The sequence below is a fragment of the Dipodomys spectabilis genome, unplaced genomic scaffold (assembly GCF_019054845.1).
Source record: "Dipodomys spectabilis isolate Male_0828 unplaced genomic scaffold, ASM1905484v1 ptg000346l, whole genome shotgun sequence".
Lineage (NCBI taxonomy): Eukaryota > Metazoa > Chordata > Mammalia > Rodentia > Heteromyidae > Dipodomys > Dipodomys spectabilis.
Window position 1 is genome coordinate 377,601 of NW_024871023.1, and position 144,179 is coordinate 521,779.

General features: G+C 37.0%; 1 pseudogene; it reads left to right on the forward strand.

Moving 5' to 3' along the window:
- Positions 1-39,078: 39,078 nt before the first annotated feature.
- LOC122095380 lies at positions 39,079-83,982 on the forward strand (annotated as a pseudogene).
- The last annotated feature ends 60,197 nt before the right edge of the window (positions 83,983-144,179 follow it).

Sequence of the window (144,179 nt, forward strand, 5' to 3'; positions counted from 1 at the left end):
ATTTACATTGATTTTATTGTCAGAGCTGTTGAGCCATTCTACATATGTCCTTTGGACACTCTCAATTCCTCATCAGTGAAATCTCTTTCTAAATATTTACCCTTCTTATCATGTGGTGGCTTTATTGTTTAGAAGATTTTTTTGGGAATCAACTTTTTGAATTTTCAGTATATTTAGATAAGAACATTTTCTGTTTCATAGCTAGTAAAGAACTACTCCCAGTCTTTTGGCTTTCTATTTACCAACTTTCCTATACCCTTGCCATGAAGAAGCCCTGCAGGTTCAAGCATTGCCATTTGTCTAACCTTTATTACTTGATGCATTTATGCATCTATATTAAGAAAGTTTCAAACTCTTCTAAGGAGGCCTAGTATTTCTCATTTTTCAGCATTTTTTATGCTTAAGTTTGAGCTAACCAAGTGGAGGCACCTATTTTTTTTCACTAGTGACACTTAAATTCAGGGTACCATTGTACATATCCAGTTTCAATCTAATAGAAGATTGAAATAGCTTAATAGCTATGTACATATAACCATACAAGATTAGGTTAAGCAAAATAAACTCCAAAATATGGAAACAAGAATCTATCATTGTTGGTATTTTTCTTAAAATACTATAAAAGAACAATTTCTCTTTTTCTTGTATTTATAACTTTATTTTCAGTAGGGTTTCTTCCTTGATGCAACTCTATTTTATTTTGGTAGCATGTTAATCTAAATAGGTCATGGAAGAGGAACAACAAAATTTTGAGAGAATGGACATAGAATTAACCAATGCTATAATATTCCTCACAGGGCAACATGTTGGAAATAGCATTTACAAGTGGGGCGAGGGAGATTTGGGGCAAAATAAGTGTGAGAAAAATGAGGGATATGGCAATAAATGACAAGAATACAATTCACTGCCTTACATACATAATAATCACCCTGTACATCACCTTGACAATAAGATTTCACTAAAAAGAAGGGTGTTGTTACGTGCACTTCTGTTAATTTTCTTAACTTTACACAAGGATATATATTAGTTTGTATTCCATGTACAGACATGTGTTGATAGTTTGGTTCTCTTTACGTTCCTACTGAAGTAGAAAAAGCACAGGTTTCTCTGAGTCTACAGACTCCAAACTATCCTTCACAAATTAATGCAGAATTCATTCCTGCTCTATATTTCTAGTGGAAAACAATAAATATTTCAAATTACACACTAGGTGCACAAATATGACCATAATCCGAAATACTCTGATTTCAACAACAATAATTATAAGCTAAATTCTCAAATGTTTAACTCCCTCATCTATCCCCAAATAATTCAACTCCACTGATTTAATAGAAATCCCTCCAACAATTTTTGACAAGGTGGATTTTCTCAAAATATGCGTCAAAGGGTATTCCATTTTGCATAAGGAATTTTATGGACGACTGCCAACTTAACTATAAATGTATTGGAGGGGGCATATATATGTATGGCAAGTTACAAAGAAGATGAAAATGAAAATAAAGAGCGAATATGGTTTCATGAAAGTGTCTTGTGTTTTACTCAACAGTCACAGTCCACTCTTCTTGGAACATTTTAGAAATATATTGTGAAATTACTAAAGATGCATATCCTCTTGCCCTATAAATATCACATTCTATGCACAAACCTCTCCTCTCTACACCAAATGCATTTTGTGCACCGAGTTTTTCCTTGCCATAGGTTTTGGAAACAACTCACAGTGTCCTTCAATAAGATTACACATGGAAATCATTGAGATGGATGAGGATCTTGTATAGTAAATCATATACTTCAGAAATATGGTTGAAAAATCCCGTCAAAATTTTCATGACCCTTCCATATGGTATAGATAATTGATTTAAGATTAGTATAAGGGATAATGTATCATTACACTTTTGTTAAATATTTATTGGACTCTACAATTATTACAATAAATCAAATAGAAGTTGATATTCACAGGAAACCAAGGACAGTGGAAAATTAAGTACAATTTGTTCTCTCTAGGGAAACATGTAGATTTGACTTGATAATTGAAATTTCCCTACTCCTACCTTACCAAATCTATGTGGAAACTGACATGATGTATTGAAATAAGGATTATGAACACCTGGGTTTAATTCTGGATTCAAGGAAAACACTGTACTCTAATAAACTTTGAAAGTTTGAATAGGTATTAGAAATCAAAATGAATTTATTTCGTTGATTGAGTTTTACAATGTATTTATAAATTTAAAATGTAGGTAAAGTAATGAGGAATTGTTTCAACTCATGTTTTGTTCACTGAATTATTCCTGCAAAATAATAAAAGAAAACAATATTATTTTCCTTTCTGTGAAAAAGACCCAAAGATATATTTCTATTCTGCCTATAAAGAACAAGGAAATTCACTAGAGAGAATTCACTGGAGAGAAATGCAAAACTAATAATAGCAGTTATAGTCAAAAAGTTTCATGCTTTTTTTCATTTTCACTTCCATTCAAACTTTGTCACTGTATACACAACTTCTCAAAATTACACTTGGACATTCTTTCCCAATACATTCAAAGTTCGTTGAACATTTGAAGTGTGACACTAGTCAATCTATTTCTTAAATGATTATGGTCCAGTTTTTCAAACCTTACTTTAAAGGTTTCATTCAGGCTCAATTATTTATTGGTGCAGGTTGTGAAATATCTCATGAAATATTTATGAATATGTTATTCATCCAGAAAAATTAGAAGGAATCCTTCAAAGGTCTTACAGGAAAGAAAATCTACGGTGGATATACTATATAACTTTATTGCAATGAACTTAATTCAACATGATAGTTTGATCTCCATTTCAATATTTGTGAAGGAATGCATTAAAAAAAGCACAACGAGTGATTATTTCATGAGATATATCCTACCAAGACTACATGCTTAACGTTAGGCAAGTAAAATATAAAGGGAAAGCATGCAAATACATTCAGGTACAATTACAAGAAATGTGACATCACTCAAATAAATAAACTCTTTTTACATTGTTATATGTGGACAAAACAAACACCATTGTGAAGTGACAATCACATTGTGAAGTGTTATCAGGTAAAAGAATACATAAATGTCACCTGTCAGTATGAACATGGAAATACTGGACTTTGACATGAACATGGAAACAATTGTCATTAACTTACATTAGCATTTCATTGTTAAGAATATTTTCTCAAATATGTATGATTTTGAGAATTCTATGCCAGAGGCACACCAACATTTGGAACACTTACCTGGGACTGAGCCCAAGGTAAGAGGCTTGGAACAATGACCCAATCCTCATTACCAAGGAAGAAATATTTTAAAAAATATTGGACAACCTGTGATTAAAGTTTATCATGATTGAGCAAAATCAAGTATTGAAGGCAGGCAAGTCTCCTGAGTTTTTAAATTCCAAAAATCATAGTAATGTGCCTTGCTTCACCTTATGTGTAGGGAAAAATTGTGACACTATTTCATTTTGTGCCCATACACCCACCCACATCCACACATAGAAACTCACACACACAGATTTGCATCTACAAATGTATAGGTACCAAAAATATCTGATTATAAACAGGAATTTTTTCACAGGTGTGTAATGACAAAGACAGGATTGGTTAAAACCTTAAGAGACATCAGCAAGTAACCTGGTTTCCTACATTGTCATAGAGTCTCTTACCAATTCATAAGTTACTAGTTTCATCCACTTTTAAAAGCCAAAATAATTATGCTTCCATAAGTAAGATATATTAGCATAAGGGAACAGGATTAGTATTACCATGTATTTACATTCAGTGTTCTAAAAACCGAGGAAGTTAGAGAAATATCACTACCCTTCAAACATTACTGAGTTTTAAAAAGAAAATGCAAGATGATCCTAATAGAGAGTGAATAAAATCTAAATAACCCTTATTTTGGTGAAAATAATTCAAAGATTCTGGCAATACCCACGAATATGAGATGTTATTGATAAATATTGCATTCCATTTCTGTATCTGGTTTTTGTTGGAGGTTTTCATTGGGCTTGAACTCTGGGCTTTGGTGCAAGCCCAGGGCTCTTCACATCAAGGCTAATGCTCTACCAATTGAGCAACAATTCCACTTCCAATTCTGAGGTGATGAATTAGTAATGAGAGGCTTCATAGAGGCTCCTGATGGGCTGTCATGAAACCTGATCCTCAGCTGTCAGCCGCCTACAGGTTTCTAAGTGACCTGTATCAGGCTTCTTTTCTCTGTTATCCGTATAGTGTTGATGGCATTTTTTTTGCTTGTTTGTTCCCTATTTTCATGCACACTGGAGTCCTATGATTTTTCTCAAGGATAATTCTCTATAATATTCCATTTTGAGGGGCTTTATTCCCTAAGTGAAGCTGAGAAAAATCTTTGACTTTATTGATTTGTAATGAGAGCCTTACGTGTAAAACATCTAGAGATGCTACTATTAACAGCATTGTCACCTGGCCAGACTGGTGTGGTTTTTTTTACCATAAAAGTCATTTCCCATGTCCTGTACATTTTCCTTTGCATGAAGAAGGATGCTAATCACCATAACCACAAGAATAAACATATCCTGTTGATTAAATACACAATTGATCTGTACATTTTGAAAACAGTATGTAATTTAGAATTCTCTATAATCTTCATGTATAAGAAAATTGTCACCCTTTGTAAAGATGAACTTTTCCAATAGTGTAAGTCTCCTCAGTCAGCACTTTCTTCGCTCTATAAACTGCCAAGTCATCCTTCAGACAACATTGTAATAGTTTTGACATACAGCTGACAATCGAATACAATTTCTCTAAAATGCTTACTACCTTTTCAGGTATAGAATACATGAGGCCCTGCCCTGATGATCAGCTTACATATAAACAATTTGATAGTAAGATGAATAACTATTTTTTCAGTAATGACCACAAAGAAAATACATGAAAACATCAATGTATCTAGAATCCATTGTCTCACTTACAAAAGGATGAAGGCCAATATTGGAAAGCAACACAAATCACAGTATTCAAAATGGAATAAATGGTTACAAAGAATAGCTGGCAAGCCCAATTACTGTTCATTTTTTCCTGTATTTGCTCCTTACCATGTCAGTAAGAGAGAATTCTTATTTTAACATTTCATAAATTCCAAATTACAATCAATTCTGGGACTATATAAGGACGAGTACATTCTAGTTATTACAATTCTTTAAGCAATCTCATAAATACTCCCACTCAAAGATACAATAACTTTTGAAGTAATATATTTATTTTGATTTTCTTATCTTCAAAATATTAAATGTTTTCATATTTTATAAAGCAATGTGAATTAGGAATCTATATATGTATATGTGGTTTAACATTCACTCCTAATTCTTTTATTTAATAAAGAGCTTCTTAATATAGATTTAGTTAATCAATTTCAGAATGAAGACATAGTACCTACCCACATGTGAATAGTGTAAGGTCCACTCCTGGATAGCGAGCAGACTCCTCCCTCCTCACAGACTCCATCCTCCTCGCAGCAAAGACTCCACCCAGTACCTGCGTTACCTAGGCAACTGGCACACCTGGAAGAGGTCACATCTGAATTTGATGTGGCCACACCTTTCTCCACCCATACCCTAGATAAGGCTTAGCCCAGGCCCAAATGCTCTCTCTTTGCTCTCTCTGCTCTTTTCTAGCTCTTTTCTCTCTCTTTCCTCTCTCTTTTCCCAGCTCTCTCTCTTTCCCAGGCCTTTCCCAGCCACGTGGAGTGCCAACCTTGCCTAGTCCCAGCAGATCTACTGAATAAACTTCACCCTTACCTGAATACCACGTGCGTGGTGCTGTTCTTACTCGGCTACCTCTTGTTAAAAAACCTAACAAATACCTTGATTAATTACCTCTTGAACATACTCCCATTCACAGTTTCAAAATTAAGATGAGTGAACCCTGAAACCATGAAAATGGGAACAAAAATATTTGTCTGACATATCACTGTTATCTACTCCTTCCTTGATTGAAATTGATTATAAGAGAATGAGAATATATAAATATATATGTATACATACATATATATATATATATGTATATATAAACACAGAACAAGAATGAGAAGAACATTCAGATAAGGTAATTCTGATTTGAAGTAGTTTGGTTGATACATTTTTTATTGGTCCCAGTGAAATCATACTTGAATTTTTTCATGAATCACAGGTTCACCAGATCATACAGCAATTCAAAACTTACATTCTAGTGAGGAAAATTTATGGGTTTGAATCAGAAAGTTTAATTATTTATCCTATTTCTTTACTATTTGACAGACAATAGTGTGTCATAGCAAAACAGCCCATGATTATACAACACGCATATGAATCCAGAACACCTTGTGCCTCATCATGTTCACTTGTATGAACAGACAAAAGGATTGCAGGATATACATCAACAATACTAGAGTCCTCAGTACCAATGCTGCATGTGCAGCACTGACAGACACAAAGACCCCAGGTTACACATTCACAGTGTCAGGTGCCCCTAGTACAGATGACACATATGCTGAACAGGCCAGCCCAAGCTGACAGACCCAAGGTCTCCAGAGTAAAATTCCCAGGTCTGTACTTCAAGTTGAAGGCTCAGAGTTTAAAGCCCAGGCCCTGACTTCAATCCTCAGACCCAGATTTCAAGGATCTGGGCCCCAGTGAAACTACCAGCCCATGAGTTCATGACCCAGGCTTTGAGTTCAAGGCCCAAGTTGTGAGTTTAGGTCCCAGGCCTAGTTTCAGGCCCAGCTATGCGTTCAAGTCCCAGGCAAAACAGTTCAATGTCCAAGCATCCCATTTGCGGCCTGGGTTTTGAATTCAAAGTCCAAGCCTTGAGTTCAAGTCACAGACCCAGCTTCAATGTCGATGTTCTCAATTCAAATGCCACACTGAGAGTTCATAGCTCAGTCTCTGAGTTTAATTCCCAGATTTTAAGTTCAACGTCCAGGCCAAAAGTTCAGTCTATGGGTTCAAGTCATAAGCTTTCAGTTAAATAGCCCAGCTAAGAGTTTATGGTCCAAGCCAGGAGTTCATATCCCAAGCCAGTGATTCAAGATGCAGGCCAGAAATTCAAATCCCAGGCCAAGAGTTCAAGTATCAGGCCATGAGTAAAAATCCCAGGCTGAGAATTCTACTAACAGGTGCTGAATCCAAGGCCCAGCCCTTGAGTTGAAGGTCCATGGCCACTGTTTAAATCACAGGTCATAAGTTCAGTGTCCAGGTCTTGAGTTTAATGCACAGGACATAAGTTCAAGTCCCAAGCCAGAGTCAAGGCCCAGGCTGTGAATTTAAGTCCTAGGACCCATGTTGAAGTCCTAGGTCCCCCCTTCCTCCTATAGTTCAACATTGTGGGATCAAGGCCCAAGCTGTGAGTTGAAGGCCAAGACTTTGAGTTCAAGACCCAGACCCAGAGTTTCAGGCCCAGTCTGTGAATGCAAGTTCCAAATCCCAATTCAAGGCTAAGTCACCCAGTTTGAGGCCTAGGTTACAAATTAAATATTACAGCATTGAATTCTAGGCCCAGGCCTAGAGATCAAGTTCAAGGCTTTCAGTTTAAGGATCAGACCAGGAGACTAAGGCCCACACCATGAGTTGAAGGCCCAGGCCCCAAACTGAAGTACCAGTATCCCCTTCTTGCTGAGTTCAAGGTCCAGGACCCCAGTTCAACAACAAGGACATAAAATCAAATCACAGACTGTCAGTTAAAAGCCCAGGCATTGAATTCATCACCCAGGTTGGGTGTTTAAGGCCCAGACCTAGAGTTTAAACACAGATTGTGAGGTAAAGGCCCAGATTGTCACTTCAAGACACAGGTTGTGAGTTCAAAGCCCAGGCCAAGAGTTTCAGCCCCAAATATGAGTTCTAGTCCTAGGACCCAAGTTCAAGGCTCAGGCACCCAGTTCAAGGCCTGGGTTTTAAGTTTATAGCCCAGATGCTTTCAAATCCCAGGATGCAAGTTCAAGTTCCATGGCAACATTTCAAGTACCACCCCATGATTTCAAGCCCCAGGCTGTCAGTTCAAGTCCCAGGCACTAAAGTTAAGGCTAGGCCATGAGGTCAAGTCCCAGGTCGCGTTCATGTCCCAGGCTTTGTTATCCCCTTCCACATGTTCAGATTGCACACTATTAGTTCAAGGCCTGAACAATGAGTATAAGGTCCAGTCAGGGCCTAGTTCAAGTCCCAGGTTGTGAGGTCAAGGCCCAGCAAGGGAGTTCCAGTCCCCAGCCTGAGTTCAACTACCAACCTCCAAGTTCAAGTTCCAGGACCAATTCATTTCCTAGGCTGTGTCAACATCCTTGGGCCCATGTTCTAATTACATACTGCAAGTTCAAGTACCCAACACTGAGTACAAGGTCCAAGTCCAAGTACTATTTTGTGAGTTGCAGGCCCAACAAGCAAGTTCCAGCCCCTACCATGTATTCAATTCCCCAGGTCCAAATTCAAATTCCAGGTCCCAAGTTCAAGGTCCAGGACACAAGTTAAATGACAGGGATGTGACTTTAAGTCCCATGCACCGAATGCAAGTCCCAGGCTGATAGTTCAAGACCCAAGTCCCGAGTTCATTGCTCATGATGCAAATTCAAGTCCCTGGCACTGGGTTCAAGATTAAGTCCCTGAGTTCAAGGACTAGGTCAGAATTTCAAGGCTCAGGCTTGGAATACCAGTCCCAGGTTCCAAATTCAGGGCTCAGGCCCTGAGTTCAAGGACCAGGTCCAAAGCTGAAGGCTCATGGCTTGAGTTAAAGTTCTAGGTGCTGAATTTAAGTATCATGCTGAAAGTTCTAGTCATTAGACCAAATTCAAATACATGCAGAAATTTGAATACCTAGGTCCCGACTGCAAAGCCTAGGCTGTGAATTCAAATCCCAAGTCTTGAATTCAAATCCTAGGCCCTGAGATCAAGACTTAGGGTAAAAGCAGGGGTTATACTGTGGGAGAGGGACATACAAAGCAACAAAGAGATAATCTTATAAATGCTTTAGAAACACATGCATGAAAGAAAAAAACATTGAAATACATATCTAAGGGTTCATTTTCCTGACATCACATTATCTGACCTTTTCCGCTTGACTCATACATATACTAGATATTGCAAATAAGGGAAACCATGGGACCTATGTTTCTTTGGGCCTGGCTTACTTCACTTAATATAATTTTTCCCAAGCCTTTCCATTTCCTAACAAATGGGGAAATGTCATTCTTTCTGATGGAGGCATAGAATTCCATTGTGTATATATACCACATTTTCTTGATCCATTCATCTACTGAGGGGCATCTAGGTTGGTTCCATATCTTAGCTATGGTAAATAATGCTGCAATAAACATAGTTGTGCTGGTAGCTTTAGTGTGGTCTTGTTTGTAAACATTTGGGTAAATGCCCAAAAGTGGGATTGCTGGGTCATAGGGGAGTTCTATGTGAAGTCTTTTGAGGAACCTCCATATTCCTTTCCAAAGTGGTTGTACAAGTTTACATTCCCACCAACAATGAAGTAAGGTTCCTTTCTGTCCACATCCCCTCCAGCATCTGTTGTTGTTAGAGTTCTTGATTTTTGCCGTTCTAACTGGAGTGAGGTGATATCTCAATGTTGTTTTGATTTGCATTTCTTTTATGGCTAGGGAGGTTGAACATTTCTTCATGTGTCTATTGGCCATCCTTCTTTCTTCTTTCAGAGAAGTTTCTCTTTAAGTCTTTCGCCCACTTATTTATTGGGCAGTTGTTTCTTTGATGATTTGTTGTTGGGGGGTTTAATTTTTTGAGTTCCAAGTATATTTTAGATATGAGACCCTTGTCTGTTGTATGGCTAGTAAAGATCTTCTCCCAATCCGTGGGCTTTCTATTGATCTTGCTAGCTATGTCATTTGCCCTGCAGAAGCTCTGCAACTTTATACAATCCCATTTGTCCAACCTTTCTTTGATTTGTTGTGTTTCCGGGTCTCTATTCAGAAAATTTGGGCCTGAGCCAAGGAGACCTAGGGTTTCTCCTATTCCATCCTGTAATGTTTTCAGTGTCTGCTTTGAGTTCAAGGTCTTTGATCCATTTGGAGTTGATTCTGGTGCAGGGTGATATATAAGGATCTAGCTTTAGCTTTCTACATGTAGTTAACCAATTTTGCCAGCACCATTTACTGAAGAGGCTGCCTTTCTTCCATTCTATTGTTTTAGCTTCCTTATCGAAGATTAGATGGCTATAGGTCTGTAGGTTCATTTCCGGGTTTTCAATCCAATCCATTCGTCCTGAGGTCTGTTCTTATGCCAATACCAAGCTGTTTTGATTACTATGGCTTTATAGTAGAGTTTGAAATTTGAATACCTAATATATTTTGATATGTTGCTTGGTTCAATAGAGTTTTTGACAAATCACATTCTTAAAATATTCAGCATGTCTTCTCTCTTTGAAGCTCCTTTTACAATATGAGTAACTACTGCAATCCAAAGCCTCACAGTGCATTAACGTATTTACTCAGTGATCATCTGTGATAGAATGGTTCTGTCAAAACTATGGCAGTAGTCTATTCTTGTCTAAAACTTTTCTTGAAAGTTCTAGTTCAAAATTCAATGGGCATTCCTGTGTTTGGGGCATACAAATCCATTTGAAATTTCTGTAAAATATAAAATTTTCTAAAGATTTATTTGGTGTTAAAAAGGAATTGGAGAATAGTATTCACTGGTAACAACACAATATTTATATATTTTCTGTGCAAAAGACCTTAATATACTTTCTGATATCAGGAAATACCTGGCATGTGTATTCACAGGGCTTGCTATAGATCCAAAATTCTGAAAATAGCAGTTGTCTGGGGCTGGGAAGTTGGCTCAGTGGTAGAGTGCTTGCCTTGCACGTATGAGGCTTTGGGTTCAATTGCTCAGCACCAAATAAACAGAAAAAGTCAGAAGTTGTTTTGTTGCTGAAGTGCTAGAGCACTAGTCTTGAGCTGAAGATTTGAAGGACAGTGCTCAGACCGAGTTATGGCCCCATAATCAAAAAAAAAAATCAAAAACCCTCTTGCACATCACAATGTGAAGCAATGTATATTCTGTGGTGAGAAACTAAGATGAATTGATTCAAGAATTACATCAACTTACAAAAAATTATGAAGTGACATGCTTAAAAAATATTCAATATAATTACAAAAGACATGCCATTCATAATTCTGCACTGTTTAAACAAGAATCACTTTGTTTCCCTTAAGAATTGTGCAATGTTTGTAAAGTAGTAACAATCACAGTATGTAGTGATAATAGGGAAAGCTATAGAATGATGTAGAATTAATTATATTTTCATAAATATGAGTGTCAAATGTGACTAGTGCAATTAACAGCACAATGTGAGGAATTTCTAAAGACTGATTGCTGTTTAAAATTAGTTTTCACATATCTGTATCTTCAGACCTGTACTGAAAGGGAACGTTTATATTTTTAAACCCTGTAAAAGTTAGAGAACTTAGTGGTTTTCCTAATTGAATGATAGAGTAGTTTAAGCAGGAAACATAAAAATGATTTATTTTAAATATTATTTCAAGGTGCCATTTTGTACATATTTATGCTTGGGTTAATTGTATTACAAGCATGGGAATATCTCTGCTTCCCTAAATAATCTAAGAAAAATTTTGTTGTCGCAACTGAGGAGGCATAAGTTGAAACAAGATTGCACCAGATCAAACCAAATACTTCAGAAATGTTCATAAGAGAAAATTACAGGAAGCAACTGACAAGAACATAGCAACTGTTGAGTATACACATATTAACACCGTTCGTCACAAAGAAGCAAATCAATACTTTGGGGAAAAAATGGAAAATATTCATTTGGCCACTATATTTCCACATATTCACTTAACACAAATTCTAGACTGTTATACTTCCCTGCTAAAAGAATTATAATTTGAGCTGACAATTATTTTCAAACTGAGGTTAAAATATTTGAATTAAAACATTAAACTCTTTTGCCTAAATTTATAATTGGGAAATCATATTTCCCTAGTAAACTGCCTTTGTGAATTTTCTCTTTAGGAAATTCAAAGAGAAAATGGAGAGTATTTCAGATTCAGCAGGTGGAGTACTGTCTCAAATTGACCAACTGTTAGAAGTTTGAATAAATTTTCTTTTTTTTACAGATTTTTTTAAATAATGAAAATACCTTACAGAGGGATTACAATTACATGGACAAGATAATGCATACATTTCTTATCAAGCATTGTTGCCTCCTACTTTGTTTCCCCTTCCCATCTCTTCCCACCATACCCTCCCCTGCTTCCCCCAGTGGATCTCCCCCCACCAGATCAAAATTGTAAAGTTCCTTTTTTGACATAACGACTTGTACTTCCCATTGTTGCAATGAGTTCACCTGTATCCCTTTTTAAACCATTTGTTTTTCCCTTCCCCTCCACAAATTTTACCAACATCAAATACAGTGAAAGCAGGGGTTATACCATGTGAGAGAGAATAAAAATCAACAAAGAAATGATCATATAAATATGTTAGAAACAATCTCATGACAGTAAAAAAAAAAAAAAAACATTTGAGTCCTTATCTTGGGGTTCATTTCCCTAACATCAATTTATCTGACCTTTTCTGCTTGACTCAGATATATACTAGTTAGTGCCTTTCAATTTCAGAATATGTTTGTTTTTATGGGCAAGTTGTGATTTTTGAAAGCAACAGATAGAAGGATCTGGCTTTTTAATCCATCTAGACAGCCTATGTCGTTTAATTGGAGAGTTAAGTCTATTTATATTGAGAGGTAGAACTGATAGATATTTGCTAGTTCCTGCAATGTAACACATTCTTGGGGGATGTGACAGCTGGGTTCTTCCTGTGGTTCTTTGATTCTCAGTTTGGATGTGGTTTCTTGGCCTTTATTATGTTCTTGTTGGTTTTCTATGTGTAGGACATCTTAAGTATCTTTTGTAGGGCTGGTTTGGTTTTGATATATTGTTTGAGTTTTTCTTTGCTATGGAAGGTTTTTTTTTCATTCCATTATAAAGGAGAGTTTAAGTGAGTACAGTATTCTTCGCTGACAGTTGTTTGCCTTTAGAGCATGCCATACATCATTCCAGGTTCTTCTTGCTTTTATTGACTCTCCTGAGAAATCTGAGGTTATTCTAATTGTTTCTCCTTTATAAATGATTGATCTTTTTCCTCGACAGCTCTAAGGATTCTTTGCTTTTGTCAGAATTGATCCTATGTGTATTATAATATATTGGTGGGAGGTCCTGGTGTCTGGTCTATTTAGGGTTCTAAAAGCTTCTTGTAGATGAATAGGCCTAAGTTTTTGCATATTGGTTAGTTCTCTGCAGGATCCTGTTAAATAAATTTCGTAGACCATTAACTACTGTCTCTAGGTACTCTTCTACACGAATTTTCCTTAGATTAGGCCTTCTGAAGTTGTTTTCGAAATATGGAATAGATCTATCATATTTGTTGGATTTGTCTTGTATAGTTGTATGTTCTTTCTCTGTGTTACCTACGATGTCTTCAATCCTAGAGATTGAAGATTGAAGTCTTGACCTGTTGTCAAGTCTTTCTATTTTGTGTTTTATTTCCTTTCCTTCTAATTGGTCTTCTTTGATGACTTCAAATTGTTAGTTGGAGCTTTGTTTTTGATCTTGAATGGACTTCATTACTTCCTTAATTTGGATTTCATAAATGTCTCCATTGATCTTTGACTATTTCATCCAGTTTGCACAATTCCTGTATTACTCTTTGATTGGCTTCCTCATGCTCATACAATTTCTGTCTTAATCTTTGACTATTCACTGCCTGCTCAGGCAATTCCTGTGTTAATCTTTGATTAGCTTCCTCAAGGTCAGGAGATTCCTGTATTATTGTCAGCCTCATTATGCTCATGAAATTACTGTGTTAATCTTTGGTTAGCCTTTTCTTGCTCCATCTCATGCTCAAACTGAGTCCTTTGCAGGCTTTCAATCTGATTATTCACAATGTTTTCCAATAGTGTTTCTAGAGCTTCTGGGCAATTATCCTCTGGATTTTTCATTAACCATTCTGTCACCAGATATCATGAGTGGGAGTTGAGACAACTGGACTTGCAATTTTTCTTGTGTTTCTCCAGCTTGTTCTGCCCATTTGTTATGAAAGTAACACCAATTTAGCTCTAGAACTATTTTAAGGCAAGCATAACCAGAGCCCTGTAGTTGTACAGATTGATTGATGTAGTAAAAAATGGCTACAGATACAATCTATTTCAATACATACAATCAAATTCAACATTAAACTACTATGGATTATTGGGCTAAGAACATCAAAGAAGAATTCAGCTGACCAGAAATTAATAGGTTTAAGAGAAGCTTGGGGAAAACAGGATTAGAGCAATATAAATAGAAACATAAATTTTAAATTTTAAAAAGAAAGAAATTTACTCTTCAGAAAGAGTTGAAGGACATACATGCTCTGATAGTGTATGCCTGGGAAATGGAAAAAGCATTAGACAGAAAAACATTACAACTAAACACACAGTTGAAAGATCTCTCACAAAAATACACTGAAGTGAGAAACAAGAAAGAAAACTAGTAAAGGAAAAGTCTTAACAGACTGTAGAGATACTCACCGGAACTATAATGCAGAAGTAGCATGTCCCAGTGCAAAATGTGAATGTGTAAGAAAACTCTCAATAGAAGCAGTGAGAAATTCAAGGAGGAGCTGAAAAGCAAAGGTGCTGTGAGACGGAGTAGCAGTTGGACAGCCAAAGGAACTCTCCTGTGATGCTGGAAGCAGACTTGCAAGTTAGGGAGGACTTTGAGAAGGAGATTGGGATCATGAAAGGTAGCTTTCATGAGAGAAAAGGAGAGGGATAAAGTGGGAGAAATCTCCAAGTTCCAGACTGAGGTTAAGAATATGAAGCAGGAGTTAAAGGAACTAGAGTCCCCTGATGTTCAGAGAAACCACTGAGCTGTTTATGTAGGTCATTAGACTACACTAAATCTAGAGGATAACATTGAAAGAAGCAAAAACAGTGGTAATAAGAGTATAAATGTGGAGACACATGTGTTGTCACAAATGTTAAATTCTAACAGAATTGCAATGTCATAATCTGACAAATTGGTCACAATGTCTGGCAGTGTGATATCACAATGGTCATGATGTCACAGTGGATTTCTGATGTCATACCTCAAATATGAGGTCCAGAACAGATTATGAGCTCACGACGATCCTAAGATATCACAATGGCAGTATATCAGAGATGTTTTGAGTACAGGACAGGTTTGTGAAGTCTCAGTGGGTTAGTGATGTCACAATGGAAATGTGATGTCAAAGGGACTGTGATGTCACATTATTTATGAGATCATAATGAATTTCACATAACATGCCACATTTGAAATAGAATGGAATTGTCGAATAGGCATTCACAATGTGTCTATGACCTCACAGTAATACTGTGAGGTCATAATTATATGATGTCATTGTATTTTTGTGATATCACAATGAGCTGATTTTTTCAAGACAATGTGATTTTACACTGGTGATGTCACAAGGGATTTGTCATGTTAGAATAGCATGTCATCTCAATTGTCTTTTGTTAAAAATGAGGATATGGATACATATGTAGATTTTCAAAGTTGCTAGGAGGTCATAATAGGATTGGGATGTCACAATGTGATCATGATGTCAGAACAGCAATGCAATTTCACAATGGTTTTGTGATGTCACAGTGATGATGAGGTTACAATGGGTTTGTAATGTCACTGCAATGACATTCTATTGCTGATAGTTTACAATGAGGATACAATTCCACTGAAAGAGCTTGAAATCCCAAAGGCCATGAATTTTCTAAAATATTATGAGGTAATAGTATGTTTGTGACAACACAATGGGACAGTAATATCACAGTGAAAATGTGATGTCCCAATATCATGACATCTTAATGTTTTAATTTTTTATTGTGATTAAGTACTTACATAAATTTCACACATTTCATGGTTAGTGATTCCTAAAATCCAAAAGAATTTTAAACTTCATGACAATTTGCATTGATATAATTATGGTTTATAAAGTTTGTGAATTCCATATTGGTTGATATGTACATTACTTTTCTTTTGCTCGGTTTTAGCTATTCCCTCTATCCCTCTCATTCCCTCACTCCTATTGCTGCCATTGAGTTGCTTAGTTCATTTTCATCAGAGTCCAGTGCAGCTTATAGGCCCTTCTGTTGTATGACTTTCCCAGGTTACCTCTGATTCGGTGTATTTCTTCTAGTTTCCCTCAGAAGTGCACATATATGCCATATATTTGGTCAGCAGAATTGGGACATTTTATAACGATGTAACAAGATGAGTGGAGGTCTTTTGTTCTCGAGACCTGTTTACTTTGTCATATCTCCTAACATTTTGTATTTTACATTCACATATCACATAACATTTGTCTCTTTACTCTTGGCTTACTTCCATCAATTTTTTCTAATTCTATGCATTTTCCTGCAAAATTCAATTATTTTCTCCTTTCTAATTACTATATAATATTCAATTGTATGCAAATGGAATAATTTTTGGGTCCACTCATCTGCACTGGGGCTTCTGGGGTTCTTTTTATATCTATTGTGAACTCCAGTGAATGTGGAGATCCATGTGTCCTTATATACTGGTTCCTATTGCTCAGGGTAGATTCGGAGTCTGGTATGGCTAGGTCATAGAGGAAGTCTATATTTAGCTTTCAGAGGTATCTCCATACTGTTTGAAAAGTGTTTGTATTAGTGACATCCCCAACAGCAGTGCAGTAGGGTTCCTCTTTCTCTGCTTCCACTCTAGCATTTGTCATTGGGTGAATTTAGGATGTGGACCATTCTGATTGGGTCAGGTGATATCTCAGGGTTGTTCTTATTTGCATTTCCTTTACAGCCAGGGATGATGAACATTTCCTCATATGTTTCTTTGCCATTTTTATCTCTTCTTCTGAGAAGACTGTCTTTAGTTCCCTTGGTCATTTAGTGATTGGTTTGTTAGTTTTTGGAAGGATTGTGTTCTTGAGTTCCCTGTATACTATTTCCCTGGATACTAGGCCATTGTCTGATATATCAGGGGTAATTTTTTCCCCCTATTAGTTGTCTATCTTTACATTTTTGTTTCTATGTCTTTAGCTGTGCAGAAACGTTTTTAATTTAAGGTAGTCCCATTTGTGGAATCTCTCTCCAAATTGTTTTGACCCTTGGACTCTGTTCAGGAAGTTCCTGCATGTGTCTATAATTTCGTGTCTCTCCTTATCTGTCCTGAAGTAGTTTCAGAATTTCACATTTGATGTTAAGGTCTTCAGTTCATTTTGAGTTGATGTAGAGTCCATTTTTAGTTTTCTGAATGTAGTCGCCAGGTTTTCCCAGCACCAGTACTTGAAGAAGTTATGGTTCTTCCACTGTATATCTTTGGTTTCTTTGTCTCATATCAGCTGACTGTAAGAATGTGGTTTTATCTCTGGATTTTCTAATCTATTCCAATGGACTTTGCGCCTGTTTTGTGCCAGTACCAAGTTGTTCTCTTTATTATTATGTCTATATAGTATAGTTTGAGTATCACATAATGATTTCTCCAGTGTTGTTGGGGTTTTTGCGTAGAATTGTTTGGCTATGAATTTTTGAACCATTTTCTCGAGTTTCATATAGTACATCATTGGGATTTTAATGGGAATTGCATTGAATTTGTATATTAATTTAGTAAGTATAGTCATTTTCCTCATATTAAATCTGCCTATCTAAGAACATGGAAGGTCTTTCCATTTCCTGAGGTCCTCTATGTTTTCTTTCTTTAAGTTTTTATAGTTTTCATTAAATACTTTTTTTTACAACTCTGGTTAGGTTAATTTCTAATATTTTTTTGAGGTTATTGCTTGATTTCCCTTTCTGTTTGTATGTTCTTAGAGTACAGAAAAGGCAACTGATCTTGTGGGTTAATCTTGTATCCTGCTATTTTGACGAAGTGGTTTACAAGTTCTAAAAGTTTGGGGCTGGAGATTTTAGGACCAATGAGGTATAATATCATGACCTTTGTAAAAAGGGATAATTTAAATTGTTTTTCTTTGCAGATCCCTTTAGTGTCTTTTTCTTGCATTACTGCTCTAAGGATTCCAGAACTGTAATAAAGAGAATAGGGGAGAGTGAGCATCCTTGCCTTCTTCCTGATTTTAGGAGAATTGTTTGTTGTTTTTACAATAAACACTAAGTATAATATTGGCTATTGGTCTGTCATATATAGATTTTATTGTTTTAAAAAATGTTTCTTCTATGCTTATATTCTCAAGATCTTTTAATATGAATGAATATCCAAAGTCTTTCCCATGTCAATGGAGATAATTATGTCGTTCTTGAGCTAGGATCTGTTGGTGTGATGGATTACGTTTATTGATTTATGTATGTTAAACCATACCATCATTTCTGGGATGAAGCCTACTTGATCGTAATGCATGATTGTTTTTATATGTTTCTGAATTCTGTTTGCTATTTTTTTGAGGTGCTTTGAATCTGTGTTCGTCAAGGAGATTTTTCTGTAGTTCTCTTTTTTGTTGGGTCTTTGACTGGTTTGGGGATGGATGTAAGTTTGGGATAGCTCCCTCTGTTTCTATTTTTCTGAAGAGTTTGAGGAGTGTGGGTATTAGTTCCTGTTTAAAGGTCTTGTCATATTCCTTTGGTCCTGGGCTTTTCCTTGTTGGAAGACTTCAGGTTGCTTCCTCTATCACATTGTAAGTTATTGGCTTATTTTAATTGATTTATTTCTTCTATGTTCAGTATGGGAAATTGTATTTCTGTAAAATTTCATCCATTCCTAATGTTTTCCTCCCCTTCTGAGTTTAGATTCTGGAAATAATCCTTTATAATTGAATGTTGGGTATTTGTTATACTTTTCCCCGTGGCATCTGTGATTTTATTGATTTTGATTTCCTTCTTCTTTTAATCTTGCCAGTGTTTTTTTCAGGTGAACAGCCTTTTGTTTTGCTAATTTTATTTATAGTTTTCTTGGTCTCTATTTCGCTAATTTTAGCTCTTATTTATGGTTATCTCACTCCATTTAGTAACTATAGGTTCAATTTGTTCATGCTGTGATAGAAGTTTTAGTTGCAACATGACATTATTTACTTGATCTGTCTACCTTTTCGATGTATGCACTGAGAGGAAGATTTTTCCCCTCAACTCTTCTTTTGCCATGTCCCACAGCTTTTTTTTTTTGTGATTAGTATTCATTTTCATTGAATTTAAGAAACTTTTACTTTCTTCTTTAATTTCTCCTGTTGCATGGGTGTTGCTCAGAAGCAAATGTTCAATTTCCATATATGTGATTAATTTCTATGGTTATTATTTATTATTTATTATTATTATTTATTAATTTCTATGTTATTGAGAACTAGCTTCATACTACTGTGCTCAGATAGATTACAGGGGAATATGTCCGTCCACGTTTACTTGCTTAAATCCTTTCCATGCACTATGGTATAGTCTATTTTGGAGAAAGTTCCATGGGCTGCTGAGAAGAATGTGTACTGGATTGTTGTAGGGTGGAAAACACGATTGATGCCAATGAATTCTGCTTGATATTTTGGCAGCATTGAATTCAGAGGCTTTTTTGCCAATCTTCTTGTTGGTAGATCTGTCCTTTGGTGAGAGTGGAGTGTTAATGTCTCCTAGCATTATTGTACTGTCATCTATTTTATTGTCTATATCTGAGAGAATTTACCAAACATAAGTGGGTGTATAAAGGCTTGGGGAGTATAAGTTGATAATGATACTATCCTCTTCTTGAATTGTTTCCTTTGTTTTTCTTTGTCTTTTTTATGTTGTTTCTCAGAGTACTGCATCTATTTTTGAATCCATCTCCTGTTTGAAAATCCTGTATTTCTTTAGATAATTCATTTCTTTGTTCTTCAAATTTCTGGTCTATATCTTCCTTAAATTCTTGAATCCCAATTGTCTCTAAATCTCTTGGGTGTAGTATTTGTCTTCAATTTCTGTTTTGCTTTCACTGGGGTTATTCTCTGGGTGGCTGTTGGTATTTGGGTTTGGCTTTCTATTTTGGCTATTGATGAATTTGTAATTTTTTGCTGTGAGTTTTTCATGAGGTTTCAGGGATTGTTGGAGCACAATCACAAACTCTGCTTTGGTCAACAGCTGGGTGACTTTGCTTGGTTCTTGGTTGGTTCCTAGACCAATTGAAGAAACTCACTATCGGCCTTGACTTTGCTAAGTCTTTACCTGGTCTCAGTTCTGTTGGAGAGAGGCCAACTTCCAGCTTTTAATCTGATGCACAAAGGACTCTCAGCTCTCTTCTGGAGATCACAGGCAGTTCCCATCTTCAACCAAGGACTAAGCAGCCTAGACTTCTCTTGCTCCCTCCTATGGGTGCTTTCGGTTCCAGTTGCTGGAGTCTGCTAGGAATTCCTGAGTGAAATCATGTGCTGGTACCCTGAGCTCTCCAATCCCCAGCCCATGATACATAGGTAAGGATCTGGTGGGATTTGTATTTCTGGTTCTTCCTCCCTGGATACGCAGGTCTTTTGCCATCACGGGCATGGCTCCCAGGGGCTATGGTTCAATAGTTTCCACTCTCTTCTGAGGCATTTATTTAGCTTCTTACTTCAGTCACGACTGGTGGGTTATACGGCTCAAGGATCTGTTCCGAAGGCCTGACCGTGGCTCCTGGTCCCCAGACTGCGACACGCTATTAGGGCTTAGGTGGGACTGTGATGCTAGATTTCCCACTTGGAGTATGCAGTTCGAATTTCTTCTGCTGACTGTTGTCGCCCACAGGTGCTGATCCTGGCTTGAGCCTTTAAGCTCCCTCCCTGGGGCATACATGATCAAGCCCCGTGGGCTGGTTGTACTACACAGGCTAATGGGAAGCTTGCATGTTTCCCAGTTTTAATAGGGCGTATAGTCCAGGTGGTAGGAGAGGGACCCAGGTAAAGCTTTGGGAGTTACCACAAGCACTGGTCTCCTTTGGGGGAAAGGCTGTCCCTGTGGAGTGCTCACATCCTAGAGCAGGTTGGGAACTCATCGGTAGTGCTGTGGCACATTTGTTTCTGTGTGCTGTAGGACACTGGTTGCTACTGTATTCTGAGTTCCATTGTGGTAATTGTGAACTGGACCGGATGGTGGTGGTGACTCAGGATCTGTTTTTCACACCATCTCTGCCTCTGTTTATGCTGTCCAGGTCAGCACCATAGGCTTGTTTTGAGATGGCATGGGACACTCTAGTTCTGGGTGTGGTGCGCTTTGGTGGGAAGGCAAGGTGATCTGCTGGCAAGGAGTGGGGTAGAGTCTTCATGTACGTTCTGGACTCCAAGATTTCTTTTTCTGCACTGTCTGGGTTAGCACTGGCATTTTGGGAACCTTCTGCACTGGTTTTCTGTGGATATATCCCTGTATTTCTGGGGTTTCCTCCCCACAGATATGGGCCCTGATGGCTTTGGTGGGAGGGTGCAGGGCTGCTCCTCTGATGTGTGTGGGAAGAGTCTTTGTGCAGGTTCCAAGCTCCAAGATTGTTCTGATTACAATCACCAGGTACAGCACAGACACCTTGGCTATCTGCTACACTGGCATTCTGCAGAAGACCCACTGTGGCTCTGGGGTCCCTGGCAACTCGGGACTGGACCATGCTAGAGAATGGCATGGACTTGTGTCACCAGCAAAGGGTGGGGGAAGATTCTGTCTCTGTGCTCTCTGGGTTAGCACTGGCACCGTGGGAGTCCTATGCACTGGCAATCTGTGGATGGACCCCTGTTTTTCAGAGTTTCCTCCCAATGGCTGTCATGCCAGTTGGCCTTAGTGGGATGGTGCAGAGCTGCTCTGCTGATGAGGGGTGTGGGAAGGGTCTTTGTTCAGGTTCTACACTCCAAGGATTCTCTGTTTATAATCACCGGGTCCAGCACCTTGGGAGTCCTGCTCTGACATTCTGCAGATGATCCACGGTGGCTTTGAGGTCTCTGGCAACCCCAGACTGGGCCAGGCCACAGATTGTCATAGTGTTGAGCCACCTTCTCTGGGTGGGGGAATGTCTTCATGCTTTTCTGTTCTGAAATATTATCCTTTTGTTGTTTACACCTCCTCTTTTTCTCTATGTGTTCATCATTTTGCTGTGGTTGGTCTTTTGTGGAAACAGTTGGAACTTGAACTCTATTTGTTTGGAGAGAGCTGTGGTGATTCACGACTGTTCTGTTGCCATCCGGGCCCTCCTTCCATAATAATATTTTGATGTCACAATTAGTTAGTGATGCAAAATTCGTCATGAGGTCACAATAGATTTGTGATGTTGCAATGGGTTTATGTCAAAAAGACATCCCAAATGTCAATTATCATTAACTCTAAATGAATATATGAGCTCACAAAGGGAATAGGATGTCTCCAAACACACATGTGATGATGTAGTTTGTGAAGTCCCAATGTGACACAATGGTCATGATGTCTGGAAGTGTGATGGCACAGGGGTCATGATGTCACAGTGGATTTCTGATATCACATGCCACACCTGAAATATTATGCGCTTGAAAAGATACTATGAGCTCACAAAATACCTAAGACATCATAATTACAGCATGCCGCAAAGTTATGAGAACAGGACAGGTTTATGATGTTACACTGTTATAGTGATATCACCATGGAAGTGTGAAGTCACAAATGGATTGTGATATCACAACAGTAATGATGTCACAATGGGTTTCTGATATCAACAAATATGACACATTTGAAGTAGAATGAAATCACACAATAGGTATTCTCCATGTATCTATGATATCACAATGACTATGTGATGTCATAATGTTATGGTGCCATTGCTGTTTTATGATGTCACAATAAGCTGGTGGTGTCATCGTGACAATGAGATGTCACAGTTGACATGAAGTCACATTGAGCGTGTGATGTTACAATGGCATGTGTGGTCACAGTTGTCATTAGTTCACAATGAGGATATGGATAGGGATTGTGATGTCACAAAGCCACAAAGGACTTGTGTTTTTTAAAAGGTGCTAAGAGGTCAGATGTTTGAGATGAGACGTGATCATGATGTCATAACAGCAATCTGATGTAACAAATAGTTTGTGATCTTACAGTAGTGTTGGGGATACAAAGCTTTTGGGATATCATTATGTTATTATGTCACAATGACATCTCCAATTGCAATTGCTACTATTTCACAATGAGGATATGAGTTCACAGAGGGAGCTTGAAGTCCCAAAGGCAATGGATTTCTTAAAATGTTTACTCATACTATGTTTGTGAAAATATGAGACAATGATATCACAATGGGAATTTTAAGTAACAATATCATGTGATAATAAAGTTTTAATGTCACAACTACTTCGTGATGCCATAATGGTGAAGAGGTCATAATAGGTTTGTGATGTCACAAGTTAGTGGTGTCACAATGACATGCTGAACATAAAAATCAGCAGCTCACAATGAGTATATGAGACTGTGATGTCTACAGAGAGGTGTTGTAACAAATGTAATGAAGTCATAACTGTTTTGTGATGTTACAAACCTGTGATACAATATCACAATGTGACACAATGGTCATTAAATCTGGCAGTGGGATGTCATAGATGTCATAATATCACAGTTCATTTATGATATCATATGTCATATCTGAAATATTTGGTCCAGAACAGATTATGAGCCCACAAAGGTCCTAAGATATCACAATGGCAGCATGCCACTAAAGTTATGAGGACAGGACAGGGTTGTCATGTCACAGTGGGTTTGTGATATCACAATGGCAATATAGTATCAGAAGGGGTTTGTGATGCCATGATGTTGTGTGGTCAGAAAAGGTTTTTGATATCAACTCATATGCCCTATGAGAAATACAATGAAAATACAGAATATGCATTCACGATGTTTGTTTGACTTCATAATGATTCTATGATGTTATAATGATATTATATTATTGTATGTGGGGATGTCACAATGAGCTGATGCTGTCATCATGACAATAGTATGCCACAGTATTCATGACATCACAAGTGTTTTTGATGTTACAAAGAATGTCTGATCTCAATTGCCATTAGTTCACCATGTCCAGATGAGTATAAAAGAGATTGTGATGTCACAAAGGCCATGCATTTTTTAAGGTGCTTAGAGATCCTAATAAGTTTTGAATGTCCCAATGTGATCATGATGTCATAAGGGCTATGTGATGTCAAATGGTTTTTTGATGTCACAGTGGTGATGAGATCACAATGGAGTATTGATGTCACAACAAATTTGCAATGTAACAACTACGTGTTCACTTTCAATTTTACTAGTTCACAATGAAGATGTGAGTTCTCAGAAGAAGCTCTCAGTCTCACAGTCCATGAATATTCTAAATTATAATGAGGTCATAATAGGTTTGTGAAAACACAATGGTACAGAGATATCACAATGTCATTATGATTTCAAAATATCACATCATAGTACAATTAGGTGGTGATGACATATTGGTGATAAGGTCAAAATATATTTCTGATGTCACATTCACTTGGGATTGGAAGCATGGCATTACTGATATGAAAGGTCATTAATTCACAATAAGTATATGAATTCACAAAGAGATCGAGATGTTTCCATGGACATGTGTAGTCACAAATGCAATGAATTCCTAACAATGTGCTAATGTCACAATGTGCCATAAGGTTCACAATGACTGGCAGTGTGATGTCACAATAGTCATATCACATGCCATATCTGATATATTACGAGGTCAGAAACAGATTATGAGCTCACAAATAGATATCACTATGGCAGCATATGAGAACATGATAGATTTGTGATGTCACTGTGAGTTAGTGATATTGCAATGTCGATGTGATTTAACAGAGTGATTGTAAGGTCACAATGATTGTGATGTCACATTGGTTTCTGATGTCAAGCCACATGCCAAATTTGATATAAAATGAAACTAATGCATAGGCATTTATAATGTGGGTATGACATCAAAATGAAAATGTGAAAACATAATGCTTTCAAGTCATTGTATTTTTGATGTCCCATGAATGGACTGTGATGTCTCCAAAGGCACATGTTGTCACAATGTGATGAAATCCTAATAGGTTTTTGATGTCAAAATATGACACAATAGTCATCAAGTCTAGCAGGGGCATGCCACAAGGATCTTGAAGTCAGTTGATTTCTGATATCACATGTTGTACCTGAAATATTTTGAGGTCAAAAACAAGTAATCATCTCACAAGGTGCATAAGATATCACAATGGCAGCATGTCACACAACTTATGAGGAGATGACAGGTTGGTGATGTCACAGTGAGTTAGTGATATCGCAATGTCAATGTGATGTCACAAAGGAATTGTTATGTCACAATGGTTATGCAGTCACCATGGGTTTTGGCTACAAACCTATAAGCCACATTTCAAATAGAATGAAATCATAGAATAGTAATTTATAATGTTTCTATGACATCCAAAAGACAAGGCGATGACTTAATGCTATGATGTCTTGAAATTTGGTTATGTCACAATGAACTGATGATGTTATATTAAAAATGTGATGACACAGTGGAGATGATGTCACAAAGTGTTGATTTTTTTCTATTTACTTTTTTATTGTGAAAATACTGTACACAGGGGTTACAATTACATGAACAAGGTAATGAATACATTACTTATCTAGCATTGTTACCTCCTCCTTTGTTTCCCCTTACATTCCATCTCCTACCCCCACCCCCCACCCTCACCACTACCACCAGTGGCCAAATTTGTAAAGTTCATTATTTGACATAACGATTTGTACATTTCATTGTGGTAATGGGTCCATCTGTATACCTATTTAAACAGTTTGGTTTTGCCCTCCCCCTCCATAAATTATACCAACATCAAATACAATGAAAGCAGGGGTTATAAAAGGAGGAGGGACATACAAAGCAACAAAGAAATCATCTTATAAATGTGTTAGAAACTATTTGATGTTAGTTTAATTTGTGGAGGGGAAGGGCAAAAACAAATGGTTTAAATAGGGATACTCGGACCCTTGCAACAATGAGATGTACAAGTCATTATGTTGAAAAACGAACTTCACAACATTGGCAGGGGATGGGGATTGGGGGGTTGGGAGAGGTGCAGAGGGGGAGGTGGGAAGAGAAAACAAAGGAAGAAGCAATCATGTAAGATTCTTGGAGTGTGTCTAGGGCTAGCTTGCCAGATTGTTTTTGGGAAGCCCTCCTGGAGGTCTTCTGGGGCTTCCTTGGGAAGCCATCTGGGACCTCCTTGGGAGGTCATCTGGTGCTTCCTTGAGAAGCCACCTTCTTTGGAGGTGATCTAGATTCTTTGAGAAGTCCTCTGGGACCGACTTGTAAGTTCATCTGAGACCACCTCTGTAGATCATTTGGGACATTTTCTGGAGTTCATATGGGGTCCCCTCATGGGGCCATCTCGGACCTCTTCCAGAGGTCATCTGGTGCTTCCTCCATAGGTCATCTGGGACCTCTTCAAGGGGTCATTTCAGGTCTCCTCAAGAGGCCACCAGGGACCTCCTTCACAGGTCATCTTGGGCCTCCTCAATAGGTTATCTGAAAACCTCTCCACAGGTCATCTGCAATCTCCTCAAATGGGCACCCTTGAGAGATTTGGGAAATATGGGCTAAGTGTCTGAGCTATTCATCTCTGTGTGTTTTCTATCTATGTCCTTCAACACCTCTGTTTGCTCCTTTATTCCAGGATGGGATAAAACTGTCCTCAAGTTCTAGTAAGTAAAAACTCTTTTTTCCTTGTGTTACAGGATCCCCCAGAGGAAGACCAACTGCTGTACTATATTAGCTATTCTGTGCCAGCAACACCTCTGATGTTAAGTCCTCCCCATAGCAGAAATCCTTCCTTTTATTAGCCTTAGATGCTACATGGTGGTACAGTACCCTTATTAACCTTGAGACAGGCACATAGGGGAGATGGTGGGTAGGCCCCTTTCTAATGTGTGTTCCCTTTATAACTAGTGACCTGTATAAGTAGAAACAACAAAATCTGCCCTTTTCTGGAAAACCCAAGTGGCTCATCTCTATATTATAAATATTATTTTTCATACATCAGTCCATCTACAATGATTGTCAGCAAATTTGTTTTGTTGGTCATGGGGCTTGAACTCTGGACTTTGGCGCTGTCCCAGCACTCTTCAGCTCATGGGTAGTGCTCTACTGCTTGAGGTACAATGCCACTTCTGTTTTTCTAGTGGTTTATTGGAGATATGAGTCTCAGTAACTTTCCTGCCTGGGCTGACTTTGAACCGTGATCCTCAGATCTCAGCCTCCTGAATAGCTAGGATTACAGATGTGAGCCATTATTGTGTGGCGATTCTCAGTAAATTTTACTGCTGCTTTTCATCTAGGAGGAAAGGAAGTGAATCAGGCATAATGCCTTGAAAGTGGTCCTTGAACCAACTGGTTCCTCCCATGATTACCCAGTCCATTTGGAGCAAGTATTTTTCTAGTCTTGCCCAAGTTGGGATGACAAAAACAATCAACATAAAAGGCACATACCAATTAACACCACACTCTGTTAGCAGGGATACACTGATCTAGTTCTAGAGGTTCCCTACTGTCATTTACAAATGATTTCTACTCTCATCACCAAGGGTTTCTTGATCCATGTCCTGCTGCTGCTTCCAAAACTCAAATCCCCTTCATAGTCTGTTCTTATAGGTTATCTCTTTTTATCAAACACACACTGGGTAACCTCTACCAACTCAGGTAACACCTTTCCCTGAAAATCTTTTCACTTTTGAATCTTTCTTCTAATTCTGGGGCTAAATGGGTAACGGAGGCTATAATTAGGACACTTCCAATTTCCTAGGCCTCAGGATATTTAGAAATATAACTCCTACAGGCCTCTACCAGCTAGCTGTTCAAGAAAAGCATTAGGGGACTCACTGAGGAGCTGTACAGTCTCACCTTATATTAGTGAATTGGCTTCCTAGGCACTGCCTATATCCTAACAGAATTTGGTGCTAATTGGGAAGCAGTTCCTTACCTCAATTGCTGTTTTAGTCCCAGTGTGGGTTAGTCAAAGCAAAGATTTACTCCAAGTTGACTAGGTCTTCAGTGGGGGAATCATTTGATCCAAGGACTGCCTTCAAGGCTCTGTCAGATTCTTTTACTTTCTTCCCAGGTAAAAAGCACCTGTAAAATTTGGTGACAATCATCCCAGGTGGGATGGTGTGTGAAAAATACTATCTCTAATAAGGAGATGATCACTGAGATTTTTCAGAAAAGGACACATTTTGTTATTTCCAGTTATACAGCTCACTAGTTGTAAAGGGAACATATATTAGAAATCTGGCCTGCCCACCATCTCCCCCATGCACCTGTCTCAAAGATAATAGGGGGACGGTACCACCTTGTAGCCCCTAAGGATGTTACAAGGAACCACCGCTGGTTTGGGAGTGTCTTAACATCAGAGGTGCTGATGGATTGATCAGAACTGGAGGGAGAGTACACCTGTTGGTCTTACTCTGGGGGATCCTGTAATAAAAGGGGAGAAGATTTTCCAGTAAGAGAAATTTAGGATATTGTTCTCCAATCCTGAAAAAAAAGGAATAAAAAAGAGGGTTGTACATAGGACACAGAACTATCAACAAACACACAGAAAAAGAGCTAGAAAACCTGTGTGGCCCCAATCTCTCAAAAATGACCTCTGGAGTTCCCAGATAGCCTCTGGAGGAGGAATGAGATGGCCTCTCGATGAGGCCTCTGCTGACCTCTCAATGAAGTCCCAGATGGCTTTATAAAGATGCCCCAAATGACCACCTGAGGAGTCCCAGATGGCCTCTTGAGGAAGGCCCAGAAGACCTCTGGAGGAGGTCCAGATGGCTGCTCAAGAAACCCCTGATGACCTCAGGAGAATATCCCAGATAGCTTCTCAAGAAGCCCCAGATAGCCTCTGGAGTAGCTACCAGATATCCAATTGAGGAACCCCCATATGACCTTTGCAGTAGGACCCAGATGAATGCAGAGAAAGGTCCCAGATGGCCTCTGGAGGAGGCCCCAAATGACCTCTGGAAGTGGCCCCAGATGGCCTCCTGAGGAGGTCTGACTTGACTTGTGGAAGTGGTCTCAATTGGCCTTTTATGCGAGCCCCAGATGACCTCTGGAGGAGGTCCTAGATGGCCTCTTGAGGTGGCCCCAGATGATCTCCAGAGTGGGTCTCACACAGCTTCCAAAGAAGGTCCAAAATGAACTCTCAAAAGTTCCCAGATGACTTCTCAAGGAGAACCAGATGGCCTCACAAGGAAGACCCAGATGACTTCCATAGTAGGTCCCAAATGTCTGAAAGAGGCCCAAGATGACCTCCAGAGAACGTCCCAGATGTCCTCCTGAGGAGCCCACAAATGATCCCCGGAAGAAGCCCCAGATGACCTCCACAGTAGATCCAAAAGACTTTTTAGGAGGTCCCAAAGGGCTTCCTATGCAAGCATCACATGACCTCCAGAGGTCCAAGATGGCTTCTCAAAACATCCCCAGATTACTCAGAAAGAGATCACAGATGGCTTCCAAAGGAAGCCTTAGGTGATCTCTTGAGAAGGTCCCAAATACAGGCTGTCAAACTCATCCAGACTCACCCCAAAGGAGTCCCTCAATTACTCTTTTCCACATGGGTCCTCAGGAAAAATAAATCACTTGAGGAAGAGTCTCACCCCTGAGGGCTGAGACACACACCTATGAGGGGTTTTTCCAGGGATCCAAGGCCCAAAGCTATGCAGATGGATTACTTCATTGGGACATCCAAAAATTATCACTTCCAAAGCATGAGACAATCCATCGAGGCACATTTAAGATAAAATATATTTACACTAGAAAAGGATGGATACCCAGAGCCAAGTGCAGCCTGAACCAGTATAGTATCACCAACTAATTGTGACATCAAAACAGTATTATGACATGAAATTGTGACATCACTTTGCCATTATGTTATCACTGCCTCATCGTTTTCACAAACCTATTATGACCTTATAACATTTTTTAAAAGTTATGGGCTTACGAAGTTCAATCTCCATGGCGTACTTGTAATAAAACTGGAAATGGACATGTCATTGTAATATTACAAACTCTTTGTGACATATCAAACCCATTGTGGCAGTATCACCACTGTAACATACCAATCCATTTGTAACAGCACATTGCCATTGCGACATCTTGATCACATTGTGACATTCCAATCCTTCTATGACACCTTAGCAAGTTTGAAAATACACATGGCCTTTGTAACATCACAGTATTTTGGTGCACCCATATCCTCATTGTGAATAAAGGAAAATTTTAGATTAGATATGCTAGTTGACACCGGAAACCCATTATCACCTCATAATCATTGTGACATCAAAATCCCTTTATGACATAACATTGCTATTGTGATATCATACTTGTTACATAACAATCTTGTCCTGTCTTCATAACTTTTGTGGTATGGTGCCATTGTGATATCTTAGCTATTTTGTGAGCTCATAATCTGTTTGTGATAAATAATACTTCAGGTATAACATGTGATATCAGCAATCCACTGTGACATCTTGACCATTGTAACACCACACTGCAGATGTCTTGATCATCATTTCACATTGCTACATCACAAACCTGTTAGGACATCATAACATGTGTGACAACACATCCCTTTGGAGACATCACAATCTCTTTGTGAACTCATATATTCATTGTGAATTAATGACAATAGAAATCCAGCTTGCCATTTTGACATCATGAACCTATTGTGACATCACAAAAGTATTGTGACCTCATGAATACTAAAGCCTCACAATATAATTGAAACATAAAACATTATTATGACATGATATTGTAACATCACATTGCCACTATGATATTACAGTCCCACCCTTTTTTCAAAAACAGTATGACTTCATAACCTTTTTGAAAATTCATGATCTTTAGGACTTCAAGCTCCTTCTTTGAACTTGTACCCTCATTATGAACTATTAGAAATGAAATGGGACATGTCATTATGATATTACAAATATGTTGTGACAGCACAAACTCATTGTGACCCCATCACCACTGTGCAATCATATTTCCATTGTGACATCACATTCCCATTGTGACTACACGATTATATTGTGACATCCCAAACCTATTATGACCTCTTCAGTTCTTTAAAAAAAAACATGGCCATTCTGACCTCACATTCCCTTTGTTTACCCATATCCTCTGAGTACTGGCAATTGAGATCAGACATGCCATTCATTGTAACATCACAAACATTTTGTGCTATCATCAACACTGTGACATCACATTATTATTATGACACCATCAGATCAGTATCACACCACAAAAAATGACATAACAGTATTATGTCATTACATAATTCACATGACGGCATAGACACATTGTGAATTCCTATTCTGACTTCATTTTTTTTCAAATATGGCATGTGAGCAGATACCAGAAGTCCATTGTGAATTCATGACTTTTATGGTGTCATATTCCCTTTTGGTACCACATTGTGAACCATTGACCATTGATATCACAGATGATATTGCAACATCACAAACCTTTTGTGACATCATCCCCCAGTGTGACATCACATTGGCATTGTGACACCATCAGCTCATTGTGATATCACGAAACAGCAATGACATTATGATGTCACATTGCCATTGTGACGTCATGAACTCATTTTTGAATGGCTATTCTATGATTTCATCCTATTTCAAATGTGGCATGTGGGTTGATATCAGATCCACTTGTAACCTCATAAATATTGTGACATCATAATTCCTTTGGAGTATCACAATACCATTGTAATGTCACTAACCCAACTGACATCCTAAGCCTTTCCTGTCCTCCTAACTTTTGTGACATACTGCAATTGACATATGATAGTCCCTTTGTGAACTCATAATCTGTTCCAACAGTCAGGTATGATGTGATATCAGAAATCCACTGTGACATCATGATAATGACACTATGGGAGAGTGACAATGCCAATGTGATATCATAATATTATATCATAATAATGTTTGTTGTCAAAACTTAGTAATTCCATAATGGTGATGAGATCACAATATTTTTGTGAGGCCACAATGGGTTCATGATGTCACAATGGCATGCAGTATCTCAATTTTCATTAACTCTCAATGAGCATATCATTTCAGAATGGGACTATGTTGTCTCCTAAGTCATGTGTTGGCATAAATGTGATGAAATACGAATAGGTTTTTGATTTCACAATGTGACACATTGGTCATGATATCTGGCAGTGTGATGCATACGGTCATAATATTACAGAGGATTTCTGATATTACATATCAGAAATATTAGTTCAAAAACATATTATGATCTCACAAAGGGCCAAACATATCACAATGGCATCATGTCACAAGTTATGAGGACAGGACAGATTTGTGATGTAAGAATGGGTTGGTGATATCACAATGGTGATATGATGTCACAAGGGATTTGTATGTCACAATGTTTATTAGGTCCCAATGGGTTTCTGATATCAATCCACATGCCACATGTGAAATAGAATTAATCAGAGAATAGGCAATCACAATTACAATGTGATGTCATAAAGCTATGAAATCATTGTAGTTTAGTGATATCACAATAATCTGTTTAATATCACAATGTGATATCATACTGGTAATGATGTTTAAAAAGTCCTGTGATGATAGACTGGCATGTCTGATCTCAATTATCACTAGTTTACAATGAGGATATGGGTACACAAAGAGAATATGATGTTACAAAGGCCATGTGCTTATTCGAAGGTGATGGGGTCATATTAAGTTTGGGATATCAAAAAGTGATCCTGATTTCACAATGGCAATGTGATGTCACAATGGGTTTGTCACAATGGATTTGTGATATCACTAACACTTTGTAATACCACAATGGCATATCCCATTTCAATTGCTATTAGTTCCCAATGAGGATAAGAGTTCACAGAAGGAGCTTGAATTCCAAAATTCTATAAATTTTTGCAAAGGTTATGAGTCCTAATAGCATGGGATGGTATTATCACAATGGCAATATGATGTCACAGTATTATGTCATAATAATGCATTGATGTCACAACTTGTTGGTGATGCCATAGTGGGAATGAAGTCACAATACATTCAGGATGTCACAATGGGTTGTGAAGTCAAACTTGCATGTCAGGTAACAATTTTCATTAATTCACGAGGTGTATATGATTTCACACAAGGACTGTGATATGCCAAAAGGTATGTGTTGTCACTAGTGTGATGAAGTACTAACAGGTTTGTGATGTCACTATGTGACACAGTGGTTTTGATATCTAGCAGTGTAATATATGATGCCACAATGGATTTCTGCTATCACATATAGCTGAAACATTATGAGGTTGAAAAGAGATTCTGAGCTCATACAGTGCCTTAAGGTATCACAAAAGAAGCATGTCACAGACATTATGACAGGACTAGTTTGTGATGTTACAGTGTGTTAGTAATATCACATTGGCAATGTGAAGTCACAAAGGGATTGTGATGTCATAATGGTTATGAGATCACAATGGATTTTTGATATTAATACACATGCCACATTTGAAATAGAATGAAATTACACAACAGGCATTCATGATGTATCTATGAATTCACAATGATAATGTGATATCATAATGTTATGATATCCTTGAAGTTTTGGGATGTCACAATGAGCTGATGTCATGACAACAATGTGATGTCACACTGGTGATGAAAAATTATGAGGATGAAAACATGTTATGACCTCATAAAAGGCTTATGATATCACATTGGCATCATTGAGGACAGGGCAGGATTGTGATATAACAGATGGCTAATGGAGTAACATAGAAATGTGATGTTACAGTGGTTAGGAGGTCACATGTGTTTTGGATAACAACCCATATGCCACATTTGGCATAGAATGAAATCACAGAATAGCTATTCACAATGTATCTATTTCATCAAATTGCTAATGTGATGTCATAATGCAATGATGTCATTGTAGTATGGTAATCTAATAATGAGCCAATGGTTTCATAATGATAATGTGATGTCACAATGGTTGAATTGTCACAAAGTGTGATTTCTCAATGACAACTCTGATCTCAATTATTACTTCCTAATGAGGACTGTGATGTCACCAAGCTATGTGATTTATCAAAGGAGCTAAGAGATCATAATAGGGTAGGGGTTATAGAAGGTAATAATGATATCACAAAGGCAATGTGATGTTAAAATAGGTTTGTGATATCACAGTGGTGTTGAGATAACATGACATAGTTATGTCATAACAAGTTCCTAATATCACAATCACATATTCAACTTCAATTGCTACTAGTAATCAATGAGGATAGGAGTTCACAGAGGCTTGAAGTCCCATATGCCATAAATTTTCTAAAATATTATGAGGTCATAATAGGTTTGATAGAGCACAAAGGCGCAATTATAACACAATGTGATATGATGTGACAATATTATGTAATAATACAGTTTGATGTCACAATTGGTTCATAATGCCATGATGGTTATGATGTCACCAAATATTTGTGATGTTACTATGGACATAAGATCACAATGGGTTTCTGATATCAACACACATGCCACATTTGAAATAGAATGAAATTACAAAACACGCATTCCCAATATATCTATGACTTCATAATGACAATGTGATGTAATAATGCTATGACACTATGATTCTATGATGCATTATTCAATGTTATGTCACAATGGGTTTTGATGAGATCACAATGGGTTTGTCATCTCACCAGTTTGTAATATCACAATAAGTCTAATATCAATTCCTACTTGTTCACAATGAGGATACTAGTTCATAAAAGGAACTTAAAGTACCACAGGCCATGAATTTTCTAAAATGTTATGAGGTCATAGTAGTGTTGTGAAAACACAATAAGGAATTGATATCACAAAAGCAATGTGATGTCACAATATTATGTCATAATATTGCTTTGATGTCACAATTTGTGTGTGATGCCATAATGATAATGATGTCACAATAGGTGATTTGATGATGTCCAAATGTCATGCTGTATCTTAATTGTCATTAATTTGCAATGAGTGTATGATTTCACAAATGAAATATGAAGTTTAGAAAAAGAATTTTTGTCAATTCTTTTGAAGTCCTAATAGTTTTTTTTATGTCACCATGTGAAACAACGGTCATGACTTCTGGCAGTGTGATGTCACAGTGGTCATAATATCACAGTGAATTTCTGATATCACATGTCATACCAGAAAGCTTATGAGGTAAAAGCAGATTATGAGCTCACAATAGTCCTAAAATATCTCAATGGTAATATGTCAGAAAATTTATGACAGAATGTTTTGTGATATCACAGTGGGTTAATGATATCACAATGGCAAAGTGTTTTTCCAAAAGGGATTTTGATGTCGCAATATTTGTGAGGTGATAATGGGGGTCTGTTATCAACCCTCATGCCACATTTTAAATTGAATGAAATCATAGAATAGGCATTGCCAAAGTGTCCTGAGGTCACAATGCCAATATTACGTACTGCTGCTATGATGTCATTGTATTTTGGTGACGTCACAATGAGCTGATGTGGTCATAATGACAATGTGATATCAAACTGATGATGTCCCAAAGTATTTGGGATGTTACAAAGGCATGTCTGATCTCAACTGTTATTTGTTCATCATGAGGATATGGGTACACAAAGGGATTATGATGTCACAAATATTCTAAGTGGTCATAATAGATTTGGGTTGTCACAATGTGATTATATTATCACAAAAGAAATCTCATATCATAATTGATTTGTTATGTCCCAGTGGCAATGGGGTCACAATGGGTTAGTGATTACATGAGGCTCCTGTAATAACCAGCAGGTCCCAAGTAATCCTTGGGGCCCAATAATTTTCGTGTTGCTATGGACCTGCCTTCCAGTGAGAAGCAGTCATGCTCTCAAAGGGGGAGGGGCATGCTGCTGGATGGTGTGGGGTGTAAAGCCCCATATGGTGTACTGTCAAGAAGGGATTGGGAAGTGCGTAGTTTGGTAAGAGATGGTTGAAAACTGTTAGGCAGGAGACCCTTTGGAATGGGGGAGCGATAGCGCCCATACATAGGCCACATATTCAGAGTAACAGAAGGGGAAAAGGGAAATACCTGGAAGGAAGTGGTGAAACAGCAGGATGGGAAAGAATTGGGAGGAGAGGAATTTTAGGACTAGCAGGAGGGGAAGGACAATAACTGGCCTCTGGAGATCATCTGTGGCTTCCTTAAGTGTCCATCTAGGACCTCCTCTGGAGGTCATCTTGAGCCTCCTTTAGAGAACATCTGGGACCTCTTCTGGAGGTCATCTGGGTCCTCCTTTAGAGGTCATCTAGAGCCACATTGAGAGACCAATTAGGACTTCCTCCAGAGGTAATCTGAGGAATTCACTAAGAAGCTATCTGGGAGCCTTTGAGAGGTCATCTTGGGCCTCCATTTGCGGATATTTGGGACCTCCTCGGGAGGTCATCTGTGTCTCCTCTGAAAGTCTTCTAGGGCTTCCTTGTGAAGTCATCTGAGTCCTCCCATGGAGAACATCTAGGGCACCCTCAAAAAGCCATCTGGGACATCCACTTGAGGTAATTTGCTGCTTTCTGGATAAAGTGTATGGGACTAACTTGAGAGTCCATTGGGACGTCAGCTGGAGGTCATCTGGTGCCTCATCAAGAGGCCATCTGAGAACTCCTATTGAGGCCATCTTGGGCTACCTTGGTAAGCTGCCTGGGGCCTCCTCTGAAGGCCATCTGGGGCCTCCTTGAGAAACCATTTGGAACCTCCTCTGGAGGCAATCTGGGCTTCCTCAAGAAACAATGTGGAACCTCCTCAGGAGATCTTTTGGGGCTTTCTTGAAAAGGTCATCAGGGACCTCCTCAAGAGGTCTCTGGGAATTCTTACAGAGGTCATCTAGGGCTAACATGGAAGCCATCGGGGACCTCATCTGTAGATCATCAAGGGCTTCCTCAAGGCCATCTCTGACCTCCTTTGGGGGTCATCTGGGATTTCCTTGAGAATCCAAATGGAAAATCCTTGTGTTTATCTTTATCTCCTCTGGAGGTCATCTGGGGCTTCCTCTGGAGGTAATATTGGGCCTCCTCAAGAGGTTATCTAGGACATCCTCTGGAGGTCATCTGGGGCTTCCTTGGGAAACCATCTGGAACCTCTTTGAGAGGTCATTTGGGAAAAGGAATATCCAAGGAGGAGAAAGAGAAAATGTCAGGTTAAGTAAGCATGTTAGCCTATTAGAAACTGTGTTCATATCTCTGGAGAAACATGAGGAGATTGGGGCTTTGAAATCCATCTGTATTCAACTAAAAATTTAGCTCTCTGAACTTCACAAGAAGTGATGCAAAGAAAAAATTTACATGTTTCTGTCTGAAACATGATTAAAAAAGACAATCTCCAATACCTACCACTGAAACACATCAAGAGGTTAAAAGTGCATTGAACAGCATACTGGAGAAAATCAATAATTATGGAATGTGAAGAAATGATTTGAAAACATAACTCAGGAACATGTGAGAGTCAAAAGTGAGAACAAAATCATCTAAATGAACCTGGAAAACACTCAAATTAATTCCAAGTACATCATCCTTGGTGAGCATGAGGCACAGCTGGGGACCACAGTTCAGAAGCTGAAGGAGGAACAGGATGCCACCACTACTTTCCTTGCTCAATACAATTGAGGCAAGGAGGATATGCTGATGCTGCATGTACAAATCAAGGCCCATAAAATGGAGCTGGACATGATACAAGAATGTATTAGGCTGAAGTATAAGCCAATTATAAGATTTGAAGTGTGTGAACAGAAACTCGAAGCAACAGAGAAAGAAATGAATGTGGTTAGTGCCATGTCATAGAAGAGGAGGCCAAAAAAGCGAACAGAAAAATATCAGGCTCAAGATATTGTTATTTAAACAACACACATATTCTCATGGGAAGGGAAGGAGCACTAGGTAGAAAAACAGAAGAGCTAAACAGTTGAACGATCTGTCACAAAAATACACTGAAGTGAAAAACAAGAAGAAGAAACTACAAACAGACTGCTGAGATACTCATCATAAATATCATGCAGAAGCATCATGCACCAATGGAACAGGGGGAGGTGGGAAAGAAATCCTCTCGATAATACCACTGAGAACTTTAAGGAGGAGTTAAAGAGCAAGCAAAGGTGATGTGAGAAAGAGCAGCAGTTAGACAGGAACTGTCCTGTGATCCTGGCAGAACACTTTCACATTAAGGAGGAATTGGAGGAGATAGGGATCCTGAAAACAAGATTTCATGAGAGAGGAGGAAGATGAAACAGAAGAAGTCTCCAAGTTTCAGATTGAGCTCAAAGTACTCACCAGAATTTAAAGAAACTAGAGACCATGAGGTTCATGGAAACAACTGAGCTGATCAGATAGCTAAGGAGATGACTCTAAAACCAGTGAGGTCTCTAGAGATACTACTCATAAAGATTAAAGGAAGTAGCCAAACCAGTGGTAACAAGATTGCAACTGTGGGGGCTGGGAAGGGGGCTCAGTGGTATAGTGCTTGCCTTGCATGCATGAGGCTCTGTGTTGAATTCCTCAGCACCACATAAGCAAAAAGAACAAAGCCCGAAGTGGCACTGTGGCTCAAGGGGTAGAGCATTAGCCTTGAGCTGAAGAGCTGAGGGATGGCGCCCAGGCCCAGAGTTCAGGCCCCATGACCAGACTCAAAAAAAAAAGATTGCAACTGTGGTGACTGAACTTGCGAAGAATGGTTACCAGACTTCTGTCTCTTTATATCTGGTTATTGGGGACCCCTGTCAATTACCCCGTGTCACTGCCTAAAACTGTCCTGAAAACAAGTGAGCCCTCAGCCTGAGAAGCCTATGTGATATATGTAGAAATTTGCCATCAGGTAAATGTGGGAAAGCTGTAACATATGGAGAGGGTGCTTATACAAGGAATCTCACCTTTTGGGAAGTGGACTTCACAGAGGTAAAGTCTGGAATGTATAGTCTTAGTATGTGTTAGTACTAGTGGCCACTTGTTCAGATTGGGCTGAGGTCATAGTAGTTTGTAAAAAAAATGGGACATTGTCTCTTTGGCAAGGGGTGTTGTGGGGTTGCTGGGTGGCCTGGACACCAAGAGCAGAGGAGTGGGGGGCCACCGAATAAGCTTCCAAAATGATTCCCACATCAGTTATCCTGCTAAAAGAGGTGATGAGAGCTCCCAAGGCATCCCTCAGCTTGTAACATAAGTGCCTTACAGGTAATTGCTGAGGCTGTAAGAACTACTTTGGGTCCCCGTGGCATGGACAAGCTTATTGTGGATGGCAAAGGCAAAGCAACAATTTCTAATGATGGGGTGACCATTCTGGAACTTCTTGATGTTGTCCATCCTGCAGCAAAAACTTTAGTGGACATTGCTAAATCCCAAGATGCCGAAGTTGGTGATGACACTATCTCTGTGATCCTACTGGCTGCAGAGTTTTTTAAGCAGGTGAAATCATATGTGGAGGAAGGTGTGCACCCTCAAATGATCATCCTAGCTTTCCTCACAGCCACACAGTTGGAAGTGAACAAGATCAACGAAATTTCTGTGACTGTAAAGAAGGAAGATACAGTGGAACAGAGGAAGCTGCTAGTGTGCCATGATGGCTCTGAGCTCTAATCTCATTTCCTAGCAGAACGCCTTCTTTGCCAAAATGGTTGTTGATGCCGTAATGATGCTCGATGAATTGCTACAGCTTAAAATGACTGGAATCGAGAAGGTCCGGAATGGAGCGCTAGAGGAATCTCCGCTAGTGGCTGGGGTTGTGTTTAAGAAGACTTTCTCTTATGCTAGGTTTGAAATGCAACCTAAGAAGTACAAAAACCCCATGATTGCCCTTTTAAATGTTGAGCTGGAGCTCAAAGCTGAGAAGGATGATGCTGAAATCAGTCCACACAGTGGAAGATTATCAGGTAATTGTCGGTGATGAATGGCACATTCTCTTTGACAAATTAGAGAAGATTTATCAATTTGGAGCCAAAGTTATTTTGTCTAAACTCCCCATTGGAGAAGTGGCCATGCAGTACACTGCTGATAGGGACATGTTCTGTGCAGGCTGAGGAGGATCTGAAGAGGACAATGATGGCCTATGGAGTCTCAATTCAGACCACTGTGAATATTCTGAGTCCAGATGTGTTGGGTCATTGCCACGTGCTTGAAGAGACACAGATTAGAGAGGAGAAGTACAATTTCTTCACTGGCTGCACCAAGGCCAAAACTTGCATCCTCTTCCTATGTGGTGACTGTGATGTCTCAAAAGGTATTTGTCACAAATGTGATGAAGTCCTAACAGCTATTTGATGTCAAAATGTGACACAATGGTCATGACATCTGGCAGTGTGATGTCAGAGAGATCATGATGTCACAGTGGATTTCTGGTAGCCCATATCATCCCTGAAATATGAGATTGAATACTGATGAACTCATAAAGTGCTTAAGATATCACAATGGCTGCATGTCACAAAATTTATGACAGGATAGGTTTATGATGTCACAGTGGGTTAGTGATATCACCATGGCAATATGACATCACAAAGGGATTGTAAGATCACAGTGGTTATGAGGTCACAATGGTTTTAGGATAACCCACATACCACATTTGAAATAGAATAAAATCACAGAATAGATATTTATGTGTCAATGACATCACAGTGACAATGAAATGTCATAATGCTATAATGCTATTGTAGTTTGGTAATGACACAATGAATTTATGGTGTCATAAAGACAATGTGATATCACACTGGTGATGATGTCACAAAGGTTCATGATGTTACATAGATATATCTGATCTCAATTGTCAGTAGTTTTCAAGGAGGATATGGGTACACAAAGGGACTGTGATTTGGCAAAGGCCATGTGGTTTTTCAAAGGAGCTAAGATGTCATAATAGATTTGGGGTTTCACAATGTGATTGTGATATCACAATAGCAAAATGTTTTCACAATTAGTGTATTATATATCATGGAGCTGATGTCAGAATGGGTTTTTGATGTCACAATGAGTTTGTAATATCACAATGAGAGGTAGAATTTGAATTGCTAATAAATCAAGATGAGGATAGAAGTTCAAAGAAGGAGCTTGAAGTCCCAAAGGGGGTGAATTTTCTTAAATGTTATGATGTCGCCATAGGTTGGTGAAAACAAAATGGGACAGTGATATCAAATATCAAAGTGATGTCACAATATCATGTCATAATGTTTTGGTGTCATGATTTGCTGGTGATGCCATACTTGGGATGAGGTCACAATAGCTTTGTGATGTCACAGTCGATTCATGATGTCACAATGGTATGCCACATCTCAATTGTTATTAATTCACAATCAGTGTATCAGTTCAATGGGGACTGTAATGACTCTAAAACCTGTGTTGTCCCAAATGTGATGAAGTCCTAACCTGCATGTAATGTTACAATGTGACCCAGTGGTCATGACTTCACACAATGTGATGTCCCAATGGACATGATGTCACAGTGGATTTCTGATATCACTTGTCATATCTAAAACATTATGAGATTGCAAACAAATTACTGTCTCACAGAGGGTCTAAAATATCACAGTAGAAGCATGTCACAAAGTAATGAGGAAAGAACAGGGATGTAATACCATTATAGGTTAGAAATATCACATTGGCAATGTAATATAACAATGATTAGGAGGTCACCATGGCATTGTGATATCAAAATACATGCCACATATGAAATAGTGAAATCACAGAATAGGAATTCACAATGTGTATATGAGGTCACCTTGACAATGTGATGTCCTAATGAAATATCATTTTTGTGATTTCACAATGAACTGATGGTGTCATAAGGACATTGTGATGTCACACTGGTGATGTCACAAAGGGTTTGTGATGTTACAATGGCATTTCTGAACTCAATTGTCATTAAAACAATGATATGGTACACAAATAACTGTGATGTCACAAAGGCCATGTGTTTCTTCAGATCAACTCAGAGGTTCTAAGAGCTTTGGGAAGTCACAACATGGATCATGATGTCACAGTGGCAATGCAATGTTAAAATTAGTTGGTGATGCCATACTGGTGATGTGGTTACAATATATTTGTGATGTCATAGTGTGTTAGCAATGTCAGAGCAAGTTTGTAATATCACAATGACATGTCCAATTTCAATTGCTACTAATTCTAAATGAGGATATGAGTTCACAGCAGGAGATGGAAGTCCCGAAGTGCATAAATTTTCTAACATGTCATGAGATCTTACTAGGTTTGTGAAAACATGATGAGACAGTTATATAAAATGGTAGTATGATCATGAAGCTACATCAGCCATGTTATGTCACAATGCATTGGTGATGTCACAATGGTGATGAGTTCACATGGAATGATACAGTCACAATGGGTTCGTGATGTCACAATGAATTTGAAATATCACCATGACCTGTCCATTGACTAATTTACAATGAGGTTACGAGTTCAAAGAAGGAATTGAAAGTTCCAAATCCATGAATTTTCTAAAATATTAGGTGTTTAAAATAGGTTTGTGAAAACACAATGGAACAGAGATATCACAATGGCAATGAATTGGCAAAATATCAGGTCATAAAAAGGGTTTAATATCACAATTAGTTGGTAATGCCATAAGGATGCTGAGGTCACAATAGGTTAGTAATGTCACAATGGGTTGCTGATGTCACAATGGCATGTCAGAACTCAATTGTCATTAATTTATAAGGAGTATATGAGTTCACAAAGGAACTCATATCTCTAAAGCCCTGTGTTGCCACTAATGTGATGAAGTCCTAACAGGTTTGTGATGTCACAATATGACAGCAAAGAGGGACTGAGATGTCAGAAAAGCCATGTGTTTTTCAAAGGTGCTAAGACAGCAGAATAGGTTTGGGTTGTTACCATGTGATCGGTGTCAAACTGGCAATATGGAGTCACAGTGGTCTTGTAATGTCACCGTTGTGATGAAGTAAAAATGGGTTTGTGATGTCACAAATTTATAATATCATAATCACATTTTCTACCTCAGTTGTTACTTGTTCACATTGTTTATTATGAGCTTTCATAATAAAGGGAAGTTGGATCTGGGTAAATGCTTTTCTACCTCTATTGAGCTAATCATGTGGTTCTTATCCTTGCTCTTGTGGATATGACTAATTGTATGGATAGACTTGCAAATATTGAACCACATTTGCATACCTGAAATGAATCCTGTTTGATCATGGTGTATATCTTTTTTTGCTGTTTTTGAAGTTGATTGGCCCAATTTTTTGAGAAATTTTGCATGGATGCTTATCAGAGAAAAAGGTCTCTTTCTTTGATGAGTCTCTCCCGGGTTTTGGAATGAGGGTTATTACAGCTTCAAAGAAAGTCTTTGGTAGTGAACTTTCACTATCAATTTCATTGAAGATTTGGAGAAGTATTGGTGTGAATTCTGCTTTGAAACCTTGTAGAATCCATATGTAAATCCATCTGGTTCTGGACTATTCTTGGGTTGGAGGTCTGTTATTGCTCTTTCTATTTTGATGCTTGATATGAATCTAAGTTGCTTTAAATCATCTTGGTTTAGTTTGGGCGTGACGAAATTTACTAGAAATTCGTCCATTTCTTTCTGATTCTCAAACTTATTAGCATAAAGGTTTGAGAAGTATTTCCTTATAATGTTCTGAATCTTGTTTTTTGTTTTTGTTTTTTGTTTTCCCCATGTTGTAATGTTTCCATTGTCATCTGAGTTTGTGTTATCTTTTTTTGTTACAAGATTTGCTAAGACTGTCAATTTTGTTAATTTTTTCCTATTACCAACTATTTATTTTGTTAATTCTTTCTATGTTTATTTAGAACCTAATTCATTTAATTCTGATTTAATTTTGATTACTTTTTCTGTTTGTTGGCTTGGGGCTTAAGTTATTGCCCTTTTCAAGAAGGCTATGTACCTCATTAAATTTTTGGTTCCAGATATCTCCAATTTGTTGTAGTTGGAACTCAGAGCTGTAAACTGCCTTTGCTGTGTCTCAGAGGAGCTGGTAATTTGTGTGTTGATTTTTGTTAAATATCATGAACATCTGAAGTTCCTTCCTAATGAATTCCAAGAACCACTGGTGGTTCAATTGTGTGTTGTTCTGCCTCCATGTGATACAGGATTTCTTTGGTGGGTTTTGGTGTTGAATTCTACTTTCATTATGGAGGGAATCATTTCAATGTATCTATACTTGCACAAATTTGCTTTGTGATCTAAAACGTGGTCTATTTTGGAGAATGTTCCATGTGCTGCTGAGAAGAACGTGTATTCTGATGCTGCTGGGTGAAATATTCAGTAGATGTCAAGCCTACATGATCTATTTAGTTGTGTAGGTATGAGGTTTCTCGTTTCTCCTGGGTTGATCAATCAAGCAAGGATAATGGTGTGTTAAAGACCCCAACACAATATATTTGGGTCTATGCTATATTTTGGGGGAAGTAATGTTTCTAGAATAAGTATGTGTGCTCCGTTTTGGGTGAATAGATATTTAAACTTTTAATATCCTCCTGAATTTGAGATCTCTGTATTAATAGGTAATGATATACTTTATCTCTTCTCATCAATTTTAATTAAAGTCTATCTGATATTAAAATTGCAACTCGCACCAGTTTATGGGGACTGTTTGCTTGGTAGAAATTATTCCAAACTTTCAGGATGTATTTGGTTTTGGGGGGCAAGCTCTGTCTCTTAAAGGCAGCAGATAGAAGGATCTCCCTTTTTGAGCCAACTAGAAAATCTATGTCACTTAATTGAAGAGCAAAAGCCATTAATATTGACAGTAAAAACTGAGAATTTTTTGGCAGTTCCTGCCATGTTATCCATGTTCTTTCACTTTTTCTCTAGTCCCTCTTCTATATCCCTTTGCTTTAAATTAGGCTCTCTGATGGTGTTTTCTAAATGTTGAATAGATCTATCTTATTTCATCGATTTGTCTTGAATACTTGTCTGTTCTTTCTCTAATGTCTAGACTATGTTTAATCACAGACATTCAATCTTCTTCATGGGCTGACCCATTGTCAGGACTTTCTAAGGAGTAGGTCTCCTTTTTCTGCCATGCAGGGTAGGGGGCAACAGTTTGCTATTTTCCCTGACGAGCACATTTTCTTCCTCAGGTACCTAATGAAACCTATCTACATAATATACCTTAAAATCACAAATCCATTGTGATCTCATCATCCCTGTGACATCACAAACCCATTGTGACACTACATTCCCATTGTGACATCATGATCATATTGTGACATGCATTTGTGTTACCATTGTGTACTCATATCCCAATTGTGAACTAAGGAAAGTTGGCATCAGACATATCATTGTAACATCATAAACCCTTTCTGATGTAATCACCAGTATGATAGCACATTGTCATTATGACACCATCAGCTTATAATGACATGACCAAACTAAAATGACATAATATAATGACATCACATTGTCATTGTGATCTTGGAGACACGTTGTGAATGCCTATTCTGTGATTTCATTCTACTTTACCTGTGTCATGTGTGTTGATATCAAAATCCCATTGCGACATAACCATTGTGACATCACAATCACTTTGTGACATTACATTGCCAATGTGAAATCACTGTCCCATTGTATTTCACAAACCTATTTTGACTTCATATCATTTAGAAAATTCATGCCCTTTGGGACATCATGCTTCTTCTGTGAACTAATATTCTTAGTTTACTAGTAACAATTGAAATTGGACATGTAATTCCTATATTTCAAACTTGCAGTGACATAACGAACCTCATAACCACTGTGACATCTCAAACACATGAAATCATATTGCCGTTGTGACAGTGCATTCACATCCTAATACCAAAACATAGTATGACCTCTTAGCACTTTTGAAAATGACTATTGTCTTTGTGATATCACATTCCCTTTGTGAACTAATGTCAACTGAGATCAGAAATGCCATTTTAACATCACAAGGCCTTTGTAACATTATCACCAATGTGACATCACATTCTTTTTGACAAAATCAGCTCATTGTGATATCAAAAAACAAAAATGATATCATAGAATTATGACAGAATATTGTCGTTGTGATATCATAGACACATTATGACTATTGTGTGATTTTATTCTATTTTAAATGTGGTATGTTGGTTGATATCTGAAAACTATTATGTTCTCATAATCATAGTGAAATCACATTTCAAAGGTTATATCAGTCACACTGTGACATCACAAACCTGTCCTGCCCTCTTAAATTTTTTTGACATGCTGCCATTTTGATACCTTAGGTCTCTGTGAGATCCTAATCTGTTTTAGACCTCATATTTCTGCTATGATATGTGAGACCGAAACCAGCTGTGACTGTCATAGAGAAAAGGTCAATCACCTATAAAGGGAAATGAATTAGAATAACCTCAGATTTCTCAGCAGAGACAAAGCAAGAAGAGCCTGGAATGATGTATGCCATGCCCTAAAGACAAACAACTATCAACCAAGCATAATGTACCTTCATAACCGAAGGTCAAATAAAAACCTTCCATAGCAAAAACAAAAAACAAAAAAAAAACTGAAACAATATATCTCCACCAAACCAGCCCTATAAAAGATACTTAAAGATGCCCTGTGCAGAGAAAACCAACAAAACCACGATAAAGACCAAGAAACAGCACCCAAATAGAGAATCCAAGAACCATAGGAAGAACCCAGTTGTCACAGGCCCCAAGAAGGTTGATAGTATGGCAGGAACTACCAAACACCTTTCAGTCCTAACTCTCAACATTAAGGAACATAACTCTCCAATTAACCGACCTAGACTATCTAGTTGGATTAAAAACCAAAATACTTCTCTCTGCTGCCTTCAGGAGTCACACCTTGCCCATAAAAAAAATCATATTTTGAAAGTGAAAAGCTGGAATAAAATCTACCAAGCAAACCACGCCCAAAAAGAGGTGTGAGTTGCAATCCTAATATATGATAAAATAGACTTCAAATTAAAATTAGTGAGAGGAGATAAAGAAGGTCACTACATACTAATTAAGGGATCCCGCCTTCAGGAGGATATTAAAATTCTAAACATCTATTTGCCAAAAAATGGAGCACCCAAGTTTATCCAAGAAACGCTACTTTCCCTCAAATCCCACATAGATCCAAAGACAGTAATTGTTGGGGACTTTAACACACCACTCTCCCCACTAGACAACGCAGCAAAAACTCAACAGAGAAACCCCAGATCTACTAGATAGATCGACTTGATTTAACATACATTTATCGAATATTTCACTCAGCAGCATCAGAATACATGTTTTCTCAACAGTACATGGAACATTTTCCAAAATAGAGCACAAGTTAGGTCACAAAATGAAATTTTCCAAGTTCAGAAACATTGAAGTTTTCTCATACTACAAGGGAATACGATTAGAACTCAACACCAAAAACCATGAATGAATGTTCTGTAACACAGAGCATTCTGAATGTTCTGAACAACACACTGCTGAATCACCAGTGGATCATGGAAGAGATTAGAAAGGAAATTCAAATGTTCATGATATACAACAAAGATGAACACACAAATTACAAGCTCCTCTGGGACACAGCAAAGGCAGTACTCAGCAGCAAGTTTATAGCTCTGAGTTCCTGCATCAAGAAATTGGAGAGTTCTGAAAACAACAACTTAATGAGACATCTGAAAGTCTTTGAAAGAGAACAGCAAGATAAACCCCAAGAAATATGAAAATTAAATCAGAATTAAACGCATTAGAATCCAAAAAAACCAGAAAGAATCAACAACAAAAAAAAGTTGGTTCTTCATAACCATTGTGAAATACCAATCCTTTTGTAATATCACATTGCTATTGTGATATAACTAACCCACTGTGACATCACAAAGCTCTTTCCTCATAACTATTATGCTATGATGCTATTGTGATATCTTGGGCCATTTGTGAATTCATAATCTCCTTTAAACCTTATATTATTTAAGGTATGACATGTGATATCAAAAATCTACAGGAATTTCATAACCAATGTTACATCAAACTGCAGAGGTCATGACCAACATGTCATATTGTGACATTACACAGCTGTAAGGACTTCATCACATTTTTGACAACACATGCTTTGGAGACATCACAGTCCAATTTTGAAATCATATACTCATTGTTAATTAATGACAATTGAGATCTGGCATGCCATGGTGTCCCAACCAATTGGGACATCAAAATCCTATTGTGACATCATCACCAGTATAGAATAACCAATTGTGACATCAAAACCTTCTTACAACATGATATTGTAACATTACATTGCCAATGTAGTATCACCGTCCCAATGGGTTTTCACAAAACTAGTATGACCTCATCACATTTTAGGAAATTCATGGGCTTTGGGACTTCAAGTGCTTTATATGAAATCTTATCTTTATTGTGAACTGGTAGCAATTAAAATTTCATATGTCATCTGGTATTACAAACCAGATGAGATATCACTAATCCATTGTGACCTCATCACCAGTGTAACATCATAAAACCATTGGTATATCACATTGCCATTGTAACAATATGGTCACATTATGATCTCTCAAACTTATGACCTCTTAGCACCTTTGAAAACAGTGATGGCCTTTGTGACATCACAGTCCCTTTGTGTACCCATATCCTCATTGTGAACTAAACACAATTGAGAACAGATGTGCCGTTGTAACATCACAAAACCTTTGTGATACCTCACCAATGTAATATCTCATTGTTGTTATGATACCATGAGCTCATTGTGATGTCACCCAACTACATTGGCATTATAGCACTTTGAGATTACATTATCATTGTGACATCATAGACGCATTTTTGTGCCTACTCTGTGATTTCATCCTAATTCAAATGTGGCATATGGATTGATATCAGAAACCAATTGTGACCTCATAAGCATTAAGAGGTCACAATCCTTTTGTGATATCAAACTTCCATTGTGATAAAAATAACCCTATGTGACATCACAAGTCTGACCTTTACTAACTCTGTGACATGTTGATATTTTGAAATAGGCCTTTTGTGAGCTCATAATCTTTCATCCTCTTATTGCAGATATGGTGTGATATTAGAAATCTACTGTGACTTCTTGATCACAGTTACATCACACTGCAGATATCTTGACCATTTTAATCACATTGTGATATTAAAAACCTGTTAGGGCTTCATGACCTCTGTGACAACACATGCATTTGCAGACATAGTCCCTTTTTGAACTCATGTACTCATTGTGAATTAGTGACAATTGAGATCTGGCATGTCATTGTGACATTGCCAACCCTCTTTGATTTCTATACCTATTGTGACCTCATCACCAATTATTTGTGATGACAATTTTTTATTTTTGTTCAGTCATAGGGCTTGAACTCTGTGCCAGGGTGTAGTCCCTGAGCTCTTTAGCTCAAGGCTAGCACTTTACCACTTAGCCACAGATCCATTTCTGTTTTTTTCTGTTTATGGGGTGATGAAGAATCAAACCCAGGGCCTCATGCATGCGAGGCAAGCACTCTACCACTGAGCCATTTCCCCAGGCCAACAAACATTATGACATATTTTGCTATCACATTGCCATTGTGATATCACTGTCCCATTCCATTTTCACAAATGTATTATAACTTCCTAACACAATAAAATTCATGGCCTTTGGGACATGTCAACCCCTGTCTTCATTATTTGCTAGGAGGAATTGAAATTGAACATGTGGTTTTCATATTACAAACTTGTTGTGAAGTCATAAGCCCATTATGAACTCATAACCACTGTGACATCACAAACCCATTGGAACATCACATTGCCATTGTGACATTACAACCACATTGTGACATCTCACAACTATTATAAAAAAACCCAACACATTGCTTTTGTGACATCACAGTCCTTTAGTTTGCCCATATCCTCATTAACTAATGACATTTGAGATGAGATATGCCTTTGAAACATCACAAGCCCTTTGGGAAATACCATATTGTCATTATGACATCATAGACACATTCTGAATGTCTATTTCCTTATTTCATTCTATTTCAAATGTGGCATGAGTTTTGATATCAGAAACTCATTGTGACATCATAATCCTTTTGTGACATCACATTGCCCTTGTAAAATTACTGATCCAATGTGACATCATAAACCTGTCCTCACCTCATGACTTTTGTGACATACTGTCATTGGGATATCTTAGGCCTTTTTTTTTAGCTCTTAATCTGTTTTTGAATATAATATTTCAGGTATGACATGTGAATATAATATTTCATTGTGACATAACTCTGCCAGATATCATGATCATGTGTCATGTTGTGACATCACAAACAATTCATGGCCTTTGGGACTTCATGCACATTTGTTGAAATCATAACTTTATTTAAACTAGTAGTAATTGAAATTGGACATACAATTTGTGATATTGCAAACTTGTTGTGAAATCCCAAAACCATTGTGACCTCATCCTGTGCTGTGGCATCACCAACCGATTGCGAAATCACATTGCCATTGTGACATCATGATCACTTTGGGATATCCCAAATCAATTAACATCTCAACACCTTTTAAATCCAAATGGCCTCTGTGACATCATAGTTTCTTTGTGTACCCATATCCTCATTATGAACTAAGTATGGGACAGGTTTTTGGTGTCACAGTGGGTTAGTGTTTTCACAGTGGTAATGTGATGTCACAATGCCATTGTGATGTCCCATAGTTATGAGGTCACACTGGGTTTCTGATAATCCACATACCATATATGAAATACTATAAAATCATAGAATAGGCATTCACAGTGTGTCTATGACATCCCAATGGCTATGTGATGTCAGGATTCTATGATGCCATTGTAGTTTGTGATGTAACAATGAGCTGATGATTTTGTAATAACAATGTGATGACACTCTGGTGATGTCACATAGTGCTTGTGATGTTATGCTGGCCTGTTTCAACAAAATTGTCAGTCCACAATGAGTTTATGGATATATATATAGGGACTCTAATGTCATCAAGGCCATGTGTTTTACAATCTAAGAGGTCATAATAGTTTTGGGATGTCAAAAGGTGATTGTGATATCAGAGTAGCAATTTGACATCACAATAATTTTGTGATGTCACAGTGAAGATGTGGTGACGATAGGTTTGGGATGTCACTACAACATTGCAATAATGGAATGGTCATTTTCAATTGCTACTATTTCAAAATAAGGATACAAGTTCACAGAAAGACCTTGAACACCGAAAGTCCAAGAATTCTGGAAAATATTATGAGGTCATTCATTATAGGTACCTGAAAACAAAAATGGGCAGTGACATCACAATAGCAATGTAATGCAGAATATCATGTCATAATAATGTTTTGATGTCACAATTATTTGGTGATGCCATACTGGTGATGAGTTCAATAGGATTGAGATATCACAGTGGGTTGGTGATGTCAAAAGTGCATGTGGGATCTCAAGTGTCATTAATTCACAATGAGTGTATGAGTACACAAAGGGTCTTTGATTTCTCCAAAGTTACATATGGTCACAAATGTGATGAACTCCTTACAGCTTTGTCATGTCACAATGTGACAAAATGGTCATGACCTCTGGCAGTTTGATATCACAATGGTTATGATTTAATAGTGGATTTCTGATATCATATATTATACCTTAAATATTATGAAATGGAAAACAGATTACGAGCTCACAATGGGGCCAAGATATCACAATGACAGCTTGTCACAAACAATATGAGGACGAGAAATGTGTGATATCAGAGTGGGTAAGTGATATCACAATGTCAATGTGAGCTCACAAAGGGATCATGATGTCACAATGGTTATGTGATCTTAATTCATTTCTGATATCAGTCCACCTGCATTTGACATAGAATAGTATCACAGAATAGACATTCACATTGTGTCTATGACATCACAATGACAATATGATTTCATAATGCCATGTTGTCATTGTATTTGGGGATATCACTATGAGTTGATGATGTCATAAAAACAATGTGATGTCACAATGTTGATGAGGTCAAAAAGGTTTTTTGATGTAACAATGGCATGTCTATTCTCAATTTTCATTAGTTCACAATATGGAGATGGTATACATAGGTAATATAATGTCACAAATGCCTTGTGTTTTTTTTTCAAAGTTGCAAAGAGTTCATAAATAATTTGGTATGTCACAATGTGATCATGATGTCACAGTCAAAATTTTATGTCACTATTGTGATGAGGTCAAAATTGGTTTGTGTTGTCACGGCTTTCTAATGACTTTGTAATGACTTTTACAATTTCAATTGCAAATAGTTCACAATGAGAATACAAGTTCCCAGAAGGAGCTTGAATTCACAAAGACCTTGAATTTTCTAAAATATTATGAGGTTATAATTGCTTTGTGAAAACACAATGGGACAGTGATATCACAATGGAAATGTGATTTCACTATGGTTATGAGGTCACAGTGTGCTTCTGCTATCAACACACAGGCCACAGTTTAAATAGAATGGAATCACAATGTGTCTATGATATCACAAGGATGAAGAGAGGTCCTAATGTTATGATGTAATTGTAGTTGGGGATGTTATTATGAGCTCCTGGTGTTATAATGACAATGTGATATCACACTGGCAATGATATCACTAACAGTTTGTGATGTTACAATGGAATTTCTGATCTTGTCATTAGTTCACAATGAGGATATTGGTACACAAGGGTATTGTGATGTCACAAAGGCCATTTGTTTTTTTCAAGTGTTCTTAGAGGTCATAATAGGTTTGGGATGTCAGAATGTGATTGTGGTGTCATATGGCAAAGTGATGTTACAATGGGTTTGTGCTGTAGCAGTGGTGATGAGTTCACAATGGGTTAGTGATGTCACAATGAATTTACAATTACATCTCCAATTTCAATTGCTACTAGTTCACAATAAGGATACATTATAATTAGCAGGACTCATATTATTGGTGGGATTCAATAATCATTATCGCCCCATGTGAGGGCCAGCTAGAGAAGAGGAACAAGCCATTAAAATAGAGTGTGTATGCTCCTATTGGGGTTGGGGTGACAAGCCCCACATAATGTGCTGTCAAGAAGTGATTGGGCAGTGGCTAGTTTAGGATGTGATAGTTGAAAACTATTAGGTAGAGATCATTGGATTGGGGGAGGGAGAGGTACAGCCTATACATAGGCTGAATTCAGAGCAACACAAGGGGAGAAAAAGAGGAGAATGACCTGGATAGAAGTATGTGATGAGACAGCAGGGAGGAAAGACCTGGAGGAGAGCAAGTTGAGGGTGAGCAAGAAGGCAAGGATGGCAACTGTCCACTGGGCTGCAGCAGGGCAGGCCACTGGAGAGTGAAGTGCCCTGAAGAGAAGAAGGAATTAGGGGAAAGGAAAAAGAGAAAGACCTTGAAGGAAAGAATGGTTGTGCAGAAGGAGGAAGGAAGGAAAATTGAAAAAAAAAAAAAAAAAGGCCTTGCCGTTTGAAGTTTGGAGCTTCGGAGATAATAAATTTTGAGGTTAGTGGTTTTCAGACCAATTAACAAAGTGTGGGGCTGCCCATTGATGGTCTGAGGTTTGGTGGTCGAGGTGCTCTTGGCACTGGGTATCCAGCCCAGGGAAAGGTATTTGCAGGCCACTTTCTTGTATAAATAAATTTATTATCTTAAATGTCTCAATGGATGGTCACACACTTTAGAGCTCATAATTATTGGATACCCCATTGAGATAATCCATCTGATGGCATCAATCCTGGACTCCTAGGTGAGGGTCTCAGGCCTTAAGGCTTAGAGCCTCCCTCAAGTGTTTGTTTGCTGAGGACCAACAAGGACAAGAGTCATTTAGAACCCTATAGGGTTGAGTCTGGGCAAGCTTGCCAGCATGTTTTTGGGACTCCTTTTGCAGGTCATCTGGGACTTCCTTGGGAAGCCATCTGTACCTCTGCAAAAGGTCATTTAGGGCTTTCCCATCTGGGACATCCTTGAGAGGTCATCCAGATCTTCCTTGAAAAGCAATATTGAACATTTCTGGATGTCATCTGGGGCCTCCTGGAGAGCGCATCCGGGACCTTCTTAAGAGGTGGTCTGGGACTTCCATGTGAAGCCATCTTAGACCTCTTTGGGAGATCATCTGGACCTCCTCAAGAAGCCATCTGGGACCTCCCTCAGGGATCATATGGGACTTCCTTGGGAAGCCATCTGGACCTCCTTGAGTAGAAATATTAGGCTTCTTTTAGAGGCCATAGGGAAACTCCTCTGGAGGCCATCTGGGGTTTTCCATAGAAGGTCTTCAGGTTCCTCCTCGAGAGGTCATCTTGGACCTCCTCATCAGGTCATGTCGGGCCTCCTACGACGCCATCTGGGACCTCATCTCGAGGTCATTTGGGTCTTTCTTGGGAAGCCATCTAGGACTTCCTTGAGAGGTCATCTGGGGCCTTCTAAAGAGGTCATCTGGGACTTCCTTGAGAAGGCATCTTTAATAGATGTGGGACAGGTGTGTTAAGTGTCTGTGGCTATTGATTTATGTGTCATTGCTGATAGTTCTATCTGTGTCCGCTATACACCTCTGTTTACTCCTCTGTTTACTCCTTTTTTCGAGGATGGGAGAAAAATATCCTATAGGTGTGTTCAATGAAAATTCATCATCGCTGGTGGTAGCAACATGTACAGGTGCTTTACACATGGGAGGAAAGGGAGTAAATCCAGGGCTGTGCCTTGAAGGGGGTCTTTGGATGAAATCGTTCCCCCAAAAAAGACCCAGTCTGGAGCAAGTCTTTCCCCAGAATTGTCCAGGCTGGAAATACAACTGTGATCGAGGTAAGGAGGCACTAACCAATTATTGCCACACTCTTTTAAAAGGAATACCAGCAGCAGCTAGGAAACCAACTCATTGCCCATTTAACTAAGGTAAGTGAGACTGTAGAGCTCCCCAAAGGGTCCCCAATTGCTTCTGTGGAATGATTCCTAGAGGCCTGTAGGAACTATATAACTTTAGATCCTGAGGCCCCTGAGAATTGAAGAGCCCTAAATATGAACTTCTTTTCACAGTCGGACCCACATATTGGGAGAAAGATAGAAAGTTTTGAGGGAAAGGTGTTATCTGAGTTGGTAGAGTTTGCTCAGTAGGTGTTTGATATCATAGATAACCTGGGAGAAAAACAGTCTAAGAAAGGGGTTGGAGTTTTGGTAGCAGCACCAGGACACAGATAAGAAACCATCAGCAAAGGCAATACAATTCATTCGCAAATGGCAGTAGGGAACCTCTAAGGCTAGACAAGTGTGTTTATTGGAAGCAAAACAGACATTGGAAAAAGGAATTCCTAAGGAGGGGAAAGATAAAATGGCAGGTGAAGTAAGAATGTTAGCCACCTGGAAACTGCATTGAGATCTCTTGGGAATCATGGAGAGGAGCTCAGGGCTCTGTATTTAAAAACAAATGTGGTGATAAAATTTTATTTAAAAAAAAAACAAATGTGGTGAAGAAAAAAATTCACTTACATGTCTGAAAACATAGGCTTAAAAAGACTCTGATTCTCCAATATGTAACAGTATAAACCACCAAGAGCTTAATACTGCATTGAACAGCACATGTAAGAGATTTTCTTAGATGTAAAGAATAGACATGAAGTCATAAATCAGTAACTTGTGGGAGTCAAACAATAAAAATCTCAAAAATGAACAAAGAAAACACTCAGAATCAAATAAAATCCAAGTATATCAGCCAGGGTGAGAATGAGGCACAGATGGAGACCACCGGTCAGACCTGAAGGAGGGACAGGAGGCCAAAACTGCCATCATTGTTGACTACAAGCTTGGCCAGGAGAAGATTCTGATGCAGGATGAAGAAATTAAGGCCCAGAAAAAGCAGCTGGACATGTTAGAAGGATGTTTTAGGCTGCAGTACATGCTGATTATAAGCATGAAAGAGAGTGTGAGCTGCAATTCAAAGCAAGAGAGAAAGAAATGAAAAGGGAAGTAGTGAAACAGACACAAAGTCCCATGCATTGAAGAGGAGACCAAGAAAAGTAAACAAAAATATCAGACTCAAGAAACATTGCTCTCATTGGATATTCCTGGGAAAGGGAAAGAGAATTAGGCAAAAACCACAAAAGCTAAATAAATACTTAAAAAGCTCTGCCACAAAAATACAATGAAAGGAAAAATAAGAAAGAGAAGCCACTAGAGGAAAAGGCCAAACAGACTGTTGAGATCTCAACATAAATATATATATATATATATATAAAATGCAGAGTCAGTATGTCCCAATGGTACAGCTGGAGGTTAAAAAAACCCTCTCAGTAGTACCATTGAGAACTTAAAGGAGAAGCTGAATAGCAAGCAAAGGTTCTGTGAGAAGAGACAGCAGTTGGATAGTCAAAGGAACTCTCCTATGTTCCTGGCAGAACACTTGCAGGTTGAGGACGACTTTGAGAAGGTGATTTGGATCATCAAAGTGAGCTTGAGGGAATAGGAGAAGGATAAAAATGGAAGAACTCTCCAAGCTGCAGACTTAGGTTTAGATTATTAAACAGGAGTTAAAGAAACTAGAGGCCCTGAAGTTCATGAGAACAACCAAGTTGATCAGGTACTTCAGGAGAGCACTGTAAAACCAGTGGTGTATCTAGAACTTACTAGTCATTAAAATTAAAGGAAGAAGTGAAATGGTAACAAGTGTGCAAATGTGGAGAGTGAACGTCAGAAAATTGTTTACAGGCTCAAGCCTTCTGTGTGTATATATCTGGTTATTTGGGGCCCTTGTAAATTTTCCTGGGCCACTGCCTAAATCTGTCTTGAAAACTTCTAGGGCCTTGGCCTTACTAGCCTATATAAGATATGTAGAAAGTTTCCAGAAAGTAAATACTGGAATGCTGAAACATGGAGAAGGCGCTTATGTGAGAAACCTCACTCTGAATTTTTGGAATTGGACTTCAATGAGAGAAAGTATAGGTACTACTGTTAGTATTACTGTTAGTAATAGTGGCCACTTTTTCAGGTGGGGTTGAGGCATTCCCAACAAAAACCAAAACCACTCAGGCATCAGCTAAAAATTTACTCCATGAATAATTCCTCGATTTGGCTCACCCTTAGCATTGGAGTCCAACAGTGGCCTAGACTTCATGGCCCAAGTCACTCAATTATTACCTAAGGCTAGGATTTAATGGGAAGTTACAATGTATATATACAACTCAGAGTTCAGAACAAGTAGAATGAATGAATAGGATATTAAAGGAAACTTCTATTAAATTATATACAGACTGGCCATGATTAGGTAAGCCTTCTCCGCTTTGCTATATTTCGAGCAAGATGCGTCCCTTATATGAAAGGATTCAATCCATTCAAAATAATTTATGGGAGACCACCTCTTTGGTTACTTCATTTGGAGAGGCTATTTTAACCGATGTGTCACACAATCTGCAGACTTTGCAACATGTTCTTTTATGTTCCTCTATTTTGGCAGCTAATGCCCACTAGCATTCTGAGTAAAACTCCAACAACTCTTCCTTGCCTGGACAGCTGGTGTGGATATAAACCATCACACTCCTGAATTATAACCCAACCATCAACTATTACGTTTTTATAAAAGCAGCATTAGATCCATCACTCTCAAGTGACATAGGCAATGGACCATCCAAAGAAGGCTGCAAGATGGACTGTTCAGAGACACTCAGACGATCTGTTGAGAATATGTCTTACCAAGTGTTAATTGTGTTAAGTAGTATATTTCCATGGTTTTCTCATTTTCTGATAAATTTGTGTATTAATTCTGCACAATAGGGGGAGAGAAGCAATGTTTAGGATTTGTTCCAGAAGGAATAAAAGATTTGATTAGACATGTAAACCAGTGCAGAATATAATAACCAGGGGGTTCCAATAATCAGCAGGGCCTGCTAATCAATGTGTTCCCATAGCTCAGCCTGCTGGAGTGGATAGGGTGCATGGTGCTGAATGGGGTGTGTCATGCTGCTGAAGGAACTATCAAGAAGGGACTGGGGACAGTTTTGGAAGTGGTTGAAAACTATGAGTCAGTAGACCCTTTGGAGTGGAGGAGAGGTACAGAGTTTTTATAAGCTGTCTGTTCAGAGCCATGAAAGAAGAGAGAAAGGAGAAAATCATGGAAGGAAAGAAGTGGTGAGACAGCAGGAGGAGAAACCTGGGAAGAGCAAGAGGGGAAGGTCAGCAACTGGCCTCTGCGGCAGAGCAGAGCAGGCCTCTGGAGAATGAAGAGGCCTGGAGAGAAGGAGGAAGTGGTGGAAGGGAAAAAGAGAAAGACCTGGAAGAAAGGGCAGGTTGTAGAGAAGGAGAGCGGAAGGCAAAAGGACAAAGCCTTGCCCTTTGAACTTTGGAATTTTGGAGAACATAATTTTTAGGTTGGTGATTTGCAGGCAAATTAACAAAGTGCTGGGCTGCCAATTGATGGTCTGAGGTTGGTAGTCAAAACTGCTGTTGGCTCTTGGTATCCAGCCTTGGTCAAGGAAGATGCAGGCCCCTTTTTAGTGTAAATAAATTTATTATCATAAGTATACCTCAATGTAATGTCTTGTCTTTTATGGGTCATAAGTTTGAGTTCAACAAAGAGCTTGATGTCCCAAAGGCCATACATTTTCCAAATTGTTATGAGGTCATAGTAGGTTTGTGCAAACCCAATGGAACAGTGATATCACAATTGCAATGTGATGTCACAATACCATGTCAGAATAATATTTATGATGTCACATTTACTTAGTGATATCATACTGGTGATGAGGTTTGTGATGTCACAATGTCTTGGTGATATAACAATGGCTTGGTGGATATCAATTGTCTTTAACTCTCTCTGAATATATGCATTCACAAACGTAGTGGTGTCTCCAAAGGCATTGTGATATCACATTGTTTACAAAGTGAAAATGGATTTCTCTTATTACATGTCATACCTGGAATATTATGAAGTTGAAAACAGATTATGAACCCACAAGGGGTCCAAGATATCACAGTAGCATTATGTCACAAAAGTTATAAAGACAGGAGAGGATTTTGATGACACAATGGGTTAGTGATATCACTATGTCAGCGTGATGTCACAAAAGCTTATAATGTCACAATAGTTACAGGGTCACAATGGATTTCTGATACCAACACAAATGCTACAATGTAAATAGAATGACATCACAGAATAGGTACTCACAATGTGTCTATGATGTCACAATGAGAATGTGATTTCATAATGCTATGATGTCATTGTATTTTTTGATGTAATAATTACAATGGGATGTCACACTGGTAATGATGTCACAAAAGGCTTGTGAGGTTACAATGGAAATATCCAATCTCAGTTGCCATTAGCTCACAATTACCATATGTGTACATAAAGGGATTGTCAAGTCACAAAGGTCACATTTGTTTCAAAAGGGCTAAGAGGCCACAATAGGTTTTGGATGTTATTTTGTGATTGTGGTGTCACTAGGGCCATGTGATGTAACAATGGTCATAATATTACAGTGGATTTTTTATATCACATGTCATACCTCAAATATGAAGTCAGAAAGAAATTATGAACTCACAAAGAGACTAAGATATCACAATAGCTGGATGTCACAAAAGTTATGATGATAGGACAGGTTTGTGATAGCACAGTGGGTTTATTATATTGCAATGGCAATATGATGTCACAAAGGTATTGTGATGTCATTATGGTTATTAGATCCCAATGGGTTTCTGATATGAACTCACATACCACATGTGAAATAGAATGAAACAGCAAATAGGCCTTCCGATTGTGTCTACGATGTTACAATGACAATGTGATGTGATGCTATTGTGTTATTTTAATTTTGTGATGTCACAATGCTTTGATGGTGTCATGACAACAATGTGATGCAACACTGGAAATAATGTCACAAATGGTATATGTTACAATGGCAGGTCTGATCTCAATTTTCATTAGTTCACAATGAGGGTACAAAGCGACTGTGATGTCACAAAGGACATGTATTTTTTCAAAGTTTCTAAGAGATCATAATAGATTTGGGATATCACATGGTTTCATGATATCATAATGGCAATGTGATGTCACAATGGGTTTTTGGTGTAATAGCTGTGATGAGGTCACAATGGGTTTGTGTTGTCGCATTGTGTTGTAATATCACAAGAACAAGTCCAATTTCAGTTGCTCCTACTTCACAATGATGATACCAGTTCACAGAAGGAACTTGTAGTCCTAAATGCCATGAATTTTCTAAAATGTTATGAGGTCATACGAGATTTTTCAAAACACAAAGACAGTGGCATCACTATGGCATTGTGATGTCACAACTGCATGTCATTAATAATGTTTTGATGTCATGATTAGTTGTCACAATAGCATGCTGGATCTCAATTTTCAATAACTCATAATGAGTATATGAAGTCTCAAAGGGACTTTTTTTTTTCTCCACTGGCATGTGTTGTAACAAAGTCCTATCAGATTTGTGCTGTAACAATGTGATACAATTGTCATGACATCTGGCAGTGTGATCATGATAACACATCAGATTTCTGATATCACAATCATACCTAAAATATGAATTCAAAAACACATTATGAACTAACAAATGGAATAAGATATCTCAGTGGCAATATATCATAAAATTTTATGAGGACAGGAATGGTTTGTGATATCACACTGGATTACTTATGTCACAATGGAAATGTGATGTCACATATGAATTGTGTGTTGCAATAGTTATTATGTCACAATGTGTTTCTGATATCAACAAACAGGCAACATTTGAAATAGAATTAAATCAGTGTACTCATTCCAAATGGAATTATGATATCAAATTAACAATGTGATGTCATAATTCTCTTGTGTCATTGCAGGTTTATAATGTCACAATAAACCTATAATGTTAAAATGACAATGTGATGTCAAATTGGTGATGATGTCACAAAGGATTTTTGATATTACAATGGCATGTCTGATCTCAATTGTCATTACTTCACAAAAAGGACATACGTATACAAAATGTGATGTTACAAACACCATGTGTTTTTTCAAATGTGTGGAGAGGTCATTAGAGGTTTGGAATGAGACAATGTGATGGTAAAGTTGCAATGGCAATGTGAAGTCAAAATTAATTTGAATTGTCACTGTGGTGATGAGGTTACATTGTGTTAGTTTTGTCAAACCAGATTGTAATACAATCATATATCCAGAGTATGAGCTTTAAATAGCCTAAGATATCACAATGGCAGCATGTCACTCAAGTTAGGACAGGACAAGTTTGTGATATCACAATGTTTTAGTGATATCAAAATTGCAATATGATATCTCAATAGTTATGAAGAGTCTTTAGGCTTCTGATATCCACATACATGCCACTTTTAAATAGAATGAAATCATGGAATAGACACTTACAATGTGACTAGGTTGTCACCATGAAAATTTGATGTCATAATGCTATGATGTCTTTGAAGTTCAGTGATGTCACAATGAGATTATGGTGTCATTATGATTATATGATGTCACACTGGATGTCATGAAGTGTATGTGATGTTATAAAGATTATGAGGCCAAAATAGGTTCTGAAATCCACACATGCTACGTTTGCAGTAGACTGCAATCACAGAACAGGCATTCACAAAGTGTCTATGAAATCACAAAGACTATATGATGTCATAATGCTATGAAGTTATAGTATTGTGGTGATGTAATAATGAGTTGTTTGTCATAATGACAATGTGATGTCACATAGCGATGATGTCACAAAGGGTATGTGATGGTAAAATGGCATATCTGATCTCGTGTCCTTGATGAAAATGATGATATGGTTACAAAATGGGACTGTGACATCACATGGATCATGTGTTTTTTCATAGCTGCTAAGTGGTCATTTAAGTGGTCATCTAATGTTTCAGATTTCACAATGTGGTCATGATGTCACAAAGGCAATGTGATGTCAAAATGGGTTAGTGATGTCACAGTGGTGCTGAGGTCCCAAATGATATGTGACTTCACAATGAGTTTGTAATATCACAATTACATGTACAATTTCAATTGCTTCTAGTTCATACTAGAATAGGTACTCATGGAGCTTGAAGTCCCAAATGCCATGAATTTTCTAAAAAGTTATGAGATCATAAAAGGTTTGTGAAAAAAAAAACAATGGAATAGTGATGGCACAATGGCAATGTAATGTCAAAATAATAGGTAATAATAGAGTTTGGCATCACAATTAATTGGTGGTGCCATTCTGGTGAGTAGGTAATAGGTTTGAGATGGGTTGGTGATGGCACAATGGCATGCCAGACCTCAAATATCATTAATTCACTGTGAGTATATGAGAGTTCAAATAGAGACTGTGATGTATCAAAGGTATGTGTTCTGACAAATGTGATGAAGTCTTAAAACATTTATGATGTCACAATGAAACACAATGGTCATGATGTCTGGCAGTGTGTTGTTACAGTGGTCATGATGTCACAGTGATTTCTGATACCACATATCATATCTGAAAGGGATTCATAAACAGATTATGAGTTTTAAAAGCCCTAAGTTACCACAATGGCAGCATGTTACAAATGTTATGAGGACAGGATTGTGATTTCACAGTGTGTAGATAGTACCACAATAGCAATGTTATGTCACAAAGGTATTGAAATGTCACAATTATGACAATGTGAGTCAATGAAAATTGACATCAGACATGCCATTGTGACATCTCCAAGGTTTTGTGACATCACAAATGTAGCGACCTCATCACCAGTATGGCCTTATCAACTAATTGTGACACCAAAATATTATGACATGATATTATGACATTACATTGCCATTGTGATATCACTAACACGCTGTGACATTGAAAACCTTTCCTGTTCTCAAAAATGTTTGTGACAAACTTCCATTGTCATATAGTAGGACTTTTAGGAGAATAATCTGTTTTAGACCTCATATTTTAGGTATGACATGTGGTATGGAAATACACTGTGACCTTATGATAATTGTGACATCACACTCAAGACATCATGACCATTGTGCCACATTGTGACATCACAAAACTTTTAGGACTTCATAAAATATGTGCCAACACATAACTTTGGAGACCTCAACATCCTTTTCTGAACTTATGTACTCATGAGGAGTTAAAAATTGAGGTCTGGCATACCACTTTGACATCTCCAAATTATTGTGACCTTAACACCATTATGACATCACCAATTAATTATGACATCCAAATATTATTATGACATGATACTGTGGCATCACTTTGCCATTGTGATATCACTGTTCCATTGGTTTTTCTCAAACCTATCATGAGCTCATAACATTTTAGATAATTCATAGCCTTTGGGACTTCTAGCTCCTTCTGTGAACACTTATGACCTATGAAGCAGAAGACAATCCATTGAGGTATATTTAAGACAACAAACAAATTTATTTACACTAGAAAGGCTCCTGCAAATAACTTGTCCTGGACTGGATACCCAGAGCCAAGAGCAGCACTGACCACCAAACTTCAGAGCTGCTATGGGTGGCCTCAACTTTTGTTAATTGGTCTGCAAACCACCAACCCAAAATTTATGAACTTCCAAGGGCAAGAATTTATCCGTTTCCCTTCCTCTCTCCTTCTCTACAGAAATTTCCTTCTTTCCAGGTCTTTTCCTTATTCCTTTCCACCACTTCCTTCTTCTCATCAAGCCTCTCCATTCTTCACAGGCCTGTCCTGTTTTATCCTGGTGACCAGTTGCCATCCTTGCCCTCTTGCTCTCCCTCAAGTTCCTCTCCTCCTAAGCTTTTCCCCTCCTGCTGTCTCTCCACTTCCTTCTTTCTAGGTGTTTTCCCTCTTTCTTTCCCCTTTTGTTGCTCTGAACATGCAGCCTATTTATAGACTGTACACCTCCATCACTCCACAGGGTCTACTGCCTAACAGTTTTCAACCATCATGTCCCAAACTTCCCATTGCTCAATCACTTCTTGACAGCTCACATGTCGGGCATGACACCCCAACCCCTCCAGCAGCATGTCCAGTCCCTTTCAGCAGCATGACCCATGCTCTCCACGGCTCTGGGGTCATGTTAATTATTGGGGTCCTGCTAATTATTGGGGTCCTGCTAGTTATTGGGGTCCTGCTAATTATTGGGGTCCTGCTTGTTATTACATTCACCACTCGTTTTCATATCTAATCAAATCCTTAATAACTTCTTGACTAATTCCTGAATATTCCCTTCTATCCTGATATTGGACAGGCTTGAAATGCAAATTTAACATATAACAAGGAGTTAACCATAGAAAGGCACTAGTTAATACAAATTAACACTTGGTATTTCTTATCTTTATCCTCTGAGTGTGTCTGAACATTCCATCTTGCAGCCTTCCCTAGATATTGTTCAAATGTTGCTTCCACTTGAGAGTGATGAACTCAAAGCTGTTTTCCTGCAACATTAATACCCAATGGTGTAGTTAGCACCACCAAGTAAGGTCCGTGCCACTTGGTTTCCAGTTCCCAAGCTTGTTGCCTTTTTACACACACCAGCTGTCCGGACAAGAAAGAGTTGTTGGAGTTTTTCTCAGGAGGCTGGTGGGCCTCGGCTACCAAGAACATATTGTAAGGCCTTCAGGAACTGTATAAGATTGTGTTTAACATTTTTGTTAATATAGTCTACCAAGTTTAGGAACCAAAGAGGGTGTTCTAGCATAAATTATTTTGAAAGAAGTAAATCCTTTAACATAATGTGTGTATCTTGCTTGAAAGAGAGCAATAGGATGGAGGCTTAGCCAGTCATGGCCACTCTCTGTAATTAATTTAGTTAAAGTTTCCTTTAAGGCCCTAATCATTCTTTCTACCTGCCATGAACTCTGTGGTCTCTAAATACAATGTAACTTCCAATTTATTCCTAATACCTTAGCTAATAATTGAATAATTGGGCCATGAAAGCTGGGCCATTGCCAAGGGTAAACCAAATCGAGGATTTATTTCAGGGAGAGTAATTTTATAGCTGTTACCTGAGTGGTTTCAGTTTTTGTGTGGAATGCCTCAGCCCTGCCTGAAAAAGTGTCCACTAATACAAACAGATACTGATACCTACACTCTCCAGCTTTAACTCTGATATTTCCATTTCCCAAAATTCAACAAGTGAGGAACCTTGCATAAGAGCCTTCTCCACCTATTCCAGCTTTCCAGTATTTACCTACATTACGTAGGCTTGTCAGACTGAGGCCCCACCAGTTTTAAACACAAATTTAGGCAGTGGTCCAGGGCAATTTTTCCAGAGTGCCAAATAACCAGGTACAAACAGACAGAAGGCTTGAGCTTGTATCCATTTTTCACAAGTTTAGTCTCCACATTTGCTCACTTGTTACCACCCTTTTGGCTTCTTCCTTTAATCTTGACTAGTAGCTCTAGAGACCTCTTTGCTTTTAGAGTGGTTTTGCATGCTAGTTAATCAGTTTTGTTTTTTCTTGAACTTCAGGATCTCTAGTTTCTTTCTTTTTGTGTGGAGGGGGGTAGGTGGGTCCAGTCATGGGGCCTGAACTCTGGGCCTGGGCGCTGTTCCTCAGCTCTTCAGCTCAAAGCTAGCTCTCTACAACTTGAGCCACAGCGCTACTTCCGGCTTTTTTTCTTTTTGCTTATGTGATGCTGAGGAATTGAACCCAGGGCCTCATGCATGCAAGGCAAGAACTCTACCACTGAGCCACCTTCCCAGCCTTCTAGTTTCTTTAACTCCTGTATAGTACTCTGAACCTCAGTCTGGAGCTTGGAGACTTCTTCTCTTTTATCCTCCTCCTTTAATCTCATGCTTTTGTAATTCCAAGCTTCTTCACAGAATGCCTATTCTGTGATTTCATTCTACTTCACAGGTTGCATGTGGGTTGATATAAGAAACCCATTCTGACCTCAAAACAAATGTGACATCACAGTCCCTTTCTGTACACAATCCTCATCCTAATGACAATTGAGGTCAGACATGCCATTGGAACATCACAGAGTATTTGTTATCTAATCTCCAGTGTGACATCACATTTCTATTTTAATACCATTAGCTCACTCTGACATTACAATTTCTTTGTGACATCACATTGCCATTGAGATATCAATAACTCACTGACATTACAAACTTCCCCTGTCCTCATATATTTTGTGCAATACATTCATTGTAATACTTTAGGCCCTTTGTGAGCTCATAATTTGTTTTCAACCACATAGTATTTCAGATATGACATGTGATATGAGAAAAACATTGATATAGCAAGATCATGGTGATATCACACTGTCTGATGTCATTGTGACACTATCAGATCATTGTGACATCACAAATCTGCAATGACATCAAAATATTATGACATCAAATTATTATTCTGACATCATCAAATATTTGTGAAACCAATACATTAATATGACAAGATATTGTGAAAACACATTGCCATTGTGATATCACTGTTCCATTTTGTTTTCTTGAAACTAGTATTGCCTCCTAATGTTTAAGAAAATTCCTTGCCTTTTGGGTTTAAAGCTCTCTGTGAACACCTATCTTCATTGTGAAATTAACATGTCCAATTGAAATTGGACATGTTATGTTAACATGATAATACAAACTCGTCACATCACTAACCTATTGTGTCCTCATCATCCCTGTTACATCACAAACATAATGGGACATCACATTGCTATTTTGACATCATGATCACATTGTGGCATCTCAGACCTATTTGTAAAAATCATGTCCTTTGTGACATCACAGTTACTTTGTCGACTATATCCTCATTGTAACTACTGACAATTGAGATCAGACATGACATTGTAACATAACAAACACTATGCTACTTTGTCATCAGTGTGACCACACCTTGTTATTATGACATCATCAGGTCATTGTGACATCACAAATCTGCAATGACATCAAAATATTATGACATCAAATTATTATTGTGACATCACTGACACATGGTGAAATGCCTATTCTGTGATTTTAATATATTTCAAATATGGCATGTGGGTTTATATAAGATGTCACATCGTTATTGTGATATTTCTAACCCGTTGTGATATCCCAAACCTGTCCTGTCATAAATTATATGATATGATGCATTCTGACATCTTAGGTCCCTTCTGAGCTCATAATCTATTTTCAATCATATAATATTTCTAATGAAGCATGTGATATCAAAAATACCCTGTGACATCATGACCACTGTGACATCACATTTCCACACCTTATGAAAATTTTCACTCATGTGACATCACAAGCTGTTAGGACTTCATCACATCTGTGACAATACATGCATTTGGAGCCATCACACTACCTTTATTACTCATCTAATTGTGAATTTGAGATCTGGCATGCAACTGTGACATCACAAGTATGGCATCACCAACTAATTCTGACATCAAAACATTATTGTCATATGATATTATGACATTATGTTGCCCTTGCAATAGCACTTTATGTTTTCATAAACATACTACAACCTCATAACATTTTAGATAACTCATGACTCGGGAGTCAAGTTCCTTTTGTGAACTTGTATCCTCAATGTGAAATACAAGCAATTGAAATTGGACACATGGCTGTGCTATTGCAAGCTCCTTGCAACATCACAACCAATTGTGACTTCAGTACCACTTTGACATCACAAAACCATGGTGATATCATATTTCCATTGATACATCATGATCACATTGTGACATACAAAACCTACTATATACTCTTAGCACCTTTGAAACATCACATGGCCTTTGTAAAAGTTACTTTGTGTGCCCATATCCTCATTGTGAACTGACAATTGAAATTAGACATGTCATTGAATATCACAGTTTTTGTGACAATTTCACCAGTGTGGTATCACATTGTTGTAATGACATCAGCTCATTGTGACATCACAAAACTACAATGACAACATACTCTTATTGCATAACATTGTAATTGTGACATCATAGGTGCATTGTGAGTGCATATTCTGTGATTTTATTCTATTTAAAATGTGCTTGTGTTTTGATATCAGAAAACGATGTGTGCTCATAACCATGTAACATCCAAAACCCTTTGGTACATCAGCAGCAGTGTGACATCACATTGTTTTATAATAACACAGTTCATTGTGACATCAGAAAATGACAATGACATCATAGCATTATGAATCATATTATCATTGTGACATCATAGACACATTGTGAATTCTTTTATGGGATTGCATTCTATTTCATATATGATATCAGAAAGATATTATGACTTCATAACCATTATTACATTACAATCACATTGTTACATTACTTCACATTGCTACCACACTAACATCACAAACCTATCCTGTACTCATAAAGTTTGTAACATGCTGCTTTTGTGATATCTAAGGCCCTGAGTGAGCTCACAATCTCTTTTTAACCTCATATTTTTCAGGTATGAATTACTATATAAGATATTCAGTGGAACATCAGGATTATGGTGACATCAGACTGGCAGATATCATGACCATTGTGTCACATGGTAACATCATAAACTTTTTAGTAATACAGAAATTTATGACAGCACATGCCATTGAAGACATTACTAACTCATAACTTATTCTGTGATAATGATAATTGAGATCTGGCATGCCATTGTGACATCAAAACCTATTGTGACTTCATCACCATTATGGCAATACCAACAAATTGTGACATCACAACATTAATATGACATGATACTTTGACATCAAATTGTGATTTCACTGTGCCACTGTGTTTTCAGAAACACATGCATGGACTATGGGACATGAAGCTCCTTCTGTGAAACTGTAAACTCATTATGAATGAGTATTAATTGAAATTGAACATGTGATTGTGATATTACATAATCATTGCCACTATGACAGCAAAAATCCATTGTGTTATCACTTTGCCATTCAGACATCATGGTCACATTGTGACATTCCAAAGCTATTATGACCTCATAACATTTGAAAAAACACATGGCCCTTCCACATCACAGTCCCTTTGTGTACCCATATCTTCATTGTGAACTAATCACAATTGAGATCAGACATGCCATTCAATATCATAAAGTCTCTTTGACATCAACACCAGTGTGACATCACAATGTCATGTAATTGTGACATCATAGAGACATTGGGAATGTGTATTCCATCATTTCATTCTATTTCAAATGTGGCCTGTGTCCTCACAACCATTGTGATATCACAATGCATTTGTCACCCAATATTGCCATTGTAATAGCACTAATACACTCTGACACCACAATCTTCCTATCCTTAGTTCATAATGAGGATATTGGTACACAAAGGGACTGTGATATCACAGAGATCATAAAGGTACTAAGAGGTCATAATCAGTTTGGGATATCACCATATGATTGTGATGTCAGAATGGTTTTGTGATGGCAGAGTTGTGATGAGGTCAAAACTGGTTAGTGATGTCACAATGACATATCCAATGTGAATTGCTACTAGTTCACAATGAGTATATGAGTTCACAGAATGAGTTTGAAGTCCCAAAAACCATGAATACTCTCAAATGATTTCTGGTCATAATAGGTTTGTGAGAATACAATGGGACAATGATATCATAATGGTAATGTGATGCCACAATATAATGCTATAATAACATTTTAATGTAATATTTAGTTATTGATGCCATACTGCTGATGTTGTCACAATAAGTTTGCCATATCAAAATGAATTGGAAATATCACAATAGCATTTTAGATTTCAATTTTCATTAATCCATAATGAGTAGATGAGTTCACAAAGAGACTATCATCTCTGAAGGCATCAATAATAAAAAACATGATGATTCCTAACAGGTTTCTGAGGTAACAATATGAATATATGGCCATGGTATTTGACAAGGTGATGTCACAGTGGTTATGAGATCACAGGGTATTTCTTTTTTGGGGGGAGGAGGGTCCAGTCCTGGGGCCTGAACTCTGGGCCTGGGCACTGTCCCTCAGCTCTTCATCTCAAGGCTAGTGCTCTACCACTTGAGCCACAGTGCCACTTCCAGCTTCTTTTTGCTTATGTGGTGGTGAGGAATTGAACCCAGGGCCTCATGCATGCAAGGCAAGCTTTCTACCACTAAGCCACCTTCCCAGCCCCACAGGGTACTTATGTCAAATGTTATATGTGAAATATGATGAGGTCGAAAAAAGATTATAAGCTCATAAAGGGCCTAATATATCACAATGGCAGCATATCACAAAAGTTATGAGGACAGGACAGGTTTGTGATAGCACAGTGGGTTTATATCAAAATGGCAATGTGATGTCACAATTGTGAGTTTCTAATATCAAACTACATGCCATATTTGAAATAGAATCAAATCACAGAATAGGCATTCAGAAAATGTCTAATGATTTCACAATGACAATGTGATGTCATAATTCTATGATGCCATTGCAGATTTGTGATTTCACAATGAGCTGATGGTGCCATAAAGACAATGGGATATCACACTTTGGATGATGTAAAAAAGAGTTGGTAATGTTACAATTGTATATCTGATCTGCAATGTCATTTGGTCACAATAAGGATATGAGTAGGAGATGGGTGCTATTAGTTTACAGCTGTATTCCTAGCTACTCAGGAGGCTGAGATCTGGGTATTGCAACCCAAAGCCAGCCAAGGCAGCAAAGACCTTGGGACTCTTACCTCCAATAAGCCACCAGAAAAGTGGAATTTTTGTTGTGGCTAAAGTGGTAGAGCACTTGCCTTGAGCTGAACAGCTCTGGGACAGTGCCCAGGCCCAGCGATAAAACCCCATGACCAAAAAAAAGGATATGGGTAAACAAAATTTCTGTGATGTAAGAAAGTCCACGTATATTTTCAAAGGTGCTAATAGGTCATAGCAAGTTTGGAATGGCACAATGTGTTTGTGATGTTACAATGGTGATGAGGCCACAATGGGTTTGTAAAGTCAATAAAAGTTTGCAATATCACAATAACATGTCCAATTTCTATTGCTACTAGTTTACAATGAGGATACAAATTCACAGAAAGAGCTTGGAATCCCAAACAGCATGAATTTTCTAAAATATTATGAGGTAATGCCACATTTGTAAAAACACAATGGGACAGTGATATCACAGTGGCAAGGTGATGCCACCATATCATGTCATATAATTTTCTTTAAAATTTTTATTGTGATTAAATGACCTTATTTTCACAAATTACATATAATTGTGAGATAGTGATAGTTAAATTCCCAAGCACATTATAACCATGAAGCAAATTGTGGATGTCATGTTCCATAGTTTGGGAATTATATCAACTTAAACAATACAGCTATTTCTTCCATAACAAGTGATATGTACATTTCTTTCCTTCTGCTTAGTGTAAGCTTTTCCCTCTATCTCCCTCATTCCCTCCCTCCCATCGCTGCCCTTGAGTTTCTTAGTTCATTTTCATTAATGTCCAATGAAGCTGATGGATCCTTCTGGTATGTTTTCCTCTGTCTATCTCTGATTCTGTGTACTCCTCTTAGTTTCCCTCAGATGTGTGCATATATACCATATATGTGGTCAGAGTAGCTTTGGGTCATTTTGTAATGATACAACAAGATGAGTGGAAGTTCTTTGTTTCTCAATTCCTGTTTACTTTGTTGTAGCTCCTTACATGTTGTATTTAACATCCACATATCAGGGAGATCTTTTGCCATTTATCTCTTTTGACTTACCTCACTCACAATTATTTTTCTAGTTCCATCCATATCCCTGCAAATGGCATTATTTTGTCCTTGCTAATGGCTGCATAATATTCCATTGTATATTGATATCACAATTTTTGGATCAAGTCATCCAGGAGGATCAACCAGTAGGGCATCTGGGTTTTTTTGCATATCTTGACAATTGACTATTGTGAGCAGTGCTGAAATAAACATGGAGGTGCATGTGTCCTTGTATTCTGGTTCCTGTTGTTCAGCATAGATGCCTAGAAGTGGTATGGCTGGGTCATTGGGAAGGTCGATATTTAGTTTTCTGAGGTACCTCTAGACTGCTTTCCAAAGTGGTTATATTAGTGTCCATTCCCAGCAGCAATGCAGTAGAGTTCCTCTTTCTCTGCATTTGTCATTGGCTCCCCCCAGCCTTTATCTTTGTCTGACAAAGACCATTCTGAATGGAATAAGGTGATATCTCAGGGTTGTTTTCATTTGCATTTCCTTTACTGCCACGGATGATGAACATTTTCTCATGTGTTTCTTTGCCATTTTTATCTCTTCTGAGAAGTCTCTTTTTAGTTCCTTTGAACATTCAGTAATTGGCTCATTAGGTTTGGGAGGGATTAGTGTATATGTTGGATATAGGTCTTTGTCTGATATATTGCTGGTAAACATGGTTCTCATTTATTTGGCTGTCTGTCTAATTTGGTTGCTATGTCTTTAGCTGTGCAGAAACTTTTTGTTTTAAAGTAGTCCCATTTGTTGGGTCTCTCCTCAATTTTTTCAGACCTTGGGACTCTGCTCAGGAAGTTCCTGCCTGTGCCTATAAATTCAAGTGTCTCTCCTAGTCTGTACTTCAGTAGATTCAGATTTTCAGGTTTGAAGTTGTGGTCTTTTATCCATTTTTGAGTTGTAAAATATCAGCTGACTGTCAACATGTGGTTTTATTTCTGGATCTTCTAATCTATTCCACTTTTTTTTTCATTTATGCCAATACCCAGTTTTGTTTATTATGGCTCTATAGTAGAGTTTGAAGTCCAGCATAGAAAACCCTCTTTTTCTTGCCTAGAATTGTTTTGGCTCTTGTAGGTCTTTTGTTATTTCATATGAATTTTTTGGACTGTTTTTTTGTATTTCAGTAATGAATGTCATTGGAATTTCATTGGGAATTGCATTGAATTTGTATATCAATTTTGGCAGTATGGCCATTTTCACTATATTGACTGCCTATGCAAGAACATAGAAGATCTTTCCATATCCTGATGTCCTTATGATTTATTTTCTTATGTTTTTATACTTTTCTTTAAATAGATCCTTTCCATCTTTGGTTAGATTAAATTCCTAGATATTTTATTTTATGAGGTTATTGTGAATGGAGTTGTTTTTTTGATTTTCTTTTCTGTGTTGTTGATGTACATACAGACAACTGATTTTTTGTGGCTTAAATTTGTATCCTGCTACTTTGCCAAAGTGGTTTATAAACTCAGTTTGGGGTGGATTTTTTTAGGATCATTGAGGTATAATATCATGTCATCTTCAAAAATGACTTCTTCCTTCCCTATGCAGATACTTCTAATGTATTTTTCTTGCCTTATTGCTCTGGCCAAGGATTCCAGGAATATATTTAAGAGGAGTGGTTAGAGTGGGTGTATTTGCCTTGCTCTTAATTTTAGGAGAATTTATTGTCATTTCTCCCCATTAAGTTAATATTGTCTATTGCTCTCTCATATATGGCTTAATAGCTTTAAGGAATATTCGTCTACTCCTATTTTCTTCAGAGTCTTTAATATGAATGAATTTGTATTTTATCAAAAGCCTTTTTCACAGCAGTGGAGATAATCATGTGGTTTTCTTTTGTTGTCTGTTGTAGGGCCTGAACTGTGGACCTGGGTGTTGTCCCTCAGATCTTCAGCTCAAGGATAGTACTCTACCACTTGAGGCACATTTCCACATCTGGTCTTTTCTGGTGCTGAGGAATTGAACCAGGGCCTCATGCATGCAAGAAATCACATTACCACTGAGTCATTTTCCCAGCCCATTCCTGACTATAAGAAGGTGCTGGTGGCTTGAGCTGTTCAATATCCAGTCTGGGATACACAGGTTAAGTTCTGGTATTGGGCTCTCTTCACACACACAGATCTTTTGCTCTCATGGGTGTGGTTCCTGAGGGCTGCTGTGCCTTGCTTTCTAGCCTCTTCTGAAGCCTGCGTTCAGCCTCTGACTTCAATCAGGAGAGGTGGTTTATGCAGCTCAACATCCTCATGCCTGGTCCTGTCTTCCTGTTTTCATCCTGGGACACACTGTTTGGGCTCAGGTGGGACCTGTGCTGCTGGGTTTCCCACCGATTTCTTCTTCTTCTGGCTCCTGTGGGCCATTGCTGCTCTTCCCAGCTTGTGCGTTTAAGCTCCCTACCAAGGGTGCTTTCTTTCAAGCCTGGTGGGCTGGGTATGCTCCACAGGCTGATGGGGTGCTTGCACAGTTCCCAGTTTAATGTAACCTGTAATCCACGTGGTAGGGGGAAAAGGTCTGGGTCAATCTTTGGAGGTTACTGCCAGCACTGGTCTCTCTTGGAGTGGGGTGAGGCTGTACCGGCTGGGGTACTTACCTAGAACTGGTTGAAAGCTGTCCAGTGGTGCTGGCACAGTTCGTTGTCTCTGTGCAGTGTAAATCGTTTGTTGCTACCAGGCTTAGCATTCTATTGAAATGATTGTGGGCTGGGCTGGGTGATGGTGGTGGCTCTGGGCCTGTGTTTTACACCGTCTCTGACTCTGTTTATGCTGTCCTAGTAAGCACCATGGGCGTTTTTGCATTGGCCTCCTATGGGCCACTGTGGTTCTGGAGGACCAAGGGGCTTTGGCGGGATGGCATCGAACCACTTTTCCAGTGAGGAGTCCAATAGGGTCTTTCTGCATGTTCTGAGCTCCGATGTTTCTGTCTCTATTTGCAATGTCCATGTCAGCACAGGCACTTGGGATTCTCCTTCACTGTCCTTCTGTGAATGGACACCTGAAGTTCTGGGGTTCCCCCCACAGTTGTGAGGCCTAAGAAATTTGGTGGGATTTTGCAATGTTGCTTTACCTATGAGGGGTTGGTGAAGAGTCTTTGTGGAGGTTCCAAGCTCCAAAGTTTCTCTTTTAACCATCACCTGTGTCTGGCATCAGCACTTTGAGTATCTTCTTTGTGGGCATTCTGCAGATGGCCTACTGTGGTTCTGGGAGCTCTGGTCTGGGCTCTGTTTTGGCAGAGTTACAGGACATCAATGGTTGGGGAAGGGGCTTAGTGCATTTCCCATTCTAAATTTTTTTCCTTTACTTTTTATTGTACCTCTTTTTATCTGGGAGGTCACCTTTTCACTGTCATGAGTCTTTTGGGGAAACTGAGCTTTGGAACTCTCTTTTTGTTTGGAGAGAGTTGTTTCCCTACTGTTTCATCACTATCTTGGTTCCCCCTTCCATAATAATATTTCATGCCAAAATTAGTTGGTTATACCATAGTGTTGATGAGCTCACAGTAGATTTGTAGTATCACTATTAGTTGGTGATGTCACAATGGCATGGCGTATCTCAATTATCACTAACTCACAATGACTATGAGTTCTCAAAGACATTGTGATGTCTGCAAAGGTATGTGTTGTCACAATAGGTGACAGGCTTGTGATGTCACAATGTAACATAATGCTTATGTAACATAATAACTGACATCTAGCTGTGTGATGTCACAGTGGTCATGTCAGAGTGGATATCTGATACCATACATTCCTGAAATATTATCTTGTGAAAAACAGGTTATGAACTCACATAGGACCTAAGATGTCAAAATGGCAACATGTCACAAAAGTTATGAGGACAGGACCAATTGTGATGTCATAGTGGCTTAAGGATATCAAAATGGCAACGTGATGTCTCAAAGGGATTGTTATGTCACAATGGTTATGAAGTCAAAATGGGTTTCTGATATCAACCACATTCCACATTTGAAATAAAATGAAATCACAACATAGGCATTCACAATGGGTCTATAATGTCACATTGGCTATGATATGATGTTGTAATGCTTGATGTCATTGTAGTTTGGTGATATCACAATAAGCAGAAGGTGTCAAAACGACAATGTGATTTCACATTTCTGGTGTCATAAATTGTTTGTGATATTATAATGGCATAACAGTAACAGTAGTCATTAGTTCAAAATGAAAATATGGATAATGGGATTGTTATATCAAAAATATGATGTGTTTTTTTTAAATTTTATTTTATTTTATTTGAGAACATACTGTACAGAGGGGTTACAATAACATGGGCAGGATAATGCATAAATTTCTTACCAAGCATTGCAGCCTCCTCCTTAATTTACCCTTCACCTCCCTTCCCAGCCTCCCCCTCCCCCCCACCCAATCATACTCCCCCTCTCCCCCCCACACCGACGATGTAAAGCTGGTTTTGACATGACATTTTGTACTTCTCATTGTTGCAACAGGTCCACCTGAATCCTTAAACGACTTGTTTGTCCCCATCTCCTCCACATGTTATACTGACATCAAATATAGTGAAAGCGGGGGTTACACTGTGGGGGAGGGACATACAAAGCAACAAAGAAATAATCTTATAAATGCGTTAGAAACACATGCATGAAAGAAACAAAAACATTAAAATACATATTTAAGGGTTCGTTTTCCTATCACATTATCTGACCTTTTCCGCTTGACTCATACCTATACTAGATATTGCAAATAAGCGAAACCATGGGACCTATGTTTCTTTGGGCCTGGCTTACTTCACTTAATATAATTTTTCCCAAGCCTTTCCATTTCCTAACAAATGGGGAAATGTCATTCTTTCTGATGGAGGCATAGAATTCCATTGTGTATATATACCACATTTTCTTGATCCATTCATCTACTGAGGGGCATCTAGGTTGGTTCCATATCTTAGCTATGGTAAATAATGCTGCAATAAACATAATTGTGCTGGTAGCTTTAGTGTGGTCTTTTTTGTAAACATTAGGGTAAATGCCCAAAAGTGGGATTACTGGGTTATAGGGGAGCTCTATGTGAAGTCTTTTGAGGAACCTCCATACTGCTTTCCAAAGTGGTTGAACAAGTTTACATTCCCACCAACAATGAAGTAAGGTTCCTTTCTGTCCACATCCCCTCCAGCATCTGTTGTTGTTAGAGTTCTTGATTTTTGCTGTTCTAACTGGAGTGAGGTGATATCTCAATGTTATTTTGATTTGCATTTCTTTTATGGCTAGGGATGTTGAACATTTCTTCATGTGTCTATTGGCCATCCTTCTTTCTTCTTCAGAGAAGCTTCTCTTTAAGTCTTTCACCCACTTACTTATTGGGCAGTTGTTTCTTTGAGGATTTGTTGTTGGGTGGTTTAATTTTTTGAGTTCCAAGTATATTTTAGATATGAGACCCTTGTCCGTTGTATGGCTAGTAAAGATCTTCTCCCAATCCGTGGGCTTTCTATTGATCTTGCTAGCTATGTCATTTGCCCTGCAGAAGCTCTGCAGCCTTATGCAATCCCATTTGTCCAACCTTTCTTTGATTTGTTGTGTTTCCGGGTCTCTATTCAGAAAATTTCGGCCTGAGCCAAGGAGACCTAGGGTTTCTCCTATTCCATCCTGTAATGTTTTCAGAGTGTCTGCTTTGAGTTCAAGGTCTTTGATCCATTTGGAGTTGATTCTGGTGCAAGGATCTAGCTTTAGTTTTCTACATGTAGTTAACCAATTTTGCCAGCACCATTTACTGAAGAGGCTGTCTTTCTTCCATTCTATTGTTTTAGCTCCCTTATCGAAGATTAGATGGCCATAGGTCTGTCGGTTCATTTCTGGGTTTTCAGTTCTATTCCATTGGTCCTGAGGTCTGTTCTTATGCCAATACCAAGCTGTTTTGATTACTATGGCTTTATAGTAGAGTTTGAAATTTGTATTGATATTCCTCCAGCAGTGTTCTTTCCGTTGAAGAGCTTTTTTGCTATTCGGGGTCTTTATTTTTCCATATGAATTTTTGGATTGCCTCTTCTATTTCCTTGAAGAATGAGGTTGGAATTTGGATAGGTATTGCGTTGAATTTGTAGATAGCCTTGGGAAGTATTGCCATTTTCACGATGTTAATCTTTCCAATCCAGGAGCATGGGAGGTTTTGCCATTTTTTAAGTTCTGTGTTGATTTCCTTTTTCAAGATTTTAAAGTTTTCATCATAGAGGTCCTTCACTTCTTTAAAGTTAATTCCTAGGTATTTTATTTTTTGTGGGGCTATTACAAATGGAGTTGCTTTCCTAATTTCAGCCACACTTTTCTCATTGTTGGCATACAGAAAAGCCATTGATTTTTGGGGGTTAATTTTATAACCTGCTACTTTGCCAAAGTTTTGAATCAGCTTGAGTAATTTGCTAGTGGAGTCTATGGGATTCTTTAAATACAAGATCATGTCATCTGCAAAGAGGGAGAGTTTAATTGTTCTTTCCCTATTTGGATCTCCTTTATGTGTGCATCTTGTCTTATTGCTGTAGCTAGGCATTCTAATACTAGATTGAAGAGAAGTGGAGAGAGTGGGCATCCTTGTCTTGTTCCTGAGTTAAGAGGAAATGGCTTTAGTTTTTCACCGTTGAGTATAATGATGGCTGTAGGTTTGTCATAAACAGCCGTTATTGTATTGAGGAATGTTCCATGGATTCCTAATTTTTCCAAAACCTTCATCATAAAGGGGTGTTGGATCTTGTCGAATGCTTTTTCTGCGTCTATTGAGATAACCATGTGGTTCTTATTCTTGCTCCTGTTGATGTGATGAATAATATTAATTGATTTGCGTATATTGAACCAGCTTTGCATCCCTGAAATGAATCCTGTTTGATCGTGGTGTATGATTTTTTGGATGAATTGTTGAAGTCGGTTGGCCAAAATTTTGTTGAGAAGTTTTGCATCAATATTCATCAAAGAAATGTGTCTATAGTTCTCTTTCTTTGATGAGTCCCTGCCTGGTTTTGGGATGAGGGTTATGATGGCTTCATAGAATGTGTTCGGTAGTGAGCTTTCTCTCAATTTCATTGAAGAGTTGGAGGAGAATTGGTGTGAGCTCTGCTTTGAAGGCCTTGTAAAATTCCGCTGTAAAACCATCTGGTCCTGGACTTTTCTTAGCTGGGAGGTCTCTTATTGCTGTTTCTATTTCAACGCTTGATATGGGCCTGTTAAGATAGTTTAACTCATCTTGGTTTAGTTTTGGCATGTCAATATTTGCTAGGAAGAGGTCCATTTCTGTCAAGTTCTCAAACTTATTAGCCTAAAGTTTTGAGAAATATTCCCTTGTAAGGTTCTGAATCTTGGTTGTTTCCGTGGTGATGTTTCCATTCTCATCTCTGAGTTTATTAATTTGGGTGTGTTCTCTTCTTTTTCTGATAAGATTTGCTAAGGGTCTGTCAATTTTGTTGTTTTTCGAAGAACCAACTCTTTGTTTTGTTGATTCTTTCTATAGTTTTTTTGGATTCTAATCCATTTAATTCTGATTTAATTTTGATTATTTCTTTCCGTCTACTGGATTGGGGTTTATCTTGCTGCTCTTTTTCAAGGAGGTTTAGATGTGTCATTAAATTGTTAGTTTCAGATCTCTCCAATTTGTTGATGTAGGAGCTCAGAGCTATAAACTTGCCTCTGAGTACTGCCTTTGCTGTGTTCCAGAGGAGCTGGTAATTTGTGTGTTCATTTTTGTTGAATAGCATGAACATTTGAATTTCCTTTCTAATCTCTTCCATGACCCACTCATGATTCAGCAGTGTGGTGTTCAGCCTCCATGTGATACAGGACTTTCTTTGGTGGCTTTTGGTGTTGAGTTCTAATTTTATTCCCTTGTGGTCAGAGAGAATGCAAGGTATAACTTCAATGTTTCTGAATTTAGACAAGTTTGCTTTGTGGCCTAAAATGTGGTCTATTTTAGAAAACGTTCCATGTGCTGCTGAGAAAAACGTGTATTCTGATACTGCTGGGTGAAATGTTCGGTAAATGACTGTTAAGTCTAGTTGATCTATGCAGCTGTTTAGATCTGCGGTTTCTCTGTTGAGTTTTTGCCGAGTTGATCTATCTAGTGGGGAGCGTGGTGTGTTAAAATCCCCAACAATTAATGTCTTTGGATCTATATGGGATTTGAGGGAAAGTAGTGTTTCTTTGATAAATTTGGGTGCTCCATTGTTTGGCAAATAGATATTTAGAATTGTAATATCCTCCTGAAGGAGAGATCCTTTAATTAGTATGTAGCGACCTTCTTTATCTCTTTTCACGAATTTTAATTTGAAGTCTATTTTATCTGATATTAGGATTGCAACTCCCGCCTGTTTATGCGGTCCGTTTGCTTGGTAGATTTTGTTCCAGCCTTTAACATTGAAAATGTGTTTGTTTTTATGGGCAAGATGTGACTCCTGCAGGCAGCAGATAGAAGGGTCTTGTTTTTTAGTCCAACTAGACAGTCTATGTCGCTTAATTGGAGAGTTCAGTCCGTTAACATTAAGAGATAGGACTGAGAGGTATTTGGGAGTTCCTGCCATGTTATCTACCTTCTTGGGGGCTGCGAAAACTGGGTTCTTCCTATGGTTCTTGGATTCTCAGTTTGGGTGCAGTTTCTTGGCCTTTATTGCGGTCTTGTTGGTTTTCTATGTGTAGGACATCTTTAAGAATCTTTTGTAGGGCTGGTTTGGTGGAGATGTATTGTTTCAATTTTTCTTTGCTATGGAAGGTTTTTATTTGGCCTTCAGTTATGAAGGAGAGTTTAGCTAGGTACAGTATTCTTGGTTGATAGTTGTTTGTTTTTAGGGCATGGCATACATCATTCCAGGCTCTTCTTGCTTTGATTGTCTCTGCTGAGAAATCTGAGGTGATTCTAATTGGTTTCCCTTTATAAGTGATTACCCTTTTCTCTCTGACAGCTTTAAGGATCTTTTCCTTGTTCTGAGTTGATCCTGTGTGGATTATAATGTGGCGGTGGGATGTCCTATTCTGGTCTGGTTTATTTGGGGTTCTAAAGGCTTCTTGTATCTGGACAGGCCTATCTTTTTGCATGTTTGGGAAGTTCTCTGCTAGGATCCTGTTAAACAAATTTCCTAGACCATTAACTTCTGTTTCTAGGTGCTCCTCTACACCCATTATCCTTAGATTAGGCCTTCTCATGGTGTCTTCCAGGTGTTGGATAGATCTATCATATTTCTTGGACTTGTCTTGGATGGTTGTATGTTCTTTCTCTATAATATCTAGGCTGTCTTCAATCCCTGAGATTCGATCTTCTGCATGGTCTAACCTGCTGTCAAGACTCTCTACTTTGTTTTTTATCTCTTTTCCTTCTAGTTGGTCAGCTTTGATGGCTTCAAGTTCTTTGTTGAAGCTCTGTTTTAGGTCTTGTATGAATTTCTTTACTTCCTTAATTTGGTGTTCAGTGTTTGTCCTCAAATCGCTTAGTTGATTGGTTATGGTTTCTTTGGGCTCCCATTCCTTCTGTTGGGTTCCATTCAGCATTCCCTTTGTGGTCTCCCTGACTTCCTTCAGCTCTTTGTTAATGGATTCCATGAATGCCTTTAGTGATCTTTGTGTGTTCTCTACTTGGTCTCTCAATTCCTGTATTACTCTTTGATTAGCTTCCTCCCGTTCATGGGATTCCTGCAGATCTCTTTGAGTGTTCTCAGCCTGCTCACGCCATTCCTCCCTTTCTCTTTGAGTATTCTCAAGTTGTTCACGCAAATCCTGTATCAGTTTTTGAGTAGCTTCCTCACGCTTATGATATTCCTGTATAAACTTCTGGGATGCCTCCTCTCTCTCCCTATCACGCTCATGCAGAGTCCTTTGTACGTTGTCAAACTTTTCATTTATCATGTTTGCCAGCAGTGTTTGTAGAGCTGTTTGGGAACTCTCCTCTGGATTATTCATTATCTGTTCTAACCCCTGATTATCAAGAATGGGAATTGAGATACCCGGATTTGCCATTTTTCTTGTGTTTTTCCGGCTTACTCTGCCCATTTGAGATGAAGATAGCACCAGTTTTGTGCTAGAACACTATCTTAAAGCAACCATCAACCAAAGTTTGCATTTGTACAGTCAATAGTCTACAGATACAATCTAGTTCAACAGATACATCTATTCGACATCAAACAACTATATGTTAAAGGGCTTCGAACCGCAGAGAAGAATTTGGAAAACCAGAAATTATTAGGGTTAGGGAGAGATGTGGGTAAAACATAGGAATAGATTGGTGTGGGGAGGCACAGGGAGAGTTAACTATGTCCTAATCACAATGCAGGAAATAGGTTGGGTAGGATGCAAGTAGAGAGAGAGAGAACAAGAAGAAAGGGAAAGGGGAATGAAAAGAGACCAGAAAAAAAAAGAAACGTAAAAATTAATGTTATTTTAGAGATTAAAGGACCATCTGTTTATAGAGGAATATGAATATGTTGAGAGGAAGGGAGGGACATAGAGGAGATGTGAAAAACTTTAAAAAAATTCTTAAAATATTGTATAGGTATAAAGAGATAGTACTGCTATTAATGAGTTTAAGTCTCAGAGGTTTTGAATTGAGTAATAAGTTTGTGGATTAAGTGTGTACACAATGGGGGATAGGGTCTACTGGTTAACTACGGGTTTATCTGAGGATGTGCAGAACAAGAGTTAAGTCATATAAAGAAGAACAAAGAGGAAAAGATGGAAAGGATAGGAGAGTGAGAAGAAATGATCAGAAATTCAGTAGAGCTAGACAAAAAACAAAAAGATAATTAAGAATGAAAGAAAAAGAGAAAGAAGACAAGAAAAGAAAGGAAAACACACATTCACGTATTCCTAAAATAAAAATTATAAGAGGAGAAAGAAAAAAAAAAAGTTAATGGAAAACAATTATTTTTTCAGAAGAGGCAAAAATTAAGGATTAATAAAAGTTTTAGAAAAGCAAAAAAAAATTTTTTATATATATAAGGTAACATAGGACGAAAAAAAAAAACAAAACAAAAAAAAGAAAAAAGAAAAGAAGAAGAAAAAAAAAAGTTCTTTGATTTTTTTTTTTTGGGAGGGGTGGGAAGAGTCCTGTATCTCCCTTTTGTCTGTAACCAGAGTGTGGTTGGAGTCTCTGGTCGGCTTGAGGTCCTGTGGCTTGATTGGTTTCTTAAGTCAGTTTGTTGGAACAGGCAGAAAAATGCTCTGCTTTACCCAAGATTTTGAGATTCCCCCTCCCAGGTTAGTTTACTGGGAGGGTGATCTGCTTTGAGAATCACAAAAGAGGGGGATGCAGTGATGAGGCTAGGTTCTGGGTAGAGTTGAGGCCTTCCAACAAACAGTAGCTTTTCCCTGGGGCTATTTTGTGAAAAAAAACTCACAGCACCCAGCCTGGAGCCATTCTCAGGGTTTCTGTTTTTCAATTGATTGTGGTGGCTGCTAGAGGGCGGGGCAGCCTCTGGCTCTGGTTACCCGGTGAGGAGAGCCACTCCAATGGCTGGCGCCTGAGCTGGGTGACTTTTCCCTGGATGGAACTGAGTCTGTGAGGTCACTTCGCCGTTAAGTTCTTGTGACCTGCTAAATGACTCGTTTTATTCCAAGGCCTGAGCTGGAGCTAGCCGCTCCTCCGAGCTTTGTTGGTATCCAAGATGGAGATCACTGGTACTGGGTGGGGGGAGGGGTGGCCTTCCCTCCTCTGCTCCCTGGGAAGGAGTGAGGAAGTGGGGCTTCTACTCACGCCGAGTCTTGGATCCTGGGTCGTCTCTGGTCTGCAAAGTGCAGGATGAAGTTGTCCACTCCTTGTCGGTTCTTGCTGGTGTTGAGTAGAATCCGCTCGTCCGCTGCGTCTGGCTCCTTCGTCCCAGACTCTCTGTGTGAGCGCTCAGGTATGGCCGCGGCTGTGGTCGCCGCTGCGACCTTGCCGCCGCAGCAGCAGCTGCTGGCAGATGCTCAGATGTGTCTGCTTGGCTTCCCCTCTCTTGACTAACTCTCTGTCCTGTGATGGCACACTTGGTGTGATTCTCTGGCTTGGGACTGTTCACTGGAACTCTTAAACTGTTTTCTATGCAAGAGCTTGTTCAGATTCCAGCTTCTCCTCCGCCATCTTCCCGGAACCCCTCAGAAGCGTTACTTTTTAAACCTATAATTGAAAGCATTAGTAACAGCAATACCTAATTTTTCTCTCATTAAAAATACCTATTGAATGTTGACATGGAAGGCCACACACTAGTATTGCCCACAATACCTATGTCATAACAGATTAGGGAATCAAACACAAAACTTGTTTTTCCCATTATGAACCATACATTTTGTTTAAAGCAATTAATTTCACTTAAGGGTTATGCTCCATGTCTTAATTGTTTTCTAGGCAGATGGATATCATATGAGAGCCCAGAAAGCTTTAAGGTGCAGGCTGCCAAAAATTATACAACAGATTTTCCACTAGAAGAGTTACAAAGTGGAAAACTCAACATATGGAAGCTTAATGAGAAATATTGGAACTTAGGAGACTAATACCAAACTTGCTGCTTTTACTCATTTATTTTAAAGAATTATCCAGTAAGGAGTTCTATTTAACTAGGAATAAGTCTGCTTATACCCTACTCCAAAAACTGAATGAAATTGTGAACTGTAGCATTTACTTACTGAAATTTGTATATGATTTGTATTTTTCAGTTTGTATTCAGTTTACCAAGATTGAAATTCTCTCTCTCTCTCTCTTTTACATTTTGGGATGTCACAAAATAAATCAGAACATCTTTGTCTTAAAGCATGGCATAAGATTCTGAAATGATTCACAACTAAAAATCTTCAGAGTACAATACCTCTTATCAGAGTGAAAGATGAAAGATTCTGCATGACTGCATTACAAGTTATATAGATCAAGTTCTAAAGTGTTATTCTTCCTATCAGCTGTAAAAATATAGAAATACTGAAAAATAAATGGAGATTGTACAAGATATCATCTATATATCTGCTCTTAATATTGTACCTCCTAAAGAAGAGGAGAGATATGAAATAAACGGCTATGGAAAGGCTGCTTATTAGCCGCCTGGGAGTTGGTTCCTTGAAGATTGAGTTAAAGTAATTGTTTCCACACTTATACTCATCATTTTCTTCTCAGGGAAAGATTTTAAGATTTTTGTTTCGAGTACATTTTCTAGAAATAATGGCAAAGATTCACCAAAGTTTACTCCATATGTAAGTGTCCTTTAATGAATATAGGAAAATCTGTTTCTATTTTTGCATGTGGAATTCATTTGAAAATTGGCCATAATTTTCGTTTACACTGAAGATCATATATATTCATGTACATTTACTTCATTTTCATTTGTCTGATTTTTGGTATTTCATTAGATATAGCAAGTTATTATTACTTTTTTTTCAACAGGGACTAACAAATAGCAACAATTCTGACACTAAAATATTGTATATTCGTCCAACAACTAGAAATATATTCCTTGACATTGTAGAGTTCCATTTATTCTAGTTGTGTTATGGAGATACTAATTGTGTGTAATAGGGTTGGCTATCCATATATATGTTCCTTTGATGTCTCGTCCATCCCGTTATATTGATGACGAATTTTACAATAAGTTGAATTATCTACTCTTTAGTATCCATTTCCTTTTGATATTATACAAACACACACATGCACACTCAAACACGCACATGAACACATATGTTCATCCTGAATAACAGCAACTGTGCATCAATCTTTCCTGAACAGCCAATCCTTCCTGAACAGCACAGAGCAAAACAGAGGCTCCTCATTGTTAAACAATGGTCTGTAATGAAAAATATGACTATGTTTTTAAATTATTTATATCCCATTGTCCTCCATAAAAGCTCTCATTCCACACATGGGAATTCTAATTCATTCTTGTGCCTACAATGCCTGATGAAGGGAATGCTGATTTTTTTTAATAAGTATAATAATAAGAGAATGATCTTACACCTGTTTACTTCTTTTTCATTCCTAACATTCGCCTTCTTTCCTTCTCCTCTACTTTATATTTTTTGCACTAGGCCAAGACCATTACACAATACGTACTGGTGCACACCAATATCAAATGTGTGTTTGTGTGCACCCAACCTGTGCTTAATTTAGCTACAAGTAACAATGCTAACTGAAATTGACAAAAATATGCTGCAGTTTAAAAAGAATTGAGACAAAAATGTTGAAAATGTTGTAATTATAAACTTGCCTGCTTTTGTAGAAACTATACACCATGTATCCTTTCTGATTTCATTTTACAAATAGAATCTTCCTGACGACAGTACTATTGAACATAACATCAGTAGTTTTATTGAAACCATGACCCTAGTTGAGTAGAGTGACAAACCCAAAACTGGGGAGGGGGGAGGATGGGATGGGAGGGGAAGGGGAAACAAAGGAGGAGGCTACAATGCTTGATAAGAAATGTAATCATTATCTTGCCCATGTAATTGTAACAGTATTTTCACAATAAAATATATAACAAACAAACAAAAAAACTTTTTTCTGCAGAAACCTCACTGTTCTTCCCTCACAATAAGCCTGAGATTATGTTATTATCTCTTATTGTGATCCTTATTCGTGCATGATTTAGTCTTCTCTTTTTAGATCTGATTCAGTGATTTCCTGTTTTCAAATGTTAATCTAACTCTCCATTGAGACAAACACAGAAAGTTTTATTTCCAATGACAAAATTAATGTGTTTCCGATTTGGGCACAGGAAAAGAATCTGTATGTAAAATTTAATTTTACTGATGGTCAGGGTTGCAAAAAAGTTGCAAGCATTTTAAGAGATTAAGATCTCTAGTTGACAGAATACAATATGAAGCTAAATTTGCTTATTTAAAAAGATTAAAAATTGGGCAGTCATGATTACTGATTTTTTTGGTAATCAACATGTTTGTTTTACGGTGCTTTATGAAAACAAATTGTGAAGTAATTAAATGTCATACGGAGTTTTTTAAGACTTTATGAACACAAGTTTATCTCAGTAATTTGGAGTTATTTAGTGAGTCATAATTTAATGTTTTAAATAAAACAATTTATAGATTTCTTCTTAGTTTTACATGACGCTCATATCACAATTGAATTTGATAGTTCAGGTTTAACAATTTTCACATACCATTTGTAAACATATGAATAAAATCCTTTTCTGTCTTTCAGCTTAGGTTTGTTCTTTAAAGCAAATGACTCAGATCAAAGAAGTAAAGCAGAATATTGAATTATTAATGGGAATGGGAAGGGAGAAACTAAAATTTATTGGACAAAAACAACACACCAGTCTGTACATTGAGTATCTCGTCCTCTTTTATAAGTTACATGGTAAATCACAAAGGTTTCTTTGTTCACATTTTAGAGAAAATTAAAATTAGATTTATTGAGGATTATTTTAAACTTCTCTTTGTGAAATGAATGGCAAAACGAGGTGCTCACAAACCATTTCCTTTCTTCATTTCATCTGCCTGAAAATTTACATATGTTAGTGTTATTTGAGACCTATACAATGACATAAATCCACCTAATACCTTGAATCGTCTACACAATGTCCAACAGCGTCATCATGACAATTAAGACATTATGTTGTCACATGTCTACCATCCTAGCATTCAGGTGAGAGATATAGGGGAATTGTCTGACACTTTTGCAGATCTTCTACAATCCATGCAATATAAGCATATTTATAAAAGATCAAATAATGTTTCTATTAGAAAATATTCATTGATAGGGATAATGACTATACTATTTCACCAGTTCTGAAATTAGGAACACAGATAATTTCATTGACTAATATCAGAAATCTACATAGAACATCAAATTGCAATCATTTTGAAGAGACAAATTTAGAAGGTATTTGAATAGATTCTGCTAAATGCTTTCATATAAAGGCTTGCTCTCTCACCTCTTTTCTTGATCCACCAAGATGCCTTTACTTCATCGAATAGTAAACTGAGATGGCAATCATAAGAGGGCCAAGAAAGGAACTTAGATTTCTAGGACATCTAAAAGCAATTTTTTGAGGTTGGGAGGGGTGGACAAGAGTAAGAATCAGGGGTAGAAAAAGATGGCTTCTTTTTTAAGTAACTCTCAATTCTATTGCTTGTATAATAATGAAAGGGCTATGTTTTATAAAACCTTATAAATCTCAATCCGTGTAGATTTTAACTTCTTGACAGCCAGCTCCCATGAATGTCAGAGATAATTTGCTCAAATTTTATGACTTTTTATGCAATGCTCTGAATATTCTTTTTCCTCTTTCAGAAACAACACCTGACATTTTCTGTTCAGATTCTCTTATTCAGAGGTTAATTTTCTTGACCAGGAATCTGCAAATAGTATGGTCTTTATATTGTGCTTTGATCTGAAGCTAAGAATACTTTTCTAAGGTTTTAAGTGATGGAGAAAATAGATAAATAACCCAAAGTAATAATTATTGTAAACTATAGGGAATCTTTTTCTCTTAATACATTTTACAACGCACAGCTTTATCCTCTTACATGTTGTCTGTAGCTGCTTTAGCACCACAATGTTTGAGACTGAGGTGCAGATAAGAAGTCTCTTAAAAGTCTGCAATCTGTCTCCTATGAAAAGTTAATTGCCTCTGCACTCTGTTCTCTTTTCTTTTCACACTATGCAATGCCAGAATAACCACTGGCCACAGGTTCTTGTCTCTATGTATATGATTGCTTGAGTTTTCGCTTAGAAACTTCACCAACAGAAGTCCAGAATAGATAAAGTCTTTGCTTAAGCCTTTTTCACACAAAAATTTTATGACTTTTTCATAACTCAATTTAGTAAAAATTTAGTAAAATTTAGTAAAAATTTAGTAAAATCATTCACTTTTAAAATACAGTAACTACTTTGTAAGTAAAACATGCTTCTCATAACAAATATGCCCTTATATGTATTATTCACAAGTCTGTGTTGGTCTGGGAGCTGACCTAACCTTCTCTCCATCTAACTTTGTTCACCTATACTATTTCTTAACACACTTCTTAGCATGGATAGACAATTAATTGGTTGTTTCTGACACCTAATATAAATCACATTTAAAATTATTGGTAAGCTGTTGCCTTCCTTCGCTAAAATGCCTCAGGAAATTCCTCTAGCAATTTCTAGACACAAAGAGAGAAACTGGTTGATGGGAGAATGCTGAATCAAGCCTTCAAAAATGTTGCTTGTCCTTAACTGGGGAAGCTTAATTAATGTAAGCAATTTCCTCTATTAATTTCCCTGGTTCTAATATTGTCCAAATTCACAAAGTTTTGGAATTGAAATAATAAACATAATAAGATATTGAAAAATTATATTGATTACAATTTTGATATTTCCATTCATAACTATACAAAAAAAGCACTCAATAGGTTAAAGACCTCTGATTATTTAAAAGAAACAACACAGCAAACAAAAATCCACAATGGAAAAGTATTTTATGGCATACTCAAGTCATAAGCCAAAAACAGGAATGTACGTGTTTTAGATATGAGAGAATATTATTTATGTCAATGTAATTCTTTATTATACATACAGGTTGTACCAGAGATTGAGTGTTCCTGAAAACAAAATGTAATCACAAAATCTCTGTGCTCTCAGAGGCTTTACAGCTACTAAGAAATGATATAAACTAATTACTGTTTTGAATCTGTTATGGATCAAAGGGGTATGGGTAAAGACGGAGACAGAGACAGAGAGACAGAGAGAAAAGGGAGATGACCGAGGAAAAAGAGACAAAGACAATAGTGAGAAAAGAGTTGAGAAGGAGAGATTGAGAGCTTGTACTATTTTGGGGAAAATTAGAAATTTGTTCAATTCAAATTTATGATTAATACTGAAAGATAATAATCTATTTTCATTCTGACAGTTTCATAAAGCTAACAGTGTATTGCTTTTGGAAATTCAAACCCTCCAAATTCTATAACAAAGCTGCTATTAGCAAGTAAAACTATGAGCACCATTTTGCAGATAGCGTAATTTGAAATCCAGACATGTAGACTAATTTACACCAGCTAGTAAGTGGTAGTGTTCAGAAATTGAAGATTTAATTTCAGAATCCCTGCTGTAAATCATCATAAGATGCTTCTTTGTCTACAAAGTAATCACATTCAGGCTTCAACTAATGTAATCTGTTTTTATAACAAATAACTTTGTAAATTTTTAATGCATTTTGGAAATATACACCATGAAACTGTACATTTTTAAAACATTTTCCATAGCCAGCAAGCTTTTTAAAAAGTAATATGGAAGATGGTATATGAGAGTGCCAGTACTATAATGCATTTAGGTTATCAGCAATGTTTTAATATGAACTAAGGGAATATATATGATACATTGACATACTTAAACACTACTGTGATAAACACAGAAAAGATCAGTCAACTATGGCTTTTCTTTTCCTCATATAAAGTTACTTTTCCAAAAACCCTATTAAATATTACCTCAAGTGGTATGATTGTGGAGAAAGATGCAAATTTATTGTCATTCTGAAGTGAAGAGATTAGGTCTGGCCACATGGTGGATGGTAGGGTCTGGTTTCTTGTCTTTATGGTGGAGAAGGAGAAACTCCTGCCTCCTAGATGATGTGCAACCTTGACTTCTTGGAGGAAGGTACTGGGACTTGAATGATAGGGTCCTAAACCTGTCAGCTCAGTCCCTGGGACTGGGAGTTTCCTGTGACTCTACTCCTTGACCTGGACTAGCTCAGGTGCCTTTATGTCATTCTGTGTGCCTCTGTTTGTGTCCTGTGTCCTGGTTTCTGGCTCCTTGCATTCTCTGGTTACCCTGGAGTCCCACTTCAGCTCTCAATTGGAGCTTGAATTGGCTTGGTGGTATTGTTTTTGTTCTTTTGGTCCACTCCAGCCTTCAAGGCTCAGTGTTAAGTATATTTGCTGCCTGCTGGTCTTTGAGACCGTAGTCCACCATTCAGTCACTGGCCCTTTAATAAAAACTGAGATTTAGCCTCTCAAAATATGACTTCTCGGTTTTCTCACTGTATAAAATTTCCTAAGAAGGAATAGGCATTCAGTCTATATTTGTGGCTCAGCAAATGCAAAATTAGGAAGCTCAGTCCACCTGAAGGTGAGGGAAAGAAAACATTAGCTTGGATATCCTGCTTTGGAAATCAACACTGGATAATTCAAACTCATGTCCAAAGGTGTCTGGTCCCAAACAACCTTATCATTGGAGTCAGTGCTTAAAAGCATCTTCTCGTTAGTAGAAATGCATGAGGGAAAATTGTGAGATGCCAGAAAAGCATGTCATTTATTTCTTATTTTTTTGTTTACACTGAATGGGATAGTCCAGTCATAGTAAATGTATTGTTTAAAATATCAAAATCGTGGGTTTATATTAAAAATTGTCTTAGTTGTGGTATTATTGGAAAGAAATAATATAATGTAAAAAATATAAAACATTAAATATTTTAAAAGTGTTTGAGCTACCAAAAAGAACTTGTCTAGCAAGCACTATAATATACCTTAGATTAGGCCCTCTACCATGTTCTCCTTAGACAAAATTAAAAAAGAAGGAAAAAAGTGAGAAAGAAAGAGAGAGGGAGAGAGGTGAAGAAACAAAAATGGACATGAAGGAAGGAATGAAAGGAGGGAGGGAGGGAGTAAAGACAAACAATGTATCTCTGTTGAATGTGTGTTAGAAGGATATGATATGAAGAGTTCAGATGGAAATGTCTTCCAGAAAATGTATGCTATTATTTGAGAATATTTTTCTACTTTTAATTTCTCTCCAGACTTCATGAATCATGCTCTTCTGTCCTCTATCAATCATTATTTCCTTTTACTCTTTGTGGAAGGAAGTTTACATTTTAACTCTACTAACTCCATTTCCTTCTAGCTGCTTCCACTCATGTGTAGTCTTATTTTCCATGATAACCTACTGAACTATCAAGGCTGTATCTCTGAAAGGATGAATTTTAGTTTAGTTTGTTTGTTCCTTTCTTCGCAACTTAGACTTTCCCCCATATTTTCACACTTGTATCTACAACTTACTTGGAGGCACATCTGTGTTCTTTGTAACTGTTTCATCAATTCCTACCAAATTTACCTCTATAAAGTTTCTCTCATTTCAATCCCTGTGTCAAGCTACTTCTATCATTTAATGTTTATAGTAAAGTTACTTAAATTGGCTTCTTTAAAAAAATAAATTTGCCCTTGTTACGCCTATTTTCTACATAATTGACAAAAACTTCTGCCTCATTTACATATCTGACCTTTTTTACATCCTGTTTAAATGCACTCTGGCTCACTGTGATTGAAAGAAATGTGTTTTTGCTTTATATAGAAAACAAAGCCCTGAAATATTCAGATTCAAATTTTGTCTGGTATTCATTGCAATTTATACTTCTGAAGTGCTTTGCGAATGAAGTCACCAAGTTGTTTCTAGTTCAATGAGAAGCCATCATTTGCCCATTTGTGAGTGTATCCTGGAAGTCATATCTCAATGTCTACTTTCTTGGATTCTTTATAGCATATTGCATAGGATCTATGAGAATAAAAAGTGAGAGGGGAACCCAGCGTAGGTAAAGCAGGAGAAAAAGGGTAATACTGACAAGAAATAGATTCATTTCTTTACACTATTTTTAAAGATACATGAAAATATGAAAGATGGTTTATTTAAATAACAAGATACATAGTGCATAGAGAAGTATCTAATCATAAGAAATAAGTAACATTGTTCCCAAAGGTAAAATTGTAATGTAACAGATGGATGATAGTTTTTTCCTTTGTTAGTCATGGTGCTTGACCTCTGGGCTTGGGCAATGACCCCACACTCTCCAACTCAAGGCAAGCATTCCACACATTTATCTATACACATATACCTTTAATTGATCATATATAATCTAGAACATTTGGGAAATTTTGAGGTATTACTACAAAATTTAAACAATAAAAATTATGTCAACAACATACAATGAGATAGAGACAACAAATATTCTTACCAATAAACAAAAACGTAAAACAAATGATGAACTTTTACAAGGTGTTTTTATTGTTTAGTATTTATGTATCAGCAGTAGTAGAGATTGAGCACTGTCTTTATATATGTTTGTTTACTTAACAATTAGTATTCCTTATGCAAACATTTTCAGACAATTTTTATTTTCTACTTACCTCATCCAAATGGAATTAAATCTGTATTCAGAATCTGTTTCTGCTTCCTTTTTCTGGATAGCCATCATTTTCTTCTGTATATCGTAGTCAGTAAATACTCTTTACATGAACAATGCATTCTTCCTTATGACTTCAACAATGAAGGCTCAATTTAACTGATCATATCCTCAATATATTCCAGTTATCCTACATTTTTCTTGACAGTCATGAAACAAAGAGAGTTGAATGGAAATATATGAGTCCACAATTAACAGGACACTTCATCCCCTCTCTCACATCTATTTTGCTGATGCAACCCCTGAGTGTTGATGCAAAGTCATTAAGAAATGCCTAAAGATAAGAGGGAGATGGAGAGGAAATGCAAGAGGGAGAGGGAGCTCCAAGCCAACAGGTATACGTTAATCAGGCAGAGTTTTGGCAGGTTTGGTAACACTGGGTGAGGGAGGTGGAAATTACAGTAGGTTCTAATTAGCCATATATCAGTAGTGTATTTTCCTCAATGGAGAAAAGGGTGTAATAGGAAAGAACATGAAAATTTTTACTCTTAAATACAGCACATTTTTCTGAAATAAGTTGGAATGTTGTTGGTAAGACATTTAGATATTGTATTTTGGTAAAGGATATTGTTTATATTGACACATGTATTACTTTGTATATGAAATACATTTACTCAAAGCTATAAAAGTATCAAATAAAACTTTAAAAAAATATGGATGTACAGAATCAATTTATAATATCGTGTACTCTAAAAAAGCTGTCTCAAGAGGTTTCTCCAGTTTAGAATGAGTTTCGTTGATCTAATATCTTATCCTTTTTCAAACCCTAACCCTAACCCTAATTAGAACAGTGAGGTTGACCCTAACCATAAATGTACCTGAATCATCCTCATTTAAATAGCAATACTGTGTTTAACATTTGTCCTAACTCTTCTGCCTGTTGTTCTCAGATTTACTTTTCAATTTTATACTCAACCTTCCTTTTCCCTAATCCTAACTCTAATCTGGTCAGAACCCCAAGAATAACCTTGATGATAATCGTAACCTAATTCTAAAATTAAGGGAAAATACTCGAGATTAGATATAACCTAGCACTAAGAGATACTCATTGTCTTTGAAAGGATTTGCAGTTTACTCCAAGATTCCCTAACTTGGACACTGAATCTATCTTGTACCCTGAATCTATCTTGTATCCTATTACGAATCATTAACCTCAAATCCTCATATTATGAAAAATACTATACTTTCCACTGATCTTAACTTTTACTGAATCCTATATCTCCAAAAGAGTTGCAGTTACTTAAAATCTAGTCTATTTCCTAATTCTAACTAAATAACTAAACCTTACCAGAAATCTAACTCTAAATTTAACCCCATTGAACACTGAATAGGAAACTTAGGAAAAATTCTGTTGAGGAACACAGTGATCTAAGGACACCAAGTTGCTGTAGGTCTCTAGCATTACATCTCCATTCAGGGTCCTCTGAGAAATATCCAGTTCTTCACTCCTCTCAGCTGCAGTCCACAGCCAACTCATCAAAAGACACCAACTTCAATGATCCTTTCATTGTTCTCGGCTGTTGACAATGAACAGAAGATTCTGGAAGCATGGCTGATATCCCTACTGCAGCATGAGATCCTTTCCACTTACAGCTCTAAAGGTCCACTGAAAAGAAGCCGGGCGCCAGTCTTGGAGTTCAAACTAAGGACTGCAAAACCTTTCTTCAGAGCATTTCCAGCAGTAAGGGACAAGGACACAAACCGAAATTTGTAGTGTTCTCTTTTTTAATCTCATAAGGGTCTGCTAAGGGTCTATCAATTTTATTGTTTTTTTTTTCGAAGAACCAACACTTTGTTTTATTAATTCTTTCTATTTTTTTGGATTCTAATTAATTTAATTTGGATTTAATTTTATTGGTTTCCATTTACTGGACTGGGGTTTATCTTGCTGCTCATTTTCAACAAGGTTCAGATATCTCATTACATTATTGGTTTCAGATCATTCCAAATTGTTGATGGAGGAACTCACAGCACTAAACTTACCTCTGAGTACTGCCTTTGCTGTATCCGAGAGGAGCTGGTGATTTATGTGATCATTTTTTGTTGAGTATCATGAAAATTTGAATTTCCTTTCTAATCTCTTCCATGACCCACTGGTGGTTCAACAGTGTGTTGTTCATCCTCCCGATGTTACAGTATTTCCTTTGGTGGCTTTTAATGTTGAATTCCAATTTAATTTCCTTGTGGTCTAAAAAAATGAAGGATATCATTTCCATCTTTCTGAACGTGGACATATTTGCTTTGTGGCCTAGAATGTGGTCTGTTTTGGAGCATGTTCCATGTGCTGCTGAGAAGAGGTCTAATCTAGTCCAATTAATGTTTTTGTATTTATATCAGCTTTGAGGGAAAGTACTGTTTCGGGGATAAGTGTTTGTGTGCCATTATTTGGTGAGTAAATGTTTAGAATCATAATATCCTCCTGAAAGAGAGATCCCTTAATGTAGTGACCTTCTTTATCAGTTCTCATTTATTTCAATTTGAAGTCTATGTTTTCTGATATTAGGATTGCAACTCCTACCTGTTTATGGGGGCCATCTGCTGGATATATTTTATCCAGCCTTTCGTTTTCAGATTATTTTTAGTTTTTGTGGTAAGGGGTGTCTATTCAAGACAGCAGACATAAAGATCTTGCATTTTGATCCATCTGGACAACCAATGTCCCTTATTTGGAGAGTTAAGACCATTAATATTAAGATTTAGGACTGAGCGGTGTTTTTCTGCCCCTATGATTTTATCCACATTTTGGGGAGAAACTGTGAATTTGCTGTTCTTGTTGTGTATTTCTCTGTGGACTGCTTCATTGCCTATATTCTGTTCTTGCTGAACGGCTTCAAGGATTTTTTGGAGAACTGGTTTGGTAGAGATATATTGCTTCAGATTTTACTTGCTGCAGAAGGTTATTTGTTCTGCTATAAATGAGAGCTTAGCTGGTATTTATTTAACTTTAGGGTATGGCATAACTCTTTCAAGGCCATCCTTGCTTTTATGGTTTCTGCAGAGAAGTCTAAGGTAATTCTGATTGTGTTACCTTTATATGTGATTGTTCTCTTCTCCTTGACAGCTATAAGAATTATTTATTTAGTGGCTATTGAGCTTGTACAGATTATAATGTGGCAGTGGTATGACCTGTTCTGGTCTGGTCTATTTTGGGTTCTAAATGCATCTTATATCTGGATAAGATGTCCTTTTGTATATTTGGGAAGATCTCTTCTAGGATTCTGCTGAATATATTTCCTAATCCATTGGCTTCAGTCTTCAGACCCTCTTGCATACCTATTACTCTCTAATTAGGCTTTCTTAATGTATTCTGTATTTCTTGCAGTGATCTGTCATGCTTCTTAGTTTTATTATGAATAGTTGTGTTCTCTTTCTCTAGGGAGTCTAAAATGTCTTCAGCCTCTGATAACCTTTCTTTGGACTCCTCCATTCAACTTTGAAGGCTTTTTACTTCGGGGTCTATCACCTTTGCTTCTTGCTCGTCTTAACTGATGATGGCCAGCTCCTAATGATGGTTTCTTTTGAATCTTGAATAGGTTGTCTTACTTCCTGGAATTGCTTATCAGACTTTTCTTTCCTCTCCTAAATCTGTGTTTCTAACTTTTTATTAGCTTCTTTCTCCAGCAGGTTTGCATTCAGCATGTTTACCATCCATAATTTTTAATCTATCTTGAGTTTTATCCTCTAGGTCTTTCTGGGACTGCTCTATAACTTGTTTATGTGGACATGGTGTTGGGGCTTGTTGATTGGCCATGTTTCAGTGGTTAGTTCTACCTATTCCGAGACAAGAGCCACACTTACACGGCAGTAGGATAGTCTTTTGTTTTTGGAACTGGAGCCAACTCAATGTCATGTAGATGTATAGATCTTAGGGTTTCAAAGTTATATGTTGGCATTTTCCTATTTAGCTCTCTTTTTCTTTGCTTGGAGAGAGATACTGTGGCTTCAGGGTTGAGATTATGTATAGTTGTAAGTTTTGGGATCACCTGGGTTTTGTTGATAAGTAGTCTTCTCCTTAACATTAATAAGATGGACCCCTTGTACTCAAAATAGTCAAATGGAACCAATTTTGTGGTCAAATACATAACAATTGTAAGTTGGGTCAGATATAAACTGTTAGGGATCAATGGGCTGGAGCAGATGGAGAAGTGAAGGGTTAGGATTGGAGAGATATAAATTCACATTCAGAAGAGAACTTTTGTATAATGATAGTAGAGTGGTAAATACAGTTTATGGGAGGGATATATGTAGTAGGAGGAGAACAAAACCTTCTTACCAAGTGTAAAAGGTGGAAAATTATTCAAAAAAATTTATGTAAGGAATAGCTTAGAGATCAAGGTGAAGGTAAGAAAAAGAAGTTATATGTAAGTGTATTTGGGAGACTTTCTCAGATTCGAGAAAGATGATTAAGATATTCTTGGAGAGTCCATTAATCTAAGTTAACTCCAGCAATTATTGTTTACACACATGAAAAGAGGTCTTACTTTGTGTATAGAACTAGGCAGTGTAGCTCTGATGGAGTAGAAGTATAATGTGGAGAGAAAGGAAAAAAGAAGAGTAAAAGGAAAATAAAAAAAAGAAGAGAAAAAAATCTAACAATTTAAGAAATTAGAAAGTGGGAGAAAAAAATGATGAAAAATAGAAACTTTAAGTAGGATAGCAAATCCTAAATCAGAATACACATAAGTAACACAGAAATAAAAACAAGAAACGATCAGACAGAAACTAACAAAACAAACAAAAACAAGAATAAAAAAAACTGTAAGAAAATTTTTTTTCCAGTACTTTGGGGGAGTTTTTTCTCCCCATAGTCTTGATAGATTCCTGTTAGAACCATGGATGCATTTCTGTAATCCACTTTCCTTGTGGCTTGGTGGGAATAGATGGCCTTTTGATGGGGGAGGCTGAGTGTTATCTATAGTTCTAGTGTCAGGCTTGATGGGAGGGAGTTTTGGGTGTTTCAGAATTGGAGACTGCTGTCATAGACTTGAAGCTGTGTTCCCAGACTTTCCCAGGTAGCAACAGTAGCCTTAGGAATAGAGCTTATGTCAATATTCTGTTCTGGTATGACCCCTCCCTTTTGGAAGGAGGCTTGGGTCAGAGGGCTTTGGGATCCCACAGGAATTGGCACCCAGGGATTGGGCCCAGTTCGGTTACTCATAAGGTCTGTTGCTTGTGGTATGCTGGATCACTGAGCCTGTGCTGTGGTGGGTAAGTTGGCCTTGGCAGGTTCTCAGTCAGAGGGTCTGGGTGTTAGCAGGTGCAGGTGGAGGCTTGGCTCTGCTGGTGCTGAAGTATCTTCTCTGTGGCAGCATAGGGAGTCCTGGCACTGGGGTGGGGAGAGGACAGGTGAAGGTTGGTGCAACAGGCTAGTTTGGGCTGCAGGGGGCCATGCTCATCTGTAGCAGAGGTGGTAGGAGGTGGCCAGCTGAAGATGTGAAGTCTTAGGGGTGGCTGCTTATGGCTACCAGGTGCATCTGTGGAGATGCCTGTAGCAGCTTGGTGGTGCCACAGCTGTGAAAGCCTGGGGTCTGTGCCTGCTGGCAGTGGGGAGGGAGCAGGTCCCAGCAGAGTGCTTGGCAGGGAGGTGGCCCATAGAGCTTAAAGGGATGGTTTGGCTGTGTCTGTGGTTTCTTGGGAGCCTTTTGCGTGGTTGGTGGGGGACCGTGGGGATCCCGTTAGCACTGCAGTCATGAGCTGACTTTGGGGGCTTACCTGTGGTGCAATTTCTGGCAATTTTAATGGCAGTATTGTTGAGTCTGCTCTTTCCCTGTAGCCATCTTGCGGGGGAGGGGGCATGTGTTGGGGGGAACTTTGCCAGCTCGGAGGTGTTCACCAGATTCCCTCCTAATTTTCTGTGGGTCTAGTGTGTGTACCTTCTTCAGTTTCTGGGTGCTCCACTGAGCGTTGTGGTGCAGCTGCTCGACAGGATTCCCATTCACTCTTTCACTTTTCCCTTTCCCTATTTGCCTGCTAGGATAGTCCTCTAGGAGTAGAGAAAGTCTTTAGGTATTTAGTGTTTGATTGCCTTGGATCTCTTGAGGTAAGGTGTGGCTGTTCCCCTAAATCTTCTTTTGGTCAGGGACCCATAGTGGGGCTACCTGTGAAAGTTCCACCATCTTCCCCAAATCTAGGATATTGATATTTAGCATTGTTATATCCTCCTGATGGACATTTTTCATCAATACATTATGTCCTTCTTTGTCTCTTTTTATAGTCATTCCAATTTAATTTAAAGTCTATTATATCTAAGATTAGTATAGCTACTCTGGTATGTTTATGAGGTCCATTTTAATTTAAAGGTGTCGTACTGAATGGTTGCAATTACCTAAGTCAGGCAATGAACACATTTCTTTTTGAACAGTGTCACCTCTTCCCTTATGTTCTTCCCATTTTTCCCTTCCAACCTCCCTCACCCAAAAGTTGTATAGTTCTTTTACCATGTAGTGTCTAGTGAGTTGTACCGCTGCATTTGTTCATACTTTGTCCCACCATTTCTGTGTTCACCCTTGCCCTTTCCAAACTTACATATAAGACAAAGGCTCAGAAATAAAAAACAGCAACAGAAGACAGAAGGAAAAACCAAAATAATAAAAACCCTATCATTTCCATTTCTTGGAGATGATTTTGATGACCATTTTTTTGGGGAGTCCGGTCGTGGGGCCTGAACTCTGGGCCTGGGCGCTATCCCTCAGATCTTCAGCTCAAGGCAAGCGCTGTACCACTTGAACCACTGCGCCACTTCCGGCTTTTTTCTTTTTGCTTATGTGGTGCTGAGGAATCGAACCCAGGGCCTCAGGCATGCAAGGCAAACGCTCTATCATTGAGGCACCTCCCCAGCCCCTGATGAGCATTTTTTATATGATCATATTCATATACCCATTGAGCCTTTCTGATCCTCTCCAAAAGGTATTCTCCTTTGATCTCTTTGTGTAAAGGTTTATAATCCTGTATAATTGATCAGTCCAAGTGTAATGTTTTATTCTTTCACCATTCCAATGTGTTTACTTGTAGAATTATAGGCATTATCTAATACAACAAATGAGAGGAATCATGCAACCTATATTTCTTTGAGTCTATCTTTCTTCACATAACATATTTTTTTTCCCAAGTTTTCCCTTTCCTTAAGAATGATGCAGTTTCATTCTTTCTGGATAAAAAGAATTGCATCAAACTGAAGGTTTCTTCATGGCAAAGAAAAAAGTTAGAAAGATATACAGAAAAAGAACAGAATGGGAGGAAGATTTTTACTAGCTAAGCATCAGATAAGGGTTTCACAACTAACCCCTATTTAAAGATCAAAAATTAAACCCCAAAAAATAAACCTTCAAATAAACAATTAATATATGGGCTAAGGACTTAAGGAGAGACTTCTTAGAAGATGTTAGAATGATCAATAGACACATCTCTCTCCATCAAATAATGCAAATCTAAACAACACTGAGATTCATCTCACCCCAATTACAATGTCATTATGAAGAAAACTAACAATTGCAGATGTTGATAGGGGTGCGGCTTAAAGGAAAATCTATTACTCTCTTGATGGCAATGTAATCTTGTAAAACCACTTTGGAAAACACTATGAAAGTTTCTCAAAAGAATGAATATAGACATAAATATGACCCAACAATTCCACTCAAGGGCATTTATCCAATAAAGCAGAAACAAAGCCTGAAACTACTAGCACACTTATGTATATTGTTGCACTATTTGCCATAGCCAACATGTAGAATCAATCCTGATGACTCTCAATGTAAAAAAGGATCAATAAAATTATATATATATGTATATAGATACATACATAGCTATATGCTGGAATGCTATTCATCCATCAGAAAGAATAATATTGCACCATTTTAAGGACAATGAAAGACTTTGAAATAATGATGTTACATGAAATGAACCAGACCCAGAGAAACTTAGGCTGCATGATTTTCTTCATTTGTGGTAGATAAAAAGTGCCTATAAATGTAAAAGTAGACACAGTGTATGGTAAGCAAGGTGGTACAAATCAAATCTCTGAAGTGTCAGAGTTCATGGAATGTGAAAATACTATAATACTCTTAAAAGACTAAATCAAACTCCCACGATATAAATACCAGGATATGTGTACTGCAAGTGAGGACATTTGGGGACAATGTGAGAAGGGTAGAAAAATGAATGGGAAAAGCATAGAACATAGGGGAGAATCCATTGTATACTTCCTGGAATTGAAATATATACAGAAAGGGGGGTTGAAGATGTTGAAGTGGTAACAGAATTTCAGGTGCCTTGTATACTTAAATTGCTTTGTTCAATGGCAAGTAATTCCATACATAACATAATATTGAGATGATAAGGACTGGGGTTGATTGCAAGGGCTGAATGAGAATGTGGAAAGGGTGACATTGATCCAGATGCAATATATCCATAACATGTTTGGTGAATGGCAACTCTTTTGTACAACTACTTAAAGATAATAAAAATATTCAGAAAATTAATTATGATAGTTGAATAGAGAGTTGAACCTCAATTCAATCTCCACTTAAAAATATTTTAAAAAATAAATATTTTTAAACTTGAGGTTTGAAGAATAAAATTCAAATAATAAAATATGAATCCTTTCTCAGAATTTGAGAAATTTAAATCAAAACTGCTTTGCCATTGTGCTGTTATAAGAAAATACTTCAATGTAAGTGCCTTGAAACCATCAGGAGTGTATTTTCTGTACTCAATAATTCAAACATTGATTATAAAATTGATTATTCCAAATAAATTAGTTGTCTTATGGGGGCCACTTTCTGTTTAATTATAATCTATTTGATGGATGTTCACATGTTATGCTTCTTTTTCAGGGTCATAATTTCAGGGTCATCTCTGAAAGGTTGATTCTAATGTTATCAGACAGGGGAATATGATTTCAACATATCTGGAAGGGGTTACACAGTCCAATACATTTTTTAACTTTTGCTTTGACACTTAGTGTTGCATATCATTTGGATATAATATCATATAAAATTTAAAACTTACGGACAAAACTATATCATGTGAATTATGTGAATAATTATTCTTACAACGGAAATAAATATAATGATGACAAAGTAAAGTTTGTTTAGTGGCTCTTGAATCACATCAGACGTAACCATCTAAATGTGGTGCAGCCTTTGTAAGGCCCTTTTGAACTATGAACAATCTCCAATGATACAATTGATTTCAGAAACATTTGTTTAAGCCAAAAAATAAAGATCTCCCTTGATTTTAATTAGGGATATTAGGACTCCCACAGATACCAAAATCTGAGAATGCTAATTTCTCTGATAAAATATATAATATAGTTGACAAACTAATATATTATGAAGACTGTAATAATACTAGTCTTCATATGATATAATAAATTGACATCCTTTGGTTACATTAATTTTCAGAATATTTATAAATAAATGTAAATTGTTTTCAAATAATTATTTGATGATGTTTAGAAAATAATGAGAAAAAGATTTGTGTACATATTTAATACAGATGCAGAGAGAATCACATATTTCTGTCTTTCATTTCTTGGTTTAATTTATCCACTGAGAAATTGCAGAGAAGTGACAATTCAAAACTTACATTTACTAAATGGTTGACTTCTATGTGGTTTTTATCCTTGCTCCTGTTGATGTGATGGATAATATTAATTGATTTGCGTATATTGAGCCAGCTTTGCATCCCTGAAATGAATCTTATTTGATCGTGGTGTATGATTTTTTGGATGAATTGTTGAAGTCGATTGGCCAAAATGTTGTGGAGAAGTTTTGCATCAATGTTCATCAAAGAAATGGGTCTTTAGTTCTCTTTCTTTGATGAGTCCCTGCCTGGTTTTGGGATGAGGGTTATGATGGCTTCATAAAATGTGTTCGGAAGTGAGCTTTCTCTTTCAATTTCATTGAAGAGTTGGAGGAGTATTGGTGTGAGCTTTGCTTTGAAAGCCTTGTAGAATTCCACTGTTAATCCATGTAGTCCTGGACTTTGCTTAGATGGGAGGTCTGTTATTGCTGTTTCTATTTCAGTGCTTGATATGGGCTTGTTAAGATGGTTTAACTCATCTTGGTTTAGTTTTGGCATGTCAATATTTGCTAGGAAAATGTCCATTTCTGTCAAGTTATCAAACTTATTAGCATAAAGTTTTGAGAAGTATTCCATTATATTGTTCTGATTCTTGGTTGTTTCTGTGGTGATGTTTTCATTCTCATCTCTGAGTTTATTAATTTGGGTGTGTTCTCTTCTTTTTCTGATAAGATTTGCTAAGGGTCTGTCAATTTTGTTAATTTTTTCGAAGAACCAACTCTTTGTTTTGTTGATTTTTTCTATAGTTTTATTTGATTCTAATTCATTTAATTATGATTTAATTTTAATTATTTCTTTCCATCTACTGGATTGGGGTTTATCTTGCTGCTCTTTTTCAAGGAGGTTCAGATGTCCCATTAAATTTTTGGTTTCAGATCTCTCCAATTTGTTGATCTAGGAAGTCAGAGCTATAAACTTGCCTATGTGTACTGCCCTTGCTGTGTCCCAGAGGAGCTGGTAATTTGTGTGCTCATTTTTTGTTTGGTGTTCAGTTCTAATTTTATTCCCTTGTGATCTGAGAGAATGCAAGGTATAACTTCAATGTTTCTGAATTTGGACAAGCTTGCTTTGTGGCCTAAAATGTAGTCTATTTTAGAAAATGTTCCATGTGCTGCTGAGAAAAACGTGTATTCTGATGCTGCTGGGTGAAATATTCGGTAGATGTCTGTTAAATATAGTTGATCTATGCAGTTGTTTAGATCTGCAGTTTCTCTGTCGAGTTTTGCAGAGTTGACCTATCTAGTGGGGAGAGTGGCATGTTAAAAACTCCAACAATTAATATCTTTGGATCCCTGTGGGATTTGACGAAAGTAGTGTTTATTGGATAAATTTGGGTGCTCCATTGCTTGCTGAATAAAAATTTGGAATTGTAATAACCTCCTGAAGGAGAGATCCCTTAATTAGAATGTAGCGACCTTCTTTATCTCTTTTCATGAATTTTAATTTGAAGTCTATTTTATCTGATATTATGATTGCAACTCCCGCCTGCTTATGTGGGCCGTTTGCTTGGTAGATTTTGTTCCAGCCTTTAATATTGAAAATGTGTGTGTTTTTACGGGCAAGATGTGACTCCTGAAAAGAGCAGATAGAAGGATCTTTTTTTTTTAATACAACTAGACAGTCTATGTAACTTAATTGGTGAGTTAAGTCCCTTAATGTTGACAGATAGGACCGAAAGGTATTTGGGAGTTCCTGCCATGTTATCCACCTTCTTAGGGGCTGCGAAAACTGGGTTCTTTCTATAGTTCTTGGATTCTCAGTTTGGGTGCAGTTTCTTGGCCTTTATTGCGGTCTTGTTGGTTTTCTATGTGTAGGACATCTTTAAGAAACTTTTGTAGGGCTGGTTTGGTGGAGATGTATTGTTTCAATTTTTCTTTCTATGGAACCTTTTTATTTGTCCTTCAGTTATGAAGGAGAGTTTAGCTGGGTGCAGTATTCTTGGTTGATAGTTGTTTGTTTGTAGGGTATGGCATACATCATTCCAGGTTCTTCTTGCTTTGATTGTCTCTGCTGAGAAATCAGAGGTGATTCTAATTGGTTTCCCTTTATAGGTGATTAATCTTTTCTCCTTGACAGCTTTAAGCATCTTTTCCTTGGTCTGAGTTGATCCTGTGTGGATTATAATGTGACGGTGGGATGTCCTATTCTGGTCTGGTCTATTTGGAGTTCTAAACGCTTCTTGTATTTGAATAGGCCTATCTTTTTGCATAGTTGGGATGTTCTCTGCTAGGATCCTGTTAACAAATTTCCTAGACCATTAACTTCTGTTTGTAGGTGCTCCTCTATACCCATTATCCTTAGATTAGTTCTTCTGATGGTGTTTTCCAAGTGATGGATAGATACATCATATTTTTTGGACTTGTCTTGGATGGTTGTATGTTCTTTTCTATAGTATCTAGGCTGTCTTCCCTCCCCGAGATTCGATCTTCTGCATGGTCTAACCTGCTGTCAAGACTTTCTACTTTGTTTTTTTATTTCTTTTCCTTTGAATTGGTCAGCTTTGATGGCTTCAAGTTCTTTGTTGAAACTTTGTTTTAGATCTTGTATGTACTTCTTTACTTCCTTAATTTGGTGTTCAGTGTTTATTCTCAAATCACTTATTCGATTGATTATGGTTTCCTTGGACTCCCATTCCTTCTGTTGGGTTCCATTCAGCATTCCCTTTGTGGTCTCCCTGACTTCCTTCAGCTCTTTGTTAATGGATTCCATGAATGCCTTTTGTGATCTTTGTGTATTCTCATCCTGCTTTCTCCCTTCCTGTATTACTCTTTGCTTAGCTTCCTCATGTTCATACCATTCCTGTAGTTCTCTTTGAGTGTTCTCAGCCTGCTCACGCCATTCCTGCCTTTCTCTTTGAGTATTGTCAAGCTGCTCGTGCAAATCCTATATCAGTTTTTGAGTAGCTTCCTCACATTCATGATATTCCTTTATAAACCTTTGGATTGCCTTCTCTCTCTCCCTATCACACTCATACAGAGTCCTTTGTAGTTTTCAGTCTTTTCATTTATCATATTTGCCAGCAGTGTTTGTAGAGCTATTTGGGAACTCTCCTTTGGATTTTTCATTATCTGTTCTGTCCCCTGATTATCATGTATGGGAGTTGAGATACCTGAACTTGCCATTTTCTTGTGTTTTTCCGGCTTACTTTGCCCATTTGGGATGAAAATAAAACCAGTTTTGTGCTAGAACACTACCTTAAGGCAAGCATCAACCAAAGTCTGTAGTTGCACAGTCAAAAGTCCGCAGATACAATCTAGTTCAACAGATACATCTATTCAACATCAAACAAATATTAATGGGCTATGAACCGCAAAGAAGAATTTGGAAAACCAGAAATTATTAGGTTTAGGGATAGATGTGGGTAAAAAATAGGAATAGAGTGATGTGGGAAGGCACAGGGAGAGTTAACTTAACAAGTCCTAATCTCAATGCAGGAAATAGGTTGGATAGGATGAAAGGAGAGAGGAGAGAGAGAGAGAAAAGAAGAAAGAGAAAGGGAAAAAAAGAGACCAGATAAAATAAAAAAGTAAAAATTAAAAATATTATGCAGTACAAAAACAAAATATTCAGAGAAGAAGGTGAATATAGTGAGATAAGGGGAGGGATATAAAGGAGATGTGAAAAACTTAAAAATAAAAATACTTAAAATATGATATAGGTATAAAGAGGTAGTACTGCTATTAAGGAATTTAAGTTTAAGAGGTTTTGAATTGAGTAATCAATTTGTGGATTAAGTGTGTACACAAGGGGGGATAAGGTCTAATAATCGACTACGGGTTTATCTGCGCATGTGCAGAACAACAATTAAGTCACATAAAGAACGAAAAAGAAGAACAGGTGAAAAGGATAAGAAAGAAAAAGTTTAGTAGAGCTAAATAAAAAACAAAAAAAAATTTAAAAGAAAGAAAATAAAAAAAGAAAGAAGAACACAGACACACATATACCCCTAAAATAAAAATAAGAGGGAAAAAAAGTTACTAGATAACAATTTTTTCAAAAAAGGTAAAAATTAAAAGTTTTTTATAAAGTTTTAGAATTTTTTTTTTATATAAAAGGTACAAAAAAAAAAAGAAAAAAGTTCTTTGATTTTTTTGGGAAGGATGGGAAAAATCCTTTATCTCCCTTGTGTCCGTAACCAGCCTCTTGTTGGAGTCTCTGGTTTGCTTGTGGTGTTTGATTTTCCTGTGGCTTAGTTGGTTTCTTAAGTCAGTTTGTTTGACCAGGTAGAAAAATGGTCTGCTTTACCCAGGATTTTGTGGTCCTTCTCGCAAGTTAGGTCAATGGGAGGGAGATCTGCTTTGAGTATCACAAAAGAGGGAAATGGCTTTTTCCTCAAGTTTGGAGATGCTGTGATGAGGCTAGGTCCTGGGTAGAGTTGAGGCCTTTCAGCAAACAGTAGCTGTTCCAGGTGGCTAGTTTGGGAGAAACTCACATAGCCCAACCTGGAGCCACTCTTATGGTTTATGTTTAATGAATATCAATAGATTGTCAAGGCTGCTAATGGGAAGAGCAGCCTCTGGCTCTGATTACCCAGTGAAGAAAGCCACACCTGGGGCTGGAGCTCGAGCTGAGTGACTTTTTCCTGGGTGGAGCTTAGTCTGGCAGGTCAGTTTAGATTCTTGTGACCTGCTAAATGACTCAAGTTTTCTTCCAAGGCCTGAGTTGGAGCAAGCAGCTCCTCCAAGCTTTGTCAGTATCCAGGATGGAGATCTCCGGTACTGGAGGGGGGAGGGGTCGCCTTCCCTCCTCTGCTCCCTGAGAAGGGGTGAGGACGTTAGGCTTCTACTCATGCTGAGTCTTGGTTCCTGGGTAGTCTCTGGTCTGCGAATTGCAGGATGAAGGTATCTGCTCCTTGTCAGTTCTTGCTGGTGTTGAGTAGAATCCTCTCGCCCGCCACGTCTGGCTCTTTTAACCCGGACTCTCTGTTTCAGGTATGGAGGGTACAGCTGCCACCACCACCGGTGCTACCACAGTGGTGGCTACTGGCAAGTGCTCAGATCTTTCTCCTTACCTGGATTTTCCCTCTTTTGCCTAACTCTCTGTCCTTTGATGGCACACTTGGTGTGATTCTCTGGCATAGGACTGTTCACTGGAACTCTAAAACTGCTTTCTATGGGAGAGCTTGTTTAGCCTCCAGCTTCTCCTCTCCCATCTTCCTGGAACACTCCAAAAGGTAAATTTTTGAGAAGTCTCACTAAAATGTAATGTTACATAAAGCAACTAATGGATACGATATAGTTTGATAATTACACAACATATAAATGTATGGGACTACCACTCAACTCTTCATAAATATGTAAAAAATAATTATGTAGCTAGGGGCCAGTGGCTAATTCTTGTAAATCTAGCTACTGTAGAAGCTGAGATCAGAAAATCATGGTTCAAAGCAAGACCAGGTTAGAAAGTCCATGAGACTGTTATCTCCAATTAACCCAAAAAACTAGCAGTGGCTCAAGTGGTAGAGCACTAGCCTTGAGTTGAAGAGCGAGGGAGAGCATCCAGGCCCAGTTACAGGCCCCACGACTTAAAAAAAAATTAAATTAAACAGTTAAAAATAAACTAATATTTTGACATGAATGTTAAAATATATATTCTAAAAATATATATATTCTAAAAAATGTTAAATCTAGATATACTAGTTTATATAAATGTAGATAAAACTAGATATACTAGTTTATATAAATGTAGAGATGTGTTTTCAGTTATTAGTTGTCAGTAAATTGTGTAAATCAGACAATTCTCACTCAATTCATATTTATATGTTCATATGCCATATGTATAATTGTTAAGTGATAGGACGTGCTGTTTTAGGAATCTCCCTTGGCTCTCTACAATTAATCTTTCTAACCTAAAATCGATATACCCTCCAACCTTGTTAGGGTTTTCATTGACAGTAAAGTCACTCATCTCATTGGAGCAGAAAAGTATAAGCCAAAATCATTGTTTGGAACAACTGTCACATTTTACATGCATTTCACTTAGTTTAAGATCTAAAACACTGAAGTCATGTTAACCATGCCAGTAATAGCAAAATGTCTTCTGAGCATTTCAATCTCTTAAGGGATGAAACTCTTTAATTATACATATATTTTTTTCTCCCTAACATCCTGTTCCTTAGGAAAATCTTTTTATGTAACCCTGTATTCCTGATTTGAAGACTGGAAAAAAGGCAATAATGCAAACAGCCAAGGAAATACTTGAAAACCTTTAAAAAGCACTTACAGACACTGCTGATTTCACTGACAATGTACGGTAAAATATTTTTTGTTATCATTTAAAAAACAAATATAAACTTTAATTAGCAGTGAAAAAGGAAGAGAAAACTTTTTGAAGATGCATGACTTTGAAAATTTTAACATAAGCACAATGTATTTATCTTGTTTTTCTATGTAGTTGTCAACATAATTGAGAATAACACCCAAAGGTAGGAAAACACCTAATCCACAGCAGTAAACTTTTGTCTATAAAATAACTGTGAGGGTGTGACTCTTTCAAACTCAGGCTTAGAAAGAGGAAAAATGTATTTGCTTTAATGTAAACAAAAAATATAAAATCCTTTATTAGTGTTTTACATATCTTGACTAGGACTTCTCATGTTGGAGAAGAGGAAAGGTATGAGAAAGTTGAAGATTTTTTTTACTATTTCCCAAGATCATTATTATTTACCAGATATAGCAATAGAAGTAGCCTTGGTTACTCTTAGTATCATGCTTATTTATATCTAGAAACATTATTTGTTGCTTTGGTATGGGGTGTTTAGACTTGCATACTAATAAAGAATCATTTCCTTAGAAAGGAAAGTTGCTCTGTAAAGAAACCTAAAATATAAAAGACAGCATACTGGAAATGATTTTCTACCAATATCAGTCTGTAAGTGTAGATTTTTTTCCCATTGTTTCAGGGGACCCATTTTTGTTATCTTCCTTTTCTCCTCTGGTGATCCTATAATATAACATCTTGGGATTGCTGTATCTTTACTTGTTTCTCTCATTTCTGTTGGAAAGGTCAGAAGGATAGAAAATTGAGTTTTTTTTCCCTGTTTTACCTTTTTTATTTTTTTAGGAACTGTAACTCAAAATGTCACATAATATCAGGAGACAGATTTCATTTCCATGTTCCTACCCTAGGCTTTGGTACTTAGTGATCTCCAAGTGTGAAAATAAAGATAGGGAGCTGCTTATTTAGATATTATTTATAATTTCAAGACTTCATTAATGCAAAGCCCTTTGTAGTATGTGCATCATACATGTGTACAAAGCTGGTGGCAACTTTTACTTATTCTCAGAAACTAGGCAGGTGGTGTCCCTGTAGTCGCATCAGGAAAACTCTGTAGTTGAATTTAGTATGCTGAGCTAAGACTGCTGTAACAAATTTCTACAAGTTTAGTGGATTGAATTATCCATATTTATCATTTTACAGTTTAAAAAGACAGAAATCTTAAAAAAGTCTCACTAGAAGGCTCACAGAAACAGAGCTGAAATATTTTCAGATGATTCTAGGAGAAAAGGCATTTACTTTCTGTCCCACTTTCCAGAAATTTCACAATCTGGTTGTTGTCTTTTCCTCTATTTTCTAATGAACTATATTAACACATTTCTGATAATTAGTTCCCAGTCATTGCCTTTTCTAACTAAATCTGGAACTTTTAAATACCCATTTGAGTACAAGTCCTCCATCTGATAATTATTCAAATTTGAATTCCTTGCGTAATGAAAGATTATTATTTTACTGATAACCCAAATCGGCATTTGGGGGATTACATATTTGGGGAAAATAGATCTTTTGGGAAGGTAGTTTTCTGCCTACTACAATGAGTGTGTAGCATTCTTTCTACTATATTCTGTTATCCTTTCATTAGGTTTGAACAACGTATTTCTTCAATAAAATCTAACAAGAAAAGTATTGCCTGAAAGTAATTAATCCTGATTAAAACGTTGTCACCTCCTAGAAACTTAATCTCAGAGAGAAGCTCCTGAAACAAGTCTGTCACTGTCACTTTTTATACACTATGTTTAAAAAGTTTCTCTTTTCAAGAGCATTTGTCTGCTATTGTTGGTAATATGGTTAATATTTATTTGACTGCTATTTAAAAAAATATATCACCCAATACTGGTTCTCTTTTACTACCTTTGCTGGGTTCTAATCTATTTCTGAAATAGATTATTTGAATTACATGAACTCCTTAAGGAAGTTGAATCAGTGTGGAGAGGAAAAGAAAAAAAGATGTCTCTGTGTATATGTCACGTTAAAAATGTACCTACAAGCTATTCATCTTAAAATCATCTATATTTAATTATATTTAGATTCTGACAAAACTTAGCCTCTCAACACACAATATTATTGCAATCTTATTTCATGCCTCTCAAAAGCAAAGAAAAAAATTACTATTGATTTCATACTTTAAAAACTTAGTCAAAGCAAATGGCTTATTAGATATTTAAGGTCATGTTCAGAAACAATGAGGGAAGCATAAAAGGAATAAAAATCACGTTTTTATTCTTCCATGAGCCACTCTGATTTATTTAGCTATTTCTGAAAGAATGAAATTCTTGCTTGGATGCCTTTGCTTAATATTCACAATGTGTCATTCTTTCTTTAATAATAGGTGATATGGAGAAAGGATTATAATTCACACTAGAAAAAGGAGAAAAAGAAAATGAAGGAGAAATCTAGACATTTTGTTCCTCCTCATGTCAGTCATAATGTTTGGATAATGACTGTGAATATTAGATACCGTTCCCCCAGAGTGATTAAACTCATCTATAGAAAAGATAGCCTCACATGCAAATGATCACATGGAGAATGCTTATTGATAAAAAAAAAAACAAACGTAATAGCATCAAACAGAAAATGTTATCAATTTGGTTATTACTTGTTTAGTATTTGTTAAATTCTGGTGTTCTATAGTCAACTCTCATGAAGGTATACAAGGATGGTAAGAAACTAACATTTTAATATCATGTTCTACTATTAGCTTAGTTTTTTACTGTGTTATATGTATGAGGCTGTGTTTGAATTTTCCTCAATATCATTGCTTTATTCTTCCAGAATATAACTTGAAGGAAGATTCCCTCTGGAAATATGCTATTTTTATAGGTAAGTGAAAACAATCAGCTGTCTTTTAGGCACAGACAATGGGATAGAAATCATCCTCTAGAAATAGTCTTTCAACACTTCTGGTTCATTTTTGTAAGTTGAAGTAAGTTGACATTGCAGATTAGAGAGAAATCTCACTTACAGGAAACTGATGCAGGTCACACAGTAATGTGCCAAGATATATAACACTTGAGAAAAAGAGAAAAAAGAAGAGAACTATACTATAATCAATAATACTTGTCATCACATGTCTCTGAAGGAAGGAAGCAATTATGTACCTTTGTTTATAAAACTACTGAGAATTTCTAATCATGATTTTATGTCTTGGGTGTTACAGGAATTAGAATATTTTGATACTAAGACAGCATAAAATCTCAAAGAAAGCTAGAGTAATCTTTTAATACTAGGAGAAGAAACCATTTTATAGAAAATACTTTATACTTTGTAAAATAATATTTTTTTTCTATAAACATATTGTTAACTATATGTGGCTAGCCATCAGAATAAAAATCTACATTTATCAGCATCTTGTGCACATAGCATAGTCAAATATAAATGAGAGTTAATCAGTAGCACTTTTAAAAAATGCAAAAAATGTGGAAAGTAAGCTAATACACATATTTTTACACCATCATCTTCCACGTCTTCCTTCTTCCTTCCTAGGAAACTCACCCAATCAAAAAAAAAAAAAAAGGCTTAGGTATTTGGCTCTTGACCTTGAAAGTGGAAACAGAATGGTATGGATGTTGGAGCTGATTGTTTATGCTGTTTTACATGTAATGTCACATATAATGCAACATCTCTATGAGTCCTGCAGGTCTTAACTGTACTTCCTTGGTGATGTAATAGGAATGTCAGCCTTACTGGACTTAATATTGTGTTATACTTCCTTTTTCAGCAACTGGCCAAAATTGTGATATTCTGTAATAAAATGAAAATGTAATATCATCTTAAGAAAGTCATTTATGTCTCTGGAAATGGGGCTTCATGGTACAGTGATTGCCTAGCATGTAAGAAACCCTGTGTTCATTTCCTCAGTACCACATAAATAAAAGAAACACTGGAAGTGATGCTGTGACTCAAGTGGTAGATTGCTAGTCTTGAGGGAAAAAAAGCCTTGCATTCAAGGCTTTTGTTGCCAGGACTGGCAAAAAAAATGGACATTTATTTAGTAAATGCAAAATAAAGAACCCATACTTGGAATGTATAATTGCTCCATCCATACTGATACCTGACAATAGTCACCAATTCATTTACTTTACCTATATTAGGATTCTGTAATGAAAAAAAAAAGCTTTGTTCATTAGGTCATGACAATTATTGCCAGGAATGTGCTTAGATAACAGGTTAAGATTAATTCTAGAAATTCAAAGATTCCAGGTTTTGAGTGGTCACTTTTAATCACAATGACAAGGTTAATCTATGTGAGATTTGGAAATCATTTTGGTCAGTCACAGCACCAAAAAGACAGAGGCTAATTAGTAGTTATGACAAAAGAGAAGGAATAACTTAATATGGAAGGAATAAATGATAGTAAGTTATACAAGAAAATGTTCCATGGAGCCATTCTTGGATATTTAAGAATTAGTCTTATTCATCTAGGATTATTCCTCATTTCATTTAGCATTCTAAATCTCTTACACTAGTTCTTAACCTCTGTGTACCAATTTATATCTCCTTTTATGCTGTTCTTTCATATCTGAACTCCTGTGTTTTAAAAAATGTCTTAAATATTAAATTGTGATGAGGTACAACAGGTTTGTTAGGTTACAACGGGATGCTGAAGTCAAAATGGCATGGTAGTTCTCAATTGTCATTTACTCACAATGAATACATGAGTTCACAAAGGGATTGTGATGTCTCCAAATGCATGTCTTGATACAAATGCAATAAAGTGCAAAGAGATTTGTGATGTCACTATGTGACACAATGTTCACAAGTTCTGGCAGTGTGATATTACAGTGGTCATGTTGTCACAGTTGTTTTCTGATATCACATGTCATACATGAAATATTAGAAAGTTGAAAACAGATTATGAAATCAAAATGGCCTAAGATATCACAAAATTATGAGGACAAAAGTTTGTGATGTCAAAATGGACTAGTGATATCACAATGGTTATGTGGACACAATGGATTTCTGATAACAAGACACTTGTGACATTTGAAGTAAAAGGGATATATATGATACACTTTCATATTGGATGTAAGATGTAACAATGCATATGTGATACCATAATATTATTATGACATTGTAATATCCAAATTTCTATAGTTAAATTAAATACATTTCATTTTAATTGTACTAAAATTCAGTACATTTGATCTCTAGATGGTATTCTTCCTCTTACTGAACAGCATGCAATCTCATCCTCATTCTCATCCTTTCTGATAAGCCACTGGTGTTTTCTATTTCTTGCTTTGTTTTCCAGTAGGCTACATATGACTTTTGTTAACAACATTTTTCAATGCAACTAATAGAGATAAATATAGATACCAGGTTTGAAAGAATTAAGCACATTGTCCAGATGAAGAATACTTCTATTGCTTTTCTTCTTAGTTGCTGCCTAATTATAACAACTATAAATAGTGCACATTGTATGCATTGGGAAATTAGAACTTGATATGACAATGTGAGCCATGAAGAAATAGAAAAAAAAATCACTGAAGTTGTATCCTAGTCAGTGATCTTCAAAGATTTATGAACATTTAGAATTTGTGCTAAGAAAATTTGAGCAAAATGTGCACACAGGCTTAGTGACAGGATAAATGATTTAATGAACATTTGCTTTCATGGAAATGATAGTCAGATTGATAGCTGTATTTGTCTCAAAATGGAGTCTCACCAATCACAGTTTTCTAAAATAAATATTGATTGGCAATAGAAAATTTATGATCTCTCAAAAAACTATTAATACACATAATTCTCAGCAATTATACTCACTTTCAGATTCTTGTCCATTAGTTTGTTCCTGGACAACAGCCAAGCACAGTAAGAAAATGTTATTCATAATTGCTCTACTCACCACATACAAGATTCTATTTTCTAGGCATGAACACTTATGGAAAAATCTAGAAATGGAAACAAAGATATGTTCCCTTATTTGTGTTGGTCGCTGTCTGGAAGGGCAGAAATAATCAATTTCTTCATATCGCCATATATGTCCATTTTAATATGCCATGTGATATGTTTCTCCTTACATTGCTTTCTTGAGGCTCCTATAAACTCTACATAATCCACCAGGTATAGAAAATGCTTATGTTTACCCTCGTCTCTTCATGTCTAGGATTTCATGTAAGTATTAGTGTTGATTTAATCTCAAGAATTGTAATCATGTTCAAATGTTTCTGCAAAATTGTACCCAATTGTTTTTGATTGGGTCCGGTTGTGAGGCCTGAACTCTGGGCCTAGGCGTTGTCTCTCAGCTCTTCAGCTCAAGGATAGTGCTCTACCCCTTGACCCACAGCGCCACTTCCGGCTTTTTGCTTTTTGCTTATGTAGTGCTACAGAATCCAACCCAGGGCCTCATGCAAGCAAGGCAAGCTCTACCACTGAGCCACCTTCCCAGCTCTGCACCCAATATTTTATAAAATTCAACAGGAAAAATACCACTGTCTCAACAGTTATATCATCATAAACAACCTGATTTCAAAAGACCATATCTGGGGATCACCTTCTGAATTCATAGGTCTAACTTATATTCTAATTATACTTTCCAACTTTCTTTCCCAAGTTAGACCTTCATAAATTTTACTTATCAACCAGTATAAGTAGCAGCCTGAATGTTTACAGTGTATTATTCTTTCATGCTCAATAGAAGCAGAAATGAATTATATTTTCAAAAAAAAGATATACATAACACTGGCATGTATGAGCAATGAGAGACTTTATGGGAAAACCACAAGTATTAATGATTTCCCTCATTTGTAAAATCAATTAATTGGAAAATGGTTGGGAAGTGCATATGGCACCAGTACTTTCAAAATGTGAAGGTAATAGAGTTCTTAGCATTTATCCTAATTGTATATTAGAAGATTGTAATTTGGTTATAGGGGAGTTCTATGTGGAGACTTTTGAGGAACCTCCATACTACTTTCCAAAGTGGTTGAACAAGTTTACACTCACACCAACAATGAAGTAAGGTTCCCTTCTGTCCACATCCCCTCCAGCATCTGTTGTTTTTAGAGTTCTTGATTTTAGCCATTCTAACTAGAGTGAATGGGTATCTCAATGTCATTTTGATTTGCATTTCTTTTATGGCTAGGGAGGTTGAGCATTTCTTCATGTGTCTATTGGCCATCCTTTCCTCTTCAGAGAAGTTTCTCTTTAAAACTTTAGCCCCTTATTTATTGGGCAGTTGTTTCTTTGAAGATTTGTTGGTGGGGGATTTAATTTTTTGAGTTCCAGGTATATTTTAGATATGAGATCCTTGTCCGTTTTATGGATAGTGAAGATCTTCTCACATTCCGTGGGCTTTCTATTGATCTTGCTAGCTATGTTCTTTGCCATGCAGAAGCTCTGCAACTTCATGCAATCCCATTTGTCAAACCTTTCTTTGATTTGTTGTGTTTCTGGGTCTCTAATAAGAAAATTTCGGCCTGTGCCAAGGAGACCTAGGGTTTCTCCTATTCCATCCTGTAATGTTTCCAGAGTGTCTGCTTTGACTCCGAGGTCTTTGATCCATTTGGAGTTGATTCTGGTGAAGGGAGATATATAACGATCTAGTTTTAGTTTTCTACAAGTAGTTAACCAATTTTGCCAGCACCATTTACTGAAGAGGCTGTCTTTCTTCCATTCTAATTTTTTAGCTCCCTTATCGAAGACTAGATGGCTACAGGTGTGTAGGTTCATTTATGTGTTTTCAATTCTATTCCATTGTTCCTGAGGTCTGTTCTAGTGGCAGTACCAAGCTATTTTGATTACTATGGCTTTATAGTAGAGTTTGAAATTTGATATTGATATTCCTCCAGCAGTGTTCTTTCTGTTGAGGATTGTTTTTGCTATTCAGGGTCTTTTATTGTTCCTTATGTATTTTTGGATTGTCTTTTCCATTATATTAAGTAAAGTAAGCCAGGCTCAAAGAAACATAGGTCCCATGGCTTCCCTTATTTGCAATATCTAGTATATGTCTTAGTCAAACAGAAAAGGTCAGATAAGCTGATGTTAGGGAAACGAACCCTAAGATATGTATTCAAATGTGTTTTTTCTTTGATACAATTGTTTCTAACACATTTATAAGATTATTTCTTTGTTGCTTTGTATGTCCCTCCCCCACAGTATAACCCCTGCTTTCACTGTATTTGATGTCCGTATAATTTGAGGAGGGGAAGGGGAAAAACAAATCGTTTAAACAGGTTTACGGGTGGACCCATTGAAACAATGAGATGTACAAGCAATTATGTCGAAAAATGAACTTTACAACTTTGGTGCGGGGGGGGGGGGTGCGGGGTAGATAGCGGGAAGGATTGGGTGGGGGGCCGGGAGGAGGATGGGAAGGGATGGGAAGGGGAAACAAAGGAGGAGGCTACAATGCTTGATAAGAAATGTACTCATCTTGCCCATGTAATTGTAACCCCTCTGTACAGTATTTTCACAATAAAAAATAAAAATTAAAAAAAAGAAGATTGTAATTTGTATTTGACACAGGGTAGGAAGAATGACCAAAAACAAAATTCTAAAATTATCATGAGGCATTTTTAAAAACCTGTCATTACACTAAAATTAAAGTGATGTCAAATATCTATGTTTCCCATTGCTGTGTGAAAGAAATATAAATGTAGAGAGACTTCCTTTATGCCATTTCGTCTTCATATTTCATGTATTTCATTTGTTGGCAATTTCCATTCCTTCTTCAGTCTTTTGTTACTATGGGTGGAAATCTCAAAGTATTGGTCATGATAACTCTCATCTGAAATTAAGCATAACAAAGAATATTTAAAAGAAGAATTTGAACTAATAATAAATGCCTTTCAATTCAAATTCATGCCTCTTTTGACACTGTACAACTCATTTTCTCAAACGATTATCAATCAGTCCAACAATATTTGTGTCCTTTTAGTCAATTGATTTTGAACCAAACATTTTTGAGTGAAATTTCATGTCTTCAATATCATTCATCCAACATACAGGAAAGGAATGATATAAAAATACATGAAAATATATCAAAATGAATGATCTTACAATCTTCAAGAACATTGCATGACGGTTGTATTTAGGCAAGTAATAATTTTATATGCAGTAACTATGCCTCAGCAGGTTCTACTGAATATTTTTCTTGAGGCAAGTTTTAACCCTTCAAATGTAACTCAAGTAGTAAGTTACAAAATCATGTTCTTGTCTCCTCTGTTCTTTCAAATAAATGATCAATAAAAACTGTGTACAAATGTCTGATTACTCTGCATATGGTAGAGAAAGATTTATCATATATAAAAATTTTTTCATTGCATGTTATTTGCTCCCTTAAGTACTCAAATGAGAATATACTGAAAATTTGAGCAGGATCTAAGAGTCGATATATAGACTATGTCATTGGACATTAGCCAGTGGTCCTTTCTAAATGCTAAATCAAACATATTGTGTTAAAGAATTACCAACTTTTTTTCTTTTGTGAATGCTGGAATTACATTAATTCATGAAGAAAAGTGAAGAGCAATTAAACTGAAACAAAATTTTAATGTTTAGCTCATATTAATTGATGTCTACAATGACTTATTAATGCTAGAAAAATATTCTTGTCAAATACATTCTGGTTTGAAAAATGAGGAGAAAAATCAAGAAATTACAGTTCCAGGAAGATGGTGGTTGATCACCTGGGGATTAACAAACTCTCGCATAGAAACTAAGTTTAGGTTTCTAGTGAAAAGTCCAAGTCTAGAGAGTCACACCAAGTGGGCCATCATAGTACCACTACCAACATATCAACAGAGAGAGCCCAGGCAAAAAGTGCCAGAAGCAGTCTAGAAATGGATTCTACTGACCACAATCAAGAACCAATAAGGAGTGCAGATCTTCATCCTACTAACCACAGAAAGTAGTAGATTGAGGACAAGTCTGAAACCAAGGGAAAGACGTATGTACCCCTAACTTCTCACGGAGCAGTGATGTGAAAGTAGCCCTTCACCCATCAATGGAGAAGATCTCAATCTTTGATACTGACAAAGACCTGGCCAGAGCCGCCAGCACATAACTCAGCCTTTGGAAGGAGAAAATAGGAGCCATTCAACAGGTTAAAGTAATTTCAACTACATGGCTAAGCTTGCCCGAGGCAGAGAGAGCTCAGCCCAAAGAGGAGTGACTTTCTTTACCTGGTAAACAAAGCTAGAGGCTGTCACTCTGCCCTGCAGCATAGGCAGCAGACCCAGTGGCAGAAGTCATAAAAGAAAGGTAATTGAAACTCAGGAAACAAAAATCCTGAGAATGGCTCCTACCTGGGCTGTGAGAGTGTCTCAGGAGCTAAATCCTCAGGGAAAAGCTACTGATTGTTGAAAGGTCTCAACCCTACCCACAACCTAGGCCCACCACAGCAACTCCAAGATAGAGGAAACAGGCACCTCCCTCTATTGTGATGATCAAAGCAGATTTGCCTCCCATTGAACTACTCTCAAAGGAGGGTCATAAAGTCTCTCAGAAGTTAGAACTTCTTTGTGTATGCTCAAATGGATTTAAGAAACCAGTCAAGCCATGAACATTCAAACAGAAGAGGAAATCAGAGACTCCACCAACAGACTAGTTACAAACATAGGGTACACACATGTTACCCCCCACACTAAAAAATTCGAGTAACTCTTTTCAACCTATTTTTAAAATTTAATTTAGTATTTTTTTTCTTTTTATCATTTTTATTTTAGGTGTGTGTTTTTAATTTTTTTTTATACTTTTCTCTTTTGGTCTTTTTGTTTTTTGTTTTTTTCAATCCTTAGTTGCTTTTGTAGTCATCTACAGGTATATATGCAAATTCTATCATTAGGCCTTATTCTTTATTGTGTTCATACTTAATTCAAATATCAATCCTTCAATTCACAAACTGTCTGATTTAACTTTTTAATTGTATTATTATTACTCCGTATTTATATAATTTTTAGCTGTTTCATTTTTAAATTATGTATTTTTCGTTGCTTTTTTCTTTCTCGCCTCATTTCCTCATATACTTGTGCTCTCTGAATCCTTCATTCTTTTTCCCTCCCACATTCCTCTAATCTTACTTTCTCACCACAATTCTCCCTACACCTATTAAATTTTGGTCTGCCAACTCCTTTAACTTTCTTGGATCATTTTCGATAGTTGTTTTTTGTTGCACTAGATTATATCTGTTGAACTAGATTGTACTCGTAATGACTACATCAAAAAATCTTGGCAACTCCAGGTCTATGGTTGATACATGCCTTAAAATATTTTTCTAGCACTGAAGTGATTTTCTTTTCATACCCAAAGATGAATATCGAGTCAGAGGAACACAAGAAAAATGTCTCTCAGGAAACTCAACTCCCCTCATGATAGCAATAGAACTGTAACTGAGTAATCCAGACAAGAGTTCCCAAAATACTCTACAAACATTATTGGTAAACATGCTGAATGAAAAGATTGAAAGCTTGTATAGGGTGTGAGTACAATGAGCCTAACAAAAGATTATTCCAGGAGTTATGGGAGCATGATGAGGCTAACTAAATATTAATAAAAGAATTTCGTAGGCATGAGGAAGTTAATCAAAGATACATACAGGAATTGAATGAGAAAGATGAGAAAAAGCAAAGATTAATAGAGGCATTTGTGGAATCAACAAGCATAAGGCTAACGAAATCCATGGGGGCCACAAAGAGAATGCTGAATGAAGTCAAACAGAAGAAAAATGAGTCCAAAGAAACATTTAAGAACTGAACTAAGGAATTGGAGAATGAACACTAAAAACCAAATCAAGGAATAAAGGAGTCCATACAAGATCTTAAACAAAGCTCCAGCAAAGAATTCAAAGTGACAGAATATGAACATTTAGAAGGAAAGAAAATTTAAAAAAAAGAAAAGAAAAGAAAAAGGCTTGACAGTAGGTTAGCTAATGCAAAAGACAGAATTTGTGGGATTGAAAGAGTCTAGACATTAAAAAGAACAGACAAGTATTCAAAACAAAGGGAAAGGATTATAGACAGAAATTAAAGTTCTAGAAATTTTAACAGGACCCTAGCAGTGAACTTCCCAAATTTGCTAAAATATAGGGCACTTTCAATACACTTTTTAATGAACTTTTAGAAACACAAATAGACTGGTCCAGAACAGGACATCCCGCCATCACATTTTAATCTGCACAGGATCAAATGAGACCCCAGAAAGCTGTTACAGAATAAAGATCTATCACTATACATGGAAAACAATCAGATTAACTTCAGATTTCTAGTCAGAGTAAATTAAAGCAAGAAGAGACTGGAATGATATATGCAATGTCCTACAAACAAAAAACTAGGAACAAGGAATACTGTATCAAGCTAAGTCTCATTCTAAGAAAAGGTCAAATAAACTATCTTCCACAGCAAAGAAATATTCAAACAAGATATCTCTACTAATCCAGCTCTACAAAAGATTCTTGAAATATCCCACACATAGAAATACAATAAGGGGAGTTCCAGGAAGATGGCGGAGGAGAAGCTGGAGGCTAAACAAGCTCTCACATAGAAAGGAGTTTTAGAGTTCCAGTGAACATTCCTAAGCCAGAGAATTACACCAAGTGTGCCATCACAGGACAGAGAGTTAGGCCAGAGTGAGAAAATACAGGCAAAGAGACAGATCTGAACTCTTGCCAGTAGCTGCCACCGCTGTGGCGGCATCGGTGGCAGCGGCGGCCACAGCTGCCATACCTGAATCACAGAGAGGCCGGGATGAGCCAGATGCAGCGGGCGAGTGGATTCTACTCAACACCAGCAAGAACTGACAAGGAGCAGACATCGTCATCCTGCAATTTGCAGACCAGAGATGACCCAGGAACCAAGACTCGGCATGAGTAGAAGCCTGAAGTCTTCACTCCTTCTCAGGGAGCAGAGGAGGGAAGGTCACCCCTCCCCACCCAGAACCAGAGATCTCCATCTTGGATATGGACAAAGCTTGGTGGAGCTGCTAGCTCCAACTCAAGCCTTGGAATAAAACTAGAGTTATTTAGCAGGTCCCAAGAGCCTAACCTGACCTGCCAGACTCAGCTCCACCCAGGGAAAAGTCACACAGCTTGGGCGCCAGCCCTAGGAGTGACATTCTTCACTGGGTAATCAGAGCCAGAGGCTGCCCTTCCCTTTAGCAGCCTTGACAATCAATTGAAATTCAGTAAACAGAAACCCTGAGAGTGGCTCCAGGCTGCTCTGTGAGTTTCTCACAAACTAGCCCCCGGGAAAAGCTACTGTTTGCTGAAAGGCCTCAACTCTACCCAGAACCTAGCCTCATCACAGCATCTCCAAACTTGAGGAAAAAGCCATCTCCCTCATTTGTGATACTCATAGCAGATCTCTCTCCCATTGAACAAACCTGGGAGGAGGATCACAAAATCCTGGGCAAAGCAGAGCATTTTTCTGCCTGTCCAAACTCTCTTAAGAAACCAACCAAGCCCCAGGACCACAAGCAGACCAGAGATTCCAACAAGAGGTTGATTACAGACACAAGGGAGATACAGGATTTTTCCCAACCCTACCTTTAAATAAATTTTTTTCTTTTCTAAAACTTTTTTTAATTTTTACCTTTTTTGAAAAAAATTGTTTTCTAGTAATTTTTTTCTCTTATAATTTTTATTTTAGGGATACACATTCATTGAATAATTTGTTCTCCAATCTGCATAGTATTGTTAATTTTTACATTTCTATTTTTTCTGGTCTCTTTTTTTCCCTTTCTCTTTCTTCTTTTTTTCTCTCTTTCTACTTTCAACCTATCCAACTTATTTCCTCCTTTGAAATTAGGATTTAGTTAAGTTGACTCTCCCTGTAACTTCGCACATCACTCTATTCCTGTTTTTTACCCACATCTCTCCCTAACCCTAATAATTTCTGTTTTTCCAAATTCTTCTTTGCCGTTCATAGCCCATTAATATTTAGTTGTTTGATGTTGAATAGAGGTATCTGTTGAACTAGATTTTATCTGCAGACTATTGACTGTGCAAATTCAGACTTTGGTTGATGCTTGCCTTAAGAAAGTGTTCTAGCACAAAACGTGTTATTTTCATCCCAAATGGGCAGAGTAGGCCGGAAAACCACAAGAAAAATGACAAGTCCGGGTATCTTCACTTCCCCTCATGATAATCAGGGGACAGAACAGACAATGAAAAATCCAGAGGCGAGTTCCCAAATAGCTCTACAAACACTGCTGGCAAACATGATAAATGAAAAGATTGAAAACATACAAAGGACTCTGTATGAGCATGATAGGGAGAGAGAGGAGGCAAACAAAAGGTCAATGCAGGAAAGGATTAAAAACCTACAAAGGATTCAGTATGAGCATGATAGGGAGAGAGAAGAGGCAAACAAAAGTTCAATGCAGAAAAAGATTAAAAACCTACAAAGGACTCAGTATGAGCATGAGAGGGAGAGAGAGGAGGCAATCGAAAGGTTTATACAGGAATATCATGAGCATGAGGAAGTTACTCAAAAACTCAAAAACTCAAGCTGCTCACGCAGCTTCAAAGAGAAAGGCAGGAATGGCGTGAACAGGCTGAGAATACTCAAAGAGAACTACCGGAATGGCATGAATGGGAGGAAGCTAAGCAAAGAGTAATACAGGAATTGAGAGAGCAGGATGAGAATAAACAAAGATCATTAAAGGCATCATTGGGATCCATTAACAAAGAGCTGAAGGAAGTCAGGGAGACCACAAAGGGAATGCTGAATGGAACCCAACCGAAGAAATGGGAGTCCAAGGAAACCATAACCAATCAAGTAAGTGATTTGAGAATAAACACTGAACACCAAATTAAGGAAGTAAAGAAGTACAGACAAGATCTAAAGCAAAGTTTCAACAAAGAATTTGAAGCCATCAAAGCTGACCAACTAGAAGGAAAAGAGATAAAAAACAAAGTACAGAGTCTTGACAGCAGGTTAGACCATGCAGAAGATCGAATCTCAGGGATGGAAGACAGCCTAGATACTATAGAGAAAGAACATACAACCATCCAAGACAAGTCCAAAAAATATTATGTATCTATCCATCACTTGGAAGACACCATCAGAAGGCCTAATCTAAGGATAATGGGTGTAGAGGAACACCTAGAAACAGAAGTTAATGGTCTAGGAAATTTGTTTAACAGGATACTAGCAGAGAACTTCCCAAACATGCAAAAAGATAGGCCTATTCAGATACAAGAAGTTTTAGAACTCCAAATAGACCAGACATCCCAATGTCACATTATAATCCACAGAGGATCAATTCAGACCAAGGAAAAGATGCTTAAAGCTGTCAAGGAAAAAAGATTAATCACCTATAAAGGGAAACCAATTAGAATCACCTCAGATTTCTCAGCAGAGACAATCAAAGCAAGAAGAGCCTGGAATGATGTATGCCATGCCCTAAAAACAAACAACTATCAACCAAGAATACTGTACCCAGATAAACTCTCCTTCATAACTGAAGGCCAAATAAAAACCTTCCATAGCAAAGAAAAATTGAAACAATACATCTCCACCAAACCAGCCCTATGAAAGATTCTTAAAGATGTCCTACACATAGAAAACCAACCAGAACACAGTAAAGGCCAAGAAACTGCACCCAAACTGAGAACCCAAGAACCATAGGAAGAACCCAGTTTTTGAAGCCCCAAAGAAGGTGGATAACATGGCAGGAAACACCAAATACCTCTCAGTCCTTTCTATCAACAGTAACGGACTTAACTCACCAATTAAGTTACATACACTGTCTAGTTGAATTAAAAAACAAGATACTTCTATCTGCTATCTTCAGGAGTCACATCTTGCCAGTAAAAACAAACACATTTTCAATGTTAAAGGCTGAAATGAAATCTACCAAGCAAACGGCCCACATAAGCAGGCGGGAGTTGCAATCATAATATCAGATAAAATAGACTTCAAATTAAAATTCATGAAAAGAGATAAAGAAGGTCGCTACATACTAATTAAGGGATCTCTCCTTCAGGAGGATATTACAATTCCAAATTTTTATTCAGTAAGCAATGCAGCACCCAAATTTATTAAAGAAACACTACTTTCCTCAAATCCCACATAGATCCAAAGACATTAATTATTGGGGATTTTAACACACCACTCTCCCCACTAGATAGATCAACTGGGCAAAAACTCAACAGAGAAACCGCAGATCTAAACAGCTGCATAGATCAACTAGATTTAAAAGACATCTACTGAATATTTCACCCAGCAGCATCAGAATACACGGTATTTTGTCAGCAGCACATGGAATATTTTCTAAAATAGACCACATTTTAGGCCACAAAGCAAACTTGTCCAAATTCAGAAACATTGAAGTTATACCTTGCATTCTCTTTGACCACAAGGGAATAAAATTAGAACTCAACAGGAAAAGACACCAAAGAAAGTCCGGTTACACATGGAGGCTGAACAACACACTGCTGAATCAAGAGTGGGTCATGGAAGAGATTAGAAAGAAAATTCAAATGTTCATGCTATTCAACAAAAATTAGCACACAAACTTCCAGCTCCTCTGGGACACAGCAAGGGAAGTACTCAGAGGCAAGTTTATAGCTCTGAGCTCCTACATCAACAAATTGGAGAGATCTGAAACCAACAATTTAATGACATATCTAAACCTCCTTGAAAAAGAGCAGCAAGATAAACCCCAATCCAGTAGACAGAAAAAAATAATTGAAATTAAATGAGAATTAAATGAATTAGAATAAATAATACTATAGAAAGAATCAATAAAACAAAGAGTTGGTTCTTCCAAAAAATTAACAAAATTGACAGACCTTAGCAAATCTTATTAGAAAAAGAAGAGAACACACCCAAATAAACTCAGAGATGAGAATGGAAACATCACCACAGAAACAACCAAGATTCAGAACATTGTAAGGGAATACTTTTCAAAACTATATGCTAATAAGTTTGAGAACTTGACAGAAATGAACCTTTTCCTAGCTGATATTGACATGCCAAAACTAAACCAAGATGAGTTAAACCATCTTAACAGGCCCATAATGAGCATTGAAATAGAAACAGCAATAAGAGACCTCCCAGCTAAGAAAAGTCCAGGACCAGATGGTCTTACAGTGGAATTCTACAAGGACTTCAAAGCAGAGCTCACACCAATACTCCTCCAACTCTTCAATGAAATTGAAAGAGAAAGTTCACTACTGAACACATTCTATGAAGTCATCACAACCCTCATCCCAAAACCAGGCAGGGACTCATCAAAGAAAGAGAACGATAGACCCATTTGTTTGATGAACATTGATGCAAAACTTCTCAACAAAATTTTGGCCAATCGACTTCAACAATTCATCCAAAAAAATCATACACCATGATCAAACAGGATTCATTTCAGAGATGCAAAGCTGGTTCAATATACGCAAATCAATTAATATTATTCATCACATCAACAGGAGCAAGGATAAGAACCACATGGTTATCTCAATAGATGCAGAAAAAGCATTCGACAAGATCCAACACCCCTTTATGATGAAGGTTTTGGAAAAATTAGGAATCCAATGAACATTGCTCAATACAAAAGACTGTATATGACAAACGTACAGCCAGCATTATACTTAATGGTGAAAAACTGAAGCCATTTCCTCTTAACTCAGGAACAAGATAAGGATGTCCACTCTCTCCACTTCTCTTCAATCTAGTATTAGAATGCCTAGACAAGACGCAAATTTAAAGGGGATCTAAATAGGAAAAGAAGAAATAAAACTCTCCCTCTTTGCAGATGACATGATCTTGTATTTAAAGAATCCCATCGTCTCCACTCCCAAATTACTCAAGCTGATTCAAACTTTGGCAAAGTAGTAGGGTATGAAATTAACCCCTCCAAATCAATGGCTTTTCGGTATGCCAACCATGAGAAAAGTGTGGCTGAAATTAGCCCCTCAAAAAATTAATTATCTTGGAATTAACTTAACCAAAGAAGTGAAGGACCTCTATGATGAAAACTTTAAAATCTTGAAAAAGGAAATCAAAACAGACCTTAGAAAATGGCAATGCCTCCCATGCTCCTGGATTGGAAAGATCAACATCGTGAAAATGGCAGTACTTCCCAAGGCTATCTACAAATTTAATGTGATACCTATCAACATTCCAACCTCACTCTTCAAAGAAATAGAAGAGGCAATCCAAAAATTCATATGGAACAATAAAAACCCCGAATAGCAAAAACGCTCCTCATTGGAAAGAACACTGCTGAGGAATATCAATACCAGATTTCAAACTCTACTATAAAGACATAGTAACAAAACAGCTTGGTACTGGCATAAGAACAGACCTCAGGACCAATGGAATAGAATTGAAAACCCAGAAATGAATCTACAGACCTATAGCCAACTAATCTTCGATAAGGGACCTAAAATAATAGAATGGAAGAAAGACAGCATCTTCAGTAAATGGTGCTGGCAAAATTGGTTAAATACTTGTAGAAAACCAAAGCGAGATCCTTATATATCATCCTGCACCAGAATCAACTCCAAATGGATCAAACACTTTGGAGTCAAAGCAGGCACTCTGGAAACATTACAGGATGGAATAGGAGAAACCCTAGGTCTCCTTGGCTCAGGCCGAAATTTACTTAATAGAGACCCGGAAACACAAGTAATCATAGAAAGGTTGGACAAATGGGATTGCATGAAGTTGCAGAGCTTCTGCATGGCAAAGGACATAGCTAGCAAGATCAATAGAAAGCCCACGGATTGGGACCAGATCTTCATTAGTCATACAACGGACAAGGGTCTCATATCTAAAATATACCTGGAACTCAAAAAATTATATCCCCCAACAACAAATCCTCAAAGAAACAACTGCCCAATAAATAAGTGGGCGAAAGACTTAAAGAGAAACTTCTCTGAAGAAGAAAGAAGGATGGCCAATAGACACATGAAGAAATGCTCAACCACATTAGCCATAAAGAAATGCAAATCTAAACAACATTGAGATATCACTTCACCCCAGTTAGAATGACAAAATCAAGAACTCTAACAAGAACAGATGCTGGAGGGGATGTGGACAGAATGGAACCTTACTTCATTGCTGGTGGGAGTGTAAACTTGTTCAACCACTTTGGAAAGCATTATGGAGGTTCCTCAAAAGACACCACATAGAGCTCCTTTATGATGCAGCAATCCCACTTTTGGGCATTTACCCAAATGTTTACAAACAAAACCACACTAAATCTACCAGCACAACTACGTTTATTGCAGCATTATTTACTATAGCTAAGATATGAAACCAACCTAGATGCCCCTCAGTAGATGAATGGATCAAGAAAATGTGGTATATATACACAATGGAATTCTATGCCTCCATCAGAAAGAATGCCATTGCCCCATTTGTTAGGAAATAGAAAGGCTTGGAAAAAATTATATTAAGTGAAGTAAGCCAACTCCAAAGAAACATAGGTCCCATAGTTTCACTTATTTGCAATATCTAGTATAGGTATGAGTCAAGCAGAAAAGGTCAGATAATATGATGTCAGGAAAACGAACCCTTAGATATGTATGTAAATGTTTTTTTCTTTCATGCATTTCTTTCTAACTCATTTATAAGATTATTTCTTTGTTAGTTTGTATGTCCCTCCCCTACAGTATAACCCCTGCATTCACTGTATTTGATATTGGTATAATTTGTGGAGGGGAAGGGGAAAAACAAGTCGTTTAAATAAGGATACAGGTGGACCTGTTGCAACAATGAGAAGTACAAGTTGTCATGTCGAAAACGAACTTTACAACTTGGTGGGGGGGAGGATTGGGTGGGCTGGGAGGAAGAATGGGAAAGGATGGGAATGGTAAACAAAGGAGGAGGCTATAATGCTTGATAAGAAATGTACTCACTGTCTTGCCCATGTAATTGTAACCCCTCTGTAAAGTATTTTCACAATGAAAAAAATATTATAAAAAGAATCATTACTTTGATGACTTCAATGACAACTCCTCAACAACTTTTGACCAATCGACTTCTATAACTCAGCAAAGAATGATACACCACTATCAGTAGAATTAATTTCAGGGACCAAATCTGGTTCAATATATGCAAATCAATTACTATAATAATCATATCAACAAAAGAAAAAATAAGAACCACAGGATATTGTCAGTGGATACAGAAAAAGCATTTGACACGGTCCAACACTATTTTATAAAGAAAGTTCTGGAAAAACTAGGAATTCATTGAACTTTCCTCAATATAATAAAGCCTGAATGATTAACCTACAGCAAGGATTATACTTAATATCAAAAAATAATCATTTCCTGTACACTCAGAAATGAGACAAGGATATCCACTCTCTCCACTTTTCTTTAAATACAAGGCATAGAAATGTGCAAATATAAAAGGGATCTATACAGGGAAAAATGAGCTAAAACTCTTCTTTTCAGATGACATGATTCATATTGTATTTACCTAATTCTATGGTATCTACTCCCAAATTACTTGAGCTGATCAGAAATTTTGGCAAAGTATCAGGCTACAAAATTAACCCTCAAAATCAATGGCTTTTCAATATGCCAACAATGACAATAGTCAGGCTGAAATCAGGAAAAACAAAACAAAACTCCTTTTGTAATAACCCCATAAAAATAAAGTACCTAGGAGTTGAGTTAAATGAAGAAGTGAAGGACCTCTATGATGAAAACTTTAAAACCTGAAAAAGGAAATTATAGCAGAAGTAAGGAAGTGGGAAAAAAACCCACTCATTCCCCAGGATTGGAAAGGGTAATGTGAAACGACAATACTCTCAAAGGCTAACTACAATTTAAATGCAATACTGGTCAATGTTCCAACTTCACTACATTCTTCAATGAAGTAGAAGAAGCAAAACCAAAATTCACATACAATAATAAAAAAAAACCCTGAATAGCAAAAACACTCCTTAGAAGACACAACCGTGCTGGAGGAATAACAATACCAAATTTCAAACTTTACAACAATGCCATTTTAATGAAAGCAGCTTGGTACTGGCACAAGAACCAACCTGAGCCCCAATAAAATTGATCTGAAGACCCATAAATGAACTCACAGACCCACAGTCAACTAAATTTCCATGAGAGAGAGAAAAATAGAATGGAAGAAAGATTGTATCTTCTGTAAATGGTGCTGACAAAGTCGATTCAACACCTGTAGAAAACTAAAGGTAGATGCCCATATATCACCTTGCAATAGAAACGACAAATGGTCAAAGACCGCAAAATCAAAGCAAACAATATGAAAACATTTGAGAAAGAAGAAGAAACTCTAGTGCTCTTTGGCACAGGCCGAATTTTTTAAAAATAAAAACCCAGAAACTGAAAATATCAAATAAAGGTTGGACATGAAACTACAGAGCTTCTGCATGGCTAAGGACATAGTAAGAAAGATCAATAGAAAGCCCACGAACTAGAAGATCTTCACTAGCTATTCAATGGACAGGGGTCTCAAAACTAATATATAATTAGAAGCCAGGCACTGGTGACTCAGCCTTTAATCCTAGCTACTCAGGAGGGTTTGATTTGAGGATCACAGTTCAAAGCCAGCCTGGGCGAGAAAGTCTGTGAGATCTTATCTCCAAAACCACTATAAAAATTGGCAGTGGCCCCCTGGCTCAAGTAGCCCACCTTGAGCTGTAGAGCGCAGAAACAGAGTCCAAGTCCAGAGGTAAAGCCCCATGACTGACCAATAAATAAATACATAAATAAATGAAATATATTAGAATTTAAAAATTAAAACACAAAAAAAGATCCTCAAAGAAACAGCTGCCGGATAAATAAGTAGGGTAAAGTCTGAAAGAGAAACATCTCTTAAGGAAATAAGAATAGCCAATAGACACAGGAAAAAGGGCTCAATTTCTCTAACTATAAAAGAAATTCAAAGGAAGACAACATTAAGATTCCACCTCCTCCTAGATAGAATTGTTAAAATCAAGAAATCTAAAAGATTTTTGAGGCGATGTGGCCTAAAGGGAACCCTACTGCATGGTAGTTGTGAGTAAGGTTGTACAACCACTTTGGAAAACATTATTGTGATTCCTCAAAAGATTACGCATAGAGCTCCCCTACTACCCTGAAATACCATTTTTGGGCATTTAACCAAATGGAACAAACAAGGATATACTAACACTACTAATAAAACTATGTTTTCACAGTATGATTTACCATACCTAAGATATGGAACCAACCCAGATGCCCCAAAGTAAATGAATCGATCAAGAAAATTTTATGTATGTATATATATATATATATATATATATATATATATATAATGTATGTGTATGTATGTGTGTATACACACACACACACACACACACACACACACAATGTAATTCTGCCTCCATTAGGAAGCATGACAATGCTCCATTTGTTAGAAAATGGAAAGTCTTGGGAAAAAATTTGAATAAATGAAGTAAGCCAGGAACAAAGAAACATAGGTCCCATGGCGTCCTTTATTTTCAATAACTAGTATATGTGTAGGACAAGCAAAAAAATCTCAAAAGCTAAGTACATATGACCATATAGGATGCTGTTCAAAAATGAACTCCAAGAGATGGATACAGGGGCTTTTATTTTTCTTGCTATTTTTAAATAGAATTGTAATATAGTATGTGATTTTTGTGTGTCTCTGGTATATTCTTCCCCTGGTGTATAAGTCCAGTTTTTAGTGAATTTGAAGCTGGTGCCCTGAATCTTCTATATATTTTTCTAATTTGGGGAGGGGAAGGGAAATAACAAATTGCTTCAGTAGGGATACATACTGATCCATTGTAACAATGAGATGTACAGTCCACTATGTCGAAAAGGGACTTTACAAATTCATGTGGAAGGAAGGAGTTGTGTAAGTGGTGATGGTAGGGGAAAAACAAAGGAGGAGGTAACAACACTCAATAGAAATGTACTTACTACCTTACTCATGTAACTGTAACCTCTCTGTACAGATTTTTTATAATAAAATACATATATAAAAATATAATTGAGAGGGGGATTTGTACTTGACTAATCATACATCTCAGCAACTAAATTTTACATCAGATTTTTTTGATAGTGTGGGTGTGTGGTGGGTTATCTTGCCACTAGCTGAAACAGGCTGTGGCAGGAAGCTTGCACGTTCAGAGACAGACTGGAGTATATCAAAAGATAGAAGAAGTAAAGAAAAAGGAAGGACGGAAAGTAAGAAGGATTCAGAAAGGAAGGAAGCAATTAAGGAAGGGATTAAGGTAGGAAGAAAGAAGAGAAGCAAGAGATCCAGATCCATATGCTGATGGCTTACACATATATGTTATGTGAAAGTTAAAATACAACAAATATTAAGTAACCATGCACAGTGGTGATTGCCTATAACCCCAGCATTTGGGAAATAGGCAGGAGAATATTGGGTTTAAGTGAATCTGGGCTATTTGAAAAGTTCAAGATGAACCTAGCATATGAAATGAAGTGTTTGTTACCACAAAATTACACCTGAATACCCCGGACTGTTACCTAGAATCCAAGTTTCTTTGAAGGCATAGAATGGAAGAATCAAAGTTCAATGCCAGTCCAGACAGAAATGTCCTTAATACACTATCTTGACCAAGGGAAACTGGAAGTGATGACCTGTGCCTGTTCATCCAAGCAACAAAAGGAAGCCAATAAAATACAAAATTGTGGTTTTTAGGTGTGTGCCTGGATAGCAAACAGAACCCTCTCAAAAATAAATAGGAAAGCATAGAGTGAGATCTACCTCAAAAACAACCAGTGAACAAAGAGGCTGACGACATGACTGAGCACAGACATATTAAGGGAAAGTGGTAGAGAACTTGTCAAGTAAGTGTGAGGATCTAAATTCAGACACCAGAAGCATCAAAAAAAAGTAAGCTGAAACAGGCTGCAGAATATTTTATAATATTGATGAATTTCAACATTTCTCAAAAATATAATTTCTTGCATTGCTAGTTACAATGGAGTTTTGAACAATCATGTTTCAAAATATTCAGCGTATGTTCCTCTTTATGTAGGTCCTTCAATATGAGTAACTACTGGAAAATAAATCTTTCATACTACTTGAATCACTTTACTCAATGATCACCTCTTACAGAATGATTCTATCACAACTTTAGACAGCAGTGTGTTCATGTCAAAATTTTCTTGAAAGTGCTCACTCAATTGTCATTCTGCATGGAGCATATAGATCTCTATGAAAATTCTATATAATACCAAATTTTGTAATGATTTATTTAGTATTAAAATTTTATGTAAAGTGTAACATATAATCACTGGTAAATCTAAACTAGTGAGGACTCTATGTTGATTTTTACTGTAAAAAAGCATACATATATTACAGTAATTTTAATTATTTGTTACCCTTACATTACAATTCCTATGAACAATGAATTAGTATATTTTGAGAAAAAAGGAAAGTTGATTTTGGCTTTGAAGCAATTACGAAGAAACATTTTCTGGCTCGCTGCAAATGAGAAGTATGCCCTTTCAAAAACTTGTTCAGATTGAACCATCACCTATTTATTTACTAAAACTCACTTTTGGAAATGAGAAATGTTTCAAATGGACTATAAGTGTTTATGCAAAAGATTATGAGAAAATCCTATTCATATATTTCCTAAGCAAAAGACCTTAACATACATCCTGCAATTTGGAAATAATGAACAAGGGTAATCAGGATTGATCTAGATATTAGAATTTTAATGATAGCCTTGGCTAATTGGCCTAAATACTTTTGGTCTCTATCTTGTATATCCAACAAGTAGCTAATTGCACCAGTAGTATTCAAAGAATTATTAATAGATATTATCATACTCATCTGTTTCAAAGAGAGTTGATTATGGGATATGTTTTGTAAGATTTAGGTCTACCTTTTCATTTATCTTTTAATTTTATTGTCATAGTGAGGTAGCGAGGGGTGTATACTTATATAAGAAAGCCAATGAGCACAATTCCTGATGAACATGTTACCCCTTTCTTCATTTATCTCTCTCTTTCCAATCATAATCACCTCCCCAATTTTACAGGTCATTTCCAACATATTTTTTATTAATATTTCTAATACATATGTTCCTCCATTGTCATTTCTTACTATTTTCTTGTCATGCAAATCATTGCACAAGTTCTATAGTTTGGGTCTACTTTTTCCAATTTAGTGTTATGGTGAATGCATAATCCCCACAAATTTTTGTAATACTTTTGGAAATAAATTTCATTTATTAACTCATGAACTATCGGGAATTACAGATATTCAAAAATTATCACAGGATGTGATATAAAAATACAATAAAATTTACTAACTTTGGAAGTAGTTTATTCATGATTTTATATGAATTCATTACCTGTTCTTATCTCTGTTGCTGTTTTCCTAAACTCTTGCATCTCACAGTGTGAGGCGATATGCCTTGTTCTGTTGCAAAGACTAATATTAATTGACTCAAAAATTATATACACATATGCAAGATATTATAGCGATGTAATTAATCTTCAATCCAATTACAAAAGAAGTGTCACAGATAAAACTGTTATGTTCAAACACAGAATAATTTTTGATTCCGTTAGCAAGTGTGAAATATGCAAATATTTGCAACATACTAACAGTCACAGAAGGTAATGTTATTAGGAACAGATTCAGAATGATGTGGAATAATTAGCTATCTTTTCATAACTATAGGCAAATTCATGTCTGTGTGAATAGTTCAATTCTATACGTCAATAGTAGGAGATTCTAAAGACTGCCTCCCATTAAAATTGCTTTATTATATCTGTATCTTGAGAAACCTAGTGTTGGGGACATCAATATTTGCCCTCCATGCAGATGATAGAGCACTTTGTGGTTATCTAAATTAGGTGATATAAAAGCAATAGTGTAGGATGTAGTGAGGTAAAACAAATTTATTTTAAATAGTATTGCCAGGTGCCATATTGCACTTCTCTGTGTTTAGGTTAATCCCATTAAAATAATAGGACCACCCATGATTCTCTAATTAATATAAGAAAATTTTTGTTTTTGCAAGAGTGAAGGTATAAGTTGAAACAAGACTGTACCTACCATGTCAAAACAAATATTTCAGATGTATGCATATGAGACACAAATAAATTGGCATGAACATAGAATGGCTTAAGCATACACATATTAACACAGTTCATTACTAAGAATCAAAACAGTATTTGGAGACAAAACAGAAAGTATTGATTTGACCTCCATATTTTGAAATATTCTCTCAAGACAAATCTCTAGAATATTGTAATTATAAACAGAAGAATTATAATTTAAACAACAAATCATATACAGTATAAGGTTTAAAGCTTTAAGTAATTAAATGGAGTAATTAAATGATGTTGCCGAAGTTTATGACTTGGAATATCCTATATTGACATGAAGAAAATTGCAATATTATTTCAGGATAAAGCACATGAGTAAAACGACTGAATTTGTTTGAAGTTATTTTAGATATGGAGAATTCACAGAATTTCCTCAATATATATATATTGACCTTAAAAGTATGTAGTGTTTCCGGATATGTATATGAAGGGTAAACAGACAAATTCACAGAAATATTAAGATGGTGTTTACAACCAAGTATAAAATTAATTTCAATATATGTATATTGTTTACTGAATTACATAATGCTTTTACACATTGTGGATCACAGTTCAAAATTATACCTGAAAATTCTCTGGAAACTACTGAAAATACATTTTCATAGAAAAGTTCATCAGGCCGGAAAACGTCATTTGTCCAAAGTATACTTTAATATTTACCTGCCTTCTATTAAGAACTGCTAGGAATTATTGCTGAAGAGCATTCTAGCAAAGACTACAACGTAAATTTCGTGAGGTGATTCAATTTTCGGACAGAATTAATGATTGGTGCTATCATTCTATGATACAAAAATACTTCAGCGAGTAGTGTCCTGGCATTTCAATTAAACCTAGAAAACTTGACATGAAAAAGAACTTGTAGGAAGACAACAGCTGATATTCAGAAAAGCTCTGATGTAGATGTAAGGATAAAAGCAGTAGCAAAAATGGGAAGAATGAAAAGAATTGTGCGCACATTAAGGTATCTGCTAAAGTAGACCCACCAAAGACAACAGGAAGTACTTCCATCAAATAGACATCATTTTCAGTGGTCACTTCCAAGGGCGTCTCTGTTTGGTTGCATACTTAATGTAACAATGACATAATCACTTCATGTTGAGATTTTCTGGTCCTTCATCATCGCACCAGCTGTCTCAATTGAAGTGCTTCCTTCTGGCCCAAAGACTGAAGGAAAGATTCCATTTCTGAATGCTCTAATTTTCATCATACAATTCACTGGAATTTTGCTAGGCTTTGATAGAAGTGTACTGCTAGTGTCTTCGAAACATCTAAGTCATCAGAACTATGATCGTACTTTTTATAATTACATCGAAGTTACTTTATATGGCACTTGTTTCAATGGTTTGTTTGATCTAGGGAAGTACATATCCCTGCGCTAAAAATATTACCAGCAAAAAATAATAACTGCATTATATTTCAGCCATTGAAATAGGGCTAATGGAGGGCAGTGTACTTTTCTCCTCGATGAAGTTTATCCAGCAAATATAAATATCCTAAAGTTACCGTTAGCTAGGAAATACATTATACTGTGTAATGTATTAAGCAAGTAGTGAAACTTGTATCTTAGAATGTGACATGAGTGAAAAAAAATCCATGCTCTGTGGTCTGGGATTTTCTCACAGCTACTACTGAATAAGCGTATTTAAAAACAGCAGAAAAAAAGGAAGCAGTCAATATAGGTTTTTATAAAATAGTAAATCAAACAAAAATAGACATGAAGTGGCCATTACATTTTATATATTTCCAGGCCTAGAATGTGTTACCCATAGTTTTAGTGATTGTCTTGATAACATATGACATGAAGGTTCAATTCACATTTGTATTTCAAGTTGTTGGAAACACTGTGAAATATTTAGTAATGTTTAATATCTGTTAGCAGTTAATGTCATCTTTTATTATTCCCTTTTTTGCAACTGTAATCTTCTGATGAATACCAGAAAGTCTTTTGGATAGGTTATTTTGCTTGAATTCAGGGTCCTTCCTACATACCATAAAAGAGAAGAAATATAAATATCCTCTTGTGTTCAAAACAATAACCTGAATATCAGTAACTTTTGAATTTATGCTTGCTTGCTACTGTAGTTTTCTAAACTGATAGGAAGAGAAGCATTCTGATGCTGTTGCACATCCCACAAAATTTTGAGAAAATACAATGAAAACAGACATGGGAAAGTGGAGATAGAATGGTATTAGCTGTTTATTATTGCATAATCTAGAAACATCTAAGAGCCAAACCTACAGAAAGTGTTAGGAAGGTGGACAAAAATGATTTATCTTGTATATCTTCTAAAGTAAATCAGAGTCAGTAACATAAAGCAGGATACCTTCCATAAGAAGGAAGAAAACATCCCCACTAGTTGGATTTTTAACCAACAATTGTCACCTTTCAGAATGTGATATAGCTCTCTGTTAAGGTGATAGGGCAAAGATTGCTCAATTTCAGTTCCTGACACCAGGACTCTCAGAATCAACGTGTGCTTGTGTCAAGTTTAACAAATAATAATGGCACACATTACCCAGGAGGTTTACCATCCTTCTACTATTTTTTATATTAAAAATTCCATGAAAATTATCTTAGTATTAGAAGATATGTGTCTTGGTGTAATTTTCTGTATTCTGAAAAATTCTCCAAATGGATATTATATCTTTCTTCTTCTTCTTCTTTGTTTATGCATCTATAAGACTTTTATTCTCTTCCATTTTATATGTAGGAATAAAATCAGAGGTAATTGTACAGTATGGTAGTAGCATTTCTCAGAGCAAGTAATACAAAATAACTTTGAACATAGTTTAGAGTCCAAAAGAATGTATGGAGATAAACATTTAATAGACAGTCCTTTTGATGATAAATTGTCAAATGACAGTATCAAAACATAATAGGGCGGAAAGTTTTATTTTCTCTGGATGCTACTTGAAGTCATGAAATTATTTAATGTGGGTTCAAATCGGTTTAGTTCAAAACAAATTGATGAAAGGGACAGTAATGTTGTTTGGCTGATTGTAGTATGAATTAATGAATTTGACAATGTAATAACAGGAAAGATTTTGAATCTAAGCATCTATATTATTATTTCAAATTTTCCTTTCAGATATTCTCTATGCTTCTCTGAGGTCAGACTCATCAGTGTCAATATGCTGAGATTTCTACTACAATAGTAATAAAAGCATAAAAAACAAATGGAAATTGGTTATTGAATATTAACAAAATATGCCAACACAAATAGCAAGAAAAATGAAGGAGAAAGGGAGTCAAGGAAGGCTTTCAGAATGCGACAGGACATATGAATATATGACATTATTTTGCAAGGATGCATTTTCAAAACTGCTTCTTCTTGAGAATATTTTTTGGTTGTTTTTGGGTATTGAATTCTATCCCTGCACTCTTCAGCTGAAGCCGATCCCTTCACTACTTGAGTCAAAATGCAACTTCCGGTTTTCTAGAAGGTAATTGCTGTTGAGTCACATGGTTTTCCTGCATTGGATGGCTTTGGACTACAATCCTCAAATCTCATCCAGTAGAAAAGTAGGATTACAGTTGTGAGCCCCTGGCAGCTGGATCTCATGAAAATTTAGAATATTAGATGTGATATTTTTTCTTACTTGAGTCAAAGATAAATTACAATCTTCTAATATAACATTTGGGTTGATGCTAAGCCATCTAATAACTTCACGTTTTCCAAATACTCATGTGCCATAAGCACACAATACAAAAGTTCATACCAATTTTAGCAATTAGTTTTATACAATAGTGTAATCATCAATTTTTGGTTTTCCCAGAAAGTATTTTACTGTTCATTCAAACCAGTATTATTTTTCTTTCTGAAAATACAATTTATTTTCAGACAGTATTGCACATGAATGAATAATACACTAAAAACATTCCTGTTGCAAATTGGGCTGGTGGTTTAAGCACATTTTATGAAGATCAACCTTTGGAAAGAAAGTTGAAACAATGTAGTTAGGATGTGGATTAGATATGTGAATTCAGAAGATCACCAGATATGTTGGTTTTGAAACCAGGTTGTATCTGATGATGTGCATATTTAGACAGCAGTATTTTTGTAATGAATGATATAAAACTTATGTGAATCTTTGCAGAAACATTTGAATGCAAGTACAATTCTTGTGATTGATTCAACACAAATATTTATATGAAATCCTGGTTAAAGTTTTTCTGTGAAGCTCAGCATTTTCTATTCATATTGGATTGTGTAGAGACTGTAAAATTCTCAAGCAATCAATGTAGGAAGGAACAATCTGTCACACGGCATATTATAGTAGAAATATCTGACAATAGAAGGGATTATTTCTGCCCTTTCAGACAATGACAACTGCAAATAAGGAAACAAATCCTTGCCTTCACATTTCTACATTTTCCAAAGGGTTCGTGGCAGGAAAATGGGAGCCTCCATATCATAATAGAGGAATTATCAATGACTATATTTTGTGACTCTGTGCTGTGCTGTTGTCCAGGCAAAAACTACTTTACAAGAAACTGCATGTCAGCATAGTCATTGAGAATTATTTGCATGTCTCCATTTTAAAGGGACCATAGTTTCTCTAACATAAATCAATTCATGGATGTTTACCTCAAAATATTGTTATTGTAGAGAATCAAGTTTGGGACAGTGTATCACATAGCTCCTTAACTGCTGGCTTAAGAGAAAGTATTCAATGAACACCAGAGTGTGTGCTGGTAAAAAACAGGAAGAATTCCATGTAGAAATTAAATTACTGAATTTTAATACAATTGAAACGTATTGTAGTTCCATTCAGGCATAAGAAGAAGTGAGATAATGTCTTAGAGTTTGATTCAATTGACAGAAGCACAAGATTTCCTTAGAGTACTAATGATTCTTACATGAACACTGTCATATCCTAAGCGTAATGAACACACACATGATAGACCTTAAAAAACTTCATTACTTTTGAGAAGCCTTCTGATGGGAATCATTTCTATCTACTTCAGAGAGGTTTCCTGCTTTGCTTTGGTGTGTCTGATTAACTCCTTATCAAGCACTGCCACACCATCCTTTCTTTTATCTGTACCAAGGTGTCCATGTTTTTTATTTTACTTAGAGATGTTTCCAGATCTTCCACTTAATGACAAATCATGGTCTTTTATTTCTTCTCTCCCATTTCGGTTTGTTTTACTTATCTTTTTTCTTTTATTTTGTCAGTCATGGGGCTTGAACTATTTGCTTGGGCGCTGTCCTTTAGCTCCTTATCTCAAGGTGAGTACTCTACCACTTGAGCCACAGCACCACTTCTGTTTTTCTAGTACTTTATTGGAGATAAGAGTCTCATGGATTTCCTGCCCGGCTGGATTTGAACCGTGATCCTCGGATCTCAGCCTACTGAATACCTACGACTGCAGGCATGAGCCAACAGTGCCCAGCCTTGTTTCAATTATTTTAAACCATATTATATTTTTCTACCGATAGAAATACTGAAATGCTTCAGTTCGTTGGGATTCATAAAACAGCTATTCGAAACAGACAAATTTGTGGACCAAAAAACTCCTGTCCCCATTATTATATCATCAAATAGTTTAATTTACACTAATTTGTTCATATACATACCAAGTTTAGCATAGTGAACCTTCGGGTTTTCTAGGTAATTGGAGTTGAATCACGTGGGTTTTTCTGCATTGGATGGCTTTGGACTGCAATCCTCAGATCTCAACCAGCAGAAAAGCTAGGATTACAGTTGTGAGCCCCTGGCACCAATTGCCTAGTTGTTAATGAAGAACCTTGCCACATAGAATACATATTTCTCAAAGTTTCCTTAGAGGATATCAAAAAAATCTTTAGCATCTTTTCAAATAACATTACTGGCTGTTTGTGAAAAATAAGGTTACAAAATCCACATAATGCTAAAAATGTGACATATATTATGTAACAGCTTTTATATATCAGAAACACTTCAATCAATCCTTCCAAAACTTGACATAATAACTTCATATTTTATTAAAATCTAACTGAATTTCATGTGTCCTACAAAAACCTGTCAATAGATTCTTGAGTTGCAAATTCTATAATCAAAGATATAGTGCAGGACATTTACATATAGCTTATATTATTGGTGATTAAATAATGCAAAGGCATTCCTAAAGCCATACATTTACAAGTATTTTTGTGTAGCTTTGATATGTTTATCTTATAGTATTTAGTAACCATAATATTTGTATAAGTAAAAATATATGGTGTATAAATGAAGAAATTCATCTGGGAACACGTTTTGCTCTTGCTGTTTTCATTTAATATTTGTGACTATTTGCTTTCAGATATACTAGAGTACATTAATCTTACTTTACATGAATTTTAATAAAAATATTAATCAAAAATATGTGCAAAAATCAATCATATCTATAAGGAAGGCTAAGGAACGTTTTTTTTAAATTTTATTTTATTTGTGAACATACTGTACAGAGGGGTTACAATTACATGGGCAGGATAATGCGTACATTTCTTACCAAGCATTGCAGCCTCCTCCTTTGGTTTACCCTTCACATCCCTTCCCAGCCTCCCCCCCTCACCTCCAATCCTAATCCTTCTCCTTCCCCCCCTTACCCGCCCCTCCACACCGACGTTGTAAAGCTCGTTTTGGACATGACAACTTGTACTTCTCATTGTTGCAACAGGTCCATCTGTATCCTAAAACAACTGTTTTTTCCCCATCTCCTCCACAAGTTATACTGACATCAAATATAGTGAAAGCAGGGGTTATACTGTGGGGGAGGGACATACAAAGCAACAAAGAGATTATCTTATAAATGCGTTAGAAACACATGCATGAAAGAAAAACATTAAAATACATATCTAAGGGTTCATTTTCCTGACATCACTTTATCTGACCTTTTCCGCTTGACTCATACATATACTAGATATTGCAAATAAGGGAAACCATGGGACCTATGTTTCTTTGGACCTGGCTTACTTAATATAATTTTTTCCAAGTTTTTCCATTTCCTAACAAATGGGGCAATGTCATTCTTTCTGATGGAGGCATAGAATTCCATTGTGTATATATACCACATTTTCTTGATCCATTCATCTACTGAGGGGCATCTGGGTTGGTTCCATATCTTAGCTATGGTAAATAATGCTGCAATAAACATTGTTGTGCTGGTAGCTTTAGTGTGGTTTTGTTTGTAAACATTTGGGTAAATGCCCAAAAGTGGGATTGCTGGGTTATAGGGGAGTTCTATGCGAAGTCTTTTGAGGAACCTCCATACTGCTTTCCAAAGTGGTTGAACAAGTTTACATTCCCACCAACAATGAAGTAAGGTTCCTTTCTGTCCACATCCCCTCCAGCATCTGTTGTTGTTAGAGTTCTTGATTTTTGCCGTTCTAACTGGGGTGAGGTGATAATCTCAATGTTGTTTTGATTTGCATTTCTTTTATGGCTAGGGATGTTGAACATTTCTTCATGTGTCTATTGGCCATCCTTCTTTCTTCTTCAGAGAAGTTTCTCTTTAAGTCTTTCACCCACTTATTTATTGGGCAGTTGTTTCTTTGAGGATTTGTTGTTGGGGGATTTAATTTTTTGAGTTCCAACTATATTTTAGATATGAGACCCTTGTCCGTTGTATGGCTAGTAAAGATCTTCTCCCAATCCGTGGGCTTTCTATTGATCTTGCTAGCTATGTCATTTGCCCTGCAGAAGCTCTGCAACTTTGTGCAATCCCATTTGTCCAACCTTTCTTTGATTTGTTGTGTTTCCGGGTCTCTATTCAGAAAATTTCGGCCTGAGCCAAGGAGACCTAGGGTTTCTCCTATTCCATCCTGTAATGTTTTCTGAGTGTCTGCTTTGACTTCAAGGTCTTTGATCCATTTGGAGCTGATTCTGGTGCAGGGTGATATATAAGGATCTAGCTTTAGTTTTCTACATGTAGTTAACCAATTTTGCCAGCACCATTTACTGAAGAGGCTGTCTTTCTTCCATTCTTTTGTTTTAGCTCCCTTATCGAAGATTAGATGGCTATAGGTCTGTGGGTTCATTTCTGGGTTTTCAATTCTATTCCATTGGTCCTGAGGTCTGTTCTTATGCCAATACCAAGCTGTTTTGATTACTATGGCTTTATAGTAGAGTTTGAAATTTGGTATTGATATTCCTCCAACAGTGTTCTTTCCGTTGAGGAGCGTTTTTGCTATTTGGGGTCTTTTATTGTTCCATATGAATTTTTGGATTGCCTCTTCTATTTCCTTGAAGAATGAGGGTGGAATTTTGATAGGTATTGCGTTGAATTTGTAGATAGCCTTGGGAAGTATTGCCATTTTCACGATGTTAATCTTTCCAATCCAGGAGCATGGGAGGTTTTGCCATTTTTTAAGTTCTGTGTTGATTTCCTTTTTCAACATTTTAAAGTTTTCATCATACAGGTCCTTCACTTCTTTAGTTAAGTTAATTCCTAGGTGTTTTATTTTTTGTGGGGCTATTACAAATGGAGTTGCTTTCCTAATTTCAGCCACACTTTTCTCATTGTTGGCATACAGAAAAGCCATTGATTTTTGGGGGGTTAATTTTATAACCTGCTACTTTGCCAAAGTTTTGAATCAGCTTGAGTAATTTGGGAGTGGAGTCTATGGGATTCTTTAAATACAAGATCATGTCATCTGCAAAGAGGGAGAGTTTTATTTCTTCTTTCCCTATTTGGATCCCCTTTATGTCTGCATCTTGTCTTATTGCTGTAGCTAGACATTCTAATACTAGATTGAAGAGAAGTGGAGAGAGTGGGCATCCTTGTCTTGTTCCTGAGTTAAGAGGAGATGGCTTTAGTGTTTCACCATTGCTAAGGAACGTTTTTGGCAGAAGGTGATTAAGTTCTAGAAAGCTTTTTTTTTTTTTGGTGAAACTGTTTCCTAATAAAAATATTGATGAGTAAAGAAACTAAACAAGGAAAGAATAATATGTAAAGAATGACTTATTATGGCAATATAGACCATAGTAAGTGTACAGATGTCTAGGCAGAATAATTTACATAGTTGATGTGGAGATCAATAGTGTGACACATCCATTCACATTATTGTTCTACTGAATACTCACACATTTCTGTTATGCTGAATTGGAGTCCATCGATGCATACCAAAGAGAAATGGGACTTGGTGTTCAGGGTTCAGGCCGGAAATCAGCACTTCTGTTGTCTTATGCAGAAGTATGGCGGAGTTCCATCACTTGGTAAAACGGTAGTGAGAGTTATTAGCTACATCACAATAACGGTAGGCCCATCCAGAGAACTCATTATACAGAAGTAGTTGTTGCTGTGGAAAACCTACTAGTGGGAAATCGTCTGATGTGGGGAGGAAGAGAAACTGACTTGTTTGTTGAAACCAGTTAACTGAAGGAGACAGATAACCTGTCCCTTGAACTCTTTTCGTACTTTTACGTCTTATTATTGGGGAGAATCAAGTTTGAGACAGTGTATCACATAGCTCCCTGATGGCTTAAGAGACAAGTAAAACATCTTTTTTGTGCATGTATGTGACTGGAACATGTCTTGCTGACATCACAAATGTAGTTCTTATAATTTTCTCCAACTAGACAGTATTGTTTCATTGGTGAAATAATGAAAATTCTTTACTTAGACTTCAGAAAATACCTATTTCCATTCTGGGGAATTTGAAATTTACTTTTATTCCTATTACTTTTATGTGTGTCAA